Consider the following 144,179-nt stretch of genomic DNA (forward strand, 5'->3'; position numbering starts at 1 on the left):
AAAAAAAACTCATGAATTGGCTGTCTGTACCACTGTGAAAGAAGATATCTACAGGTTTCACCAGTATCTACACTTATGTATGAAAGTACTTTGGAGATAAGGGTAGTGTAGTGGTTAGCACATCTGTCTAGTAAACAGGTGACTCGGATTTAAATCCCGGCCTTTGTACAAATATTCATTCGTCACTTGCGGCAGCACATATACATTGTCAATGTTTGAGTCTTGAAAAGCTCTCTGGAACCCTGTAGTTCATTTGAAAATAATACGTATGCATCTTCAGGTAAGATCCTCTGTTTTGTTCAATGCTGAGGTGCTATTCCAGTACACTTGAAGAGGCTCTGCAATGCTGTTCGAGTTTAAGGGGAATACCAAGTACACAGAGGTGTGAATGGTAATTTCGACTGAGGAGGGAGGCTGCTAGGGTAATCCGTGCAGTTGCACAAAACCTCTGAGCCAGAATTGCACAATGATTAGCGCACCTGCCTTGTTAGCAAGAGAGCTGGGCTCGAATCCTGGGTTTCGTACAAATTTTCATTTCTCACTTTGTTCTGCATATACACAACAAAGATGTTCGAGACTTGAAAATGTCTCTGGAGCCATATAGTTTTATCTGAAAACAATAAATATACATCTTTAGAAGCATTTATGTATGAAACAAAATTTTCTTTCATGGTTTCTAGAATGCAATGGAAATAATTCATTTTAATGATCATGTGCGTGCTGGTGATATACATGTATGAAGAGTTCAGCAGTTACAGTGACAGTCTCTCAGAAAGTGTGAACCAGGAGTGTTGTGACATATCAAACTTGCTTCATATTTTCTCAGCAGCACCTGATAATAATGTCCCAAATTCGTTTGAAGTTGTCAGTTATTGGCTTAGTGTGCTGGGCTCCAATGTCTTTGTGTAGAAAGATTTTGCACCTATGAAAAACAAGCGCAGTGACAAAAGAAACAAGTGTACTGCAGACTTAATCAAAGCAGAATTCCATGTAGTGGTAAATTAGGATAGTCAATCTTGTGAAGAGCTTTTCAAGTTTGCAAAGGATGGTAGAAAATTGTTAAAAGATGTCAAATTATCAACAAAGTATGCCTGAACAAAAGTGGAATACCGAAAAATATCAGGATTTACTCGTATGTTGTAAACTAAATATCGACAGGTAACGTCTTGCCGTTTTATTGTGTGAAATGATAGTATTTATATGTTTAGTATTTATCTAATTTTTTCTTTTCATTTAGTTGCTTACTGAAAAATGTGTCCTGTATTCATGTGACCCCCAAAGAACGAGTATTAATGTCATCAATGTCCCTACTTTAGTTTATGTGTAACTGTAATGTACCAATGTGAGCTGCGAAGAACGGTCATTAAAAATGCCAATGGAACACTCCTTTCTTTATTTTTGAAAATCTGGCACCTCTAGAGAGAAGTGGCTATCAACACTGTGCAAAGCCACTAATCCAGCTGCTGGTTTCACATTGTTTATTAAATGCTTTAACCATTTTGTGAAAATTGGCTCTCGCATCCTAACCAATGAGTGACATTTGATAAAAGAATCTGTTGGAGTCCATTTCTTGAAATTTTCGTCCATATTCTTTCTAGAAAATATTACAAAAAGTAAGACGAAATGGCCAGTTAGTCTCATATTTGTCACATCAGTCACGAGAGCTTCGTGTTTGGTAGAAAACATTTTTGAGGCACACCTTTTCCCTTTCAAGTCAATGAGTCTTCTTCTTCTGGCCTGAAACTCCATGACTCGTATCACAGCACATTGTAAAATCCTATATGAAGGGAAATCCGAGATTTTCCTAATCTTAAAGAAGATTGAAAAATGAGTTCACTTTCCCTGAAATGATGCTTTGGCCCTGGCAATTCAGAGCTGTTCTGGCACTCAGAAAGTGAGCTCCAGGTGTCATTTTAGAAAGCTATTTTTTATCTACAAAACTTTCATTTTTGTTAAATATATTTGCAATTTTATTTTGTGATGGGAACTGAAATGCTAGATATTTAATCTGTATGGCTCTTAGACCACAATATCATTTAGAGGACCTAACATTCCAAATGTGCTAAATACCATTTTAAAAATTTCATTTTTTCCTTCTATCGATGCTACGTCCATGAGAGCATACAGTACTAAAGGCAGATGATCAAAAATCCTGTGTAGACACTTTAACAGCAACTAATGGATGGTGTAGGTGCAATCTCCATCGCGTTTATCAATCTGAAGGTGTCTCGTAATAAACAGTGAGTTACAGCAACTAAATACACATCCGCACTATCATATATTCTTATAATCGACACCCAGTTACAGCATTTTCCCACCTTGTCTTATTGTTCTTGCCACTTCTGCTGTGTTGTGAATGTGTTTCGCCATGGAAGAAGAAAATGTGCTAAATGCCGCGCTTCTGTGAAGATTAGGCATAAAATTGCTCATGTTAAAGACGCAGAATATACTACAAATTCCAGGAAAACAATTCCACGAAAATCAGGAGTACCAAAAGTAGATATTGTTCTTTCGAGGCCAAAAATTTTTTACCTTGAAAACCATCAAACCATTTTGGATGGTCACTTTTTATTCAGTTTGATAGGTAGATTCGATCTGACATATCAAATGTATGCTGATCATGAAAACACATATTTTCGTGCTTGATAAAGTGATAACAGTGATGGTTAAGGGTGATTACATTTCCTTTACTTTGCTGTTCTACAATGAACCTGTACATGCTGTTATAATGATTTACTTGGGAGAACTTTCAAGATGTGATGTACTGGGGACAGGACGTTCAGGGAGAAATGCAAGGGAGTGGAACCCTGCAACAAGGGACAAGATGTTCTGAGAATTGGCGAGAGGCTGCTCAGGTACAAGAAGAGGGTGGACATATACACTGTTCGCAGGAAAGCAGAGGGCCGGACATGGGGGCAGTGGCGTCCACAGGCCAGAGTTTGTGACTGGAACAAAATGAGCCAAGGTGGAAAACCACAGTAAAATAGACAAATTCCAGCTAGGAAATGATGCTCTTTGTGGCTGATGTCCTGTTAGAGAAAGGTGTACAGCAAGGAATTTGGCGAAACAGATAGTGGCAGTCGGGACTGTGTCAAAACAACAGTCTGTGGGATAAACACCTCTTCGCCTTCCTAAAATACATGAAAACAGGACTCTGGAGAAGTTTAGCTTGCATGCGGCTGGCAGGCTGCTGCAACAGGCTGACAGGCTGTTGCCGGGAAATGAAGCTATTTTTTCTTAATTCTTTTCCCACAACCAGAGAAAACTGTGCGAATGGATAAGGAGACCATTCATTCATGGCTTTAGTGTGATGAGAGTTTGAAACAACGTTTGAGTTGACTTTTTCGAGAATATAGCATGGAAAACGAGTTAATTGGATCTGACGTTTTACCAGTGTTTGGTGGGAGATTTTTAACAACAAAACAATCACAATATTGTCAGAGAAAATTTCAACTTTTTAAGGAATGGGTGACCAAGTTCTCTTGGTGCAAATGCAGACAGGCTTCTCTCTAACCTCTAAAAATGGACACTTAACTTCTGGTTCTTGGAGACTTCACTCCTAGGTTTCAGTAACTTATTTTTAAGACTTCACTTCATGGATGCACAATGGCAGACTTTTAAGGCGGTCTTTCTCAGCAGTGGAGAGTGATGAAGTCCAATGTTTTAATTCACAGCAGTGCACTCCTAGGGGCACATTTCATGGCAGCTGGCCACGCCATCAGTATTCTCCTCGCATTACATCGATAAGTATGGTGAGAGTAACTTGCACTTGGATAAAAAGAACTTAGGGATCCAGCGTCATTTACGGTTCAGCCTTCCCATGTTTGAGAGCCTAGTTCCAATTGCAGGTGCAGCTTTAGCTTCTCTTTCTAGCCACACAATCGTTATTGATGCATAAACAGGTTCCAATAAATTCATTAGGAAAAACAGCATATCCCCATTCCTCACACATTAACTTTGTCAACTGTTTGTTATATTTTCTCTCTTTCCTTTTATGAAGGTTTAATTGTGCATCAAGTAATTTCATATCATATCCTTTTCATCTTTTGTGCATATAAACTTTTGGACCACATTCAGTTACACAGATCATAATTTTGATTAAAGTAGTTAGCAAACTCTTTATCATGATCAATGTTTTTGAATAAAAGAATTTGAAACACCACATCTTAAGTTTCACTGCGTGGACTGAAAACTTCTAAAGCGTTAATTCAATCCATTCTGCACATTTAATACACCACTGATTCTAAATGGTGCATTTGTCTCTTAGTTAATTCCAACATATATTGTTCCACACACGAAGTTTCACCTAAATTGACGTTTCTACTGTCAGGCTCGAATTAAAATGGGAAATTCTACAATACTGTCAGGAAATTTAATTATTCAGTGATAAATTTTCTTTAAATTTCTGAATATGTAGAGCCACGGTATATTTTAAGAACAATTCCTGGCATGAATAATTGACATATGTCCTTAGTGGATTCTGTTCTACATCTTGTTGATTATCAGTGTCATTATTAGCAGTGTTGCAACTTTTGGAAGAGTTTCATATATCTAAGAGAAGCAGGAATAATGTGTGGAGAGTGTGACTTACAATAGGTTTGAATTAACTGTTGTGTCTAGGTTAAATAGTTGTATGTGCAGACAGCATTAGAAAGGGATGGATTAACTAAGAAACTTCAATCATGGAAGAGCAATGATGTCTCGGCAAGTAGGGCTCAGCGAGGAGTTGACAAATCAGAATTCAGGCGACGTGTATAAAGAATTTCGAGAGCCTTGCAAGAAGACGGACGCAATTTACATCCAGCTAGATTTATGCAGTGAAAAAAGATGGGGCATTCTGCTTCTTGAGATCAATTTTTATGGCTAGTTTGCTCTACCTGCCGGAGGTATGGACACCTGGCGGTGGACTGCAGAAACTGCATCTGGTTGGCCAGATGCTATCAAAAACAGATGTAACAAAGGGAACTTGTGACGCAGGAAATACGTAAGGTAGGTGCAGGCTCCTAATGAGCAGACCAGTGTCTATGGTAGAATCCCTGTAGATGCAGTTGCTGCCTACTTTGAAACAACAGCAGCTCAGCATCAACCTTTTACGGTGCAAAAAGCAAGAACACTGATAGGAGGATGTTGTTCAAAACTAAACAGAAGTGAACTATTGCCTACAGAAGAAACAAAACGCTGAAAGAGTGTGAAAAGACGGTGTAAAACCTGGTTTTAGTGGAGCAGATTTTGACGTTGACGACATCAGTGAGCTGGAAACAGACAAAGATTGCACGACTGGTCGGATAAATATGTCGTGATGGAAGGACAAAATGGACCACAAGTTTTACATATAAGTGTGTAGATTCCAAGACTTCAGAGGAAATAGCAAACTGCAGCACCTGAAGGTCTGGCTTCAAAAAATCAACAATTGATTTCCACCCACATGCTCGACATGATGTTGACTAGATTTTGTGTGCAGTCAGCATGACACTGATGCATTAGAAAAACTCCATCCTATTATTCAGCAATGTTCGTCGGTTGTGGAATTTAGAGATAAGTTTCTACCGCTATTTTCGTCAAGCATGGAGGAGGATAAGAATAAACAGGAAATGATTGACTTCTGAGTTGTAAAAGAGACGGATTTCTGTAGAAAGGTCAAATTGTTGAACAAGCCAGAGAATAAGAAACTATGTCTTGACGAACCATTCCCTCCAACTAATATCATTTGGGTGTGCTATAACAAGTTTCCAGCGAAATTTAGATGGGCCTTAATAGGGTAAACGAAAGATAACTTGAGAGAATTCAAAGAGTGATTGGAGGAGATGTGGAGTCTACAGCGTAAAGAGAGGAAAGAACGAAGGAGAGAGAGACACTGTGCCTATCGGTATGATCTGTGTAAATGGGAAAATAAGCAGTTTGTTCATGAAAACAATGAACAGAGTGAGCTCCATGGGGTGGGGTTGGGGGGGGGGGGGTGCCATGAAGAAAAGAGTTGGAGAACCACAAGTAGTAGGAATAAAAGTGCTCAGTTTCGAACAGTAAGGTTTGACTGGGACACACTGAATAGGCAGAGTTTTACTAGGCATCTGGAATAAAACCTACATTGCTAACACACAAAATGGACCCAAGTTCTTTGTACCCAAAATTTAATAACCCACTGATACCTGTTAATAGGAAACATGACCGAGTTTATGCTTACCTGAACTAAAATTGAATGGCTGTGCAGATAGTGGTAAACTTCAGTATAAAAGAGGGTACTTCAAACTGCAAAATAAAAACGTCTACTTTAAGACTATAGCTTAACTTGACTTTCCAATTAATGCGTGTAAAAATATTATTTGCTTCAAAATCATAAATCTTTCGCTACAAATTTCAAATTTATTTGCACTTCATCAGATTCAAGATAGCAGATTCCTGACTCTTCACGAAATAAGTGAAGGTCGTGGCTGCAGAATGCACCACCAAGATGTGAAATACAGCCCTACCCTCAAATTAATAGCAACCCAGAATTTGGACATTTTACCCTATCATGCACCAAAGATTTATATATAATTAACCAAACAAATACTTTTCTTTGAAATTAGAGAAAAATAATGCACCTATCCAGTATGGGATCCTTATTGGACAGAATTGATGGAGGACATTGAGAAAGTCAAGAGAAGGGTATTCTGTTTTGAATTATCACGATATAGGCGAGAGAGAGAGTCACAGATAACGATTTGGTGCCGTAATGTGACAGCCAGTGTGAACTGACCTTTGGATTTGACTTTTTCACTGAACATGTTATTTAACGAAAATTGTTTCATTGACTTATGTTCTTATCTATAAGCAGTATGGGTATCGGATGTGTGCTGTTATCCTTAAACCTAAAAAATTGTTCGCTTTCAGGTATCTGACCTCCCTCGTGGAAGAACACTCAGTGGAAAAAATATCCAAGTCTTAGTGGAACATTTGTAATGTGTCCTGAAAATAAAGTAAATTCATAGCTAAAATAACGCAGAATAATAAAATACATAATATGAAGCTACAAAATAACAAAATCCAGCACTAAAATGAACGAGCGTCGTGAAACTTCATTAACTTTCGAATGGGAGATGTACCGTTCTGTTCCGCCAAGTGTGAATCAGCCTTCATATAGGCTATTTGAAATTCAACAAATAAGAAAGTGATTTTTCTGAATTTATGAGAACAGTTATTGTAGTTTCAGAGAATAACCCGTTGATACAACCAAAAAATTAAGATCTGAAAATAATTTACATATTTAATTTTCGCTGCGCACGTATCGATGCTGTGTGTTGCACCAGTGTAAAATTACCGACTCCATATGGAAAGGAATAACTTTGGTTGTTCCGTATCTAAACAATCTTTGGCAATTGATTGTACTATTTTTGTGATTGTATTTTTTTTCAAAGTGAGATGGAAAACAGTAGCGTACAACCCTCGCGTTGTAGGAAATTCTCAGCCGTATGAGAATGACTGTGACTGTGCAGCAGGGAAGGAGCCTGTTTTACGATGTGTTGTGCTGTGCTTTAATTTCGTGTGGTTAGTTTTAAGCTATGGCTTCAGATGAAGCAGACAGTTACCCGTTACATGAATGTGTGTTCCGCGGAGATGTTAGGAAATTGTCGGCGCTCTTACGGACCCATGATCTGGCAAAAAAGGATAAACATGGTATGGTTTCCTGATGATATGTTTCTTAATTTTTATGACTTGTTTCACGCTGTCTCTTCTCCGCAAACTTTGTGTGTGTTGTGTACAAGTATTTCCCACAATTGTACAACAGTTTTGTATGGATAATTAACTTTGAGGTAAGTGAGTAATAATTAAGTGCTAATCGCAGTTGGTCTGAACATTATATAGTGATATTTGGAGGCCGAAAAACACTTGAAGTCGCCCCCGATAAAAATCGGAATGTAGGTACATTACGAGCAAGTCGTTTTTCGTTTGCAGAACTGCACAGTAAACTTATGTTAGTAGCAAGTGAGCAGTTTGCTATTTAATTTGTGCATAACATAAGGTTGTATATCTTGCTTCAGGGTAACAGGTACAGGAGATGATAAAATAAATTGCCTGAACTGCACTATGGAACACACTAACAAATTCTCACAAAGGCTCATAACTTCTTTATGGAAAAGAATCGCAGACATTTACGAAATATGCTTAGTAAATTAGGTTTATTTTGTAATTTGGTCTTTGGCCGTGCTGCCGGGGCACTGCTGCCGTCTACATCAGTATCGAGAGCTTGTGCGTCGCACATTAAAGTATGTTTTCCTGTTACATTTTAAAATCTTGTTTACATTATCACTTCACGTGTGGATCTTACCTTTTAGGACTACAGCATTCATGTCTATCTTTACTGTAATTGAGGATGGTTGATGGAATGGTGATTAAGATGCTGGACTCTTGTTTTGAGAACTGAGTTGAGATTTCCATCCAACCATTCCAAATTAGATTTCCCATGGCGCTCCCAAATCACTGCAGGTTAATGCCAGCGTTAAAAAACCGTGTCGCCCAGTGCTTGGTCATGTGGAACTTGTGACCAACCTCTAATTATGTCGTTTTGGACAGGGTGTTAAACCATAATCTTAATCGCTTTTGATGTAGTTTGTAATAATTTTATCATTGTTTATGTTCTCTGAAAATATAAGTAGCATAGAAACACGTAGGCCTATTTTTTATTGTAAAAACATAAATAAAAATAGTCTAAAACAAATGTCAGGGGACATATTTTTATTTTTTACTATATTCTGAAACAATCTTTACATTTTCTGTGTTAAAAAGTTTACAGCAATAAACTAGGATGTAAAGATGAGGCTATAGTTTGTGACCAATTTGTTAACTAATGGGCCTAACTCCATGATAAAATCCAGGAACTGTGCAGTGCTTTTATTCAACCCGTATTTAATAATTTGAGTGTGGGATCATAAGGTGCCAGTATTGGGATGAGATGGTGTTTTTAGCACAATGGCCCCAGCCATGATCAGTGCTGTGAAAAGCAGAGGCATCCACTGAAATATTTAAACAGTACATTTAATTTTATTTGCGATGAGTGGGTAATATTAGCAGTTTTCTACAGCTCAAATGAAAAATATAAAAGAAATAAGAAACTCACAGACTGTACCATTGTGAAGACTGTTTAATGGAAAATCTGTATTGGCAGTGTGTTATTGGGCTACACATTTTAAATTTATTGGGTGTAACACCATCTATATTACTATCAAATATATAAAAGACAATGTGTGAATATCTTTAGAATGTGCAGTGCAAAGTGTATGACAGAAATTCTTAAAACAGTTGTTATTGGGCCTCCTGTTTAAGTTGATAGTGAGTAAAGTAAATATCTGAATAAGGACCTATCACAGCCCTACAAGCAGCGAAGAACTGATTTAGAATATAGTCTACAAGTTGGAAGATCTTCGGAGTAGGTACCTCTGTATGTGAAATTCATGGGCACTAAGAACTTTCTTTGTGGGTATCCAGTGCCCCTTTAGTGTTTCTCTGCCCTCATGTTTAATCGGGTTTTTATTAATTAGGTCTTCATTTATCACTACTTTGTTAATCTGCAGTTACTTGCAAGGTGTTTCAAACCTATAGGATCAAACATTTATAGTTAGTAGAGGATTACAAAACATGTACTTGGAGATGAAAAACCAGTGGTTGAAAGCAAATATTTCAAGAGAGACAAAGCTTTGAATGAGTAATGCATGTAAATCACGCATTTGCAAACTGCTAATATTTTTGCATTGGCATTGAGATGACAAGTGAAAAAACAAAGAGCATTGTTGGTAATGGATTTTTGGCAGATTGTTTTTAAATAGTAGCCTACAATAAACCGTTTCCAGAAAAGGTGGTGCATGAAACAACAAAACTGTATAGAAACTAGTTTGTAATGTTGTAGCTATTAGTTTTATTGTACAGCAGATATAAGGGATATTTGAATGTTTGGGTCTGTTTTTGTATGTGTTACTGATGTTTTTACGGAGTTTGACAGTTTTTACTTGGCATACTGTTATAAAAGTGTAAGTTGTTTATACCAATAAAATAACTACTTATTCGTTTCTGACTGTTAGTTGCATATCTCATAATACTTAGTTCAGCATCATCTGCTAGCTGTATTATTTTGATCCTTAAGGTTTGAGTCGACGTGTATATGGTAGTAAATATGGATGTTCAGGATATTGGTAAATGTTACAATGTGGACCCTCTTTGCATTTTTTATAGTTTATGTGCATGAAGTGTATCAGAATACCCATAGGAGACTTGTCCATTGTCTGATATATGTTCTCTGAATTTATGATGAAAAATGCGTTAAATGTGGCACAAATGTAAATATTGGGCTACAATACAGGCCAGTCTCTTACCACAGTCATTACTGGCAATTCATGTTCACTGGCTTTGCCAGTGCAACCAAATCATATTTCATCCTAACCTAGACCTCTGGCCTAAGCTACAGATCAGTGTTTCATCACTATCAAGAATTCAGGGGTCTGGGGAAGGTATTTCCAATACCACACTCTAGCTGGGGTACCGGTAACATAAAAATGTATTGTGCTGTATGCTGTGTATATAGTTCCAAAATGTATGTGAGTAATGGAAGAAGTAAAAGTAACAAGTCACTGCATAATTGAGCCATTGAATTGTCATTTGGCACATAAACAAGACTGAAAGCATTGCTAAGACTTCAGATGATGTCTTGCATGGCCACATTGCCCTGGCTGGGACAGTGTTTGTTGTTATCTTTACATTTCTCATTATTTATATCCCACCAAGAACGTTCTATCTTTAAATGGAGCCATGTGTTACACAGTAGTAATACACTGGACGGCAGTTAAAATCCCCGTCCAGCTATCCAGAGTTAGTTTTTCCATAATTTCCCTAAATCTCATATGGCAAATGCTGCTTCTTTGAAAGAGCATAGCCAGTATCTCCCCCCTTCCCCCCTCGCCCCCCCCCCCCCCCCCACCAAGTGTGGCTCTTTCTCTAATGATCTCGTCAATGAAATGTAAACCCCTACTCTTCTTTCATCCCGTTATCATAATTCTGTGATCTTACATTGCTGAAGTGTGAACCAGTGGTATGACATGTAGGAAATAATTCCACATTCTTTAATATGAAGTAAGTAATTACGTTACTGCATTGAAAGTCTACAAGAATTTAGTTTTACTTCTATGTAGGTGAAAAGTGACAACCTAAGATTTTATTACCCATATAAATTATTTTTAGCCTTTGCATTTGTTCTTAAAAGATTCATCATCTTTGGTGATTGCCATTTTTAACTGCCCTGCTTATATTTATACTGATCCATATCATATGTTGTATTCCTATAAGTATTAGGAAATAAAAGAACTTTCTTTTTTTTTCCAGGAAATACTCCACTCCATTTGGCAGTGATGCTGGGCAGAAAAGGTATGTACATTTTCCAGTAGGCTGCTTTGAACTATTTGTAATTTTAGTCACTAAAGTAATAAGCAACTGCACTTTGTGTATGTGCATAAGTATCAGGCTATTGTGGGTACAAGCAGCTTAATTTGAAGTCCTCTCTCACTTTTTACTGACATTTTAACAGTTTTATAATGGAATGTTCATGAAAAACTGTTTGGGCACTTGACTTCAAAGTACTTAACATTTTCCTAAAATGTTAAAAAGAAATGGAAATGGTGTAAATGAAAAAAAATTTATCAAAAATGTAGAAGTTCTTTACCATTTATTTTATATTTGTATTGTGTTGGCAATTTTATATTAGTTTCTAGTGTCAGATTTAGGTTGCAATTATCTTTCAGAGCATTCTGGAAAATAAAGGAGATTGATTTGTTTATCTAAAGAGTGTGACTTTTTTTCCTACAACTTTTGACTAATGGTAACAGTGTTACATGGTATCTATGTATTCCATTGCAGTATCTTGCTAATGACTCTTAAGGCATATTTTAGAGTGCTCATGATCACTAAGTGTTAAAGCATATTCTTATCACGTAGTCAGTGGTAGAAAATTATAGAAGTATGTGACAGCTGTGAGAATCATTTTTCAACTAATCACTGACCATTTATGTAGCAGTATAATATCTCTTACATTTTCAGACATATAAGCAGTATTGAAATTTAAATGTCAGTGAGAATAGCTCTCGCAGATCTGTGGCCTGACATGTTGTCCTTCAAATGTATTAACTGCATGCTTCCACATAGTGAAGGCTATTGTATTGCTGTATAAGACTGAGATGCAAGTCACACATATTTGTGGAATGTGCATTACAACTAAAGTCTGTTGCTAAACATTTTCAGTTCATATCTGTAATGTTATTGATACGTAGTAATTGTGCTAGCCACTCTCCTGTTACTGGGTAAAATTCACCATGTACTGCTCCTTCTGTGACAAAGTAGGTGGAGGAGGAGATGACTCGAGTTTTAAAATTTCAGAAATTTAGTATATTGTAAAATATGAGATGTGATATTGGTATCATAAAGACTACGGGAATAATTTTGAGGAAATTAATGATAATTATGAGGCAGTAAATATGTGAACAAGCAAAAGTAGAAAGCTCATGCTTTCCCCACACTAATTTCTTTTTAGTGCAATGTCTTTTGATTAACTGGCCTATGTGGGACCGGTTCTCAGGCCGGATAAAGAAATGGCTGGTTAATCAAAAAATTTTACCTAACTCACAAAAGAATTTATTTATTTGGCTGAAAGTTGAAGTTTAATACTGCATTATTATTATTATTATTATTATTTTATTATTATTATTATTCCTATTTCCATATCAAGAACATCAGATTAAAAGATTGCACATTCACGTAATGACAAACCACAACCTATCCAGACTAAAGAATCAAATTTTCAGTAGAGGTCTGATTTCTGCAGTCTGAGTCGCTTTCTCATTAGCTTTGAATAAATCATTCTTAGTACAGGATTTGTAGAGCTTCGTGCCGACATGAAGCTGGTGGTTGCTTGCTGTTCCTCAACATTCACAATGTGGGTTCATGGTGATTTATCGATAATGCTTCGTGTTCTGTTCATACTGAATAATGCCACTCCTGCATCTCATGTATGCTACAAATTTCACATTAATATTGTTGGTTTGTCCTACAAGCATTGTACTTCATCTGAGTTGTATGTGGCAAGATTTAGCGTTCCACCCATTGGAAAGTTTCAGTCTTCCAATGTGTTCTTCCAACTAAGGGTTTCGACTGTCATTTTCCTCTTGTTTTTCTTCTCAAGCTCTGCCAGTGTCTGATTTCTGGCAGTGTTATGTCCATGATATGGTACATAATTTTGATGAGTTGGTCATGGATATTATGTTCAGGTAAGCTTTCTCAATCAGAGCTGTTTCAATCTGTCTGTCATGAGCTAATCCTTAAAGAATGGTGCTGCATTTGCTGTGTGGAGAAACACAGAGCAAGGACTGACGTGTAACTAACATGTGGGTGCACATTAGATAATAAATGTGAGGCATGAATTGGTTTGGTATTTGGTTTGACAGGGACTGAGAGATTTGACGTAGTAGAAAATGCAGGAATTAATAACCAGGAGGAGCCCGTTTAAAATATTGGATTACCCCTCTTTATTGAAGGTTTCTATAGTTTGCCAAAATCACTTTGGAAGGATATGTTCATTTACAGCGTTGGTGGTAAATGTCTTGAATGTGTTGCATTGTTTAAATGTTTGTGTGGTAACCCTATGAAGCAAGTAGTATGATTTTGTTAGAACATGTGAGACCAGTATTAGGAAAAGCTAAAAGAATACTAAGAATTTTTTAGAAAACTGCAGGAAAGTGCAATACTTCAATTAGAGAAACTACTTGTAACACCAAATCAACCTGTTCTTGAGTATTGTTCCAATATCTGGGGGGTCATTATGATATTAAATAAAGCCTTAGAAGCACAGTTAGGATCATTAACAGTTTCGTTGGTGTGGCCCAGCGGTGGTCTAAACTACAGATCCATATGTCATCAGTTCAATCTCTGGTCAGAACTAGGACATTTTATCTGTCATTTATCACTTCTTTCACCTCTGGCAATGTTTGTTAATGTGAAAATATCTTGTTGGACCATGGTTGAGAGTCTACATTAAAGTGTAGGTCCCAGTATAACTGGCTGGTTAAGTCAGCCTAAAGGCCAAAGGAAGGCAAGGTCATACCGGCTCCAACATCCATGCTAGCGAAGCACTGTAGTATTGAAACCAATCTTTTTTGTAGCTCATATTTAAAGGTAAATGTTAGACAGAAGCTATAGAAGTCTGTTAATGGGACTTGGTGGAAGAAAGATTATATTGTTTTCTATCACACTTGATAAGGGAGGGAATATGAGGTGAAGATGACTAGTGTAAGAAAAAGCAGATTAGAAATACGTATGGAGACATACACGTGGCAGGCAAATTTTAAAAATCATGCCAGTTCTGTTGTACATGGTTTTTTTTTTTTAATCAGTGTTGGGAACACTAATTGTGAGGTGTGAAAGAAATGCAAAATGATATATCAACAGCTGGTTTTAACTAGCCAATAAAAGCACAGCAGGCATATGACATGTTTTGTTGAAATAAATATAATTTTACCTTTCATGTTCTTACCTGACTGCAACATGAGATGCTATTGCCTAATTTCTTGTAAACCAGGAGAATGTGAAGAGAGACTTCGATGGTCCAGAGCCCTGGAATACTGAGAAATAGAAACATGTAACTTGGTCTGACGAGTCTACTTTTACACAGTTTCCTTCTACAGGACTTGTTCCCAAAAGTAGAACATCAGGAAAAGTATATAATGCAGTCTATGTTCTTCCAACTGTGAAGCACTGTGGATATTTTGTAACAGTTTAGGTAAGTAATTCAGTAGTTTCCAGTGGATTTTATGGTCAGGATGAAAGAAAGTGTAACCTGATATCAATGAAACCGTTTTAGTTCATCATATTCATTTAGTTGTGCAGATATTCTTTACAGCAGAGATTTGCATATCCCTACTCACAGCCATTGATGATGTACATGCATCAATACACAAGATTATTTTGGCTTCATTATATCAGGTGAATTTTCATCTTATTTTACCCAACCCCAGAGGAAAGTCAGCTCATGAATGGAGACAGTGTATTAAAAATGCAATAATAATTGAATTCATGGTAATCATATGGACAATTTATTGTTAGTACTTAAAATAATGGAACTATTAATTGGAAAGAAGTTTACCAGCTCATGTAGTGTAACACACATTGAACTAATCTGTGAGACGTGGAGGTGAGCCAGACCTAAATTGACTCCACGTGTCAGGTTAATGACCATGAGTTGGTAAGTTGGCCAGTCTGGGTGTGGTTTGTAGACAGTTTCCCATGCATGTTTAGATGAATACTGGGCTGTTCCACCCAGTCTACCTCAGCAAATATGATAAACATTTGAAATATGACAATTCAGAGACAAGTGGCACACACAGTTTCCATCCCTTAGGTTACCTTGATGGCTGTGGTACCAGGAGGGGTATAAAATTTATCATATTCTGTGGACCCCTTAGTAGATGGGATGCACACTAGGAGAAGGAAGATGAGGAACAAGTTAATAAATAAAGAAGTTTAGACACTGTAGTGGTGGTGAGGAGAAGAGGGACCTGCCATTAGTAGCATCACCCACTTTAATTAGCACAAATATAGCTGAGTATCATGGGGCATGGTGGAGAGATCTGTGTGCACCATAGACTCCCAAGCTACAAAAATTGTGCAGAACATTAGAATAGTAAGCATATACAAAAGCAGGTGATGAAGCAATGTACAGTAGCAGGCAGAAGTGTACCTACCACATGATGTGACAGTTAAGTGTCCTCCTACCAGTTCTGTTTGTTGTATGTTTTCTCAAAGTATTTCTTAAAATTTAACAAAGTTTTCACATTAATGTATATTTGGTGTTGGCTATTGTGTTATCATAGTATTCATTGTGTATGATTGAAAATATACCTAGTGTTGTACATAAAACAATATTTTTGTTGCTCATTTCTGTATTAATATTTCAAGAGAACACAGAAATAGAGTCTCCATGTGGAGCATGAGCCAGCATTACCATTTTGCTAAGAGTGGAAAACCATCCCAGCATTTGGCTTCAGCGATTTAGGAAAACAACTGAAACCTTAAATCTGGTAGGCTGAATGGAGATTTGAGTATTTGAACAGCTTTTCTGTCCTCCCATCTACAAGTCCAGTGTCTTATTGTCTTGCTTACTATGTGCGCTGTGCTGCACAATGAAAACAGCTTATGACACACTTTTGTGTTGTTACTGGATTCATATGTCTCTGTAGTTCATTAACACTGCTTTATGGAGGTCACTGGTAAATCTATTACTGTATGATATAATGTTGCATGTTCTTAATAGAGGGTATGCCAGAGCAGTAGGTTTTTGAATTCCAACCAATATTTGAAAGTTATTTCCTTGCTGTAATAAGGAGGAGGAACTATATGATATTTTCCCTCAGTGATACTGTGTTTGTACGCATCAGTTACAAATATCAGCTTTTTATAATAACCAAGGATAAAGTGATCTGCCATTAGTTTGGTTTATGTTCCAAAATGTATGCAAAATTTTTTCATGTCTGAGCATTATCATAATCAAAACAGAAAATCAAACTTCCCACAAAGAAACTTGTCACCAGTCCACATATAATTTGCTGTATTTGTGCACCCATTGCAACTTTAAGCATTAGCAGTTGATGAAAACTGTGTTCCCTCCAACACTTTTTGAGTCATAATATATAGCTCCAGGTGTGGTATTAAGCACCACAGGTAATTGTTAACAGTCATTAATATTAAGAAATGAACAGTCACAACCTTGGAGCAGTTGTAGATGAGACAGTCATATTCCTTGTCCCAGCATGTGACTTTTGTAGTTATTAGATACAAAACCGAAAAGGATGATTCCAGATATTTTTGTAGTGAAAAAATAGCCAGCATTTAGGCATTGCTTAGAAAAACTACCCTGGCTCTGATCTAAACTGGATCACTTGGAAAGCTGTAACTCATCTGTTCGGCATAATAGCCAGGAAGAAATTTCATACATGCAAGTGAGATTTTTCCAAGGAGGGAGAAAGATCATGCCTATGTTATGAAGAGTAGATTGTACAGTATCCCACAAACTGCTCTGGATGTCCTAATGCACATATGGTGGTTGACCTCAGTGCAAGGACATGTGGCCAAATTTTGGTCTAATGTTTTGTAACTCTACTTCTTATTTTTAGTTTATTGTTTCTCATTTTATATCTATGTAAAATTGTTTCAAAATGTTCTGTACTTATTTTGTATGTAATTGCATGACATCATCTGTATGAATAAATACTGGTACTAAATTCAGGCAAGGTACCTCATCACATAGTGCCCAGGGTATTCTCATTATGCTCTCACCAGAATAGGAAACATTTCTTTTTGACTTACTCACTTGTCAGCCATGTAGCCAACCAGAAACTCATGCTCTCTCATCTCTAAGCAGCGTTTCTATTTCACCGTGCTTTTAAAAAAAATTTTGGGATGTTGTTCAGTGCCTATGGCAAATGCTATCTGATGTCATAAACGGTGTCAAAACAGTATCCTTGCAGCACAGATATTAATTTTGTAATAAGAAAGTCATATGGAGTGAGGTTTGGAGAGTTGTGTGGCTGAGGAGGACAGTTGTCTACATTTTAGCAGGCATCATCATGATGAAATAATCACAAATAATCTTGCTACAAGTGTGTTTTCTATTTTTGAATTTTCTCTTGAAACCTGTTCAACAATTTGCATAGTAATAATGCTTGAGTGTTTGATGTTTGACGTGAACAATTCCATTGACAGTAAAAAGAAAAAAAAGTGAGCATCACTTTGACATTGGTTTGATACACTCATTCATGGTTTGAACATGAAGATATTTACCACTCAACTCTGATGACTGGACTTCTATCTCAGAGTCATAACTGTATTCTCATTCAAAGTGTTCCTTCTGCTCTGTAGTCAACAAATGAGGAATGAAGGCTGTTGAAAATCTATACCTTTCTGAGCAAGGTTGGCTGTTGTAAAGACACTGCACTGGTGGTTTGGATCTCGGTCTTACCATCCAAATTTTTTTCTTAATTCTCACCACATGACACAGTTGGGGTCCATTGTCTTCTGGAAGTTTTCTGTCAGTTATTGGTGATTTTTGCACCAGATCTGTGGTTTAATTAATGTGAGAGCTGATTGCTGTGGTCTGAACCGTACCCAACTGAAAATCGTTTTCTAAGGATTGATGACCACATTTTTAATTGGGAGAACATTTTGGTCCTTGCACACCACCTTCATATTATTGCTTCTAAAGCTCAAATTTGTCCATAAACATTTTCCTTGCTTTCAGCCGAAAAAAAAAAAAATTGCATTTGTAGAAATTTCTTTCCTTAGGGCCTTTAATTCATTTTATCTTTTATTAGAGCATGGGCAGCTGAATTTGTAGAAATTTCCTTCTTTATGACAACTACTTTATTTACTTCACTATTGGAGGATGACTGGTTTCAAAATATATAATGGCTTAGTTTCTTATTGCTGCTTGAATGATGCAGGCTCATTGTAGACTATGTGGAAATGCATTGCAAAGATTGCATTGGCAGCATTTATTTACTGTCTAGATATTATTATGAACATAAATCTGAATTGCATCCTGATGTATGCAACGGGTTTAGGTGATTTGTACTCTTTCGGTTACAGTAAGCATAAAGTGATGTGCAGGTGAAATTAAGTTGTGTGTTTCAAAACCAGTCATGCTCTAAGAAACAAGTAAACAAAATATCTGTTGTAAACAAGATGATGTCAATATGAAACAATGTGGTTACTTGAGTGCTTTAAATGGCAGTTTTTGATAGATGTCATTTGTGGCATCAGTTGCATTTTCTGCTATAAACTACTTCTTTTTCTGCCTAGCTATATACAGGGTGTATCAAAAAGAATGGCGTAAATGTACACGGCTGAAAGTACACAATAATAGAAGCACAAATGTCAAGTAAACGTGGGCTCTAAAACACATACCTTAAGAGCTATGAGATATTGTTGATTTTCAGTATTATGAAACAAATCTCTTCTACTGAAAGCTCTTTGCTTTCCATATTTTGGGAAGTGCTAGTATGGCCCAAAACAAGAAAAAATGTCCAGTAAACATGTGCTCTACAATGCATACCTTGAAAGTTATGAGCACTTGTCCATTAGAAGAATTGTGTTCCAAAGTACCCAAGATGAACTGTTGTCGTAGCTGTTAAGATATGCATTTTAGAGCACATGTCAATATTAAACAGTGTGGTTACTTGAAGAGCTGTGGTAGATACAATACATTGCTTTCAATGGCATGTTAGTGCTTCACTACTATAAAAGAAAAAGAAGAAGAGCAGTTTGTGATAGACTTCATTTGTGGTATTAGTTGCATTTTCTGTCATAAACTTCTTTTTTTCCTTCCCACCTATATACAGGGTGTATCAAAAAGGATGGAGTAAACTTACATGGCTGAAAGTACACGATAATAGAAGCACAAATGTCAATTAAACATGGGCTCTAAAATGCATACCTTAAGAGCTATGAGATGTTCATTTCTTCTTGTTTTGGTCCATACTACCAGTTCCCAAAATATGGAAAGCAAAGAGCTTGCAGTAGAAGAAATTTGTTTCACAATATTGAAAATCAAGAATATATTGTAGCTCTTAAGGTACGTGTTTTAGAGCCCATGTTTGCTTGACATTTGTGCTTCTATTATCACGTACTTTCAGCCATTTAAGTTTGCGCCATCCCTTTTGATACACCCTTTGTATTAAGTGTTACAGACAGGATTTGCTCAAGCGGCATATGTTTAAATCAGTGTTTCCCAAAATGTTCTGTGGAACTCGGGTGTGCGACAAGTTCTGAGAAAAACTGTTAATAATGTGGTGTTCTTTTTTTCTAACATTTTGATGATACTATTTTTTGTTTTATTATGATTTCTGTGTTATTAGTTGTGATTTAAAATTGAAATAAGCACTGAATAAAATAAGTTTCCCTCATTTTTAAGTATTAATAAAAGTGAACAAGGTGTTCCATCAAAGTGCCCGAATTCTCAAAGTGTTCCACCAGAAGAAAAGTTGTCAAACCTCTGGTCTAAATATCCATGTATGGGCTGTGGACAGCATGGCTTCTGTGAAGAAAATGGAAGATCCGTGTTTAACCGCCCATTGACACCAAGGTCAATAGAGATGGATTACCAGGTGTACCGGTATGAAATGAGCGTTAAGATACAAATGTGTCGATAGGGAACATTTGTTGTGAACGAGCCTTAATTTTTTATTTTTTTTGTTTGGTTGGTATGATATCTGTCAAAGATATTTAGTATACATCAAGTCATGGAACAAACATCATCATATGTTTTCATCGTGTTAACAATGTCGAATTTTGTACCAGAAAGTGATGATTTGCGGAAAGCATTAATTTTTTGGTTTCATTTGAAAAAAAGTGGTGCAGAGTTGCATCAAATGCTTGTCGATGCATATGGTTATCATGTTCTATCAGAAGCAACATGCAAAAGATGGTTTCAATGGTTCAGAAATAATGATTTTGATGTAAGAAATGAAGAATGTGGAAAACCACCAAAAAAGTTCGAAGACGCCGAATTGCATGCAAGCAATATTGGATGAAGATGATACTTTGAGACAGAAGCAAATGGCAGCAATGCTAAATGTTGCACAACAAACAATTTCTGATTGTTTGAGAGCTATGGGAAAGATCCAAAAGTGTGGAAAATGGGTGCCACATGAATTGAATGAAAGACGGATGAAATACTGAAAAACCATTTGTCAAATTTTGCTTCAAAGACATGAAAGAAAATCAATTTTGCATCGAATTGTTACTGGCAATGAAAAATGGATTTATTTTAATACTCCTAAATGGGAAAAATCATGGGTTAATCCGGGACAACCATCAACGTCGACTGCAAAACTAGACCGATTCGGCAAGAAGACAATGCTCTGTGTTTGGTGGGATCAGAAAGGTGTGGTGTATCATGAGCTTCTAAAACCTAGTGAAACTGTGAATACTAATCGCTACAGACAACAAATTATCAATTTGAACCATGCATTGATTGAAAAAAGACCAGAATGGGCCAGAAGACATGGGAAAGTAATTTTTTTACACGACACTGCACCTGCACACAAAGCAAAATTGGTTCAGGATACAATCAAAACACTTGGCTGGGAGCTGCTACCCCATCCGACGTATTCACCAGACTTGGTCCCTTCTGACTACCATTTGTTTTCATCAATGGGACATGCATTGGCTGAGGAACACTTCGATTCCTACGAAGAAGTCGAAAATTGGGTGTCTGATTGGTTTGCTTCAGAGGCGAACATTTCTATTGGCGTGGTGTCCACAAATTTCCATAAAGGTGGTCAAAATGTATAGAAAGTAATGGTCAGTACTTTGAATAAAATGTTTTTGCTTTTCAATTCAAAATTAGTGTTTCATTTTCACAAAAAATGCTCATTTCATACCGGTACACCTGGTAGATACTTGGATTTGGAGAAGAAATTCTGCCATTCCATTTTCAAAGGAACCATCCTGGCATTTGTTTAAGTAATTTAGAGAAACCAGGGAAAACATAAATCTGAACTACCAAATGGGCATATGAACTGCCGTCAACCTAGAAAGAATCCACTGTCTTATCACTGCACCACACCCTGCTTGTTCCTGCCTGCTGCAAGCTCGCCCTGTAGCTGCTCAATGACTTCGACTGTAATGTCTAACTGAATCTTTAGTTTGTTGCTTTCTGTGACCTCAGCCCAATAGAACAACTGTTTCCAGTAATGGGAGAGAGGAAATTGATAAATGAGCAATGTGATGTTCATTGTGCACGATTCTCGATGATGAATCCTAAGCCGGATGATCTATAACTTTGAAAACAAGAGACTTGTTCATGACATGGCACAAATACCTGTCACAGAAAGATGGTACATTTCGGAATTTTAGTTGTACCGATGTGTGTGATAACTGGAAGTACAGCATCTTCTGTTTAATGTTCTCTCATTTCTTAGCCGGAGTGGTGGTTGGTGATTTTTTTTTGTGTGTGTGTGTGTGTGTGTGTGTGTGTGTGTGTGTGTGTGTGTGTGTGTGTGTGTGTGGAGGGGGAGGGGGGGGGAACACTTGAGAGGCCTTCATAAACTTAATACAATTTGGTTATAAAAGAAAAGAAAAAAACCTCAGAATTGTTTAAATGATCATCAGAAGAACTGAGAAAATTCTCAACACAATTCTAAACAGAATCAAATTGCATCTGTTTCAGTGTTTGAATCAGATGTAATGACTAAAATGGTGTTTCATATTTTATATTTAAATAAATACACCATAAACTGATAAGATGATCTTTGAAGATATGATCAAATAAATCCACAAGTATGTCCAGGAATAAAAATTTAGTTTTCTTTGAAACAAAGTGCTATCAATTGCAAGAACTTGGTTTCTTCTTGTTGTCTGTGTTTTGTTATCTCTTTCTGTTTGATTTATTTGTAAACGAGGTGCTGGGAAGTGATTCTGGTTGGTTATCAACTTATTGTCTGTTGTGTAAAATGAAGCTGGTTTGAATATGCTTTGAGGTATGTGTGTCTTCCTCCTCCTCCCTTTTTCCCCCCTTTCCCCTCTCTTTACCATCCAAACACACATTTGCAGCTGTATACACTGAAATTAGTATTTGACAAACCATTTAATATACTGTATACCACACTTCATGTTACCCCATCGTGGATATGTGCAAATGGATGAGTGAAAGTGCCTATCAAGACAAAATCCTAGTGTTCAATTCCCCATCTGTTACACAAGAGGACACAAAAATTCAGTTTTCTTAATCAGTCAAACGTGTAAATAGCTGGACAGTATTTTCCTACATGTTCATTATGTCTTAGCAGACCATGGAGTACATATACATCTATGTAATTACTCTGCTAATCACAATAAATTGCCTGGAGGAGGTTGTCAGTGAACCACCTTCAAGCTGTCACTCCACTGATCCACTCTCAAACGGTGCGTGGGGAAAAATGAGCACTTAAATTTTTCTGTGCAAGCCTTGATTTCTCCTATTTTATAGTGATGATCATTTCTCCCCATGTAGTTGGGTGCCAACAGAATGTTTTTGCAATAGGAGGAGGGAACTGGTGATTGAAATTTCATGAAAAGATCCTGTCGCAATGAAAAACGCCTTTGTTTTAATGATTGCCACTCCAATTCACTGTCTCCCCCATTTCACAATAGTACAAAACAAACCACCTTTCTTTGAACTTTTTCAATGTCATCTATCAGTTCCACCTAATGTGAATCCTACACCGCGTAGCAATACTCTAGAATAGGGTGGACAAGCATCGTGTAAGCAGTATCTTTAGTAGAGCTGTTGCACCTTCTAAGTGTTCTGCCAAAGAATCACAGTCTTTGGTTTGGTCTACCCACAACATTATCTATGTGATTGTTCCAATTTATGTTATTTGTAATTGTAATCTGTAAATATTTAGTTGGATTTACGGCCTTAAGATTTGCATGACTTATCGCATAATCTTAATGTAGCGAATTGCTTTTAGTACTCATGTGAATAACTTCGCACTTTTTATTATTCAGGGTCAATTGCCACTTTTCACACCATACAGATATCTTATCTAAATCATTTTCCAATTTGTTTTGGTCATCTGATGACTTTAAAAGATGGTAAATGGCAGCTCACCTGCAAACAATCTAATAGGACTACTCAGATTGTCTCCTATGTCGTTAATGTAGATCAAGAAAAATAGAGGGCCTATAACACTTCCTTGGGGAACGCCAGATACTACTTCTATTTTTCTCGATGACTTTATGTCTATCACTATGAACTGTGCCCCTCTGTGGATCCGGGGGTTAGAACAGGCCTGCGGAATTCCTACCTGTCATAAGAGGCAACTAAAAGGAGTCTCTCACGTTTCAGACTTTATGTGATAGTCCCCTGTAGGGTTTGACCTCCATTTTTCAAAATTTTTCCAAAGAGTGAGCCAATTGGGGAAGGGCGCCTTACATGGTGCATCATGTCCATTGTGCATTGAGATCTTTAGCCCGTTTTCTCATTCTTGCATTGCAATCCCGCTCACTCTCCGTCTCTTGGGCAAGGATACATTCCTGGGTGCAGTTTTCACAATCCACTATGCTGTGTCGCTTTCTGCACCGACAACGACCATGGACTTCTTTGCTCCTGATATCCAGCACGGTAGCCAGTCCATTGTGGTGGGGTCGCCATGTACCCTGTTGGTTGTAGCCCCCGAAACAACATGGGAATCGCTCTGCTGATGCCTGCGCTGTTAACTTCCCACGTATGCCAAGGAATAGATGCCTATCTCCCTGGGGCATTGCTATTCCCGGCAATGGCCATCTGCCAGGTGGCCGCTCTGCGGCTGGGTGGCACCCGTGGGGAGGGTCCTTGGTCGCAGTGGGTGGCATCAGGGCGGATGACATGCAATGAAGCGTGGCACATCCTCTCTTGCTGGTGGCCAGCCGCCAGCAGTCTCCAAGTGTTCCAGGGCTCAATTTAATGCAAAGACGTATGACTCCAAATCGTTTCCCTCTCTAGCCACACCATGGCAGGAATGAAAGGCTAAGAATTTCAGTGAAGCTTATTTGACCCGCTACCTAGTATGTGCAAGAGCTGATGGGGAATCCTTTATGTCCATGAAGCCTCAGTTCTTTGTACAGCATTTAGAGGACAAGTTTGGGGAGGTGGAGGACTTGTCCAAAATGCACTCTGGGTCACTTTTGATAAAAACAGCATCCTCTGCCCTGTTATGGGCATTACTCACTTGTGACAAGTTGGAGGATGTTTCTGTCAGCGTCACACCCCCTGAAAGCTTAAATGTGGTCTAGAGTATTATATTCCACAGGGACCTTCTTTAGCAGTCTGATGACGAGCTGCATGCCAATTTAGAGCAGTGAGGTGTTTATTTCATCTGGCACATTCACTGGGGTCCGAGGGATAATCAGGTTGCCACCGGTGCCTTCATCGTGGCCTTCAAGGGTGATACATTGCCTGAGGAGATCAAGGTGATGGTCTACTGCTGTGATGTCAAGCCCTATGTCCCTCCCCCGATGCGGTGCTTTAAGTGCTGGAAGTTTGGCCATATGTCTTCCGGCTGTACTTCCAGTCTCACATGTTGAGATTGTTTATGCCCATCACATCCCAATACTCCATGTGCCCCACCTCCCATCTGTGTCAACTGTGGAGAGAGCATCATTCATCTTGCTCGCCAGACTGCAGGATTTTACAGAAACAGTGGAAAATCATGGAATATAAGACCCTGGACCGACTGACCTACACTGAGGCTAAGACTCCATCCTGTGCGAATGACTTCCTCTTGTGCCACCACTAGAACAACAGTGATAGCGCCATAATTTCAGCGAATTCCAGTCGGTTCCCCGAGCCATAAGACTACACATGCCCCCTTGACCGTGGGGGGGGGCACTACCGTCCCCGTTGCTCCTGCACCGCCTATTTCGGGAGAAACACCCCCCGACCCATTGGGGACATCTGTCCCCACTTCTAAGTCAGAGAAGCGTCCAACTTCTTCGGCTCCTCTTGCTCGGAAGGGGTCCCTTGGGTCCTTCCCCCCCCTCCCTTCCCAGGTTTCCACCAGTGAGAAAGATGACGCCAGCCAGTGGCATAAGTGCCCACAAGCAGCTGGTCATAGGGCTTCATGATCCTCCTCAGTCCCGGAGACTGAATCAGTGAAGCCCTCCCAGACAGTGAAACCCAAGGAGTAGCGAGAAAAGTCCAAGACGAAGACCTCAAAGACCAAGGAACTTGCGGTGGCTCCCACCCCACCTCAACCTACAAGCTCTGTGTCGGAGGATGGGGTGGATATTCTGGTGTCCACTGAGGACCTAGATCTCGCCGGACCCTCAGACACCATGGAAGTCGATAGCACGGGTACTCAGTTGGTGGCAGCAGCTGATCCAGTGGGGTAATCTGCCTCCTCGGTTCCTTCACGCCTTTTTCTGCCCCGAACAATGTCATCCTCCAGTGGAATTGCAGTGGTTTTCTCCACCACCTTGCTGAGCTCTATCTTCTCAGCCTTCACCCTTTCTTCTGCATTGCTCTCCAGGAAACTTGGTTTCCGGCAATGCGAACCCCCGCCCTCTGTGGCTATTGGGGTTAATATAAGAATCGGGCAGCTTATGAGAGGGTATGTGGTGGAGTCTGTGTCTTCGTCCTTAACTCTCTTTACAGTGAGTGTGTCCCTCTTCAAACACCTTTAGAGGCTGTCGCTGTTCAGGTCTGGACGCCTCAGGCTGTTACTGTTTGCAGTCTCTATCTTCCACCGGGTGGTGATGTCCCGCAGCATGTATTAGCTGTGCTGATTGCCCAATTGCCGCCACCTTTTCTGTTATTGGGCGACTTTAATGCTCATAACCCTTTGTGGGGTGGATTGGTGGCAACAGGCCGAGGCACTGTCATTGAGCAAGTGTTGGCACAGCTCGACCTTCCTCTTTTAAATAATGGTGCCTCCACACATTTCAGTGTGGTGCATGCCATGTACTCAGCCACCGACCTTATGGTCTGCAGCCCTTGCCTTCTACCATTTGTCCAGTGGAGTGTGCATGATTACTTGTGCGGTAGTGACCACTTTCCTATCTTTCTGTCACTGCCACTCGTCACTCACATGGGCACCTCCCAAGATGGACTTTGAATAAGGCTGACTGGGACTCGTTCGCCTCCATTGCCACTCTTGAGCCTCTTTCTCATGGCGCCATTGATGTGGTGGTTCACACGATCACCACTGACATCATTTCTGCCGTGGAATCTGCAATTCCCTGTTCTTCCGTGACCCCTTGGTGGAGGACTGTGCCTTGGTAGCCACCAGAGATCGTCGAGGATCATTGGAGCACCTCATTACCTTTAAACTGCTCCGTGCCCGAGCCCAACGCCTTATTCGCCTACGGAAGCAGGAGTGCTGGGAATAGTATGTCTCCACCATTGGCACCCGTACCTCTCCATCTCAGGTTTGGTGCAAGATTAGGCAACACTCTGGGTATCAGACATCGGTCAGTGTACCTGGACTTTCACTGACTGGAGCAGTCTGTACTTAATCAGAAACAATTGCAGAACTCTTAGCAGATAATTATGCTCAGAGCTCTACTTCTACGAATTACCCACTGGCCTTCTGCTCCCTGAAGAGCGGTTGGAAAGTTGAAGCCTTTCAGTCCATACCAGCGACATCTCCTCGACCCTTTCAACTGTATCTGGGTTGAGGGCGAGTTCCCCTCTCAATGACAGGAAAGCATTATTGTCCCAATGTTGAAGCCTGGCAAGAACCCCCCAGAGGTGGACAGCTAGCACCTCATTAGCCTCACCAACATTATGTGCAAGTTTCTCGAACACTTGGTGAGCTGGAGGTTGAATTGGCTACTTGAGTCTTGGGGCCTTCTGGCGGCTCGGTCCCAGGGTGTGTTCCGTAAGGGCTGTTCTGTCACCGTTAACCTGGTCTGCCTGGAGTCTGCCATCTGCACAGAATTTGCGTGCTGTTAGCCACCTGGTTGCCGTCTTTTTTGACATGCGGAAGGTGTATGATACGATGTGGCGTCATCACATCCTCACCACGCTTCATGGGTGGGGTCTTAGGGGCCCGCTCCTGCTTTTTATTCAAATTTTCTTTCACTTCATTCCTTCCACGTGTAAGTTGGTTCCTCCCATAGTTCCTCCGAAGTCCAGGAGAATGAGGTCCCGCAAGGCTCTGTCTTGAGTGTCTGCCTCTTTTTAGTTGCTATCAATGAGCTAGCTGCAGCTGTGGGAACGTCGGTATCAGCTTCTTTGTATGCTAATGACTTTTGCCTGTAGTATAGCTCCACTGGTATTGCGGTTGCTGAATGGCAACAACAGGGCGCTATATGCAGGACGCAGTCTTGGGCCACCACGCACGACTTCCAGTTCTCGGCTGCTATGGTCTGCGTCATGCATTCTGCCAGCGTCGCACTGTTCACCCTGAGCCATGGCTTTATCTTGATGGCGAACCTCTTGCCATGGTGAAGACACATCGGTTTTTGGGATTGCTTTTTGATGCCCGGTTGACTTGGCTCCCTCATAAATGGCAGCTTAAAGAAACATTGTGGCTCCATCTTAACACTTTTCATTGCTTGAGTCGCACCAGCTGGGGTGCCAATCTGTCTACCCTTCTACGACTGTATCAGGCATTGATTCAGTCCCGTCTCGATTATGGGAGCCTGGCTTTCCATTCGGCATCACCTTCCGCATTGCGATTGCTTGACCCCATACTTTACTGCAGGATCTGACTCGCAACTGAAGCATTCCGCACAAGCCCTGTAAACAGCCTACTTATGGAGTCTGGTGTCCCTCTATTGCGGATGTGGTGCCAACAACTACTGTCCGCTTATACTGCACATGTATTTAGCTTTCCTGGGCATCCAAATTACCGGATCCTTTTCACCAACTTGGTCGTCCATCTTCTAGAACGGCAGCCCCGGTCAGGGTGTACGATCGTGGTTCGCGTCTGGGCTCCTCTCTGAGCTCGAGTTGTGCCCTCTCCCACCTCTTTTCCAGGCCCATATACATACACCCCCATGGTGTGTGCCTCGTCCATGCATTCGGCTGGATTTGGCACAGGGTCCGAAGGACTCAGTCCCTCCTGAGGCCCTCTGCCGCCTCTTTCTTTCCATCCTTGCTGCGTTTCATGGTTCTGACTTAGTCTATACCGACAGTTTGATGGTTGCTGGTCGAGTTGGTTATGGTCTTACTCTTGGGGATCATACTGAACAACGCTCATTGCCGGCTGGCTGCAGTGTTTTCACTACTGAGCTGGTCGCCATTTCTCACGCCCTAGAGTATATCCGCTCCTGCTCAGATGAGGCCTTAGTTATCTGTAGTGGCTCCCTGAGCAGTTTATGAGCTATCAATCAGTGTTTTCCTCGCTCTCATGTGGTGATGGCTATCCAGGAGTCCATCCATACTCTTGCCAGTTGCGGCCACTCTGTGGTTTTTATGTGGACCCCCGGGTCATGTCGGCATCCCGGGTAATGAACGTGTTGACATGCTGGCCAAACAGGCTGTCGGTGCACCAGCTTTGGAGATTGGCCTTTCGAAGTGTGATCTCCATTCAGTTTTGCAGCAGAAGGCCCTTGGTACCTGGAGTTTTGAACGGCGCACCCTGCCTTCGCCCAACAAACTTCGGACAGTCAAGGAGACTACTGCTGTGTGGCACTTCTCGTTGCGGGCCTCTCACAAGGACTCTGTTGTACTCTGCCAGATGCACATTGGCCACACCTGGATGACACATGGTTATTTACTGCACTGGAAGACCCACCTCTCTGTCACTGTGCTTCAGCATTGACAGTGGTCCACATTTTGTTGGACCGTCCACTTTTAACTGCACTCAGGCAGACATTTGCACTGCCTGATACGCTCCCTGCACTTTTAATGGATGACGCTGCCATGGCAGGCTTAGTTTTGAGGTTTATTCATGCAGGGGGCTTTTATCACTCAATCTGAGGGTTTGTCTCTTTCTTTTGTGTGGAGTCTGGCCTTTGTCCTATGGTTTTAGATTGGGTTTTTAGTGTGTCTCTTGGTGGTTTGCTTTTCATTTTTTTGTTTTCATGGTTGGCCAATCATTGTAACACTCTGTGTGTTTTTAATTCCTCTTTTCTGGTCTTTGTCTATGTCTTTCTTGTTCTGTGTCATCCCTTGTCATCTCCGTTGCTTGTTTTTGTTCCTTGTGAATGTTTCATGATAGTGGAAAAAGGGACCGATGGCCTTTGTAGTCTGGTCCCTTCAACCCCCACAAACAAACCACAAACCAACCATCCAACCACTATGAACTGTGACCTTTATGACAGGAAAGCACAAATCCAATCGCACAACTGAGGCAATATTCCACAGGCACGCAGTTTGGTTAGAAGACACGTTTGAGGAACGGTGTCAAAATCCTTCTGGAAATCTAAAAATGTGGAATCAATTTTATATCCCCTGTCAATAGCTCTCATTACTTCATGAGTATAAGGAGCTAGTTGTGTTTCACGAGAACGATGTTTTCTGAATCCGTGCTGACTATGTGTCAATAAATCATTTTCTTTGGGGTAATTCATAATGTTCGAATGCAGTATATGTTCCAAAACTCAACTGCAAGTCAACATTAGTGATATGGGCCTATAATTCAGCGGATTACTTGTATTTCCCTTTTTGGGTACTGGTGTGATTTGTGCAATTTTCCAGTCTTTAGGTACGGAACTTTCTGTGAGCGAGCGGTTCTATATAATTGCAATATTGGTGTGATATTGGTGTCACAATTACTGAGTTTGGTTGAATTATATCTGAAACCTGTTGAACAGTAATGTTGCAGTTAAAATAAGTATTCTGAATATTTTAGCTAAGAATATTCATACTCTTTCAAAACTAAAAGGAAAACTGTGTGACACATTAATGCCAGATCTGTGGGATAAATTACTGATAAAAACCCAAACCATCTTGCAAGAACACATTTGCTTGTGATACTCATGAGTTTCAGATGTAAAACGGTGGTGGTAGTGATGTGCACAAGTCTGTTGTGCTCTGACAGATAGCTGGAAATAAAAGATGTGTGTGCACATTTTTCATAGTAGAATCTGCAAGCAGCTACCGACCTAAGTAAGATGAAACTGAATTGACTGACACTACCAACCAGTATATGGCTGTTGTAAAGAAGATGGTTTATACCTGTCTATTATGTATTAACAAGGGTCGGTGCAACATGAAACTGTCACCATGAAGGTAAAAAAAAAGAAAACAGCCAAACATAATGCCATCCCTGTTTTGGGTTTACAGGTGGGAATTGCACCAAGGGAGACATAAGAAAAGGATGACAGTAATACGAAGTTTGAAATAGTAATCATCTGGAATGTGGTAATGAACAGCACATATGGGAAATGTGTAATATCAGTACAAAATGAATCAACAGGAGTGTGTTTGTTAGTCAGGTGAGAAACTGATGAGATACTTGCCCAGACTGCAAATAGTGCATTAGTTATCATATTAAAGTAAGAACAAGACAAAATGGATTTGTCTACTAGAGTGATTGAACATGTGAGGCAAAATTTTAATGGTGTGCTGAGACCAAATGTTGATGTTGCCCCTCAGGAGAACAGTCATTTTTAAGTTAAATTGTCTAAATTTTGTTGTAATCGCCCAGTTTTAAATGTATCAGGATTTTATAACAACATAACAATAGCTCATATAACTTAGGATTAAAGGAAATCACCGATCAAAAAGCAGTAGCATTGAGTTGTCAATAGTCATACATAAAATAAAGAAAACTTGCTATCTTTCAGAGTTGTCCTGTGACAAGCTAGAGTGAAATACACACGAACCCCCCCCCCCCCCCCCCAACACACACACACACACACACACACACACACACACACACACACACACACACACACACACCCTCTATGTGGTGCCAGCTAGACAAACAGTGACAATGCTATTTTGCAGCGGGTGGACTGGTTGTGGTTGGGGTACTGTTGGTTGAGGTGGGTGGAGAGGGAGACAGGAGGCAGCAAGAGGGACTGGAGGTGGGTGGCTAGCAGTTCAGAGGGAGGCGGCTGGTTTGCCAGCTAGAAATGTGGGAAGGAGGGCTAGCAGGTATATGAGCTTGCATGATTTTAGCAGCAGATGGTGGGAGTGGTGTTTGCTGATGGCGACCTTGGTGGTGGGTACAGGGACAGTGAGTTACGGGAGATTAAGGCCAGGGTGATTGTGGGATTGAAGGATGTATTGTAAGGATAACTCCCATCTGTGTAGTTCAGAGAAGCTGGTGGTGCAGGGAAGGATCTAGATGGCTTGGATTGTGAAGCAGCTGTTGAAATTGACCATGTTGTGATCAGCTGCAACTTTGTTCTTGACAACGGCTTGGTGGTGGCCATTCATCCTGGTGGACAGCTGATTATCAAGAACAAAGTTGACTATCCAGTGGCATAACATGCAGTGGAACACAACATGCTCAATTTATATGGCTGCTTAACAACCTGAGTCATCTCTATCTTCTCCACCACCAACAGCTTCTCTTAACTATGCAGATAGACATTATCCTTACAACACATCCTCTGGTCATGTAATCGTCTTGCCCTCAATCTCAAGTAACACTCTGTCCCTGCATTCTACACCCAACAATTTCCCCTTCATCTGAACTGTCATCCCCTCCTAATTGACATCCCCCACATGCCAGCCAATATACCTACAACCCCTTCTTCCTGTGTTCCTAGCTGGCAAATCGACTGCCTCCCTCGGAGCCACTAGCCACCCACTCCCCGTCCCTCTTCCTGCCTCCTGCCACTCTATCCCTCTACCCACCCCACTTGACACTGCCCCCACCACAACCAGCCTGCTTGCTGCAAAATAGCATTGTCACTGTTAGTCTAGCTGGCACCATATTGGTGCATAGGCAGGTGTGTGTGTGTGTGTGTGTGTGTGTGTGTGTGTCTCCCTCTAGCTTGTCAAAGCATAACTCCAAAAGCTAATAACTTTTCTTCCTTTTGTGTGCACCTGTCGAAATTCAGCACATGTGCTTTTTGGTAAGTGGACTCCTTTCATCCTAAAGCATTTACATTCTGCAAGAACTTTCCTACAACTTTTATAACCTTAGCTCAGCTATTTGATATTATCTTGCTTATACTTTTTATGTGCAGAAAAATAAAGAACAGGGCTTTAAAAAAACTATAGGAGCCCTGAGAAGTCCTTCATAAACTGATTCAGCTTATATTTTCATTTTTCTCTTGTCTCATTAACCAGAATTCACTAACAAGCATGAACAAGTACATTGCAAATGGCAGAGGGCTTTACCTTACAGTGTCTGTGCCAGACCAGTGACACACCAAATCACCTGCATTGGTGTTGTCTAAATGGATTGTGCTAAATGACAGTGTGACACCTCACTGTCCTCAGTCCATTAAACCATAATGGAATTAAAACAAAGAAAGAAATTGTAGGGACGGGCTTTGTAATTTGTCAGAATGCAATCATGAGAGGATGCAACGGGTATCCCACTTATCTTTTGTAGTTTTTTATTCTCCTTAGTTTTGTTTTTGTTTCTGTTCTTCAGTTAATCTCTAACTTATGGTTTTCTCATTTTTCATTGCCCTCTGGGACTGTCGTGTTCCAATAATTTTCGTTGTTTGTGTTTGTATTCCACCTGTTGTCCATTTGTTTGTCCTTTTTTTGCACTAAATCCATTCTCTCTGATGAGTTTTGCCACTTGCAATGTAATATATGTGTGATTTGCCTATTTTGTCATTTTTCACAGGCATTTACTAATTGCTTACACTTTTTTCTAACTTCCAGGTGAGGTATGTTTATTTTTGATTTTGATTTGTTTATTTGTGAATATAACCCATTTGGCAATTAAAGACAGTAACAACTCCTTAAATAAACGTTTTAATGCTGATTTCTTGTATGTGCATTTCATTGAAAATAGTGTTGCACTACTGGCACTTGTTAAATTATTTGTTTTTCTTTTCTCCTGTTACTTTTTGCTCATGTAGTAGTGTCTTCATCAGCGAATAATTTTACTGTGTTAACAAATCCTTCACATGGTCATTTGTTATACTGGATGAATTTGACAGTTGCATTTTTTTATCATTTTGTTCTATTATCCAGCAAATAACCAAAACCATATTTATTATGAGTCACATTTTTACTGGTAATGAATCATTTAATTTTGTGTTGCTTTTTTTTTTCTTCCAGAATGTGTTCATTTGCTTCTTGCACATGGGGCGCCAGTTAAGGTGAAAAATATTGCAGGATGGAGCCCTTTGGCTGAAGCAATTAGCTATGGTGATAGACAGACAAGTAGGTACAAGACTATAATGATAGCATTTTAAAATTCAGTAGAGTTTCATAATGATGATATAGTCTTTTTTCAGTCATAAGTAAAATTATTTTGTTTGTTTGTAAAGCTGTTAAGTTTCTAAGGTTCTATCAAAATTTTAAACTGGCTCTTAGTTTTCTTTTTAATGTCAGACTACATGTCCTGTGGTGTAATAGTTAAGGTATAACACACAGGACTCATAGACATGGTTAATAATAATAATAATAATAATAATGATAATAATAATAGTTGGTATTTCAGAATTCCTATTACAGTCTTTTAGGTGTCATAGAGGGAATTTAGTAGATAAAACTGTGATAAGGCACCCATGCCCAGAAATGTACCATTTGGATGTAAAATAAGTTTGAAAATCAGATTACTTTGAAATCTCCCATTTAACAGTATGCACAATGAGCTCTGGCGTGTGTGTTCTACAGGAGCCCATGGGAGGGCAATATTTTGAATACTCATTGTTGGATTATCTTCTCTATGACAAAGGAAGTCATGTTCAAAGTTGAGAGTGTAGTATGGCCAGTGAACCACAGTCAGCCCTCGTAGTTGCAAACTTACCAGTTTCTCTGTCATTCTAGTTGGATGGAAATGGTTGTTGTTGTCGTTGTGGTCTTCAGTCCTGAGACTGGTTTGATGCACCTCTCCATGCTACTCTATCCTGTGCAAGCTCCTTGATCTCCCAGTACCTACTGCAACCTACATCCTTCTGAATCTGCTTAGTGTATTCATCTCTTGGGCTCCCTCTACAATTTTTATCCTCCACACTGCCCTTCAATACTAAATTGGTCATCCTTTGATGCCGCAGAACATGTCCTACCAACCGATCCCTTCTTATAGTCACGTTGTGCCACAAATTTCTCTTCTCCACAATTCTATTCAGTACCTCCTCATTAGTTACGTGATCTACCCATATAATCTTCAGCATTCTTCTGTAGCAACACATTTCGAAAGCTTCTGTTCTCTTCTTATCTAAACTATTTATAGTCCACGTTTCACTTCCATACATGGCTACACTCCAAACAAATACTTTCAGAAACAACTTCCTGACACTTAAATCTATACTCGATGTTAACAAATTTCTTTTCTTCAGAAATGCTTTCCTTGCCATTGGCAGTCTACATTTTATATCTCCTCTGCTTCGACCATCATTAGTTATTTTGCTCCCCAAGTAACAAAACTCCTTTACTACTTTAAGTGTCTCATTTCCTAATCTAATTCCCTCAGCATCACCCGACTTAATTCGACCACATTGCATTATCCTCATTTTGCTTTTGTTGATGTTCATCTTATATCCTCCTTTCAAGACACTATCCATTCTGTTCAGCTGCTCTTGTAGGTCCTTTGCTGTCTCTGACAGAATTACAATGTTATCGGCGAACCTCAGAGTTTTTATTTCTTCTCCATGGATTTTAATTCCTACTTCGATTTTTTTCTTTTGTTTCCTTTACTGCTTGCTCAATATACAGATTGAATAACGTCGGGTATAGGCTACAACCCTGTCTCACTCCCTTCTCAAACACTGCTTACCTTTGATGCCCCTCAACTCTTATAATTGCTATCTGGTTTCTGTACAAATTGTAAATAGCCTTTCGCTCCCTGTATTTTACCCCTGCCACCTTCAGAATTTGAAAGAGAGTATTCCAGTCAACATTGTCAAAAGCTTTCTCTAAGTTTACAAATGCTAGAAACGTAGGTTTGCCTTTCCTTAATCTTTCTTCTAAGATAAGTTGTAGGGTCAGTATTGCCTCACGTGTTTTAATATTTCTGCGGAAACCAAACTGATCTTTCCTGAGGTCGGCTTCTACCAGTTTTTCCATTCGTCTGTAAAGAATTCGCGTTAGTATTTTGCAGCTGTGACTTATTAAACTGATAGTTCGGTAATTTTCACATCTGTCAACACCTGCTTTCTTTGGGATTGGAATTATTATATTCTTCTTGAAGTCTGAGGGTATTTCGTCTGTCTCATACATCTTGCTCACCAGTTTGTAGAGTCTTGTCAGGACTGGCTCTCCCAAGGCTGTCAGTAGTTCTAATGGAATGTTGTCTACTCCCGGGCCCTTGTTTCGACTCAGGTATTTCGGTGCTCTGTCAAACTCTTCACACAGTATCATATCACCCATCTCATCTTCATCTACATCCTCTGGTATGTGATGTCATAAGTACAACAGGTATTGACGAGGGTGCCATCTTCTCAGTTTATAGGCTTACCATAAACTGATAGATTTGAAAGTGATTCGATCTTCAATCTTATTTCACATCCAAACATTACATTTCTGGACATGGATTCCTTATGAAGACTCTATCTACTAACATCTACTAACAACGGAACCACACAGTTATCTGATTTTTTCTTTTTTTCTTTTTAGTTGTGGTACATGAAATTCAGAATTCAAATATCAGTCACCCAAAACACTTTAATGTGACTCTAAAAAATTCTTGAGAAAATCAGGTTTGAAGTTTTATGAGTGACTTTAGTGAACTAAGGGAAGAACAATTTTCGACAGGCCACATGGCTCTATCAGTAGTGCCAGGGACATAATTCATGATTCAAGTCTTGTTTTGCTCACTATTTGTTTTTTAATTTTTTCCATTCAGTTTGAATACCTATGTCATTTAAATCAAAATGCATCATACATATGATAATTTACACATATTTAGTTATAATTTTGCATGGAAATTGAGTGTGAGTCGAAGGGTATGTGAGACTAGAGTGTGTCTTTATTTGGAGAGAATTAACAATACTTGTTATCTGTGTGTGTTTACAAACTGTGTGGAACATGCATTAATATTAGTTGATGATGCTGTCAATGCTTGTCAGTACCAAGATCACATGCCATCGGCCCAATGCTTGCCCTAGTGGTATTACCTGCAGTGTGGACCATAGCTTGAACAAAAGATTTCAGTGAATTCCGTAGTAATTGGTAGCGATACAACATATCTTGCAAGGGGCAACTGTAACTGTAGTATCATTTCAGCATTTGTTCCAGTAGTAGTAGATACTGCTTTGTGATGATATGCGTGAAAATCTTCTAATAAGACAAGAAAAAGATTGTAATGTTGAATGTGGACAATCCAGTATAAGACAATGTTGTGCAGTGAAGTTTCAAGAGTAAGCATGAGAAAGCCATTTTATATTACAAGCAAAGCCTCACAGAAAATAGTCTCATTGGACCAACACCATTGGGGGTAATTCCTAAAGGAGCAATGCTACTAGCAAAAGACTTGTTCATTTGTAGATTACAAACTTTTCACCAAAAAAGTTTGTAAAAAATGGAGTTGACTATGTTCCGTGAAGAGGACAAAGAAAATGTTTCTGGTGAACCTGTGTCTGATCTTGAAGATTCTGTGAAACATTATGAGCCAGAGGACAAAAGGGCAAAATCATACAAAGACAATGTTACATAGGATTATGAAAGGAAAGTTTTCAATAGCATTCGAACTCATCTGGAAAGGCACCGAAAAGCTTGGGGGGGGATCAAGGATTGTGCAGTTGCTTGACATGTTTTTTGGAGTAACTTCCAAAATGGGAAAAACCTGTTAAGAGTGATGGAACCATTGTTGATAAATGCACAATTATCGATTCATGCAATTACCATCACTTTGAAGGAGGGCTACAGAATTACCAACAAGATATAACCTGTCAACTTGATCTGCTGTAAGCCAATTTGAAAATTTTGATTTCAAAATTTCCGATAGGTGGGTGCAGAAATTGAAACACAGGTATCATATTCACCAAAGGAAAATCATGTAGGTTTTAATGGATAGAGAAACAGCAACAGTGAATGAAATCCTGGCAGCTACAGAACATATTCGAATCCAACTGAACTTTGATCCTTACCTTATAATTAATACAGATAAAACAGTTACTGAAAACACTTTTTTAAAGGTCTTCATATGTAGTGTTTCTTAAGCTGTGCCAGTAATTGAGGTGGCCAGTAAAGGCAGTCAGACATCAACATAAAAGTAACACATTAATAAGTTTAGTTAAAATACGTAAACATAATAATATAGATATACATAACTTTGAAGTGCTGTAGGTCCTGTGTGGTGTTGAGTCATATATAGTGAGAGTAATGTTTCTGATAGAAACAAATAGTATTGAATTCTGATAGAATCTGACAAGACAGGACACTGATAGTGATGCTTAGTAGTGTCATGCTACATTGTAATTTCCTCACTGCAGTCTTCCGTACTAAGACTGATAAATTTGGAGATTCACTGTGTTTTGGGGTGAAGCTCTGAGTGCAGCTGCTTCAACAGATGTGCCAGCCAATAAGTCACAGGCAGTGAGGTCATATGAATTTAGCATACCATGGTGGCTTGTATGCGTGGTGCCCCCATCGGAGACAGTGAGTGATGGAAAGCAAGCTCATTGACAGTGCAGTGCCATCTCCCACGCAGCTGTGAGCAGCATTCTGGGAAAGGTCGACTAAGTTGCTGTTGATACTGCATTTTGTTTATTTATCTATCTTTCATTTGTTTTTCAGGGTGTCAGTACCAATCAACTTTTGTCAAGACTTTGATGACAAAATGATCAAAGGTAGTGCTTGTGATGAGGCTGAATATGAATAAAGTTATATGCACTACAAAACTGCACGGTACTGTCAAGTCAGGAACATTGCTTCTCCTGATCTTTGCATATCTGCCAGAAACAAGAAGTTCATTTGGACCTAGGGATCAAAAACTGATCGATGAGTATCTCAAAAAGTACTGAAAAATCACAGTCACGTCATCAAAATTGGGCATGTTGACACAGATCTGTATAAAGATGTTTTTTAATCAGTTCTTTAAACCAATACAGAAAAAATTAAAGTATCGCACTAATTGATTCTTGGGGTGGACAAAACAATCCCGTGTTGTATATTGAAGGAAGCATCTCCCTACTTGCAGAATGGAAGCAGTTCCAGCAAAATGCACACAATTAGTGCAGCCTTGTGACATGAAGTTTTACCGTCAAATAAAAAAACTTCATTAAGCATCTGAAAAATTATGAATATCTGGATGAACAAAGATGCTATATTAGTTACAGATAAGAATGCATAGAAATTCATTCAGTTGTTAATCACCAGTTGTCCTCTTGAATCTTTGGTGAACTCATGAGGTGTGTGTTGTTCGCTTTGAAAATTTGTAATAAAAGAGAAATATTTATGAACGTAAATGAAGATTTCTTTCCAATCGATGTATTGAAAAGATAGTGAGTGTAAAAAATGTAGCATTTGTACATTATGCTTGATGCCATGAAAATGGTTTTTTCTGTGTTTTTACAATGCTTATCACTCTGGCTTGTGTTAGACCATGTGTGTGGTATAAAGCAGTTCACACAGACCGTTTAAAGGGATTTAATTTCCAATCCAACATTTTTTTCATTTTTATTCTGAAAATTTAATTTGTATTTTTTAAAATTAAACAGTCTTTATTAACAATCATTTCTAAAAGATCATTAATAAGAATGTATGTTTCCAATGAAACCTAGAACATTTGTAGAATATGTAATTAGAAATAAGCAATTAAAATATAAAAAATGTAGCTGCTCTGCTGGATTATTACTACAATAGTATGCATTTCATACAGCATGTCTTCTTATTTCTAATTATAAGAGGAAGGCAAATGAAAATGAGACAGATGGGAAAAGGATAAGTAAACTGTTTATTATTTGAAAAGTAATCTAGAAAAGTAATCACCATAACTGTTAATACATGTATCCCACTGAGAGACAAGATGGTAAGTGCCTTCATTGGAAAATGTATGCAATTGCCTACAGAAATGTGATTGTACCCAGGCATGTACCTCTTCATCCAAAGCAAATCGGCAGCTGTGAATACCTTTCTTCAGAGCTCCAAAAATATGGAAACTGCATGGGGTGAGAGTGGGACTATATGGAGGTTTTGTGAGGGCTTCCCAGTGAAACTTGTGCAGCATTGTCGAAACAACCTTGGTAACATGGGCCTGCCCACAGATGTAGGGGTATAGAAGCATATATAACTGGGGGAAAGATAGATACTGCTGATAGAAAAATTAAAGAGCTGTTTGGAGAAAGACGGCCGGAGTGGCCGAGCGGTTGTAGGTGCTACAGTCTGGAACTGCGCAACCGCTACGGTCAAAGGTTCGAATCCTGCCTCGGGCATGGATGTGTGTGATGTCCTTAGGTTAGTTAGTTTTAAGTAGTTCCAAGTTCTAGGGGACTGATGACCTCAGAAATTAAGTCCCATAGTGCTCAGAGCCATTTAAACCATTTGTTTGGAGAAAAGAAAAATAGCTGTATGAATATCAAGAGCTCAGATGCAAAACTAGTACTGAGCAAAGAAGGGAAATCTGAAACCTGGAATTAGCATATAGAAGGGTCTGCCCACATGCTGCCAAGATTCTTTCGGCTATGCTGCAGAAGCTTCACTGGGAACCCCTAATGCATCCTCCATGCAGTTCCATCTTGTCTCACAGTGGGATGAATCTATTAACAGTTATCTAGATTACTTCGGAAATAATAAATGATTTATTTACATTCTTCAATCTTCTTGTTTCCATTTGACTGCACCTTACACATATCACACACAAAATTCCAGTTTACATTGCATGTTTTTAAAGTATGAGGCCTTGAATGTTATATTTCAATCGTGATCTACTTTTGTTTTATCATATTTGTAGATGACTGTTAAAATATTGATTTGTGTTTTGGAGATTTGGTGTATGAATTGCATCAAAGTTTTCAGTCTGTTATTTGGATCCTTTTCCAAATGCGTGTAGATTTCCATTTCCTCTTAACTGTCATGAGGCTTCCTTTTTCAACTCTATGAAGACTGGAAAGATAAATTTTTTAGGGAGCACATTGTGCTCATGTGGGAGCGATCTTGTTTTACAAGGAAAGATAAATGTTTGTCTACTGTAGAGTATTGATTTCCATGAAGCTGCCTACTAAATGTAGAGAGGTTGTTTATGCTTTATTATTATTATTTTGTTATTGACCAGGTAGGATCACATTACAACTTAAATTCCTCTTCATTCTTTATTGTTTTCTATTTTTCTAGTACTTCTTCATCTTTTCCCCATATTGTCTTTTCCTTTCTTCTGTCCATGTTGTTCCCAATTTCTTATATCTTCTGCATTGAAAGCCCTCTAAATTTAATATTTTATTGTTGAAAATATTTATGTCTGTTATTTACAATAATTTGATGTTGTTTCTTTCTAGATCTTTCCTTATTTCTGTAATCCATGCTACTGTTTACTGTTGATATCTTCTTCCAAAAATACGGAAATGTTTGTTTTGTGAGCCTGTTATCATTCATTTGGTAGAGGTGTCCAAAAAAGATTTATCTTCTTTCAGCCATTACATCTGGTATGGTTGCTATATTTTTGTAGATCTTGTTAATTCTTGGTTTCTAGCCATCTGTAGGTTGTATTGTACTTATTATTTTTCTAACTAGCCGTCTTTCAGGTACCTGTACTCTGTCCAGCATGCAGTTCATTGTCAGGTATTCACATGCATATAAACATTCTGGTTGTACCGCTGTGGTATAGTGTTTGAGTTTTATTTTTTCTAGAGATGCATTTCTTGTTGTAAATATTCTTTGTCAAACCATATGCTCTTTCCACTGTTTTTTAAACTCTTACATCTGCTGCAGATTTTTCTAGTTCATTCTGTTGTATAGTTTTTCCAAGATATTTGAATTTACTTACGTGCTCTATTTTACATATTTGTGTTTGTATGAATTTTTGGTGCCTTTTTTTATATTTGTTATTTATTTGGTTTTTTTTGGTTGAAGTTTTGAGGCCAGCTCCATTTGCTATTTCTTACAGAAGATTTATTTGAATAACTGTGTCTGTCAGATTTTCTGAAAGTATTGCAGTATTGCCTTATCATCTGCAAAAGTCAGGTAGTTTACCTTAATTCCATTTGTTTTCCTTCCTAGAACATTTGGTTTAATTTTGTGATACCATAGCTCCAAATTTCAGATCCTTACAGTTTTTTCTAGAATGCAGTTAAACAATAAAGGTGATAAACCATCCCCTTGTCTAACACCAGTTTTTATCTCAAATTGCTGAGATAATTCTCCCATAAATTTAACTTTGGATACCGTCTTTGTTAGAGTTTCATGAATTGTGTTTGATAATTGTTCTTTAACACCAAATTTTCTGATTTTTTTTTTTTATCTGTTGTCTCTCTGTCTACTGAATCAAATGTTTTTTTTATATTATTTTGTATCCACTGGGAGAAATGACACTACTCTGTAATTGTAAACATTTTGTTTGTCTTCCATTTTGTGTAGCAGGTAGCTTAATGCGATTTTCCACTCCTCTGGAATCTCTTTAGTTTTCCAAATGTCCTAAAAAGCGGTTGTATATCATTTATAAACTTTGGTTCTGATAACTTCAATAACTCCACTGCGTTAAAGTCTTCACCCTTGCTTTGCTGTTCTTAGGTGATTTGATGGATTCCTGGATTTCTTGCTTTGTTGGTGGGAGATCTTTCTTCGGAGTTTGTGATATTGCTGGAAATTCCAATTTAACTGTTGAAATTGGACTATTTAAAAGCCTGCTAAAATTTTTTGCTAGTATTTAACAATTTTTTGGTTATTTAATCCTATTTTTTCATTTTCATCATCGAAACAATACTGTCCAAGTACGTGTTGAAAGATGTGGTAAAAATGTCTAGTATAATTTTTGGTAAAATGATCTTGTATTTCCTTAAGCTGAGGGTTCCCCCCCCCCCCCCCCCCCCACACACACACACACACACACACACACACACACACACACACACACTATACATTCCACCATGTCCTCTTTTTATTCTTGGCCACTCCTAAAGCTTTCTCTTCTGCTTTCCTAATTTATACCTGGGGTTCATGCCAATCATCTTGTTTTGTTGTCTCAGTTGCTTCTCTAAATTTTTCTATGTTTTCTGTTGTGATATCAGCTGTAGTGGAGTTGCATCTGATAACTTTCTTGGTTGTATTTTTTGTTTTAGATGGGAGAAATCATATTGTAACTGTAGGGAGATGATGATGTGGATCAAATTCCCCATTTCTGATTATTTTAACATTCTTAATTTCCACTATATGCCTTTTAGATATGGCTTTGTTATCCAGCTGAAATTCTCCTAAGTTTAGGTTGGGAGATATCCAAGTTTTGGCTTTTCTCGTAAGTTTTAAAAAATGTGTTGACATCAGTTTTAAATGGAACATTTTACATGTATTGATCAGTCTTTCACAATTTTTCTTTGTTCTTGAGTGTGCTAGATATTCACCTACAATTTTCCTGAATTTCTTTTTCTTCCCAACTCATGCAAGAAGTGTTTTAACATTGTTTTTGGGTCTGTACTTAAAATTGAGAGGCTTTTAGTTTAGTTCATCTTTTCATCACTGCAAATGTCGGGACTACCCAGAACTGTTGGTCCCAATGCAGTACAACATGTAATAGTGGATTCCTCATCAGAGTTACCACCTGGGGTGATGCATCCATTGTGTGCACTTTTCATTTCGCCATTTGTAGTTGCAAATTGTAGAGAGTAGGAAAGCTAGGATCATCCTTGAATTCCCAAAATAAGACAAGCTTGGTAGCCGGGAATATTACTGATTCAGCCACCACTAAATACGGAACAGACACTGTCAGGGTACCACCGCTAACATGTGGAGTCAATGTGCCCTCTGTCCACTTTACCCTTGGACAGCAGGCTGCCTCTTTTACCAGCTGCACTGTATTGAAGTCCATCTTCAATCTCCATCTGCATCTACATCTACATCGATACTCCGCAAGCCACCTGACGGTGTGTGGCAGAGGGTACATGGAGTACCTCTATCGGTTCTCCCTTCTATTCCAGTCTCGTATTGTTCGTGGAAAGAAAGATTGTCGGTGTGCCTCTGTGTGGGCTCTTATCTCTCTGATTTTATCCTCATGGTCTCTTCGTGAGATATACGTAGGAGGGAGCAAGATACTGCTTGACTCCTCGGTGAAGGTATGTTCTCAAAACTTCAACAAAAGCCTGTACCGAGCTACTGAGCATCTCTCTTGCAGAGTCTTCCACTGGAGTTTATCTATCATCTCTGTAACGCTTTCGCAATTACTAAATGATCCTGTTAGGATTTTTCCAGTGAATCTCTGCTTTATCGACGATTAATGATCCTGTAACAAAGCACACTGCTCTCCGTTGGATCTTCTCTATCTCTTCTATCAACCCTATCTGGTAGGGATCCCACACCGGTGAGCAGTATCCAAGCAGTGGGCGAACAAGTGTACTGTAACCTACTTCCTTTGTTTTCGGACTGCATTTCCCTAGGATTCTTCCAGTGAATTTCAGTCTGGCATCTGCTTTACCGACGATTAATTTTATATGGTCATTCCATTTTAAATCACTCGTAATGCCGACTCCCAGATAATTTATGGAATTAATTGCTTTCCGTTGCTGACCTGCTATATTGTAGCCAAATGATAAAGGATCTTCCTTTCTATGTATTTGCAGCACATTACACTTGTCTACATTGAGATTCAGTTGCCATTTCCTGTACCATACATCAATTCGTTGCAGATCCTCTTGCATTTCAGTACAATTGTCCATTGTTACAACCTCTCGATATACTACAGCATCATCCACAAAAAGCCTCAGTGAACTTCCGATGTTATCCACAAGGTCATTGTTATATATTGTGAATAGCAAGGGTCCTACGACACTCTCCTGTGGCACACCTAAAATCACTCTTACTTCGGAAGACTTCTCTCCATTGAGAATAACATGCTGCATTCTGTTATCTAGGAACTCTTCAATCCAATGACACAATTGGTCTGATAGTTCACATTCTCTTACTTTGTTCATTAAACAACTGGGGGGAACTGTATCAAACGTCTTGCAGAAGTCAAGAAACACGGCACCTACCTGGGAACCCGTGTCTGACGAATAGTGCGAGCTGGGTTTCACACGATCGTCTCTTTTGAAACCCATGCTGATTCCTGCCTAGTAGATTTGTAGTCTCCAGAAAAGTTATTATACTGGAACATAGAACGTGTTCCAAAATTCTACAACTGATCGACATTAGAGATATAGGTCTATAGTTCTGCACATCTGCTCGATGTCCCTTCTTGAAAACGGAGATGACCTGTGCCCTTTTCCAATCTTTTGGAACACTACGCTCTTATAGAGACCTAAGGTACACCGCTGCAAGAAGGGGGGCCAAGTTCTTTTGCGTACTCTGTGTATAATCGAACTGGTATCCCATCAGGTCCAGCGGCCTTTCCTCTTTTGAACGATTTTAATTGTTTTTCTATCCCTCTGTCATCTATTTCGATATCTACCATTTTGTCATCTGTGCGGCAATCTAGAGAAGGAACTACTTCAATGCTGTTGAGCTCTTCACCGTAACCCTGGCAAGGCCCCTTTCTTGGTACTATCGGCTGGGCCACCTGAACTGAGGCTTTTTAAAGAGGTGTTACTCCTCTATCACTCCTTTATTTTGGATTTTGACAGGCAACTTTATAACCTTTAGGACCCATGTTGGCAGAGTTTGTTTGAGCTTTTGTTTGTATGTTCTTTGTATCCTGTTGTAAATTTCCATCGTGTTTGCTGATTTAGAACATGTTATGGTCACTATATCTAATTTTATATATTCCTGATTGATCATATTTTAAGCTTTGTCTGTTCTGTCTATTGTATTCATTCCTTGTTTATTCTCTGTGAAAAATCTGATTTTAACATTAGTATTACAAAATGTGTTACTTTTGAGAAATACTTTCTATACATGGTAGCACCTCCTTACAGACCACTGTACAAGCTCCTGGACAGAACAGCGTACTGTTAATAGTATTGGGTGTTGTTTCTTAGTAATTATTCTTATGGCACCCACTACAGATCCACCACTCAGCATGTGAATATGGATGCTTTCTCGCAGTTACCAGTGGATCCCACTGGACCAGAACCTTCTGAATACCCTAAGTGAATTTCTATCAACAGCACAAGAAGTCACAACGGGTGCAATTTGAGGGTGTGCTTTGTGCAGAGTCATTACAGTGGTCCAGCAGAGCTGGTGGACGCATTTTCACGTGAAGTCAGCCCAATGCTCCGGTCATACTTCGGACCTTGTAATTGGCTAAACATTGTCAAGGATGTCCTACTGCCAGCTGCAGTAATTCAGAATTGCCGAATTATTATTCCATGATCATTGCAACAATGCATTTTGCAAATATTGCATATATCATTAGGGGATGTCTCAAATGAAAGCACTGACCTGGCAACACATCTGCTGGCCGGCAGTTAATTGTGCCATTGAGCACATGGAGTAAGCCTTTTCAGCATGTACTTACAACCAGGTAGCCCGCCACAAAAATTTTTTATGTTGCCTATGCCAGTGCACCCATGGGACTGGGTGTATTGCGGATTTTATGCGACTAAAAGGAGTCTCTCTTGTTTCGGCCTTTAGGTGTTGGTCCCCTGTAGGGTTTGACCTCCATTCTTAAAATTTTTTCCAAAGAGTGAGCCAATTGCAGAAGGGCACCATACATTGTGCATCGTATCCATAGTGCATTGAGATCTGTAGCCCCCTTTCTCGCCGTCGCATTGCAGTCCCGCTCATTCTCCATCTCTTGGGCAAAGATACATTTCTGGGTGCGGTTTCCACCATGCAGTATGCAGTGTCGCTTTCTACACCGACGACAACCATGGACTTTTTTGCACCTGATATCCAGCATGGTAGCCAGTCCGTTGTGGTGGGGCCACCGTGTACCCTGTTGGTTGTAGCCCCCTGAAACGCAGCGATTGCTGTGCTGATGCCTGTGCCATTAACTCCTCACTTATGTCAAGGAGTACACGCCTGTCACCCTGGGGCATTGGGATCCATGGCAATGGCCATCCTGCCAGGTGGCTCTTGCTGCGGCTGGGTGGCGACCGTGCGGAGGGCTCTTGGTTGGAGTGGGTGGCATCAGGACAGATGACACTCAATGAAGTGTGGCACATCTTCTCTTGCTGGTGGCCAACCAACAGCAGTCTCTAAGCATTCAACGGCTCAATTCAGTGCACAGAAGTATACCCTAAATCGTTCTCCTCCCTGGCCACACCATGGGAGGAATGAAAGTCTAAGGATGGCAGTGAATTTCATTCAACCCAGTACCTAGTATGTACGAGAGCTGATTGGGAATCTTTCATGATGATGGAGACTCAGTTGTTTGTAGAGCATTTAGAGGACACGTTTGGGGAGGTGGAGGGCCTGTCCAAAATGCGCTCTGGGTCAGTTTTGATAAAAACAGCATCCTCTGCCCAGTCACGGGCATTACTCGCTTGTGACAAGTTGGGGGATGTTCCTGTTACCGTCACGCCCCATAAAAGCTGCTTCTTTTGCAGTCTGTCGATGAAATATGTGCCAATTTAGAGCAACGAGGTGTTCATTTCATCCAGCGCATTCATTGGGGTCCGAGGGATAATCAGGTTGCCACCAGTGCCTTCATCGTGGCCTTCGAGGGTGATACATTGCCCGAGAAGGTCAAGGTGATGGTCTACTGCTGTGATGTCAAGCCCTATGTCCCTCCCCCGATGCGGTGCTTTAAGTGCTGGAAGTTCGGCCATATGTCTTCCTGCTGTACTTCCAGCCTCACATGTTGAGATTGTTTATGCCCATCACATCCCAATACTCCACGTGCCCCACCTCCCATCTGCGTCAACTGCGGAGAGCATCATTCACCTTGCTCGCCAGACTGCAGGATTTTCTAGAAAGAGACAAAAATCATGGAATAAAAGACCCTGGACCGACTGACCTACACTGAGGCTAAGCGGAAGTTTGAATGCCTCCATCCTGTTCATATTCCCTCCTCTTACACTGCCCCTACAACTATTTCGGTCCCATCACCTCCACCTGCCCCAGTCACCTCTCAGAACTGAAAGACTACAACTGCCCCTTGATGGTGGGGAGCAATTCCCTCCCTGTTGCTCCTGCACCACCTACTTTGGAAGCAACCCCCCCCCCCCCCCCCACCCCCCTCCCAACCATCTGGGACATCCGTCCCTACTTGTAAGCCAGAGAAGCGTCCTACTTTCCAACTTCTTCAGCACTCTCACTCGGAAGGGTTCCTTTGGGTCCCACCCTTCCTGGGTCTCCACCAGTGGCAAAGATGACATCGCCAGTGTTTGATGTGACAAAATGCAGCTGGTCACAGGGCTTAAAGATCCTCATCAGTCCCAGAGACTTAATCAGTGAAGCCTCCCCAGCGAGGGAAACCCAAGGAGCAGCGAGAGAAGTCCAAGGAGAAGACCACTAAGACTAAGGAACTTGCGGTGACACCCACCCCACCGCTACCTTCAAGCTCTGTGTCTGAGAATGGGGTGGAGATTCTGGCATCCACTGAGGACCTGGATTTCGCTGGACCCTCAGGCTCGATGGATATCGACTTCTCAGGAAATCAGTCGGTGCCAGCAGGTGACCCTGAGGCGTAACCCACCTCATTGAATGTTCAATGCCTTCCCAGCCTCACGACCACATTATCCACTAGTGGAATTGCGGAGGTCTTTTCCACCACCATGCTGAGCTCCAACAACTTCTCAGCTTTCACCCTTTCTTCTGCATTGCTCTCCAGGAAACTTGGTTTCCGGCGATGCGAACCTCCGCCCTCTGTGGCTATTGGTGGTGTTATAAGAATCGGGCAGCTTACGTGAAGATAATCTGATTGAGTCTGTGTCTATGTCCTTAACTCTCTTTACAGCGAGTGTGTCCCTCTTCAAACACCTTTAGAGGCTGTTGCTGTTAGGAAGTAGACGCCTCAGTCTGTTACTGTCATCAGTATCTATCTTGCCCTGGGTGGTGATGTCCCACAGCATCTATTGGCTGTGCTGATAGCCCAACTGTCGCAACTTTTCTGTTACTGGGCAACTTTAATGCCCATAACCCTTTGTGGGGTGGATTGGTGGCAACAGGCCAAGGCACTGTCATTGAGAAAATGTTGAGACAGCTCGACCTTTCTCTCTTCAATAATGGTGCCTCCACACATTTCGGTGTGGCGCATGGCATGTACTCAGCCGTCGACCTTTCGGTCTGCAGCCGTGGCCTTCTACCATCTGCCCAATGGAGTGTGCATGACGACTTGTGTGGTAGTGACCACTTTCCAATCTTTCTGTCACTGCCCCAGTGTCACTCACCTGGGCGCCTTCCAAGATGGGCTTTGAATAAGACTGAAGGGGGCTTGTTCGCCTCCATTGCCATTCTTGAGCCTCTTTCTCATAACGCCTTTGATGTGGTGGTTCACACGATAACCACCGGCATCATTTCTGCTGTGGAATCTGCAATTCCCTCTTCTTCTGCACCGAGCGAGGTGGCGCAGTGGTTAGCACACTGGACTCGCATTCGGGAGGACAACGGTTCAATCCCGCGTCCGGTCATTCTGATTTAGGTTTTCCGTGATTTCCCTAGATCACTCCAGGCAAATGCCGGGATGGTTCCTTTGAAAGGGCACGGCCGACTTCCATCCCCATCCTTCCCTAATCCGAGCTTGTGCTCCGTCTCTAATGACCTCATTGTCGACGGGACGTTAAACATGAATATCCTCCTCCTCCTCCTCCTCTTCTGCGTCTCCTTGGCAGAGGACTATGCCTTGATGGTCACCAGAGATCACTGAGGCGAGTAGAGATCACAGGCGGGCCCTCCAGCTTCATAAGCAGCACCTCTCATTCGAACACCTCATTACCTTTAAACAACTCTGTGCCCGAGCCCGACGCCTTAGTTGCCGACAAAAGCAAGAGTGCTGGGAACGAAATGTCTCCACCATTGGCACCCATACCTCTCCTTCGCAGGTTTGGTGCAAGATCAGGCAGCTCAATGGATATCAGACACCCGTCAGCTTACCTGGGCTTTCCCTGAATGGAGCAGTCTGTACTGAATCACACACGATTTCAGAACTCTTATCATAGCATTATGCTCCGAGCTCTGCTTCTACAAATTACCTGCTGGCCTTCTGCTCCCTGAAAAAGCAGTTGGAACGTCGTAGCCTTTCATTCCATACGCACCACCCCGAATTGTATAAATGTTCCATTCAGTGAGTGGGATTCCCAAAGTGCCCTAGCTGCTTGCCCTGATACGGCTACCGGGCAGATCGCATCCACTATCAGATGCTCAAACATCTCGGTGGACTGCCAGCGGCACCTCCTAGACCTTTTCAACTATATCTGGATTGAGGGTGAGTTCCCATCACAATGGTGGGAAAGCATTGTCATACCAGTGTTGAAACCTGGCAAGAACCCACTGGAGGTGGACAGCTACCACCTGATTAGCCTCACCTATGGTCTGTACAAGTTTCTCTAATGAATGGGGAGCCGGAGGTTGAGTTGGCTACTTGAGTCCCAGGGCCTTCTGGCTCTGTCTCAGGGTGGGTTCCGTAAGGGCTGCTCTGCCACCAATAATCTGGTCTGCCTGGAGCCTGCAATCTGTACGGCGTTGGCCCGCCATCAGTATCTAGTGGCAGTCTTTTTTGACATGCAGAAGGCATGCGATACACATGGCGACATCACATCCTCACCACGCTTCATGGATGGGGTCTTAGGGGCCCACTCCCAGTAATTTTCTGTCTCTTCATTCCTTCCGCAAGCAAGTTGGTTCCTCCCATAGTTCCTCCCGAGTCCAGGAGAATCGGGTCCCACAAGGCTCTGTCTTGAGTGTCTGCCTCTTTTTAGTTGCTATCAATGGGCTAGCTTGAGCTGTGGGAACGTCCATATCAGCCCCCTGCAGGTTCGGGGCTTAGAATAGGCCTGCGGTATTCCTGCCTGTCGTAAGAGGTGACTAAAAGAACGTTTCGGCCTTTATGTGACCCCTCTTGGGTTTGACCTCCATAGTTCCAAATTCTTCCGAAGAGCGAGCCAATTGGGGAAGGGCGCCTTACATGGTGCATTTTGTCCATTGTGCATTGAGACCTCTAGCCAGCTTTACCATCGTCGCATTGCCGTCCCGCTCGTTTTCCATGTGTTGGGCGAGGATATGTTCCTGGGTACGATTACCACTATGCATTGTGCAGTGTTGCTTTTTGCTGAGACGATGACCTTGGACATTTTTGCACCTAAGATCCAGCACGGTAGCCAGTCCTTTGTGGTGGGGCCACCCTGTTGGTTGTAGCCCCCTGACAACACAGGGATCGCTCTGCTGATGCCTGCGTCGTTAACTCCCCATGTATTCCAAGGAGTAGATGCCTATCCTCCTGGGGCATCAGGACTCCCAGCAATGGCCATCCTGCCAGGTGGCCCTTGCGAAGGCTGGGTGGCGCCCGTGGGGCGGGCCCTTGGTCGGATAGGTGGCATCAGGGTGAATGACACGCAACGAAGCGTGGCACATTATCTCTTGCTGGTGGCCAGCCACCAGCAGTCTCTAAGCGTTAGAGGGCTCATTTTAAAGCTAACGTGTATGACCCCAAATCGTTCCCCTCCCTGGCCACCCCTTGGGAAGAACGAAAAGCTATGAATGACAGTGAAACGTATTCGCCCAGGTATCTCGTCTGTACCAGAACTGATGGGGAATCCTTTGTATCCGTGAAGCCTCAGTTCTTTGTAGAGCATTTAGAGGACAAGTTCGGGGAGGTGGAGGGCTTGTCCAAAATGCGGTCCAGTTTAGTCTTGATAAAAACAACATCCTCTGCCCAGTCATGAGCCTTGCGTGCTTGTAAGAAGCTGGGGGATGTTTCAGTTACTATCACACCTCATAAAACCTTAAATATGGTCCAGGGCATTATTTTCCACAGGGATCTCCTTTTACAGTCCGATGACGAGCTGCGCGCCAACTTAGAGCGATGAGGTGTCCATTTTGTCCAGCGCGTTCACCGGGGTCCGAGGGATCATGTTGACCTTCGAGGGTGACACATTACCTGAGAAGGTCAAGGTGATGGTTTACCGCTGTGATGTAAAGCCATATATCCCTCCCCCGATGTGATGCTTCAAGTGTTGGAAGTTCGGCCATATGTCTTCCTGCTGTGCTTCCAGCCTCATGTGTCGCGATTGTGGTCATCCATCCCATCCTGATACTCCACGTGCCCCGCCTCCCATCTGCGTCAGCTGCAGAGGGCACCATCCTCCTTGGCCGCCGGACTGTCCGATTCTGCAGAAGAAAACGTTAATAATGGAATACAAGACCCTGGACCGACTGACCTACACTGAGGCTAAGCGGAAATTTGAACGGCTTCATCCTGTGCGCATGACGTCTTCTTACGCCGCGACTTTCACTCCTGCTCCCGTTCCATCAGCTTCAACTCTTCCAGTCAGCTCTCAGAGTCGAAGGACCACACCTGCCCCCTTGATGGTGGGGGGGGCACTTCACTCCCTGTTGCTCCTGCTCCATCTACTTCAGGAGCAATGCCCCCCCCCCCCCCCCCAAACCATCAGGGACATCAGTTCCCACTTCCCAGCCGGAGAAGCGTAAGACTTCTTCGGCTTCTCTCGCCAGGAAGGGCTCCCTTTGGGACCTCCCTTCGCAAGTTCCAACCAGCGGAAAAGCGGACACCCGCAAGTGGCTGAAACAACCACCAGTCGCTGGTCGTAGGGCCTCACGATCGTCGTCTGTCCCTGAAACTGACCCAGTGAAGCCCTCCCAGCCTGAATCACTGAAGGCACAGTGCGAGAAGCAGAAAAAGAAAAAGGTTCCGAAGACTCTGGACATTGTGGTGGCACCTGTCCCACCACTTCCTACAAGCTCAGTGTCTGAGGATGAGGTCGAGATTCTGGTGTCTGCTGAACACCTGGATCTTGCCGGCCCCTCGGATGCAATGGATGTCACTCGTGCGGCTACTGACTCGGTGGCAGCAAGTGACCCAGTGGCGTAATCTGCCTCACCAGTCCCTTCACGCTCTTCTCAGCCATGGACAATGTCATCCTGCAGTGGAACTGCAGCGGTTTCTTCCACCATCTTGCTGAGCTGCGACAACTTCTCAGCCTTCACCCTTTCTTCTGCGTTGCTCTACAAGAAGCTTGGTTTCCAGCAATGCGAACCCCCGCCCTCCGTGGCTATCGAGGTTATTATAGGAACCAGGCAGCTTATGAAAGGGTATCTGGTGCGTGTGCATCTACACTCCTGGAAATTGAAATAAGAACACCGTGAATTCATTGTCCCAGGAAGGGGAAACTTTATTGACACATTCCTGGGGTCAGATACATCACATGATCACACTGACAGAACCACAGGCACATAGACACAGGCAACAGAGCATGCACAATGTCGGCACTAGTACACTGTATATCCTCCTTTCGCAGCAATGCAGGCTGCTATTCTCCCATGGAGACGATCGTAGAGATGCTGGATGTAGTCCTGTGGAACGGCTTGCCATGCCATTTCCACCTGGCGCCTCAGTTGGACCAGCGTTCGTGCTGGACGTGCAGACCGCGTGAGACGACGCTTCATCCAGTCCCAAACATGCTCAGTAGGGGACAGATCCGGAGATCTTGCTGGCCAGGGTAGTTGACTTACACCTTCTAGAGCACGTTGGGTGGCACGGGATACATGCGGACATGCATTGTCCTGTTGGAACAGCAAGTTCCCTTGCCGGTCTAGGAATGGTAGAACGATGGGTTCGATGACGGTTTGGATGTACCGTGCACTATTCAGTGTCCCCTCGACGATCACTAGTGGTGTACGGCCAGTGTAGGAGATCGCTCCCCACACCATGATGCCGGGTGTTGGCCCTGTGTGCCTCGGTCGTATGCAGTCCTGATTGTGGCGCTCACCTGAACGGCGCCAAACACGCATACGACCATCATTGGCACCAAGGCAGAAGCGACTCTCATCGCTGAAGACGACACGTCTCCATTCGTCCCTCCATTCACGCCTGTCGTGACACCACTGGAGGCGGGCTGCACGATGTTGGGGCGTGAGCGGAAGACGGCCTAACGGTGTGCGGGACCGTAGCCCAGCTTCATGGAGACGGTTGCGAATGGTCCTCGCCGATACCCCAGGAGCAACAGTGTCCCTAATTTGCTGGGAAGTGGCGGTGCGGTCCCCTACAGCACTGCGTAGGATCCTACGGTCTTGGCGTGCATCCGTGCGTCACTGCGGTCCGGTCCCATGTAGACGGGCACGTGCACCTTCCGCCGACCACTGGCGACAACATCGATGTACTGTGGAGACCTCACGCCCCACGTGTTGAGCAATTCGGCGGTACGTCCACCCGGCCTCCCGCATGCCCACTATACGCCCTCGCTCAAAGTCCGTCAACTGCACATACGGTTCACGTCCACGCTGTCGCGGCATGCTACCAGTGTTAAAGACTGCGATGGAGCTCCGTATGCCACGGCAAACTGGCTGACACTGACGGCGGCGGTGCACAAATGCTGCGCAGCTAGCGCCATTCGACGGCCAACACCGCGGTTCCTGGTGTGTCCGCTGTGCCGTGCGTGTGATCATTGCTTGTACAGCCCTCTCGCAGTGTCCGGAGCAAGTATGGTGGGTCTGACACACCGGTGTCAATGTGTTCTTTTTTCCATTTCCAGGAGTGTATGCCCTTCACTCCCTTCACAGCGAGTCTGTCCCTCTACAAACACCTTTAGAGGCTGTCGCTGTTCGGGTGTGGACGCCACAGGCTGTTACTGTCTGCAGTGTTTATCTTCCACTGGATGGTGATGTCCCGCTGCATGTCCTGGCTGCGCTGATAGCCCACTTGCTGCCACCTTTCCTGTTACTGGGCGACTGCAATGCCCATAACCCTCTGTGGGGTGGGTCAGTGGCAACAGGTTGAGGCGCCACCATTGAGAATGTATTGACACAGCTCGACCTTTCCTTTTTAAATGATGGTGCCTTCATACATTTCAGTGTGGCGCATGGCACGTACTCCGCCATCGACCTTTCGATATGCAGCCCTAGCCTCTTACCATCTGTCCAGTGGAGTGTGCATGACAACCTGTGTGGTAGTTACCATTTTCTGATCTTTCTGTCACTGCCACAACGCCACTCTTCTGGGCGCCCTTGCAGATGGGCTATGAATAAGGCTGACTGGGAATTGTTCTCCTCCACTGCCGCCATTGAGCCTCTTTCTAATGAAGCCATTGATGCGGTGGTTCACTCGGTCACCGCTGGCATCGTTACTGCTGCAAAATCTGCCATTCCCCGTTCTTCTGGGTCCCCTCGGCGGAGGTCTGTACCTTGGTGGTCGCCTGCGATCGCCGAGGCGATTAAAGATCGCAGGCGGGCGCTCCAGCGTCAGAAGCGGCATCCCTCATTAGAAAACCTCATCGCCTTCAAACGGCTCCGTGCTCGGGCCCACTGCATCATTCGCCAACACAAGCAGGAGTGCTGGGAATGGTATTTCTCCACCATTGGCCTCCATATCTCTCCATCGCAGGTTTGGGCCAAGATTAGGCGCCTCTATGGCTATGAGACCCCTGTCAGTGTCCCTGCCCTCTCACTGAATGGAGCAATTTGTACCGACTCTGACATAATTGCAAACTGCTTAGCAGACCATTTTGCTCTCAGTTCCGCTTCTGTGCATTACCCATTGGCCTTCCGCTCCATTAAAGAGCGTTTGGAACATCGGAGCCTTTCATTTCACACCTGCCGTCCTGAATCCTACAATGTTCCATTCAGTGAGTGGGAATTCCACAGTGCACTAGCCGCTTGCCCTGATACAGCTCCCGGGCCAGATCGCGTCCACTGTCAGATGCTTGAAACACCTCTCAGTGGACTGCCAGCGACGCCTTCTTGACCTTTACAACCGTATCTGGGTCAAGGGTGAGTTTCTGTCGCAATGGCGGGAAAGCATTGTTATCCCCGTTTTGAAACCTGGCAAGTACCCATTGGAGGTGAACAGCTACTGCCCCATCAGCCTCACCAACGTTCTTTGCAAGTTGCTTGAATGCATGGTGAGCCGGAGGCTGAGTTGGGTACTAGTTGGGTACTAGTCTCGGGGCCTTCTAGCTCTGTCTCAGGGTGGGTTCCGTAAAGGCCGTTCTGCTGCCGACAATCTTGTGAGCCTGGAGTCAGCCATCCGCATGGCCTTTGCCCGCCGTCAGCACCTCGTCGCTGTTTTTTTTTTTTTTACATGCGGAAGGCTTATGATATGACATGGCGCCATCACATTCTCTCTACGCTTCATGGTTGGGGTCTTCGGGGTCCGCTGCCGATTTTCAAAAGAAAGTTTCTGTTGCATCGTACCTTCCGCATGCAAGTCGCGGTGTCTCATAGTTCCCACCGAGTGCAGGAGAACGGGGTACCACAGGGGTCTGTCTTAAGTGTCTGCCTGTTTTTAATTGCAATTGACGGGCTCGCTGCGGTGGTGGGAACGTCTGTCTCAGCTTCATTGTATGCTGACGACTTCTGCCTCTCCTATAGTTCCATTGGCGTTGCAGCTGCTGAATGTCAGCTGCAGGGCACTATCTGCAAGGCACAGTCTTGGGCTGTAGTGCATGGCTTCCAGTTTTCAGCTGCCGAGACCTGCGTTTCTGCCAGCGACGCGCTGTTCACCCTGAGCCACGGCTATATCTTGGTGGCGAACCTCCTGCTGTGGTGGAGAGACATTGGTTTCTGGGTGTGGTTTTTCATGCCCGGTTGACTTGGCTTACGCATATTCGGCAACTTAAGCAGATGTGTTGGCGGCATCTTAATGCTCTGCGATGCTTGAGCCACACTAGCTGGGGTGCCGACCGATCTACCCTCTTACAGCTCTACCAGGCATTAATCCAGTCCCGTCTGGGTTATGGGAGCCTGGCTTATGGTTCCGCGTCCCCTTCTGCATTGCGGGTGCTGGACCCAATACTTCACAGCGGAATCCGACTTGCCACTGGTGCTTTCCGGTCCAGCTCTGTGAACAGCATACTTGTGGAGGCAGGTGTCCCTCCACTGCGGTTACGGCACCAACGTTTACTGGCCACTTATGCTACACATGTTTATAGCATGCCCCGGCATCCAAATTATCATCTCCTGTTCCCTCAGTCGGTCGTCCATCTCCCAGAACATTGGCCCCGGTCGGGTTGTACGATCGCGGTCCGCATCAGAGAGCTTCTCGCTGGGCTTGGGGTTTTCCCTCTTCCACCTCCTTTCCGGGCCCCCCTGTGTACACCCCTGCGGTGTGTGCCCCGACCTTGCCTTCAGCTTGAATTGGCACTGGGCCCGAAGGACTCACTCCTTCCGGAGTTCGTCTGCCGCCGCTTTCTTTCCATCCTTGCCATGTGTCAGGACTTTGACGTTGTTTACACTGATGGTTCGATGGTTGCTGGTCGTGTCGGTTATGCTCTCACTCTAGGGGACCATTATGAACAACATTCATTGCCGGCTGGCTGCAGCGTTTTCACTGCTGAGCTGGTCGCGATCTTTTGTGTCCTAGAGTACATCCGCTCCTGCTCAGGTGAGTCCTTCATTATCTGTAACAATTCCCTGAGCAGTTTACGAGCTATCGACCAGTGCTTCCCTCGCTCTCGTCTGGTGATGGCTGTCCGGCAGTCCCTCCATACTCTTGCCCGTTGTGGCTGCTCTGTGGTCTTTGGGTGGACCCCTGGTCATGTTGGCATCCCAGGCAATGAACATGTTGACCGCCTGGCCAAACAGGCCACCAGTGAACCAACTCTGGACATTGGCCTCCCGGACACTGATTTGCGAGCAGTCTTACGCCGCAAAGTTTTCGCGCTATGGGACACTGTATGACGCGATCTGACCACAGCCAATAAACTCTGTGCTATCAAGGAGATGACGACTGTGTGGCAGTCATCCATGCAGGTCTCTCACAAGGAGTCTGTTGTCCGCTGCCGGCTGTGCATTGGGCACACACGGATGACGCATGGGCACTTATTGCACCGTGAGGACCCACTTCTATGTTGCTGCGGATCTGTTTTGACGGTAGTCCACATTTTGTTGGAGTGTCCTCTTTTAGCTGTGCTCAGGCAGACATTTGCGCCGCCTGACACGCTCCCTGCCCTTTTAACAAATGAGACTGCCATGGCAGGCTTAGTTTTGCATTTTATTCGGGCAGGGGGTTTTTATCACTTAATATGAGTGGTTTTATTATTATTATTATTATTATTATTATTATTATTATTATTATAATATAGAGTCTGGCCTTTGGCCTACGATTTTAGACTGAGTTTTAGTGTGTTTCTCGGTGGTTGGCTTTTCCTTTTTTCTCTCTATGGTTGGCCAACTACTGTCACACTCTGTGTGATTTTAATTCGTTTTGTCTGATCTTTGTCTGCATCTTTCTTGTCCTGTGTCATCTGTTGTCGTCTCCATTCTTCGTTTTTATTTGGTGTGGGTGTTTGCAGTTCTGGAACAAGGGACCGATGACCATCGCAATCTGGTCCCTTATCTCACAAACCAACCAACCAACCAACCAACCGTCCATATCAGCTTCTTTGTTTGCTGATGACTTTTGCCTGTACTATAGCTCCACTGGAATTGCAGTTGCTAATTGGCAGCTGCAGGACACTATCCGCAAGGCGCAGTCTTGGGCCGTAACTTGTGGCTTCCAGTTTTCAGCTGCCAAGACTTGGGTCATGCATTTCTGCCGGCATTGCACTGTTCACCCTGAGCCATGGCTTTATATTGATGGCGAACCTCTTACTGTGGTGGAGATGCATCGGTTTTTGGGATTGCTATTTGATACCCATTTGACTTGGCTCCCTCATATTCAGCAGCTTAAACAAATGTTCTGGCGGCATATTAACGCTCTTCATTGCTTGAGTCACACGAGCTGGGGCACCGATCGGTCTACCCTTCTATGACTGTATCAGGCATTGATTCAGCTCCATCTCTATTATGGGAACCTGGCTTACGGTTCGGCATCGCCTTCTGCGTTGCGGTTGCTTGACCACATACTTCACTGCGGGATCCAACACCCAACTGGAGCTTTCCGCACAAGCCCTGTAAACAGCCTACTTGTGGAGGCTGGTGTCCCTCCATTGTGGATCTGGGGCCAACGACTACTGGCCGCTTATGCTGCACATGTTTTTAGCTTGCCCGGGCATCCAAATTATCGCCTCCTGTTCACCAACTCAGTCGTCCATCTTCCAGAACGGCAGCCCCAGTCAGGGTGTATGATTGCAGTTCGCGTTGGGTCTCTTCTCTCTGGGCTTGAGTTTTTCCCTATCCCACCTCTTTTCCTGGCCCATTTACGTATACCGCTGTGGTGTGTGCCCCGCCCATGCATTCAGCCAGATTTGGCACAAGGCCCGAATGACTCAGTACCTCCTGAGGCCCTCCACCAATGCTTTCTTTCCATCTTTGCCACATTTCACGGCTCTGACGTAGTCTATACCGATGGTTCCATGGTTGCTGGTCAAGTTGGTTATGGTATTACTCTTGGGGATCGATCCGAACAACACTCCTTGCTGGATGGCTGCGGTGTTTTCACTGTAGAGCTGGTAGCCATCTCTCGCGGCCTCGAGTATATCCGCTCCTGCTCAGGTGAGTCCATCGTTATCTGTAGTAACTCCCTGAGCCCTTTACAAGCTGTCGACCAGTGTTTTCCTAGTTCTTGTCTGGTGATGGCTGTCCAGGAGTCCATCCATACTCTTGCCCATTGCAGCTGCTCCGCGGTTTTTGTGTGGAGCCCGGGTAATGTCGGCATCCCAGGTAATGAATGTGTTGACAGGCTTGGCAAACAGGCTATCAGTGAACCGGCCCTGGAGATTGGCCTTTCGGAATGTGATCTCCAGTCTGTATTGCGGCAGATAGTCCGTGGTACCTGGGGTGACGAATGGCGCACCCTGCCTTTACCCAACAAACTTAGGGTCATCAAAGAGACTATAGGTTTGTGGCACTCCTCCATGCGAGCCTCTCGCAAGGACTCCGTTGTTCTCTGCCGGCTATGCATTGGCCACACCTGGCTGACGCATGGTCATTTATTGCGCCGTGGGAACCCACCTCTATGTTGCTGCGGGTCAGTGTTGACTGTGGCCCGCATCTTGTTGGATTGTCCGTTTTTAACTGGCGCTCAGACAGACGTTTGCGCTGCCTGATACACTCCCTGCTCTTTTAACGGATTAAGCTGCAATGGCTGGCTTAGGTTTGAGTTTTATTCGAGCAGGGGGCTTTTATCGCTCAATCTGAGGGTTGTCTCTTTTGTGTGTTAAGTCTGGCCTTTGGCCTATGGTTTTAGATTTGGGTTTTTAGTGTGTCTCTTGGTGGTTTGCTTTTCCTTTTTTGTTTCCCTGGTCAGCCAACCACTGTACAACTCTGCGTGCTTTTAATTCCCTTTTTTCTGGTCTTTGTCTGTGTCTTTCGTGTTCTTTGTCATCCCTTGTTGCCTCCGTTGCTTGTTTTTATTCCTTCCGGGTTTACACGGTCGTGGATGCAGGGACTGATGACCTTTGCAGTCTGGTTCCTTCAACCCCACAAACCAACCAACTGTATGCAGATTTTGCTGATCCCTTCTTATGAGCAATGTCTCTCTTAGTGGTAGACATCTTGTTTAATTTCCCCTATGTGGCTAGGTTGTTCTCCATGACATTGCACACTACAGTTAGTGTTTTTTCTGTTGCTTTCACTATTGAGGGTGGACAGTGTGCCCCATTCGCAGATGATGGTCGTCACTTTGTGATGGAGAAAAGTGAAGTGGTCTGCCACTGTGTTAACAAAATGCTGCTGTCTTGCTCTGTGAGACATAACAAGAAAGAAGAAAAAAAAAGAAAAATTAGGGCCTAATTTGCAAACTGAAATGATGAGTTAACAGTAGCAAAAATAGAAAGAAATAAAGAAGGAAAAATTCATTAGGTTACCATATGTAGTAAATATTTTTCAAAAAATTAGTAACACATTTCATAATACTAATGTTAAAATTAAGAGTTTTCACATAGAATAAACAAGGAATACAAAGGACAATGCTCAAAAATATGACAAATCAGGTCATTACCTCCCTTTCCTGTTCCAGTCGCGTATGGTTCGCGGGAAGAATGACTGTCTGAAAGCCTCCGTGCACGCTCTAATCTCTCTAATTTTACATTCGTGATCTCCTCAGGAGGTATAAGTAGGGGGAAGCAATTTATTCGATACCTCATCCAGAAACGCACCCTCTCGAAACCTGGCGAACAAGCTACACCGCGATGCAGAGCGCTTCTCTTGCAGAGTCTGCCACTTGAGTTTGTTAAACATCTCCATAACGCTATCACGGTTACCAAATAACCCCGTGACGAAACGCGCCGCTCTTCTTTGGATCTTCTCTATCTCCTCCGTCAACCCGATCTGGTACGGATCCCACACTGATGAGCAATACTCAAGTATAGGTCGAACGAGTGTTTTGTAAGCCACCTCCTTTGTTGATGGACTACATTTTCTAAGCACTCTCCCAATGAATTTCAACCTGGTACCCGCCTTACCAACAATTAATTTTATATGATCATTCCACTTCAAATCGTTCCGCACGCATACTCCCAGATATTTTACAGAACTAACTGCTACCAGTGTTTGTTCCGCTATCATATAATCGTATAATAAAGGATCCTTCTTTCTATGTATTCGCAATACATTACATTTGTCTATGTTAAGGGTCAGTTGCCACTCCCTGCACCAAGTGCCTATCCGCTGCAGATCTTCCTGCATTTCGCTACAATTTTCTAATGCTGCAACTTCTCTGTATACTACAGCATCATCCGCGAAAAGCTGCATGGAACTTCCGACACTATCTACTAGGTCATTTATACATATTGTGAAAAACAATGGTCCCATAACACTCCCCTGTGGCACGCCAGAGGTTACTTTAACGTCTGTAGATGTCTCTCCATTGATAACAACATGCTGTGTTCTGTTTGCTAAAAACTCTTCAATCCAGCCACACAGCTGGTCTGATATTCCGTAGGCTCTTACTTTCTTTATCAGGCGACAGTGCGGAACTGTATCGAACGCCTTCCGGAAGTCAAGAAAAATAGCATCTACCTGGGAGCCTGTATCTAATATTTTCTGGGTCTCATGAACAAATAAAGTGAGTTGGGTCTCACACGATCGCTGTTTCTGGAATCCATGTTGATTCCTACATAGTAGATTCTGGGTTTCCAAAAACGACATGATACTCGAGCAAAAAACATGTTCTAAAATTCTACAACAGATCGACGTCAGAGATATAGGTCTATAGTTTTGCGCATCTGCTCGACGACCCTTCTTGAAGACTGGGACTACCTGTGCTCTTTTCCAATCATTTGGAACCTCCCGTTCCTCTAGAGACTTGCGGTACACGGCTGTTAGAAGGGGGGCAAGTTCTTACCCGTACTCTGTGTAGAATCGAATTGGTATCCCGTCAGGTCCAGTGGACTTCCCTCTGTTGAGTGATTCCAGTTGCGTTTCTCTTCCTTGGACACTTATTTCAATGTCAGCCATTCTTTCGTTTGTGCGAGGATTTAGAGAAGAAACTGCAGTGCGGTCTTCCTCTGTGAAACAGCTTTGGAAAAAGGTGTTTAGTATTTCAGCTTTACGCGTGTCATCCTCTGTTTCAATGCCATCATCATCCCGGAGTGTCTGGATATGCTGTTTCGAGCCGCTTACTGATTTAACGTAAGATCAGAACTTCCTAGGATTTTCTGTCAAGTCGGTACATAGAATTTTACTTTCGAATTCACTGAACGCTTCACGCATAGCCCTCGTAACGCTAACTTTGACATCGTTTAGCTTCTGTTTGTCTGAGAGGTTTTGGCTGCGTTTAAACTTGGAGTGAAGCTCTCTTTGCTTTCGCAGTAGTTTCATAACTTTGTTGTTGTACCACGGTGGGTTTTTCCCGTCCCTCACAGTTTTACTCGGCACATACCTGTCTAAAACGCATTTTACGATTGCCTTGAACTTTTTCCATAAACACTCAACATTGTCAGTGTCGGAACAGAAATTTTCGTTTTGATCTGTTAGGTAGTCTGAAATCTGCCTTCTATTACTCTTACTAAACAGATAAACCTTCCTCCCTTTTTTTTATATTCCTATTAACTTCCATATTCAGGGATGGGTCGCTGCAATGATGGACAAAATTGCCCCCCCCCCCTCCTCCTCCTCCCAATAGTCCATACCTCAATCCATGTGACCTTTTTCTTTGGGGGTACCTAAAGGAAAAAATTTTCCCGAAATGTCCACGTGATTTAATGGAACTCATAAGACTTATTCTTCAAGCTTGCAGTGAAATTATGGAAGACGTGCCATAGGGTAATCACTATCTTCAGTGTTCGTTTGAAGGAAGTTAGGAAACGAAATGATGGACATATTGAGCATGTGCTGAGTTAGAACAAATCTCCATGGATGGCTCTTCATTGTAGTATATGTTCCTTTCATATTGTATTGACAATAAAGTTTATATTCAAAAACAAAGTGGTAACACATTTCGTGCACCACCCTGTAAATTACAAATGAGCACTGATGGCATGGAATGGGACGAGAAATCAGGCTGGTGTGTTATATTTGTTTCATGGTTTTAACTTCTTACTTTGGTTCTACATGAGACATGTTGAATGCTCTGTTCAACATGCTTCTGTATGCAGCCAGTGTACACGTGGCTGGAACGAGCTGTTGTGTCTGCAACTGTCTCCTTTCTATGTATGTGAAAGACGTGTTTGTTGTTTCTGACACAGACAGACAGGTAAAAAACTAAATTAATAGTCTGTCTATGCATAACTGTGAAGTAAATGTTTAGCTGTAAATGATTAAAATTGGTGCACAGATCTTCTGTTTGATTTCTGTTATCCAAGAAAAGTATTGTATTATCCTTATATCTGTAAAAGGATAGTGTTTTAGTTATGAAGCTATTGTTAGGACAGTGAACTGGATTTTCATGGCAAGTAATGTGTTATCAGGTGTTGAAAAAACACTGAGTCCTTGTAAATGTAGTTTAGCTCCTTAATGTATCTTACATTAACACAAGCAAAGAGATGTGACTGGACACATTTTAATATTATTAAATACCCTAATTGAAGAGTCACAGTGACATTACACTCAAATGCAAAAATACCCGTTACAGATCGTAGTCACAAGACATGTTCCGAAAGTAAGTGTAGTTGATTTTTATATTCTTTTAGAAAAAGGTTATTTGAAAAGAATTGCAGAATATTGTTGCTACATGGTCACCATCGCATAAAATGCATGTATGAGCGATGGCATAAGCTTCTTTATACCCTCCTTGAAGAACTCTCCTACAGCCTCTTTCCTATGAAAAGGGAATTACACATTTCCTATCCCATCCTTTCGTAATCCTAACTTGTGCTCTGTCTCTGATGACCACATTTTCCTGACTTCAGAACCTCTTTCTGCAAAGCTGGGGCAGCAGCTCATGTCACTCACCCAGTGAAAGATCTGCTTAATGCAACCTGTCACAAACATGTCATCTCCAGAAGTTTTCCAGATGCAGGGCCTGCGAGATCACCTGATCTGAATCCATGTGACTTTTGGCTCTAGGGCTATCTAAAAGAACTTGTTTACCAGGGACACATTCAGTCTCTACATGATCTGAAGGCCAGTATAAGGGGACATGTTGCTCAGATTCCATCACAACTGCTATGAGCAACAGTTGATCACATTGTTCTACGACTGCAGCATCTCATCGATGTCTCCTGTACTCGTGTTGAACAAACTGTGTAAGCAGCGACTAATAATAAATCCAACATTATACGCTTCCCTCTTGTTTGACCTTTCCTGTTCCTAATCCATTACATATGGAAACATTTCTCTGTATATGTCTTCCTTGCATTCACAGCACCAGATTTGCACCTGGTGGCCAAAATTGGGACTATTTTTTTTTTCCTAGTGTAAATCGATTCCAAATTAACACATTAGAGTATCTACAAAGTTTCTCTGTGATGTGATAATTACAGCCTACACTGGACCTTTGTGAGTAGGTGCACTTTTAATTGTAACCACCTTGTGGATATAACTGACGCAATGTCACCTTATTATGATATGACTGTGTCTCATCCAGTAAAGATAATTGTGAACTATTGTCATCAGGTTAATGGAGAGCAAGCACAATGTGGGTTCTTAAATGCCTGAAATTAACCATAACTTAACTGTTCTAATTAACTTTGGAGTATGGCGGAAGTGCTGGTAACTTCCAGCGGTGAACAGTTTTGCCTGTACGTATCAAACTGAATTTGTTAAGTGGTAGCACTCATGCCTCTGTGTCTTACAGGAATTGCAGATACAGACCTGCCAAAATAGTAAATACCATTCACCAGCAACTTCCAGGTCGTGGTTTCCGGGCAACAACACATTAGCAAAAACAGAGTGCTATCAAATTTTGAGAAGTATTCGCTTCCAGCTAAATTCCTTATCAGTAAATCTGTGGTCTACTGGGTATTTATGGTGGCTTCGAAGCCCATGCAGATTCTTATTAATCCCTATGGCTTTTTATCTCGTGTCATAAGTGTTAACTGCTGGCTAGTAGAAATGGGCATAAAATGGTGCACCCAAGAATAGGCTCAAAAAAGCTGCCCGTAGGTTTCCCTTAACTTATCAAAATCAGTAGATACTATACTAATGAAGACCATGTTCACATAATCATTGAACTGAAAACCAAATAAATTAAAAGTGTATATGCTGAATATGGTTGTTGCTACTGGTGAAGTTACCGCAGTTCCTACAAGGCACAGAAACATGAGTACATCTCCTTAAAAAATGCAGTTTGATATGTACAGACAAAAGTCTTTGCCATTTGGAGTTACCAATATACTTCCATATTCCAAAGTTACATAGAACAGGTAATTCAGATGCCATCAACACTACTTCGTAAAATTGGTCAATTGTAACACTGTCATTAAGACAAGGTTTAGATGTGACTAATCTTAATGATCAGATTATAGTATAATCACCAAGTTATGGATTAAAAAGTCAGCATAAGTGTTCAGATTGTGAATAAAAATATCATATAATGATAAGCTACTTGGTTCTGGGAGGGGTGATGATAGTTTGGAAGTACTTTGTAGCACAGAAACCCTATTAATCAACATGACAGTGCCTCACCGGGAAAGCCTGAAGAATTACTTTGTAGAAAGTCGCCATTTGTCAAAGAGGATCTTCAGTCTTCCTCTAAATCTCTCTTTAAACTCAACAAAACTTGCAAAAGGAGTTGGTGACATTGGTAATGCATTGTGCTGTCTCAGGTGCTGCGGCAGCTCCTGTCGCTTTTCCATGTGCTGTTGTTGCAACAGTAGATGTTGCCATAGTTTTGTGAACACTGGTTCCATTTCATTATTTACAATTTTTTCCGAATTGTACCATTTCAAAACTGTGTGCACATAACTTAAAGTGAGTAACCTCATTGCTACTTTTGTGTTGTACACAATGCCAGTTTTGTTGAAAACACAAGTCATGTATTCTGTTGGCACATTATTGGGTTCATGATAAACGCATCATTTTGGAGCAGCTATGCTACATTCAGTACCAAATACAGTAAAACTTAAATGAAGCAGAATGTGTATAATTCGGGAATCTGCCCAAACCATACAGGTATTTCAGTCCCGACGCGTTCAGTAAACTTTTACGTGTTAATTTTTTTGTGTAAAGCGTAACGTGCCTAACGTGGAAACTGGTGGATGGTTCATCAAACCACCTTCACAATAATTTTCTGTTATTTCACTCTTGAACAGAGCTAGGGAACTCTGATTTCCCTTATTTTGTTATGATGATCCTTTCTCCCTATGTAGGTTGAAGTTAACAAAATATTTTCGCATTTGGAGCAGGAAGTTGATGATTGAAATTTCGTGAGAAGATTCCACTGCAATGAAAAACGCCTTTGTTCTAATGATTTCCACCTCAAATCCTGTGTCACGTCAGTAACACTCTCTCCCCTATTTCTCGATTTAAAAAAAAAAGGGAGGGGGGGGGTGGGGGGGACAAGCATAGTGTAGGCAGTCTAGTTACTAAATCTGTTGCGTCTTAGGCATGGTCTTTGATTCGCCTTCCCCACATTTCGTGTGAGTTCTTTCCAACTAAGTTGTTTGTAATTGTAGCCCTAGGTACCTAAATTTAATTGATTTTACTGCCTTCTGATTTGATTGAATTATTGCATAGCCAAAGTTTAACTGATTCCTTTTAGCACTCCTGTGGATGACCTCACACTTTTCATTATTTAGGGTCAGTTCCCAATTTTCACACCTAATGGATATCTAAATCATTTTACAGTTGGTTTTGATCTTTTGATTGATGACTTTACTAGATGATAAACGACATCATCTGGAAACAACCTAAGACGGCTGCTCAGAGTGTCTTCTAAATCGTTTATGTACGGTATGTAAGGAACGACAGGGACTATCACTTGCTTTACTCAGTTACTTTCCGTCAATTACTACGAACTGTGACCTCTCTAACAGGAAATCACGAATCTAGTCAGACAACTAAAACGTATTCCATTAGCATACAATTTGATTACAAGCCGTTTGTGAGATGTGGTGTCAAAAGCCTTCTGGAAACGTAGAAATACGGAATCGATTCGAAATCCTTTGTCAATAGCACTCAACACTTCGTGTGAGTTAGAGCTAGTTTTGTTTCACAAATCAGATTTTCTCTAAATCCGTTTTGCCTGTGTATCAGTAGACCATTCTCTTCGAGGTAATTCATAATGTTCGAACACAATATATGTTCCAAAATCCTGCTGCATATCTACGCTAATGATATGGGCCTGTAATTTAGTGGATTATTCCTATTGCCTTTGTTGAGTATTGGTGTGATCTGTGCAACTTTCCAGTCTTTGGGTACGGATCTTTCGATGAGTGAGCAGTTGTATATGATTGCTAATGCAATGGCTCCATATTTGACATACTCTGAAAGGAATCTGTTGGTATGCATTGTGGACCAGAAGACTCGCTTTTATCAAATGATTTAAGTTGCTTCACTACTCTGAGGATATATTTCTAAGTTACTCATGTTGGCAGTTGTTCTGGATTCGAATTATGGAATATTTACTTCGTCTTCTTTGGTGGAGGAATTTTGGAAGGCTGTGTTTAGTAACTCTGCCTTAGCAGCACTGTCATCGATAGCATTTCCATTGCTATTATGCAGAAAAGGCATTGATCGTGTCTTGCCTATAGCATACTTTACACACGACCAAAATCTCTCTGGATTTTCTGCCAGGTTTTGAGACAAAGTTTCGTTGTGGGAACTATTATAAGCATCTCACATTAAAGTCCGCGCTAAAGTTCAAGCTTCTGTAAAAGATCACTAATCTTGGCAGTTTGGCGTTCATTTAAACTTGGCATCCTTTTTATTGTTGTTTTTGCAACTATTGTATTACAGTATACAGTAGTTATTCATGTTTCTACAAGGACACTACTTTTAACATGAAGACTGTACATCCCTGATAGTGCTGCCAAGTAGCACAAAACCAAGAAAAAGAGTGGACACAGCACGTCCCTGCGGGTGTGGACATCAAACCGTGCCGCTCTGTGCAACAACGACCAAGTTACACGCAGTGTCGGTAGGTCAAAGGAAACGTCTAGTTCCTGAGCACTCTGTTTGTCGGCATTTCTCATTTTCCATTATTATTCATGTGCGTGGGTGCACACTGGAACATTGTTGCGCACTTACGAACACACTGCTGCAGTCTACACAGTGAAAGAGGTGCATGTTGTACCGTTAAAGAATGGTTTTACCTGGCATGGCCAAGAATTCCTAGAAATGCGCTACATGCAATATTTTCTAGCAGTTTCAGTTGAGTCGTAGTACTTCAAGTGATAATATGTCAAATAAAAAGTATATGTCGCTAACACTTAACAGAAAGATTAGGGTAATCGAGGCAAATATAAAGACAAACTCTTTGTGCTTGAAATAATATTGCGTTTGAAATGCAGTAAAACACAGATTTGTGATACTTCAAGAAACAAGCCTAAGATATGGAATGAATGGATGAAAGGGAACAGGCAAATAAAAAGAAAGGCGAAGAAGACGGAAAATGAAAAAATTAAAGAGATAGGTCTGAACCCACATTGCAGAATGAGATTCTGAAAGTCTCTAAAGAGCTTGCAATGCGAAGTTTAAGGAGCCACAGGATGTCTGGACAGTTCCACAAAGTTAGGCACAGCATCTTGTGGAATGAAGTGCATGGTAAAGCTAAGGAAGTGCAGAAAAGAGTACCAATTGAGTGGAAGACAATACCGTACAACGTAATTGCGAATTATGACCCCAAAGACGTGTTCATTGTTGTTGAAGCAGGACTGTTTTATCGAGTACTGCGTTCAGAATCTGTAGCAATTCGAGGTGGAAAGTGCACCAGAGGAAAAATAACCAGTGAAAGATTCCCTGTACTGCTGTGTGGAAACATGTTAGGTGAAATGGAGAAGCCACTGGTGATTGCAAAGGTAGTAAAAACATAGACATCAGTAAGCTTCCAGTCACATGGTGAAGCAATAAATAGGCATGGATCGTGAGTGATCTTATGGAAGGTTGGCTGGACCTCTTTCAGTGCTAAAATAAAAAAAAAAGGAAATTGCCAAGTTCTCCATTTCCTGGACAATGCAACCTGCCACCCAAAAGTCAAAGTATCAGATGTGAAATTGGCCAAGTTATCAACAAGGCACTGCGCAAGCTGGTGGTGGTTCCGTAATGGTGTAGGGTGTTTTTACGTGGACGAACTGGGTCCTGGGGTAAAACTGGACTGATAATTGACTGGAAATGGTTATGCTTGGCTACTTGTTACCAAACAGCGATGGAATTTTTATGGATGACAATGCGCCATGTCACCTGGCCATAATTGTTTGCGATTGGTTTGAAAAACAATCTGGATAATTTGACCAAATGATTTGGCCATTCAGACCACCTCACATGAACCCCATAAAACATTTATGAGACATTATCAATAGGTCAGTTTGTGCACAAAATCCTGCATCGACAACACTTTCGCAATAATGGAAAGTTATAGAGCCAGCATGGCTCAGTATTTCTGCAGGGGCTTCCAACAACTTGTTGAGTCCATGCACGTCGAATTGTTGCACTATGCCAGGCTGAAGAAGACCCTACACAATAGTAGGAGGTATCCCATGACTTTTGTCATCTCAGGGTACAATAAATAAACATCTACTGTGTAGGAGTGAAGGTATGCAAATACGTGCATAATTACAAATTTATGCCAGTAATTTTGTGCATGATACCTGACAAATTTTGTGTAGAATGGTGAGTTTTGTGTAATCCAGAAACTTGACCAATATGGAAAATTATATTAGTCCCCATGTGATTCCATACCGAGCAAGTTTTAGTGTACCATTTGCCCAGGGCTATCATGAGCAGTAAAGAAGTTTAGAGACAAATCACAGCTGAATGCCAAAAAATAACCATCTAAATAGAAACAATGGAAATATCAAAAACATGAGTTGGGTTGTTACAGTTAGACTATTAATGCTGCGAGATGAAGGCTTCTTACAAACAGTGAGCTGCCTGCCATTCACGACATAACTAACTTTATGGATGTGGTTGAGTCACACAGCTTCACTTAGAATACCACTTGTAGTAGCCTCTTGGTGGGGGCACATGCAAGCTAACAGCATTTATGCTAGCCCTTCAATTATCACCTTTTGCCCAGGACATAAAAGGAGTAGCAAGTTGACTTTTTCTGCTTTGACTTTGCTGTTATGTTGATGACGAGAATGAGATTCAAAATGCAGTGATAGAAGACATGAGCGATGTGTGCTTTACATGAGAGGATGATTTTGGTTTTGTAGTTCACTTAAAAATTGCCCACAACGGAGCACATATTTCAGTATCGAGCTTGCATGGAGCCAAAAATTCCAAAATTTGTAGGACACATTGTAATTTATACAGACTCCGTGATAACTCTTGGGTAGGAGTGAACAGTAGGAGGCATTACTGAAAAAAATACTGAGTTATGATTTCTTGAAGAATACCAAGACAAATACACTGTACAAGATGATGATAATGCACTTGTTCACTACTCTATTAAATCAGCGATGAACAGTTCTTGATAGTAGTAATCATTAATAGTGGGCAGTAAATGTGCTTTGTGTCCTTCTTCAGTACCTGCCTTTATTCAGTGTCTCTTGATGTGTTATATTACATTGGTGTTACTTATATTTGTTATAATAACTGTTGTAATCATCATTTTTATCAATTAGTTCTTAATTTTATTTTCAGTCTCCTCACTAGTGCGGAAGTTGAAGCAGCAGGCTCGAGAACAAATGGAAGAGCGAAGACCTTCTTTAGTAGCAGCACTGAATCAGATGGGCGATTTTTATATGGAACTGAAATGGGATTTCCAGAGTTGGGGTATGTACCAAGTGCCTTTCTACTTGTTACCAAATTTTAAGCACTAACAACTCAAGAACAAAATGAGATATCTTACTGCTATTAGTTTCAAACAATATTTCAATATCTTATCTACATTTGATTCACTGCAGTGTATGAGCTAAAATGAACCATACGCAAAGTTTACAAAATAGGTTTCTACCTCTTCAAACCCCCTAAAATTTCATGTAATGTTTTACTTAATTTGATGCAGTGCAGTAAAAATAATAGATAACAAAAAGAAATTCAGTTCTTTGTTAAGTGGAGCTATCAGACCACAAGTTTTCATAAAATCAGATTATAAGTATTTCATATCAACTGGAATGCCGCCTCTCAGGACAGGTACCAGCATTTGGCCAGCAGTGCATCCATAACAAAAGCTGCCCTGAGCACAGAATGCATAGCAGAGAGCACGTCTGCAGCAGCGCAAGGGTTAATGGACCAAAGGTGTAATAATCACATAGGGAGAGATCATGACTATAGGGTGGGTGCACGAGTGTCTCCCTCTTGAGTTGGCATAACTTATGCATTACAACATTTGTGATGTAGGGATGTGCATTATCATGAAGCTGCAGCACCCCACACAGAACTTGGATCACCATTCAACAATGGTGGTTTTCGACAGACATGTTGCCACATACTCGTTCTTCAGTCTTCAGTGGATGTCTACTGGCATTTGTCCTTCAGCAGCCAAGAAAAGAATAACAGCTCATTGGGTCTTGTTTTGGGCACATTTGGTAATAATGTTGCCTTACTTTAGGTTTTCACATTTACTGCTCACAGTTTGGAAGGACATGAATGCTACGCTAATCTCTTATATACCCATATTGGAGTCGCACAACAGACCAGGGGTTTGGGGTGATGTGAGGCAAGGAAAGTTTTCTCTAGATGGCCCATAAACAGGTTGGCATAGAAGCGTGCCATGCAGGTGCCCATGGGCATGCCACAGATTTGTTTGTATATCTTCGCTTCAAAGGAAATGTAGTTGTGCCTTAGGATAAAGTTAGTAATGTGTATGAGAAATGGGGTAATGGGTTTGTAGTCTGAAGGATGTCGGGAAAGGTAATGTTCAGAACTGGCAAGACTATGAACACGAGGGATGTTTGTGTATAGGAAAGTGGCATCAGTGGTGACGAGTAGGGATCTAGGAGCTGAAGAGGTGGTGGTGGTGGAAAGTTGATGAAGGAAGTGTTTGGTGTCTTTGACTAGATTTCAGCAATTGGTTGGGAGTGTTTCTCAATGAGGTCCGAAATTCGTTCAGTCTGGGCAGAATAACCTGCTACCCCATCCCTTGTACACATTACTAACTTTATCCTAACACACAACTACTTCTCCTTTGAAAGGAAACTATACAAACAAATTTGCAACATGGCCATGGACAAGCACATCACACTCTCCTATGCCAATCTTCTAATGGACCATCTAGAGGAAATCTTCCCAGCCCAGCCCCCCCCCCCCCCCCTCCTCCCCAATCTGGTTTAGGTTCATCAGTGATATCTTCATGGTATGTAGTCAGGGCCAAGACATCCCATTCTCATTTCTTCACAAACTCAATGTCTTCTTTCCCATATACTTCATCCAGTCCTCAACACCAGCTTGCCACCCCACCTGGATGTCGACCTCCTCCTCTCTGATCTGATGGCTCCATCCACACCTCTGTCCACATTAAACCCATTAACCACCAACAGAACCTGCACTTGGACAGCTGCCATCCCTTCTGCAGCAAAAAATTCCCTCCATACAGCCTGGCCACCCGGGAGCAGCATATCTGCATTGACAAGAACCCCTTGCCCAGTAATCTGGTCTCACCGAGGCCTTCACAGACACACACTACTCACAAGACCTACTCCACAAACAGCTTTCCTGTGCCATATCCTCATACACCCCCTATCCTTCCACCAGCTACAAAGAAGTGCCCCCTTTGTCATCAAATACCTCATCTTTTGTCAGGGATCATTTCCTGTGGAAGACCCAGATGCAAGACCACATGTTCTACCCCCATCAGAGGCTGGCCCACCTGTGAAAACAGCCACATCATATACCAGCTCTGTTACAATCATTGCCTAGCTTTTTATATGGGTATGGCTACCAACCAGCTGTCGACCAGGATGAATGGCCACCATCAAACTGTGGCCAAGAGCATAGAGACTACCCTGTGGCACTAGTTGCAGCTGAGCATAACATGCTTGATTTCAATGGCTACTTCACAGCCCAGGCCACCGGCTCCTCCCCTCCCCTCCACCAACAGCTTTTCTGAACTGTGCAGATAGGAGTTATTCTTACTACACACGTTATCTGCTCTCAAAATTATCTTGACCTCAGCCTACATTCCCCACACCCTACACCCAACAGTTTCTGCCCTTCTGTCCTATCACCTCTACCCTATTTCACGTCCCCTCACCCTCATTATGCCACCCACTGCCAGTGCACTCACCTGTTGTTCCCATTCCCATCTCCTCTCCTTTCCTGCTCTGTCCCCCACTCTCATCCACCTCCTTCCCTCCCACCTCCTTCCCTCCATCCCTCCCTCCCTCCCTCACACTCACCTCCCTCCCTGCATGAAGGCAGGAATGTTTCATAGTACTCTGGACAATACTAGTCCAAGCAAAGTCATCAATGAGTGCATTAATAAACTGCCTAAGAAAGTTTGAGAGGGTCCAGGTATAGCTCTGATCTGCCAGAAGTCTTTAATATTCTGTCCAGAAATTAGCACAAACTTCCAGAGTTCCAGTGTGCTGAAGGTCTCATCAAGGCCTTCACAGACACACACTATCCATCAGCCCTACTTAGCAAACAGATTTCCCGTGGCATATACCCACACACCCCCTATTCTCCTGCCACTTTGAAGAACCAGCAACAAAGTAGTGCCCCCTTTGTCACCCAACACCACCCTAGACTGGAACAACTGAATGACATCCCTTGTCAGGACTTTGATTATCTATCATCATGCCCTGAAATGAAGGACCTCCTACCCAAGATCCTTCCCATCCTTCCTAAACTGGTGTTCCATTGTGAAACCAACCGTAACAGCATCCTAGTCCATCGCTGTGGCACTTCCAGTCCCAGCCCCTTGTCAGCGATATCATATGCCTGTGGGAGATCCAGGTACAAGCTCTGCCCAGTCGACCAACCCAGCACTTCCTATTCGAGGACTGTCACAGGCTTATCCTACTCCATCAGAGGCCGGGCCACCTGTAAAAGAAGCCATGTCATATACCACCTCTGCTGCAATCATTACAGAGCTCTCTATATTGGTATGACTACCAGCCAACTGTCTACCAGGATGAATGTCAATGCCTAACTGTGACCAGAAAAGCAAAGTGGACCATCCTGTGGCATAACATGCAGCTGAACATAACATGGTTGATTTTCACGGCGGCTCCATTCCACCAACAGCACCTTTTCTGAACTGCACAAATGGGAGTTATATTTACAACACATTCTCCAATCCCAAAATTATCTCAGCCTCAACCTCTGGTAACCTACTGTCCCCACACCTTTCACCCAAGAGTTTCTACCCCCTTTGTTCTACAACCTCCTCCCAGTTCACATCCCCTCACCCTCATATCACCCACACTCTACCAGCGCATTCACTACTGCTTCCCCCTCTCTGCTCCTCTCCTTTTCTGCTCACTGCCCACCCATGTTTCATAGCCTCCTGACGCTGCCTATCACAGCCTTGTCCTGCTGCCTTCTACTATAGTCCCTGCATGTGTCTCCAGACAGCACTCTTCTCTCTCCCCCCCCCCCCCCCCCCCTCCTGTCTGCTGTCCATCCCCTGTCCCTGCCACACTCCCAATTGCTGCCTTCGTCCAATGCAACAGTTGCAGTCCTTTTCTTTTCTGAATTAGTCTTTGACTGAAAGCGTAGTGGTTATCAGTTCTTTCATGATGCTTTTATGCAGCTCAACTTGTCATCTTTATGGTTATGGTGAGTAGCAGTCTATCCTTTTTGTAATTGTTGATATTCCTATCTTGACTCTCCATTGTTGTTTAATTACTAGTTTTAATGGGGACTAATGACAGTTAAGCAACTGTAATAGAACATTCAGCATTAGAAACTTGATTATGCCCTAATTGACTTTACTATGTTACATGCATCAGTGATTGGAGTTCATATCCCTTCTAGCCATTCTGATGTGGGTTTCCCATGTTTAATGTTCAGGAGGACAATGGTTCAAATCTCCATCCTGCCATCAAGATACAGGTTTTCTATGATTTCTCAGAATTACTTCAGGCAAATACAAGGATTGTTCCTTCCTAGGACATGACTTATTTCCTTTCCCATCTGATAAACACAATCTGAGCTCGTGCTGCATCTCTAATGATCTCATTGTCAAGTGTATGTTAAACACTAATCTTCCTTCCTTACTTCCCACAGTTTGTACAAATCATTTCAGCTAAATTCTGGAATGATGTATTTATTTCTACAAGGCTGTGGCTGATTTCTTTTTTAGGTACTTGTCCAAGTTAGTGCTCCATCTCAAATGACACTAGTATTGATGAGATATTCTGTTCTAAACTTTCCTCCTTCTGGCAAGCAGTATTTTAATCTGAATTATAATGTAAGCAGAGTAGTTAAAAGTTACATGGGTCATTTCATGCTAACAATGAGAAGTCCCCAGTGGTGCAACTGACTCTTTGCAACCACCTATGTGGTGGTGTAGGTTAAGAACCCATAACAGGATTCAAACCCGCCACCTTCAGTTTTTCAGGCTGTTACGCTACCCATTATGGTACAATGGTAGGCAATAACCTGGTGTTAATTTGATGCTCTAGCATAACAGACAAAATTGTTTTTCATCATTTATACATAAACAAGGGCCCACCAGGGTGAATGGCTTCAGGGTGGGATACCTGGGTTCATAACATACACAACCATATAGGTGGTTGCAAAAAGTTAATTGCCCCACTGGGGACCTCTCCTTGTAAGTGGTCTAGGGGTTCTCATATGACCATAATTGATTTTGATGAGATTATGTACGAACAATTGCACATGTTCCCAATGAACATTGGTAAAGTTTCACGATCATTAATTCAATACTTCTGGAGATATAGTAATTTGTTTGATCTCATAGTGCAGCTATCAACAGTGCACCTGTGAGTTTTCAGTAACTTCGAGACATAATATCTCCAGTAATATTGTCTTGAAAGAAACAAAACTAGGTCATCTTGCACAAATTTTTGCGTTCTCTTAAGCAAAATAATAAAAAAAGAATTCCTGAGCGATTTGCAAAGTCAGCCCAAAAAACATTAAAAAAAGTTAACTTCAGCTTTTTATATCTCCAAAAATAATTACAGGATACACGTGAAACCTTACATGTAATAACTTACCAATACAAGGTCTTAGAATATAAAGTTTCATCCTCCTATTGCTTTCCAGTAGAGTACAAATTGAGGACAAAGTTGATGACCTTTAAAAAAATACAAAAAATGATTATTTTTGACCCACTTTCACAAAAAAGTCTTCTGCAAACTCTTTTAAACAATTTTCATTTGAAAGACCATGTTTTAAAGCACCTAGAAAACTATATTTGGTTTTGCAGTGTGAGTACATAAGGCCTAAAAAATGATGACAAGGTGGAGACGCATTGAAAATGGATCCATTTCCACTGGTATTCAAACTAAATCTGACATCTTTTACTATGTTCTACAGTTGTTTAGTACTCTCTAGAAAGTGAGATAAAGTGTGAATAAGTCGAAAAACTTCAAAAAAGGGATGTCTTTCATCACAACTCATCATGACACATTTCAGTCTGTTTTTCTGCTATAACTATACAATCAAACTGGTCATAAACTTCACAGTCTAATAGTGCATTACCAAGACACAGGAGCTCTTGGTAGTAAAACTGTTGCTTAATAGCTGCAGTAGATATCATATAAACAGCCTGCAGCTTTTACACCACTGTCGTATTGTGTAAGTTTTCGTGAAGTTCATAGTAGTCTTCCTGACATTTTTTGAATGGATTCATGTTATAGAGAATGATTACTGTGTCCTTTTATTGTGTAATGCTATCAGTGTGCTAGTTTAATTCTGGTTGAAGGTCTGGCATACTCTGTGTTAGCATTGTTTGTGATTAAGTGGAACATTAGTATACACATGATAAATTGTGTAAATGTGTTGGTATGGTCCATAGTTTAGACAAGAAGAGAACAGAAGCTTTCGAAATGTGGTGCTACAGAAGAATGCTGAAGATTAGATGGGTAGATCACATAACTAATGAGGAGGTATTGAATAGAACTGGAGAGAAGAGAAATTTGTGACACAACTTGACTAGAAGAAGGGATGTAGGTTGCAGTAGGTGCTGGGAGATGAAGGAGCTTGCACAGGATAGAGTAGCATGGAGAACTGCATCAAACCAGTCTCTGGACCGAAGACCACAACAACAACAACAACGGTCCATGGTGGCTTAACCACTACTGGTTCCTTTTAAAGTGAGAAACCCATCATTCCCATCGCCATAAGGGCCGTACCTACTAGCTGTGCAACAGCAGCCATGGGTAAGTTTCTTTACCACAGGTTCTGAAACCTGATAAGGGGTTCTTTACATAGGATCCTAAGCTGATGCTACATTTTTAGAATTGTCAAAGGCCAAAGCTAGAAAAGGTTTCTTTTAGGATCCCAAGGTTATGTTTACTTCAAGCTTCTTGAATTTTTTACAGGTTTCGTTACTTTGCTGTAAAAGGTCGTGAGGCAAACTATACTGCCAGCCAGACAATGTCACCAATGGGATTGCTTGGGAAGGAAAAAAAAAAAAAAAAAGAATGATTGTGTGGCATTGTTGGCCAGGAGGTCCCTTTCGGGGAAGTTCAGCCGCCAGGTTGCAAGTCTCATTTCTGGTGATGCCACATTGCACAACTTGTGTGTCTTAGATGATGAGGACAACACAACACGCAGTCCACAAGCAGAGAAAATCTCCAGTCCGGCCGGAAATCGAACCCGTGCCCCGTGCATGATACACAAACATGTTGCCACTCAGCTACACAGGCAGACACTTGGGAAGAAATTTTCATGAGACAGAACCCAAAAATACAATTTTCAAGTGTGATTACCTCAAATATATTAGAGCCACAAAAAAGAGAGAACTATTCTGTATATTGGATTCCTTACTTCATTTCGGTTTTTATAAAAAGAATTTTGTATAACTGAATACTGTAGAGATGTCTGAAAAATTTAAAAAGACTGCTTACTTGCAGTTTTTCTGACTCGAGCTCATTTCCTAGTCATCAGGACTTTTGATATGATCTTCCACAGAGAGAGCTAAACAATTGTGAAACATCATAAAAGAGGTCAGATTTAATTTGTGTACCAGCGAGCAGAATATGGGCCCATCTTCAGTGCACCTCCACCTTCTTGTTCTTTTTTAGGGACTTATATCCTCACAGTGCAAAACCAAATAAAGTTTATGTGGTTTAGAACATGATCTTTCTAATGAAAATGATTTAAAAGAGTGTGCAGAAAACTCCAAAAATAGCTATTTTTGGCATTTTAGAAAAATTGTCAAATATGCCCTCAATTTGTAAACTATTGGACAGCAGTAAGAGAATGAAATTTTATATTCTAAGATCTTCTATTGGTAAGTTATTACATGCGGAGGTTCAGGTGTATCCCGCAATTACTTCTGGAGATATAAAAAGCTACACTTCACTTTTTGTGAGCACCTATTTATTCTGCCAACTTTGCTTCAAGTTATCCATATGGAAATCACTAAGGAAATCTTTTTGTATTATTTTGCTTAAGACGACGCGAGAACTTGTACATTATGGCCAAGTTTTGTTTCTTTCAAGAAATTGTTGCTGGAGATATTGTGTCTCAAAGTTACAGGTACACTGTTGATAGCTGCAATATGGGGGTCAAACAAATGACTTTATCTCCAAAAGCCACATGAGCTTTCAGCAAAATCCGTAGTGGTCGTGTGAACTTTTTCCGAAATTAGATCACTTGGTGTGGAGTGGCTCACATGCCAGTTTTGGTGTTTCCTCACATTTCATTTCTACATAGACAAAATATAAAAACTTCTGGAAAATTGCATAAAAGGTGTAACATATAGCAAATGCCCTTGGTTAAAGACTATGTCACGAAAGTGTGTCACTTGTGTTGTGGATATTTGGTAGATGATAATGAATTGTGGTCTCTTGTTCAAGAAAAATGTTTACTCTACCAGTGTGGAAATAAATTGGGACTTATCCATAAAGGTAATGGTCCTGTATTGTTCTGCGGCTCAGTGTTAATGTTCAGCCACTCATTCCTGAGACAAATAGCTAATGTATGACTTATGGGTGGTTACTTTGCATAATTATAATCTTCAATAAGCTCCTCTGTACATGGTAATTAATACGAGTAACATAGATGTCCGTAAGGTCATAACAATGTCAAGGTTCTGTTCATTCATGTATGTAATTTCAAATATCAATAATTAGCATTTGTTGTAGCACTAGCCCTTCTTTCAATGAGTCATCTGCATCAGAACTCATGGTTAAATGTTGTATCTGGTAAATTACACCTCAGCATCATTTCATTGTATTATCTATTGTTACTGTTTTATCTTAGTTGCTCAGCCAAGAACCATGGCCGTCCTTTCAAATGGAGTGAAATGCTCCTGCTTATGTGTAGCAGTTTTCTTAGCACCACTGCAATAACAACATAACCAGTTTTTGTGTCAGTTGCTTTGGTTTTCCCAGTTTTTTACAGTTTATGTGAATTTTTTCAGACTTAGGGAAATGTCTTTGGTGTGTTGTTGCCAAGACAACTCTAGTTGTATGGTACTCCATTAACTTTAGTTTCATTATTGTGTTGCATGTTTGAGTTAGAGGGCTTCGGGAAATTATAAAAAAGGCTTCATTCTTAATGAGTGCAGATCAAAAACAGGATGAGGCTATACCTAGGAACGATTGTTCTTATAGTTGTAAATTGTTGTAGCCATGAGGGAAAGAACCAGAGCTCAAAGTACTAATAGAAAGCAGTAAAGCTCAAATCATTGCAGGTACTGAAAGCTGGCTAAAGCCAGAGATAAGTTCAGCTGAAATTTTTACAAAGGACCTAATGGTGTTCAGAAAAAATAGATTATATATGGATGATGGTGGTATATTTGTTGCTACCAGAAGTAGTTAATCTTGTAGGGAAATTGAAGTAGATATTTCCTGTGAGTTAGTTTCGGTGGAGGTTATACTTTATAACTGGAATAAATCAATACCTGGTTCCTTTTACTGACTCTCCAACATAGATGGTACAGTTGCTGAAAGGCTCAACAAAAACTTGAGTCTCACTTCAAATATGTACTCTGCTCATGCAATCGTGGTGGTGACTTCAGTCTCCCCTCGACATATTGGCAAAAATACATGATTAAAGTTGGTGGTAGGCATAAAACATCACTTGAAATAGTGCTAAATGCTTTCTGTGAAATTAAGTTTGAGCAGTTATTTCAGGAGCCCACACAAAGTATAGATGTTTGACTTAATAGCAACAAATAATGCTGATCAAATAGGGAGCATCATGATGGATACAGGATTAAGTGACCACAAGGGTGTTGAAGTGAGACTGAATAATGTAACATTCAACCACAGATAAACGCAAAATATATCTGTTTAAAAAGAAAATAACAATTGGTGTCTTCCTAAGAGACAGTCCCATCTCCTTCCTAACTATGTGAGCATAGACCAGATGTGCCTCAAATTCAAAGAAATAGTATTGATGGCAGTTGAGAGATTTGTACCGAATAAATCAATAAGAGACAGAACTTACCCCCATGGTACACAAAACAGATCAGAACACTATTGCAGAAGCAAAAAAAAAAAAATTGCCAGATTTAAAATAATGCAAAATGTACAGGATTTGCGATGTTCTTCTAAAGCTCAGAACTTGTTGTGGACTTCAGTGTAAGATGCCTTTAATAGCTTGCACAACGAAACTCTGTCCCAAAATCTGGCAGAAAGTCCAAGGCGATTCTGGTCATATGTAAAGTACACCAGTGGCAAGACACAGTCACTACTTTCACTGTGCAACAGCAGTTGTAATGTTACCAATGACAGTGCTACTAATGCAGAATTACTAAATGCAGTTGTCCAAAATTCCTTCACCAAAGAAGATGAAGTAAATATTCCAGAATTCAAGTGAAGAACAGCTACAAACATGAGAAAATTAGAAGTCAATTTCCTCGATGTAGGAAAGCAGCTTAAATCCCTCCGTAAAGTGAAATCTAGTCCGCACTGTGTACCTATTTGGCTCCTATCAGAATATGCTGATGTAGTAGCTCCATGCTTAATGATTATATGCAACCACTCTTTTGATGAAAGTTTTTTACCTAAAGACTGGAAAGTTGCGCTGATCAAACCAGTACTCGAGAAAGGAAATAGGAATAATCCACTGATTTACAGACCCCTATCATTGATGTCAGTGTGCAGTAGGATTTTGGAACATATACTGTGTTTGAACATTATGAATTACCACAAAGAAAATGATCTATTCGTACACAGCACTGGTTGAGAAAACATCGTTGTAGTGAAATGGAATTAGCCCTTTATTCCCACCAATAAGTAATCAGTGCCATCAACAGGGGATCTCAAATTGATTCCCTATTTCTAGATGGTTTTTGACACCATTCCTCACAAACGACTTCTAATGAAACTGCATGTCTGTGGAGTATCATCATAGTTGCGGTACCGGATTCATAATTTCCTGTCTAAAAGGTCACAGTGCATAATAATTATCAGAAGATCATCGATTAAAACACAAGTGATATCTGATATTCCCCCAAGGAAGTTAAATCCCTCTTAATCATTATAAATGGTTTAGGAGACAGTGTGAGCAGCCCTCTTAGATTGTTTGCAGATGATGCTGTCATTTATCATCTAACAGAGCCACTGGAATATCCAAACCAATTGCAAAATGATTTAGACAAGATATCTGGCAGCTGACTCTAAATAATGAAAAGTATAGGTCTTCGACATGACTCCTAAAAGGACTCCATTAAATTTAGGTTACACAATAAATCACTCAAATCTAAAGGCTGTCAATTCAACTAAATATCTAGGGATTACAATTACGAACACATTAATTTGAGACGAACCAAAGACTGCATTTTATTGACACAATACTTAGAAGATGTAACAGATTTACTAAAGAAACTGCCTACACTACTTTTGTCCATCCTCACCTGCAGTATTGCCACATGGTGTGGGATCCTTATCAAGTAGCACTGATGATAGACATCGATGAAGTTCATAGAATTGCAACACATTTTGTATTATTGCAAAATAGAGGAGAGTGTGCCATAAATTGAAGCGACAGTCATTAAAACAAAGGCATTTTACATTGCAGAAAAATCGTTTTACAAAATTTCAGTTACCAACTTTCTCCTTTGAATACAAGAATATATTGTTGGCGCACTGGAAAATGACTGTCATAATAAAATAAGAGAAATCAGAGCTTGTCTAGAAAGATTTAAATGTTCATTTTTCCTGCACACTGTTCAGGAGTGTATAATAGAGAAGTAATCTGAATGTAATTTGATGAACTATCTTCCAGGCACTTAAGTGTGAATTGCAGAGTAGTGATGTAGAGGTACATGTAGCTTAATGAAAGTTTTTGGATTCATTATTGGAAGTTCATAGTTGACTATGGTTGTGCTATGTCATCTCTCAATCATTTAAGACTGTAAACTGGCAGTATTCATGCCCAGGTATGAGGCAGAAAGAGCTATTGCAAGCACTAAACCTTTAGACAAGCGATCATGTTCAGTAAAGAAAATGATTACCGTAACATGTTTATTTTGAGCAGTAGAAAACACTGTCAGCTTGAGACAACAAATACAAAAGCTATTGCTACTCTCACACTGAGAGTCATATGGCCATTATAGGAAAATATTACAGGTGGGTCACATTTTTTTTTTCCTTACTATGCTACAGGAAAAGGTAAATTATACATAGAGGCTGTAGCATGACAAGGTTTTGCAGGTCTTTTGTAGTAATGTTTACACATTACAGTTACACATTGCCCCAGTATTTCTTTTTTATAAGTTGTGAAATTGATTTAAGCACTTGCAATGATATTCTTACTAACATGCATAATAAATTAATGACAAAAGCAATGAAAGGATTTGTAGTAGTAGCATCATCATTGGTAATGAAAAATCACACATAGATATATTTAGTGAAAACAAGGAAAAAGTTTCAGGAAGAATCATAACTAAAAATCATATCCCCCTCCCCTCCCCTCCCTTCCCCTATCCTCTCCCTCTGTGCCAGTAACCAATTTCTTTATTTGATGCACCTTTTCAAAAATTCAGTGTTTAGATTGTATTATGAATGGCACTTTTCGGTAAATGTAATCTCCTCACTAATATGTTTCATAGATTGAAACTTAGACATCTTTTTGGTGAAGTAAATCTTTTCCTGTAATAAGTGACTGTTTTATGATTTTACAGTGCCATTGGTGTCTAGAATTCTTCCATCTGATATATGCCGTATTCATAAACGTGGTTCCTCAATACGCTTGGATACAACTCTTGTGGATTTTAATGACATGCGGTGGGAGAGAGGTGACATTAGCTTTATCTTCAATGGAGACAGGAAACCTGGACAATCACTGACAGTTTTAGATAACAAGCAATGCCTATATCAGCGAGTGAGGTATGAGGTATGGTAAAAGATGATATTAAAACTTCTCCTATCTATTTTTTTTTAAAAATCATTTTAAATAATTAATTATTTTGTATTCATTTTGTGCTATTGTCACCAGTTGCTGTCCCTCTGAATTAATTTCATGAGTGTGAATATTGAATTTAATTATATTATAAGGGGGCAGTAAAATGAAAATGAGACAGATGGAAAAAAAAACAAGTAAACTTCATTATTTCAGAAATAATAACCATAACTGTTAATACATTTATCCCACTATGAGACAAGATGGTCAGTGCCTTCATGGAAGAAGTTTGCATTTGCCTTCGGAACAATGATTGTATCCAGTCATGCTCCTCTTTGTATGAAGCAAATCAGCAGCTACGGATGTCTTTCTTCAGGGCTCCAAAAACACAAATCACATGGGGAGGGATTGGTACTGTATGGAGGATGTGCAAGAGCTTTCCAGTGAAACTTCTGCAGCATTGTTGAAACAACCTTTGTAACATATGGTCCTGCCAACAAATGTAAGTATATAGAAGTATACATAACTGAGTGAAAGATATAGTCTGCTTATAGGAAAATTAAAGAGATGTTCGGAGAAAAGAAAAGTAGCTGTATGAATATGAAGAGCTCAGATGGAAAACCAGAACTAAGTAAAGAAGAGAAAGCTGAAACATTGAAGGGGTATATAGAAGGGCCCACCCACATGTTGCCAAGATTTTTTCAACTATGCTGCAGAAGTTTTGCTGGGAAGCTCTAACACATCCTCCATAGAGTCTCGTTTTGTTTTGCAGTTGGATGAATGTATTAAAAGTTGTGGAGATAAATTTGGAAGTAATACACAGTTTACTTAAAGGCTCTGTTTTCACTGACTGAGGTACACAAACATAAAAAGGAAGTAAACTACTTATTATTTCAAAAGTAATCACCATAACTGTTAAGTTATCCCTCTGTCAGACAAAGTGGTCTGGGCCTTCAAGTAAAAATATTTGCAATTGCTTATGGAACCATGACTGTACCCCAGTGTGCACCTCTTTGTCCGAAGCAAGTCAATAATCACAAATGTCTTTCTTGAGGGCTCCAAAAATATGGAAATCACATGTGGAGAGATCAGGACTGTATACAGGATGGTATGGGCTTCTGAGCGAAACTTCTGCAGCATAGTTAAAATAATCTTGGCAACATGTGGGCTGGGAAGGCCATACAAATCCTCCATACAATCCCAGTCTCTCCCCATGTGGTTTTCATGTTTTTGGTGCCCTGAAAAGAAGACATTCATGAGCATCAGTTTGCTGTGGATGAAGAGGTGCACACCTGGGTGCAATCATGGTCCCAAGCTTTTTTACATGAAGACATTGACTGTCTTGCCTCACAGTGGGATAAATATATTAACATTTATAGTGATTACTTTTGAAATAATAAACATTTTTCTTACTCTTTTCCATTTGTCTCATTTTCATTTGTCTGTCCCTTACATTAGAGATTTTACATAAAATGCTATTGACAAATGGTAAGTGTTATAATTAAGGGAAAAAAGAAAACAACTTTGGTGGTAGGAGAATTTACCGCTGCCATCCATGCAGCATCATTGGTGTTATTAGGAATAGTGTTATACCATTGGGATATTAAATAGTTAGCACTGAGACACCAAGTTGAAAATTAAAGCCAGTTATGTAGTTCAGTTGTATCTGATCTTGGCCAATCAGATAAAATGAAGTTGCCTTCAAGTAATACTGAACATGACTCTACAATGTGCAAGCCCATGTCATACTACTTTCACTAAATCATATTTGAAATGGATGGCTTTTTCTTGTCATTTATCAAGAAGTGTTTCAATTACTTAGAGATGTGTACCATTTTACACAACAGACAATCAGTTAAGCGTGTGGCAAAATTTAAGTTTTTTTTTTTCTTTTTTTCCAGTGTAGGGACTTTTTCCACTGGCAATAATAATTCTGTTATTTGTTCTTAAGCTACAATATCATCATTGTCACCACCACCATCGCTGATTCAACATCAGCGCTGCAATGATGTTGCACTAGATTTTCATTCATGTGTAGCTTCATATCTACTAAGTGATAGTAGGGGGGAGCAGTATACTTTAATGAACTATAGTATCTACTATAACATCGAGTGTGTATAAATTCAGTACACTAATGAATGAATTATGAATATGTGCCCAGCAGTGTGTAGTACTGTTCCACTCCCTAATGATGGGTGCTGTGAGTCATTTTATGTAATTAATGAGGCACTAAGAGCTATAGGGGACCATTATTATCAGTGACTGCTCACCTGCTACCCACCACCCACAGAGATCAATTGGAGGTGGGTCCAAGGCAAATACATGTTTCTTTATAGTATCCCAGCTGTGCAAAATATGACTGAGGTCAGGTGGTGTGAGAGTCTACACAAAAACCCTCATATCTGTTGAGTGTTCCTGAAACCAATCTGGCACAGTTTAGGAACAGTGGGTTACATCATTATCTTGATAGAGTTAAAGGTTGCAAGTAGGGAGTTGCAGATGAGCAAATGCTTGCACATGATAGTGTTGTATGTTTCCATTTCTTTCACTGTTGAATGACTATGACAGATGTCTCAGGGTACACATTTCATCCTATGTAAGCAGCCCCCATGCAGGAATAAGTCCACCACCTGTCTTAATGGTGCAGTGTTGGCATGTATTGCCTCATGTGGTCTTTGTCAGACTGGTTTGCTGCCATTAGTGTGTACCAACATGCACCATGACTCATCAGTTCAGGTGCCTAATGGTGGTAGTGTTCATGCAACTGTGCTAATCTGTTTGTCCAGTGATGTACCGTGAGCAGAGGTACATGTGTGGGGCATGGTCTTCGGTATTCCTTAGCTGGAGATGGCTCTGGATAGAAGGACTACTCACTGTTTATGTTCATCATTGACTTTGTGAATGTTTTGTTGTGCTGTTGCCTGTCAATCTATTGTCACAAACTTAATAGTTAATTATGACCCCAGCCATCAATACATTGTTGCCTGCAGGAGTTGACTGTGATGGCAGCGGTTTTTCATGTCAATGTACTCGTGGTACACCCTTGACAGGATGGCATGTAAAAGCCCAGTCCTTGCCTGTCCTTGGAGACAAAAGTGTCCAATGTGCCAGGGAGACAAATTGTCCTATGTGCCAGGCTGACTGTGGTCAAATGCACTGACATTGTGCATTTTGCCAACCTACACTTGCTGGTCATGCCTACAGCCAGAAAAAGGCTTGATGAAATCCCTGTCTTGCTTACGCCGAATAAGAGGTTTATCAGGATCTCAGTCATGTAATACACTGAATCATTTTATTTGTTTTGCTAGAATGAGCACACAGTCTTCAACACTGCAGTTATCCCCAATCCAACTGCTCATGAGTGTAGAATGGAATACAGAACAGTCATTAACAGAATTTACCAATGTTTAATGTTTACCTCTGTTCTATAGTGTAGTAATGTACTGATCTTTTTCAGGAAACAGAAGTTGAAATAGAGGATGAAGTTGATATTTTGATGAGTAGTGACATTATGGCTGCTCAGATGTCAACAAAATCTATCACTTTTTCACGTGCACAAACGGGTTGGATATTTCGAGAAGACAGGAAGGTAATCTGTGTACTTAGTAGTTGTTGTTACTGACTGATGGTTTTACTTTTGTATCTTCATTCTTGCTGTTATTGTTCTTATTGTTGTATGTGGGCTGGTATTGTGTCTGTTTTTTAAAGTGAAAACTTCGCAGCTTTCCTCACCAGTTACTTTCTGATGTCTCAGAAGATCTTATCACTTGTTTCACCTTATTTATTGAGAAGTTCAGTCAACATATAAAATATTCCTCATTTTAAATAGAATGGTAATAAGAAACTGTTATTGTTTTATGCTGAAAGTTATTTTAAATTTGTAAGAAATGTGCAGTTTTCTCCAAACACATTATCATCAAATGCTGGTTATGGCTCTTAATTCAGATGATTCTACTTAAATCCCAAACAGTGTGTGAAATGAGAATGAGGTCCAACAAATGGAAGAGAGAAGCAAATTTAATTGTTTATAACAATTTAGGTACTGAAATGCAAAGTAAGAGTACTTGGTATAAAAACATTCACAGAAACATACATTACAGTGCTATACCATCAATGACTGGAGTGGAAACAGGTGTCTGTCTATAAATATAGCGAAGGGCTTCTCAAGGCTGAAAGTGAGGCTGGCTGAAACAATAAGATAAGGTTGTTACTATAATAGAAAGAAAATACCAATATGCTGCAACCAGTTGGTATTGCCATCCCATCTCTAATTATGAAATCATAGTCATTAATCTTCATTCCTTCAGATCAGACAGTTGACAAAAAAGAATGCAAACTAGAAAAATCCATTAAACAGAAGAAAAGGTTTAGTTGATGTCATTCACACCAGACAATGACTACATGAGTGGATAAGGACAAAACAGTGAACCACGCGACACATTTGTGGAAGCTGAAAGCAAACAACTGTTTTAGTCATATCTGTGTTACTAACAGGCTGTACCTTTTCCAGTTTGACTGTGTTTCAAGTACTCAGAATAGCTTCTGTGTGTAATTCAGACATTTTACTTCTCCCTTTTTAACCAATTTATGATTTGCAAAGTTGATGGCATTCCTGTTGTATAGGCTATTACTTGCATATGTGGTTCAACACCTCTGTTTCTTATGCACCAAATTGCTTATGTAAAGATTCAAGGTTAGATCTCCCTTTGGACTTAAAATATTTCCTCAGTATTTTGACAACTGTTAATCTATAAAGTATGTGAAAAATACAAACCCAACTCTTGGGATCCCACACTAAAGTTCATGCCTGGTAACTCACTGGTGATTTTTACAGTATATTGTTACCATTTGTACAGTACCCAGTAAAGAGTTTTGGTAGTAAGACAACTTTAGAGTAGTGACTGCTTTACATGTGTATATTACTTGCATGTAATTTTTTCTTTAAAGATGTACAGGCTGAGGATAAATTACAAGAAATGATCCCTTAGAGGATAAGGAACAAAAAAGGTCATATGGACAGATGGCCGGAAATACATTTAAAGAGAGAGACACCAACTTACAGGTGGAGATAAAAATCATTGACTCTATAGGCTTCAGTGATTGGAAGCACATATATGCACCTAGTAAGGGGGAATGTTTTCTCTCTACTAGTGTTTTAGATCCACCCTCGAGAGGGCAGTAATGTTGTTCAGACGGTGGCGGGCACTCGTGTATCGGTGCCATGGGGCATCTGCTTCATTGCTGTTGCCTGGTGGATGTCTGTCATGTAGTGCAGTGCTTGGAGACAATGACCTGATACACCATCCAGAAACAGGCCACAATGGTCTGTACATATGGACAGGCAAATGCAATAGGCTGACAGCAGCACGACTGTACCAGGAGATGTATCCTCACCATCAGCAACTGCACCATAAATGGTTTGGAACGGTGTTCCATCATTTGTGTTGGACACAGTCATTTATAGAGATGAGTAATTATGAATGGCAGGTGCCCGGTACATACGAAAGGTAGGCTGAAAAGTATGAACGCATGCTTGTAGAACACAAGCAAGACAATTTAGGAAGATCAGGCAAAAAGTCCATTTAAGTGCAATTCTTAAGCTTCAAAATCGTATTCATTTTTCAAAAAAGTTGCTGTTAAGAATAACACATTACTCGCAGTGTGTAACAAGTTTTTTCATTCTGTCACTGAAATATTCTTGTGACTTTTCTTGAATCCAGGACTTGACAGTTGTCTTCACCTCCTCATCTGAGGTGTAATGATTACCCTTGAGGTCTCTTTTGAGTAGAGGAAAAAAATAAAAATCACAAGGTGCAAGATGGTAGGAGAAATGAGGGTGTGGAATCGGTTTAAACATTAGGTTTTGCAGAGCCTCTTTAGCTGCACAAGTTGTGTAAGTGAGCGTTGTCATGTTGCAAAAATGCAAAATTATTGGTGCCAGGCTGCCTCCAAGATGACAAACTCAAGATCGGAGATGTTACAGAGTCTCTCTGTACTGAGAAGAATTTACCGTTATGTCTTGTACCATATAATCAGTCGCATAAACTAGGTGAGCATCCCAAAACAAAGTCAAAAGAATTTTTTTCATCAACCATTATGACTTTTTCACAAAATTTTATCACTAAAGGATTTGCGGTAGACCTGTTAACAGTCTTGTCACCATAAACAGGCTTTAAAAAATGATGAATCTCACTGGGCATCACTTCTTTAGCAGGTAAAAACTTGATAACAGCATGTTATTTAACTTTTATTGTCATAGCACTAAATACACTGGATGAATGCAATGCATTCACACTTTGTATGTGTATTGAGCAGGAAGATTCCTTCCACGTGCCACCTGGTCCATTTCTCAAGGTGTACATTACTTTTCAGTGTACTCTGATTCATAGGCCTTGGAGGAATAGGTGTTGAACACTGTAGAATATGACCCCAGTATCAGCACCTGGCAGGTGGCCCACCAACATGGGGTGAGCCAGACGACTGTGTGAAACATTCCCAACTGCTGCCACTATCCGTATCACTTACATTGCACTTATTACCATCAGACTTGCCTCCGAAGTGATGGTATTGTCGCAGGGTCATCACACAGACCACCATGATGCTGGAATTTCTGTCATCATTCCTGCCCCAGGGAAGTATGATAGGACCAGTATTATTCTCTATATACATAAATGATCTGCCAGACAAGGGGAGCAGCAATCTGCAGCTGTGTCATTCTTGAGGACCTCTAGGAAGATAAAAGATGCCTTAAACAGAATTTCTAGTAGGTGTTATGAATGGTAGCTAGATGTAGATGTAGAGAAATGTAGGTTAATGCAGATGAGTAGGAAAAACAATCCCGTAATGTTTGAATACAGCATTAGTAGTGTGCTGCATGACAGTCACATCGCTTAAATATCTGGTCATAATGTTGTGAAGCAATATGAAATGAGATGAGCATGTATGTATTGTAAAAGGGAAGGTGAATGGCCGTATTTGGTTTATTTGGAGAATTTTAGGAAACTGTGGTATATATGTAGAGGAGTCCACATATAGAACACCCATTCTTGCATTCTGCTAGAGTCTTTGGGATCCCCACAGGCTCAGATTAAAGGAAGACATCAAAGCAGTTCAAGGTGCACTGCTAGATTTGTTACCAGTAGGTTCAATCAATGTACAAGTATTAAGAAAATGGTTTGTGAACTTGTACGGGAGCCCCTGGAGGGAAGGCGACATTCTTTTCGAGTAAAACTATTGAAAAAATTTAGTGAACTGTCACTCGAAGCTGACTGCAGAACACTTCTATTGCCACCAATGTACATTTTGCATAAGGACCGTGAAGACAAGATGAGAGAAATTGGGGTTTACACGGAGGCATAGAAAGTCATTTTTCCCCTCACACTATTTGTGAATTAAATAGGAAAGGAAATGACTAGTAGTGCTACTAGATACCCTCTGCCACTCACCATATGGTGGCATTCAGAATATGTTTGTAGATGTAGGTTCACAGATGAGGCTACTTTTACAAGGGGTGATATTGCCAATCTTCACACCACCAACCTGTGAACTTTAGAGAATCCTCATTGTATTTTGGCAGTGAACCATCAACACTGATTCTGCCTCATAATGTGGGCAGCGATTATTGACCACTGCCTCATGGGATCGTCATCCTTCTACAGTGCCCCACAGGCAAGGCATATTTGCACTTCCTGCTGGTGATCCTGCCTCACTTGCTGGAAGACGTGCCTTTGGTGGTACAAAAGACAATGTTTCTACTACATAAGATGAACATCAACAAAAGCAAAATGAGGATAATCGAATATAGTCGAATTAAGTCAGGTGATGCTGAGGGAATTAGATTAGGAAATGATAAAATTAAAGTAGTGAAGGAGTTTTGCTATTTGGGGAATAAAATAACTGATGATGGTTGAAGTAGAGAAGATATAAAATGTAGACTGGCAATGGCAAGGAAAGCGTTTCTGAAGAAGAGAAATTTGTTAACATCGAGTATAGATTTAAGTGTCAGGAAGTCGTTTCTGAAAGTATTTGTATGGAGTGTAGCCATGTATGGAAGTGAAACATGGATGATAAATAGTTTGGACAAGAAGAGAATAGAAGCTTTCGAAATGTGGTGCTACAGAAGAATGCTGAAGATTAGATGGGTAGATCACATAACTAATGAGGAGGTATTGAATAGAATTGGGGAGAAGAGGAGTTTGTGGCACAACTTGACAAGAAGAAGGGACTGGTTCGTAGGACATGTTCTGAGGCATCAAGGGATCACAAATTTAGCATTGGAGGGCAGAGTGGAGGGTAAAAATCTTAGAGGGAGACCAAGAGATGAATACACCAAGCAGATTCAGAAGAATGTAGGCTGCAGTAAGTACTGGGAGATGAAAAAGCTTGCACAGGCTAGAGTAGCATGGAGAGGTGCATCTAACCAGTCTCGGGACTGAAGACCACAACAACAGCAACATGATGGTGTTCCAGTTAACTTCCCAATTTCCATGTACATGTAAGTCGACAATATCTACACTGCCCGATGAATCAAATGAGGTGCTCCAGCTCTGTTGCCTGCAAAATCACCAGACTTCAAACCTGTAGATAGCCAGCTGAAAGAAGTTGTGTATGCAGAGCCCATCCCTGACATGCAGACACTTGAACAGCGCATTCATAATGCCTGTGATTCCAATTCGTTCCAGGATGGTACGTTTGAATGTGTTCATTAGTCACAGCTGCATTGAGTTAGCACATGCTTAAAGACGCTGGGGGGGGGGGGCACTTCAGACATCTTGTCTATGTCTACATCTAAATCTATGTACATATTCCACAAGCTACTGTACGGTGTGTGGTGGCTATCCTGATTCATTTGCAAATAGAGCGAAGGAAAAACAATTGTGTGTAATACTCCATACAAACCCTAATTCTCTCATTGTATCTTCACGGTCCTTTCGTGCAATGTATAGTGGCAGCAGTAGGATCATTCTACAGTTGACCTCAAATGCCAGTTCTCTAAATTTGCTCAGTAGTGCCTCGTGAAAAGAATATCATCGTCCCTCGAGAAATTCCCATTTGAATGCATGATGCGTCTCCATAATACTTGCATGCTGATCGAATGAACTTGTAACAGATCTAGCAACACACCTCTGAATTTGTTTCAGGTCTTCCTTCAATCTGACCTGGTGGGGATCCCAAATGCTCAAGCAGTACTAAAAATGGGTTGCATCAGAATTCTATATGCCGTCTTCTGTCAAGATGAGCTACATTTTCCCAAAATTCTCCCGAAAAAATAAAGTTGACCATTCACCTTACACTCTCATTCCATTTTATATCACTCTGCAGCGTTAAACGTAGATATTTTATGGATGTGACTGTGTCGAGCAGCACACTGCTAATTCTGTATTTGAATGTTACAGGATTGTTTTTCCTACTCATCTGCTTTACCTTACACTGTTCTACATAAAGAGCAAGCTGCCATTCCTCACACCAACTAAAAATTTCGTTCAGAGAATTAGTAGACAGTATACTGCTTGATATTTTATTTTTGTATATGGGCTTATTTTGGCTTTATTGTGTTCATCAGTATATCTGCAAACAATCACATTTATTTATAATTTACATACTATATAATTTACGAAGGTTTTTTCTTTACGTTGGATGTTGTACTCACATCCTGACTTCGTTAACGGACATATGCCAACTGTGTGTGAGTAAACTATCACTGCTGTCTGAAGTTGTTGGATATAATATTTTTTCAGTAATGTTTTAAAGTTGTCCAATATTTACTGTTGCACATATATTAAATTACATTTTCTATTGGTTTGACACTTAGAAATTTGAGTTCGATGACTAGTTGTTTACTCAAATATATGTTGTTGTGTGTCATGTATCTAGTGAACTGTATTGATGTGTTTCGGTTATCTGTTAACAGTATATAAAATTTCAATAAATTTTTTCAAAAACTGTGTGTGCTTGAAATCAGTTGGTGTATATGTGTATTTCAAATGCCTCCGAATTATTCATGATTCGAGATTGTGGGATTTTGTGCAGGATTTGTTGTGCATTTTCAGTGTTGTCGGCTTCATATTTTTGATTTTTGTGATGTGTAAAGAAGGTGCATTGGATGTTGTTTGTTTATGTCGTGTGTTCTTTGAATCTCCCCATTTGTCCTATCTGTAATTAACTGCAATAACTGCACAGAATTTTATATAGGATACATAGAAAGAAATTTCATAGTCAGATTCAGAGAATACGTGAGAGAAACAAATAATAACCAATCTGCCTTTTTACACACCACAAAAATCAGAAATACAAAGTTGACAACATTGAAAGGTCCAATCATGGATATTTTGGAGAAATTTGAAATATACATACACACCTAAGATTATCCCTACAATATACTAAATGTAAAAACTTATTTCAGGCACACACAGTTTTTAAAAAATTCTATTGATATTTTATGTAGGGATAACAGATAACCAAATATCTGTTACCCCTACATAAAATATCAATAGAATTTTTAAAAACCCACAACAACATAAATACCTTTGAGTGAACAACTAGCTGTCAGACTTGAATTTCAATGACTCTCAGAATAATTAAAAATGTATGATAATTTGCTGTTGCATGCATATTATAAAACAACTTTAAAATGCTACTGAAAACAATTCTACATCCAACTACTACAGACAGCAGTAATAGTTTACTCAGAGTTGACATAGGCCCACCTTACAAAGTCAGGACGTGAGTATAGCATCCAGTGTAAAAGAACCTTTATAAATTGTGTATTATATAAATTATAAATACATGTCATTGTCAGCAGATGTACTGGGGAAGGCAATAAAGCTGAAATAAGCTTAAATCTGAGAATAAAATATCAAGCTGTGTACTGGCAACCAAATCTCTGCATAATGTTCCATTGTTACATAATATATGCTGCAGGTCCCACAATAAAGAAAAAATTGAAATTTTGTCTAAATCGTCTTGGATTCTCCTATAGTCATTCAATGATGACATCTTACCATACACCACAACATCATCAGCAAATAGCCGTAAATTGCGGCTCACTCTTTCTGCCATATCACTGCTGTATCTAGAGAATAGGAGCTGTCATATCACACTTCCCTGGGGCACACATGGTGATAGTCTTCATCACAGAACATCATGCACTGCATTGCATTGTACAAGCATGAAGTCTTAATAAATACCTTGTAGCATATAGCAATTTTTCTACATTTTTGCTTCCATGACTATTATGATTATGCTGCCCAGACATATTAATAAATGTAACAGTAAAAACAATGTAGAGAGGTTTTCTTGGGTAAGGTAATTTACACTGAAACTTATTTTCAGGAAATGGTCGGGCCTTTCCATGCAGATTTTTATGTAATCAATGGAATGTTACTTGAATCAAGGAAGAGGAGAGAACATCTGTCAGAAGAAGATCTGCAAAAAAATAAGGCAATCATGGAAAGCCTGACAAAAGGCAGCACGCAAGGGTTTGACAGTAATGGAGAGGTAACTAAAACATTATGACGTATGATGATGCAACTAAAAACTGATGCAAAAAGCAATAAATTATATAACAAACTTTAAAATCAGCTCTGTAAAAGTAATGACTTTGTAGACTTATTTTGGGCCAACTGTGTATAAAAAGAATGTCAAAGGGCAAGAATGAAAATGAAAGTGATTTCTTTAATGAACATAAAGCCTAACAGTAAAATGTTAATAATGATTGTTCACAGAAGTAAAAGCAAAACCCCTGTAGAAACACGATTTTCCTATTTAATGTTTGTTTCTCCATACGGTGTCCTAAGGATATTTTTGCATCAGATCATCCTCCAGTGACTGTAGGTATCTGCCTGAATAAATCATTACTGTTTGGAGTAAATATTTCAGCCAGCATTTACTAATCATTGATTTTGTGAAAATTCAACAATTAACATAGCTGTTCAAATTACAGTATGCCAACTATGCAGTATAGACTTTCTCTGGATTCCTCATTTGTTTATTCTGTATTAAAAGTTGGTGTGTAAGGACATAAAGTTCTCAGTGCTTCTGGTATCCTTACAGACGCTTTTATCATTGTTTAATATCAACACAGAAACATTTATCAGCATGTTGACCACTCCACCTCTCTTTGTTGGTTTAACTTGGGTGATGGTGTTAGTCCTCCTCTACATATTCACTGTTCTGTGTGACACATTTTTCCCAACAAAGGTTGATTTTATGGTGGCTGTTCATGAAATGTTCCATGTTGAAAATTACTTCATTGTCATTATGGAAATGTCTGCCACTCAAATCATTACTTCAGCCGGGGAAAGAGGAAGAAGTGACTGGGTGCCACGTAACGAGAATATGGGGCATGAGGCAAAATTCTATAGCCCAGTGTAGTAACTGGTGCGACTGTCCTGCACAGTATGATCTGGGAGCTGTCAGGGGGGCAAAAACACGCTCTTGGACATCTTCCCGTAATGCTTTGTCTCAACAGCCTCCCTTAACCTTGTCAGGAAACTTTGGGAATATGCTCCTTGTGTGATATTTCCCTTACAAGTGTAATCTGTTGGCACCATACCATGGCAGTACCAAAAAACACCCATCACAACTGTCACTGATATCAGTTGGGTCCTTGTCTTTTTCGACAGTGGTGAATCAATGCATTTACAATGTGTGCTTGCTCCTTTGTCTCGGGTAATAGTGGTACACCCAGCACTCATCCATGGTGATTAGGCAGCAAAAGAAGTCATGTGGATTGGCCTGACATGTCTGTAACATTTCCGCTGCTGCCTTGATTCGGCAGGATTTTCTAATCATTTTGATCAGTCAGGGAACCCAATGGGCAGCAAATTTTGTTTACAAAATTATTGAGGTTGTCATGACCACTAGTTGACATAATGCTTGTTCACTTTTGCCACAGGTTGTTCAGTTGAAGTTTTTTTTTTAACGTCTTCTCTTGACTTTTACCAGCTGCTCGTGCTAGCAACAAACAGGAAAATTGTTAAACAATCATCGGCTGAAGAACCCGAGGCAGTAGCCAGTGGGTTATACTTCAAACTTTTGCTCATTCAGATGTTGTGCAAGATGTTGAAAATCAGTCCGTTGAGTTATGTTATTTTCACTTTTTACCCTATCATCTTCATTTCAATAAGCCAGCCATCGAGCACTTCTCCTGAGGCTCCCAGTGCTTCAGGCTCCCAGTGCTTCACGACAGATAGTCTGTAAATGTTTTTCATCATTCAGACTTTTCCATCACACTGGGTACATTTGCACCTCTATTTTATATGTTGGTACATTGTTACCATGTGCTTCTGTTAGCTCAGCATTTTTGCAGTGTTGTTTACCTTCAAATGCAGAAAACTATATTCCACATTATAATGGTCTTCATCATTTTGTGTTGACACTTCTAGTGGTACACTCCATTACTTTATTGCAGGGATTTCTGTGAGTGGCGTGACTGCATACATGCACTTCCAATCAAAACTTTATGATCGTCCCTCGTGTATTAATTTGTATCTAGGTTCTGAACTGTTTCACGTTGACAATTTTAATGTGTGTATATACAGTAAGTTTTTATTTTTTAATGTATGCAACATTTTTAAATAATTGTTCTGTAGTTAAATGTAAGTATATTTACATAAATTTTCATGCATGCTCCCACTAGAAACAACTAAGCAGTGTATAACAGGATAAAGACATTTCAATTTCCAGCCAGTTAGAAGACCATCACTGTCACCTCCACCTGAGAGCAAAGTTACCTGGGAAGAATACGTTAACAGTGATGTTGGTGCTCATCCCACATTAGGAAGGGAAATGGTGTATAAAGAAACGAGCAAAGCATTCAAGGCCACAGTGGCAATGGTAAGAAGATGTTTTCATTGTTGTTGTACGGACTTTTGACACCTCTGACTTCATATTTTATGTTTGTTACAGTTTCTTTATATGAGTTAGAGAATGATCTGTAACTCACAGAATGATAAACGGTTAAATGAACCTGCATTGCGCACAAAAAATCTTGTTCCAAATCTGAGAAACATTTCTTCCAATGGAAAAGTTATCAATGTTTCAAAGTAAATTGGCATGCTACAAACCATGATCAGTGCTCCGACCAGATAACTTAAGTGCCTCAACAATAGGTTAACATCATCAGAGGTATATTTGTAAAGAGGCCAGACTAGTACAAGGTTCCTGAAGGGGGACAGCAACTTTCCGAGTAGTTGCAGAAGCAGTCTGAATGATGGAATGATATTAATAGTAGTCAAGATGGACTGTTGGTGTTCTGAATGGCTGAAAGCAGGGGAAATCACAGTCGTTATATTTCCCAAGGACATGCGACATTACTGTACGGTAGAATGATGGTGGCATCCCCATGGGTAAAATATTCTGGAGGTAATATAGTCCCACATTTGATCTCTGAGTGCATACTGTTCAGGAGTATGTTATTGTTGGGTGAAAAATTTAGTGTTCTGCATGTCGGTGTGTAGAATGTTAGATCCCTTAATTGTGTAGATAAGTAAGAAATTAAAAATAAAAACTGGACAAGTGCAAGTAGGACTTATGCTATGATGATTCCGTACAGGCTTAATTATCTATATTGATGATGATGATGATGATAATAATAAATTATTATTATTATTATTATTACTGCTATTACTATTATTATTTCGTGTGGCTCAGTAACCTGGTACAAGGCTTTGTATTGGATGCCATGAGAGTTGCCTGTCCCTGTCCTATCCCAGTTACCCAACTGAGGAAAGAGGACCTACAGTTTAGCTTGGAATCCAAACCATGTGTTTTTTCTGGAGACTCCTCACATGGTTGAGAGGTGGAGGCTAGGTTTAAAGGTAGACTGAAAAATCCGTAGTCCGAGATTCGATCGCACTATCTCTCTGTTTCCAGGCATGCACTTTACCGCTAGACCACGAGGCCCTACTTGTATATAGGTAGTTCAGCTATTGTTTTTGATGAGTGAGTTCATGAATATCAGAATATGTGACATATATGGCCATTTCTTTTGATTGCATTGACTTAGAATCTTAAATTTTTTACGCCACCAATTGACCGTTGACCTTAGTATTTCACATAAATTTCTGCTTGATACCTCTACGCATTCCAGAGAAATAGGGGTCGTAACAGTCAGATAGATAGACAGATGGACAGACAACAAAGTGATTCTATAAGGCAGTGGTAGTCAACCTAATCCGTACCACCTATGAGTGGGCGTTTCAGCTTTCCTGGTGGACGGTAGGTGGTAGGTGTTTTAAGAAAATTTTCATTAGTTTTCATAGAATTGTGACATGAAGCATTTGGTGAGTGGTTCGAAAATTTTACTGTTAATGGAAATACAAAAGTGGGCAGTAGGTAAAAAAGGTTGACTACCTCTGCTAAAGGATCCAGTTTTCTTCAAATTGAACCACAGAACCCTAAAAATGAATAGACTGAAGTTAGATATAGTGGACATAAATGAAGTGTGGGGACAGGAAAAATGGGGCTTACGTTCAGCTGAGATAAAAAACTTACGAAACAAGAAAATATAAAAATGCAGCAAACGAAGAAAGCAAAATGGAATATAGATGTCTAAAAAGTGAGAGTAACAGAAAGTGCAAAAGGGTAAGCAAGAATTACTGGGCTGTACAAGTACAGGAAAATTAGAGAAACCTGTGAAGGAACAAAAAGCAGCTCTATGAATATAAAGAGTGCAGATGGCAAGTCAGTACTGAGCAAAGAAGGGGCGACTGAAAGCTGGAAGGATTATATAGAAGAACTATGTAAAGGAACTGACAGCGATAGCAATATTATTGAAAGGATAGAGGAAGCGGATGAGGATAAGATGGGAAATAAGAGACTGCAAGAAGTTTTAACAGAACACTGAAAGACCTAAATATAAACAAGGCATCGGAAGTTGATGACATTCACTCACAGTTATTGAGGTCCTTGGGAGAAAATACCATGACAAAACTATTCCACCTGCTATGAGACAGCCAAAAATATAATCAGACCTCAAGAAAAATTTGACAATTCTGATTACAAATAAAGCAGTACTCTGAATACTGATATCAATGATTTACAGAAAAACTGAAAAACTGGATCAGTCTGGGTTCAGAAAAATGCAGGAACTTGCAGTGTCATACTGACCCTCTGACTTAGAAAGTAGGCTGGTGAAAGCAAACCTGATTTTATAGTATTTGTAGATTTAGAGAAAACTCTTGACAATGTTTGTTGAAATACACTCTTTAAAATTCTGAAGTTGGCAGAAATGAAATACAAGGAGTGACAGGCCTGCTAGTGCCATTGATGTTCTGCCAGGCATGACAAAGGGCTTGGGAAGATCAGTTGAATGGAATGGACAAGTCTCTTTAAAATGTGTTATAGAATTAACATCAGCAAAAGTAGAACAAGGGTAATGGAGTGTAATCAAATAGAATTGGACAGTGCTCAAGGAAATACATTCTAGAATGAGACACTAAAAGTAGTTGAATTCTGCTATTGGGGTAACAAAATAACTGTCAATGGCCAAAACAGAGATGAAATAAACTGCAGGGTCGTGGTAGCATGGTAAATGTTTGTGAAAAACAGAAATTTGGTAATGTCTCGTATAGATCTAAGTGTTTGTATATGGAACGACGGCTGGTAGTGTCAACCAACCCGCATCCTGACATTCATCTTGCTAACCTCCAGGAATGTTGACTGAGAAACCGAAAATAGGACGTCCATCTAGTGGCATAAGTGGGTGCAGCATTGTCACTGCTGAGGACACAGAAGGCTGTACAGCTCATGCAGGGTCGATGTCTGTGATTGCTGTTGCTGCAGGTGGCAACAGGCATGTGAGGAGTGAGGAGAGAACACAGATGAATCATTAGAAATAAGTAGTTAGCATGCCAGCATTGTAAATGGCTTGGGATGGATAAACGAATAGAAGATATGACCACCCGTTGCTGCACTTCCACACCAAGAATTTTGCAGTTGGCCTCAACCTGACGGTAATTGGCAGTGTGTCCATATTGATTTTGGTGGTCCTTTTTGCAACACACAATGGCTCATTATCTTCAGTGCGTACAGCAAATAACTGTATGTTATTCCAGTACATTCAACTTCTGGTGGTATTATTATCAATGTCTCTTGCTTGGAAGGTTTACCACAGAGATTTGTTTTGGACAGTGGTCCAGAATTTTCTTCATTGGAATTTAAACAATTTCACCAATAAAATGGAATTCAACATATCCAAATGACACCATTCTGTCCTCAGTAAAACAATGAAGCTGAATACTTCATTCACACTTTCAAGGCTAAGCAAACTTCATGCTTCTTGAGGAAAAATGCTTTGACGTTATACCAGAGCACCAAGTGTACTATGCCTGCTCACAGTGCTTTACCTGCAGAAACGTTACATGGTCATCATCGCTGCCCAAACGATTCTGCAATACCCTCTATGTTATAAACACATGTTCTAATGATGTGGTAATCAGTGCTCGGGTTTGTTCATTAGGAAAATGCAATAAAATTACAGCATTCTGAAGAGAAAGGCTGTCGTGTTGCCCATGGTATTTGTGAATTACTGCATCTGAGATTGATTTTTTATTATGAGGCCTACCTATTTGAATGTAGTTCTTGTGCAGTCATGGTGATTGACTGTGTTCAGTAGCTTGCGCGATCCACCGAGAATCAGTGTGAAAAGCTTGCAGCACTTGATAATAAAAATTATCAATTTGATAACAAGAGACATCTGAAGCATCAAAATCCGGATCATTTCCCATAGATAACTGCGATAGTGTGTTTGTGTGCTGTGCCATAGGGTGATACTGGATTTCATATTGATAACTGTAAAGTAGTAGTGACCAGTGTTGCAACTTCCGTACTGTACAATTAGGTACACCTTTGGCCGGATGAAAAAGAGTTTATGATTGACCACAAGAAAAAATTTTCTACAACACACAGGTTGCTGAAGTTTTGCAACACCATAAATTTCGGGTAAATCTTCCTTTTCCAACTGACTACTTGGCTTGGGCCTCGTTCAACATCTGAGATGCGAACATTGTGGGGGTGTTCCGTGTTGTCAATCTTGCGAGATAAAACTGCCACTGTTCCTTGTGATGATGCATCAACTGGAAACACTACTGGCTTTTGCGGATCAAAATCAGTAAAACAAGGGTGATGTTTCAGCTTCTGAAAAAATTGTTCACATTCTCCAGTGCATTTAAAAGGAAAGTTTTTATGCTAGGGCCAATGCAAAGGAACAGCTGTTAGCAATGCGTTCAAAATAAATTTGTTGGATTATGTCATTTGCACATTTGTAGGAGAAGGTAATCTTCCTATGGCCCCCGAATGCTTAATCACAGAACGAATGTCATTTATTTATTTATTTTTATTTAATCATATGGCTAGGGCCCCGTGTCGGGCAGGCTGTTCACTGGATGCCGGTCTTTCAATTTGACGTCACTTCGGTGACCTGCAGTCGATGATGATGATGATGATGATGATGATGATGATAGGATGATGATGATGATGATGATGACAGCACAACACTCAGTCCCTGGGCGGAGAAAATTCCCCGACCCAGCTGGGAATCGAACCCGGACCAGAGGATTGACAATCCGTCACGCTGACCATTCAGCTACCAGGAGCGGACATGGTCATCAATGATATGTTCCAAATATTCAGTTTCAGTGTTGAAAATGAATATATCTGTGAGTCCTTCGTCAGTTAAAATTTGAAAAGAAGACTCCATACGTTTGAGATGCTGTTCCCATGTTTGTCCGGATACAGTGATGTCATCTAAATAATTTGTATAGAACAGAACTTTTGACATCACTTGTTCAAGAAAGTGTTGAAATAACACAGGAACAGAGGCGCTTCCGAAGTGAATGCACTGGTATTGATACAAGCCGGTTTCCTCATCTAGGGGAAATTGAAGATAAGCATTGGCTAAATCAGTTTTTGAAAAGAATTTTCCACCTGCTAGGTGATCCATAATCTCATCAGTACATGGAATCAAGAAAGAATCAGTAAATGCTTGAGTGTTAACTGTAGCTTGATCATCCTGTTCACTTTTCTTGTGTTCACAGGGGGATATGGCCATAGATTTGCAGAAATCCATGTCAAAACACCAATATCTTCTAATCCGTTGAGTTCAGAAGCAACTTCTTCAGAAGCAACTTCTTCAGAAGCAACTTCATCACAAATGGTGTGTGTGATACCACAAAACTGCGGTAAAACTTAGGTTTTGCTTTGGTCTTGAGCATAATATGCATATTGAAATTCTTTGCGTATTCTGGTTTGCTGTCAAACAAATGTTCATATTTTTCAAACATGTGATGAATACTGGCATGGGAAGTTTTCGTGTCAGTATCATGCACATTGCCCTGAATATCTAAACCAAGAAAACCACAAGAATCCATGCTAAAAACATTGGGATTAGAACGTGTCTGAATGCTGTGAAAGGCACTGATGATGTAGTCATATTTCTATATTTGGCTTGCAATGTGCACTCTCCGAGACCAGAGCTACATTCATTATCATGGGGCGTGAGATGCTGGTGTGATTTTTGTAGATGAGGATCTGAAGTGCTAATAAGTATTTTGATTAATTGGTGTGACTGAAGCACCAGTGTCGAACTGAAACGGTACAGATTAATTTCAAATCTGCAGAGAGATGAACAGTCTGTGTGTTTCATCTGAATGTTACCATTTGTTCTGACTTCTGAAATACTGTCTTTGTCTGAATTGTGATTGACGAAGCATTTACCTGCACTTTTATTAGCGAAATCATTAGAATGAGGCAAGTTTTGAACTTTGCATTTCACTGTGTGATTCCATTGCTTTCATCCATGGTTCATGAGCACAGATTCAGAATGAGAGACCATATTTACTTCCATTTTGTCAAATTGAGATTTGTATGGAACAAAATTACTTTGTGTTTCCTTTACAAGTACACTTGCTGTGTTTGTCCTCATCTGTGGCAGTGTTAGAATTCCACATGGTAGAGAAAGCAGTTTTTGTTGTCATAGATTACATAACATTTTACACAAGCCTTCAGAAGGTTTGAACTAGTCAATGAAGCAGCTGAGAGTGTCAGACTGTATCTATACTGTTGCTTGAGAGAGCCATTGTTGTTTGCCCTGTCAAACAGGGGTCACTTCAAGCTTGCAACTTTGCAAGAACAGCCACATTAAAGTCATGTTCGGTGAAGTCTTGAACTTCCTGAGGTTTAAACACTTAAAGCATGTCATTGAGACCAGGGTTTCAGTGCTTTAGAACCTCAGCTAGTATTCTAAGTGTATCGCCTTGAAATGAGACTCCACAAGAGTAGTTGCATTTACAGTTCCTAGTCATGCCCTTGTGTTCAGCTATCCTTTCCGTGTAAGACTGATTATTATGACAATGTGTATAAAAAATTTTGAAACTAGCATCGACTAAATGAATCTGAGCTTCAGCGAAGTCTTCTAATGCTCAGATAATATTTTTGTGTGATAAGGTTAGGGGTTCTAGCTGAGGGAACAACTTTTGACGCAATCTGGAAGTATGCACATCTAACCATGGGAAAAAGGAGGAGGAGAAGAAGAAGAAGAAGAAGAAGAAGAAGAAGACGGTGAAAATGTGTCATGTAGGCTTACAAATGCTGCTTGAGCTACTGGCGGTGCTCCATCCATTTCTCATGTTGTGTATCAAAATAGTGGAAAGGTGGAGGAGGTGGCACCTGGCTGCTATCATTTTGTGCTTCAGCTGTTGTAGCTAGCTGGGTTTGTTGAGCTTCAATCAGTCAGCCAATAGCCATTAGTAATGAGGTAATATGTTGACTGAATAAGTGCAGTGAGTAATTGGTCTCCAGAAGTTGCCATTGCGTACTGGGATTAAAAGCACTTGAAATGGATATGAATAATTTTAATGAGGTCTGAGCACTGCCACTATAAAACCAGACTCATCACCACTTGCTGTCTGATGGGTTGGTATCATCGGTGGCTAATAGAGACAGTCTACATTTACAAAAAGATAACACATTAATAAGTTTATTTACACTATGTAAACTTAATAACTGAGATAAACATAACTTTGTATGGCTCTAGCTTCTTTTGTGGTGCTGAATTACACAGAGAGAGAGTAATGTTCTTGATAGAAAGAAATAGTGTTGAATTCCAATACACTCTGATAGTCTCTAAATATTAGTAATGTTTAGTAGTGTCATACTGTGTTGATGTATTGCTCCTCATTGTAGTTGTCCATGCAGCTGTTGGTAAGTCTGTAGATGCTCTGTATCTGGGGTGAAGCTCTGATTTGTGGCTGCTTAAAAAGATGCAGTGGCCAATCAGTCTTGAGTAGTGAGGTCATGTCAGTTCTGTGTCCTCTGGTGGCATATATGCATGGCACTCCCCATTGGAGACCACGAGTGATGGATGTGCAAGCTTGCCGAGCAGCACACTGGTGTAAGATGGCACTCCCCATTGGAGACCACGAGTGATGGATGTGCAAGCTTGCCCAGCAGCACACTGGTGTAAGATTTAGCCGTTCCCTCTCTTGCATAGCCGTGAGTGAGGTGTCGGCTGCAGTTGACAAAGATGCCGTTGTTACTGGGGGGGGGGGGGGGGGAGTAGTGGAACTGCTGTAGGGGGGAAAGAGAGGGGCAAGTGTAAAAATTGTAATGGGAGTCCAAGGGTTGATGTATGCAGATTCAAATTGACATAGATGCAGTAGCTACACAGAAATAAAGAGGAGTGTACAGTGTAAACTAGAATGGAGAGCTGAATCAAACCAGTCTTTAGATTGAAGGCCACAACAACAATATTGTAATGAAAAATTGTGGGTGATGATGCAAAATAAGGATGAGCGTTGTTCAGACCTCAATAATGAAGATCAAAAGCTTTGTGTGTGCACATGTGCACTCATCCATGTGTGTGCCCACCCAGCCACACACACACACACACACACACACACACACACACACACCACTACCACCACTACTACTACTACTACTACTACTACAACATTGTCTCAACAATGCACTGTAACTGGACCAGTATTTTGAATTACTTAGCTCTGAAGAAAGGCATATTCTGAAAGCTCAGTAACATTTCAGTTTTGACATGTTTCCCAGTGGTGCGCTCATCTAGGCAACTTTGACTCACAGTCATTTAGCTGTTTTTCTGATGTATCACCAGTACGAATAGCCAGCATTGCCAAGGTTCACCCTCAGTCATTGGTGGGCAAACTGGACGTAAGCCCATGGTCAGGGTTTCATGTACTTAGAGTGCCAACCTCGGACGATCTTTCGTTGGCCATTTTCGCTATTGTTCTTCCCTTGGTACCGACAATGGTCATTTGCTGCAGGGGGTGAATCCAGGCTCCATTTATCTAGTGGCTTTCATTTTTCTAGCTAAGCTGTTGTCATGCCTGTGAGTTTTTATGGCTTCTCTGAGCAAATGGGCACAGTTGTTCTTCTGCGCAGTGAGAATCTCTGATCTCCATGTCAACAAATTTTATTATATTGTCTGTCTTATACAGTGCATGATCAGGCAAAACCGATTTCTGCACATGTCCCAACCTTTGATGCTGTTATTGTTCAGTGATCCTGGTACTGCTGGATCATACAGTCATTTAGACAAAGACTTTTCCACTTGTACATGTCATGTGGTATATTTTGGACATTGCAAAAGCTCTAACAGTTTTCAGTCTTGTTTATGTGCCTATTGAGTGTTCAATGCCTCACCTATACAGCGAGTGGTTATGTTGACTCCTTTCATTACTTGTTTTCCATGCATTACTTTAAATAATCATATCAGTAATGAAAATCGTAGAAAAGGTTCATTTCCAAAGACCTGTAGCTCACTACCAGCGTTGATATCTGATTAAAGAAACAAGGTCAAGTAGTATATACAGATGTTCTGTGGCCTCCAAATTTCAAGTTTTTTATGCATTTGAACATCTGTGAAAACAAATTGGTCACTGTATTCTCTCTGTGAAGCCTCCACACATGCATCATCTGCTTGAGACAGATTGGCTGTTGATACCCATGGAGACCTATTGACTCATTATTTGGATCACTACACTGCTGCATATGTACTGATGGTAGTTGCTGTGGATATTAATTAGTGGTCATACTAATGTGTATTGGCAGCGTACTGTATGACATTCTCTACTCCCATTTTTCGTTGTACTTATTTGTATGTCACTGAGTGGTTAGTGTGACTGACTGCCATTGGAGTATCGGGGTTCAATTCCCAGTATTGCCATGGACTTTTCCTTAGTGAAAGGACTGGAATGGGATGCACTTAGCCTCATGATGCCACTTGAGGAGCTACTGGATGGAGTAATGGTGTACTCGGCTCACATAAACTGACAGTGAACAGGAGAGCAGTGTGCTGACCCCACACCACTCCATACTGTATCCAATGACATCATTGGCAGAGGATAATATGGCCATCAGTTGGTACCCGTGGGCCCATCAGGGCCTGTGGGCAGAGTATGTTTTCCTGTCTTTCTCATGCTTCTTATCACAGTATTGTTCAGAATTCATAATCTGTGTGGAAATGCTAATCAGAAAAGAGAGTTGCATCCTGGTTTCCATGTATTTTCAGTTTAGTGATGAGATTGATGAGTATCTGCTAAAGCTAAAGGACATTTGTCACCTAAGATGAATTAAGCCTCTCATGTTTGCCACTGATGCAAATGCAAAATCAGTATTGTTGCGTAGCCACCTGTCTGATGACCGTGGAAGATAACTAGAAGAAACCGTTAAGGAACTCGGCCCACAGGTATTGAATACACCTCACAGTCCACCAACCTATGATGAAGGGAGGGTCAGAGCAACATCAAATATGGACGTCACTCCAGCAAATATGACAGTGGCGCACTGTGGAAAAGGGTGGAAGGTTTAAAACATTGAGTGATCGCAGTATCATACACTATACCCTCACTGGAAGGGAAATTGAGGATACCACGAAAAACATGTGCATAAGGCTCTAATACAACTTCCGAAAGGCTAACTGGGAAGAACTGAGGAGGAGATTTCGGTATCCAGGAAATCCACCATTGGGTGATGATGCAGATCTTAAATTACAATAACTGTCAGGAGCTATACATAGAGCAAAGAAAGACATCAATATCTATCAGGAGAGGTCCTTACACAGGAGTACCTTCCGTGTATCCTGAGGTGGTGCAGAAATTAAGATGTGAACCAAGTAGAGCCAGGAAGATATATCAGAACAGCATGACCCAAGAAGAAAGTATCCAGTGGCTGCATAGATACAGGTATATTAAACAATATTTTTAAGGAAGAGTTATGGAGAACAAAAGTGCAACAATGGAAACAATTTGTGGGGAATAAATAAGAAACCGATCCCTGGTGAATACCATGTAAAATTGTCTATGAGAATATACGATCATGTCCACACTCAAAAGAAATGATGGGGGTAATAACAGAAAGTTTGGAACAGTCAGCTGCCCTGCAAATGGAAACAAAGCTTTCAGATGACAAAGTAGGAGATGAGACAGAAGATCAGCATAGGTGTTATATATATAAAGGGAAGACAGTAGACACAGCTGAAGTAATACAAGCCTTATGTGATTAATTAGATATTTACTTGCATGAACTGTACAATGAGTGTATCTTGGAAGGAAGGGTTCCTGCACAATAGAAGACTGCTGAGATGGTGGCAAGACAAGGATCTGGTGTTATCCATGTTCAGCCGACCAATTTGTCTTCTTAACATTCTTGGCAAGATATTTGAAAGACTATTACGCAAGAAATCACAAGGTCATTGACTGCTACATGGGATGAGCCCTCATCAGTTTGGGTTTAGAAGAGGCAAGTCATCTGAAGATGCAATAAATAAGTTGATCTTGCTAACAGCAGATATTCATTCTACGTACCCTATAGCTATCGTGATCGATATTATTGGCACTGTTAATAACCTATGGCAGCTGTCTTTCTTCGGTTGCTTTGTGGAGTTAGTGTCCAGAGATCCTGTACAACTGCCCAAGAGACCTTTGCTGTGGGAGACATGCACCTCTAAATAAGCCCAGGAAAGGAAATAATGAAGACAGTAATAATAGGCAGTCCGCTGGGATCAGTGTGTGGTCCAGAGTTTTGGGATGTAATACAGGAGCCCATACTACAGAAGTTACATGACAATGCTAACACAAGTCGATAGATAGCTTTTGTAGGTGACATTTTATTCATTGTATCTGGTAACCACAGAAGAATCATAGGACAGAAATGTAATGCAGCACTCCATGAACTTGAAGGATGATGTCAAAATATCAGATTGTCACTAACACCTCACGAAACCATATACCTCCTGCTGAAAGGGAACCTAGCAAGAAAAATAAAATTAAACATCGTTACAATTAGCTAAAAACAGAAGCAGAACCAACATAAAGTAGCATAATTAAATACCTCAATACTTGTCATGAACACACACACACACACACACACACACACACACACACACACACACACACACACACAGGATGGGTAACACACAACTTCCCCAGTGAGCATTAGCATATAAACTGATGGGTAGGAGAAATGTAGGAAGACCTAAGAAGAGATTGGCAGTTAGTTTGTGAAGACAGATCAAGCTTAAAAACTACACCATGGAAACGACGAAAAAGAGTAAGAGGTGACTGGATTGTGACTTTCATGAAGCTGTGTGGATTAAGATGATTTTAATGAGGAAAGTGATCATGAGAAAAGTATATTTGAAGCAAGTGCTGAAGAAGAGTCATGTTAATATATTAACTTCTGCCAAATTACCAGAAGGCAACTGTATGTGGAAGGGATTCAGTACTCTTCACTGTTCAACCAAAAACTGGATTAAAATATTTCCAGCTTTTACCCAAGAAAATTTATTAGTAAAATACCAACTACTATGAATAAATATATACAATGGATAAAATACAGAAAATGATGCAACTTAAATGGAATACTCAGTGTGCTGCTTTAGAAGTATGTCTGTTAAGAATGGATGAAGACAGTTGTGAGCATAAAATTATGAACATGACTCAAGATTTGAAGACCTAAGTAGTGAGTTGACTGTTGTGCTGAAGTTCGTAGAGCCAGAATACCATTCTTCATAGATGTTTTGATCACTGTTTCTTCTATATGTTTTGAATCCTGCATTTAAAAATATAAAATGATTAGTGTTTATCATCCTGCTAGTGAGGCCATTAAAGATTATTTTAGCACATACTCAAGGAAAGAATGTGAGTGATGCCAGTGTCTATACTGATAAGAAGTGAAAAAGGTTCCAAGAAAAATTAAGGAAACTCATTAGATCAAGTGAAAGAAATTAACTAAAAGAAGTCTGCAAAATGGGTCCTTAGAATCTCTTATAAAATTGCATGAATGCAGCTGTATCTAATAAGGAGACTCATTGGATATGTCTGTATTCCTCTAATTTTAAAGACAAGACAGTAAGTCATGAAAATATGAAGATTCACAGAGACTGAGAATATTTGTCTGATTCATAAAATGGTTACTAGCTCATATTCAGATGTGGAATAATTGTATCATCATCATGTGTTTTAAATTTAAATATTCCTACTGTTGTTGTTTTCTTATAATAAAGTATAATTTTGCTCCTGCTTTTTTGAAGAAATATTTAGAAACCATAGGGTTATTTTTGCATTTTTAAGATCATAAGCAAAAATTTTCTTCCACAGTATCATTATGCCTTGTAATAAAAGTGACTATGCTGTAACCTACACATATTTTTATAATTTTCAGAGTCCAGATTTCCCATTATCAGTGGAAATGCTTTTAAATGTACTGGAAGTTATTGCACCTTTTAAACATTTTAGTAAACTTCGTGAATTTGTTTTAATGAAACTTCCACCTGGATTTCCTGTTAAAATAGGTAAGATATCTTTCGGCTCTCTTTTGTTTGTAAAATTGTTTCAGTGTATTAGATATCTTTATTGCAGAACTGTAAATTTATGTAGAATTGCACTGCTTGAAGTAGATGTTATTTCTTAGCTGGAAATGGATGAGAATTTCTTTTATAATATTAACATGGACATTCTGAGAAAATATCCTTTGTTACACAGTAATTTTCATTGCAAAATACTCTGGTCACCTTGGAATGGGATGACCGCTCGTCAGTGTTACGAATGAGTGCTTAGGTTTAATGGAAGTCGTGGAGTGCAGAGCACAAGATATGTAACAGAAAATAGAGCAATAGAGAAACCAATTGGTCATCTCCATTTTCAGAAAATGTGAAATAATGCTAGGAGCAGATTACGATTATCCAGCAACTGCCAGTGAGTATTACAGAAATACTGTGATCATAGGATGGTAATGTTTTGCTGTTGATATTGTGTGTGGCGAACCATTATTAGGTAAAAGGTCATTCAATGTCCATGTCACATTCAAACATCAGACACATCCCCACTCTTCTAAACAAAAAAGGGTCACAATATGTGCCATGGCATAACTGTCGAGAGTACCTTTCAGTGGTGCCACACATACTTTTAGAGCGCTGTGTACATCACACATTATTAAAAATCAAGTTCAACCAGAGCCTGTATTTGCCCATTGATGTAGCGCAGTTGTACCACAGAAGAGTGAAAACAAAAACAGCTTTATTAAACCAGTGAATTATGCTTCTTGTTACATTACATCAATGAGCATAGCATGTTCAACATTATCCACAAAAAACCTGGTGAACAAATACTGTGAAATGTGTACAGGTCATTGGTGGCAGAGTATGCTACAGGAAAATATTCATCTGAGTTTTCTTGGGACGTGGGGTTAAGCTTTCATGTGCCACCTCCAGATTCTGTGGCTATTTACCAACTGAGGTCATGCAGTGGTTAAGACAATGGACACTTTGTGGGAAAACGAGTTTCAGATCCACATCTGACCATCCATATTTAGATTTACAATAGTTTTTCTTGAACTGGTTAAAGTGAGTATGAGGATGGCTCCTTTGAAAAGAATACAACTGATTTCCTTTCTCATCTTCATGCTTTGTGTTCAGTGATCTCACTATTGCTGCGATGGAGTGCCAGCTTAGGTCTCAGTTACCACTTCATGAGAAATCTACAGGAATAGTGCACATCTTTCCCTGTCAGCCTCCATCCACCATACTAAGGACTTTTTACAATTATGCATTGTCACATGAGGTGATACATTAGTTAAAACACTGGCTCAAAGTGATTAATTTTCTAGCAAATATTTAGTATGATTTGGGTTTAAATTCCCACCTCTCCATCTGGATTTAACTTCCTGCAATTTTCATCAAAACACTTTAAACAAAAACTGTGATGGTTTCTTAAGGGAAGGCTGCATCCAGTTTCCTGGCTCATCCTAATTTACTATGCTTTGGAACAAATACATTTGCAAGTCCATGTCCTTTCAGAATTTTTTTCAGTTCTCATTTCTCTTAAAGGATGATTAGTGTCCCATTTTCAGCATTATGCTATTTTTTTGCAAAGTATTAAACAGTTGTGATCTTCTTCTTCTTCTTCTATGCTGCTGCTGCTGCTGCTGCTGCTGCTGCTGCTGCTGCTTTTCCCATTTTTCTCCAAGGTCAGCATTTTTATATGGGTTCAGACAATGGTAGTGGTAGTGATGGCCGTATGCCCTTCCTGATGCTATATTAAGCAGTTGTTATTGATCAGATTACTTTTAATGCTTGCATGATCTACATATTTATACACAGTTATTTATTAGTTATTTATTTTTGGCCATGATTGAAATTACTGAACTATTAATGTAATAATGTGTTTGTAACTACTGAATCAATCTTACAGAACACAATATCAAGTATAACTTTTTAAGATAGGTCATCTATTGATTGAGGCCTAGGGCTGGCCCATTAAGTAAATACATTCCATGCTGTAGTCAAAAGAAACTAATGTTTTTTCACACCAAAGTGACATACCAACTTTTGATATTAAAAGCAATTTTTCAGAAATAATGATGTTGCCTAAGGAAGATAAGGTACAGTAAATAGGTCTGCTTGGTATGACAATTAAGGGTTACATATAAAGTTTTCTAAAAAGGGAAGAAACTGTTGGGCATAGTGAATGAATGACTACATTAACTGACTTCTACACATTGAAAAGTGAGAATTTGTTGATGGTTGATCAGTATTAAAAATAGTGACATGCATCTTTCTTTTTAGATATTCCAATTCTTCCAACAGTTACAGCCAAGATAACATTCCAGGAATTTGCATTTAGGAATGACATCAAAGCAGAACTTTTCGAAATACCTTCTCACTATGTAGAAGATCCTACAAGGTAAGGAATATGTGTGAATTGTAGTAGTTTTCTTTGTAATTTTCCTCTTGCATAACATTTACTTGTTCCATTTATGATAAGTGTGGTAGAGGTACAAGATAAATGTGTTGTTTCCCAAAATTTAGTATCTGGGATTTTTAAGTAAAGGAAAATTATGTTACAGATAGAAATCTCAAGTTCTGAAATACATCCTTTCCCCTAGATTTGTAAAAGTGTTAAAAAATTTTTGGTTCATTTCATGTAGTGTGTGCCAAGGAAATTATATGTACAAATGTGTTTCTCGTGCATTATTTACAATTTTAGAACTAGAAGAGGCGTAAATTTAAAAAAATGATCAATTAGAATGGATTTTATTTCATGCCACTCAGCTTCGATTTTTGAGGCTGGATTTTTTAACTGTTGATGATGCTCTGGGTTCCCTAAATTGCTCAATGCAATTGCTTCAATGGTTCCTTTGAAAAATAAACAATCCGTTTTCTTTCCCCATCTATATTCAAGTTTGAGTGGCTCCATCAGTCTCCTGTAATTAACAGCCATGTAATACATTGTTATCATGATAGCTAAGTATGTTACAGTACAAAAAAGCATTGTAAGTTACTTTAAGATGTGTATACTAAAACTGTCAGAGTGTAAAATGTCTTAATCACTATGTTGCTTCCACTTGATCAATTCAGCCACAGAAGTGTAGGTCATGTCAGAGATTTTCAAAATTTTGGTTGTTTACTGAGAACATCTTAACAATGATAGCGTCTTACAAGAGTTTCTAATTTAGTGATGTTCATGAAGATTTATTAGAGTAATATTTTATTTGAAGCAAAAACGTTTTTTACTGTGAATCTTGTCTCTTAGTCAGAATTTTAGTGAAATTCAACAGTTACCAATTTGTAATAGTATTAACTTGTGTGCTAATAATATTGAAGTGCAGCAAGTAAGATCCTGGACTTAGAATGAGAAGATCTGAATTCATGTCTAACTGTGCTAAATTCTGCTTTTTATTTGACAGTGTTCCAGAAATTGTTTCAAATGAATAATGGCTGGGACAGTTCATTATTTAAGACAATTTCCTGTTCCCTACCTTGTGAACTGTGAATCAGATTTATGATTATTTAAATAATAAAACATTTTGTTTCCATTCTTAGAAAATGTATTTCATATAATGGTTTCTATTTTCCAGATTTCCAGAATTATGACACCTCGACCAAATAATGTTAATTGAAATAAATTACCGAAATCCTTTGGTTAACAACAACACCAACAAACCTAATCATCATAACAGTGCTATGCCCACTGAAGAAATCCTAATAAAGGCACATCCATCAGCTTCTGTGTTCAAATCATCTTCAAAGACTTTATTTAAAAAGAAAGACTTTGAGTTCATTTTTTATGAAAGTATAACATCTAGATTAACTGACATTGGAAATCAGTTCCGCAGAACTAGTGAACCAAGTAAAAGTTCAACGGAAGAGGAAGAACATCATGGTAAAGATATTGTTGTGCTTGTCAGTGAAAGGAGTAATGAAAATAAAATTTTTAATGAAGTACAAAATGCTGTTGCTGTACCCAATAATAAAAACCGGTTACCAACTCTTAGAACTCTGTGTCCATCCACAACAGTCAACAGCATACTGAACCCCAATGTGACAGATTCACAATCAATTGCTCTTGAGTTTCCATTACCATTTAACTTAGGAAGTAGTTACTCCAGTCACTGTACATTTTATTTGGAAAAGTGTGTATCACAAAGGTAGGGGGAAATTTCAAGTTTCTTCTCCAGTGTAGAGCTCATTGCAAGTGATTTTAGTTTTGTATTGTCTCCAAGTGATTATGTGTTTCTCACATAATCTTTAGAAACAAGTACTCACAAGGAACAGATATTCACCAAAGGAAGCCTACAACACTCCCAGAGTCCTTGATGGTATGGTGTTAAATTGGATTATTTACATGGCTGTGTTACTCATGAAAGTTAGGCAATAAATTTCTTAATCAAAGATGTGAAAATGAGAAATGGATGCATGTGTGCGCGTCTTGTGTATTTATTGGGAATTTATTTTTTGAATGGTTTTGTGACAGATTTGTACAGTTATCATTTTATAATAAATTTAGGCTGTTAATTAAAATTGAAGTCTGCACTGAAAATGATAAATATTGTTTAGTGTGTTTTGTATTATCAGTAAGTTTATTAAACTAAACAAACATTTTATATGACAAATTTTGTTAACTTCATATTTTGGTTTGGAATCTTGTATAATTGTATAAATACAAAAAATTATTAGGTGTATTAAAATATTTGTTATTTTGAATAAAGTGATTGCAGTGTGTTGTTTCTATGCCTTAATCACATGCAGGGATACATAAATTATTTTTACCTGTTCACATTTACATTTGTAAATTAAAACAATAGAGGACTTTAAGACAGTGAAAAAATTCTGCAGTGCAAACTATACTGTGGTAATGAGACAGAAGTGAAATGAAGGAAAGAATGGGTGGTTCACAAGGACGAAGTGAAGGTGAGAGAACAACAAATCAAAATTGTTCCCAAGGAGGATACCTGTGATGATTTTTTAAGAACTATAGTAATGGAAAGCCCTTGGTGGAATATCAGGGTGTCCACCACCATGGAAAGTGGAATTTTTCTGTCCTGGAAAACTTGGGGGAAGCTCAGGTAATTTTTGCATTTTGTTTAAAAACCCTGGAGAAGGCGTGGTCTCTCTTGATTTTTGGCGGAGGCATTTGCTTGCCTTCTGCGTTGGTTTGGTGCAGTTCTGTGCTCACTGTTCACCTTTGGTGCTGCGAGACTGCCCCCCTCAGGGTTTTGGGATTCCCCAACCCTTGCCCTCACTCAATTCAGTGCAGTGGCCAGCCGATCAGCCTGGCCTGCGCGAGTCCAAACAAGCTGTGGGGAGTTTGTTGTTGTTGTTGTTGTTGTTGTTGTTGTTGTTGACATGAAATGGCTTGCACGCTTGTCACTGCAGCGTGGGTGTACTATGCTGGTATGTTGTTGTTGTTGTTGATGATGATGTCGGTGGCGTGATTTTGTGTTTTGTGACACAATGTGACCAGCAACAATCTGTGATGTATTTGATGTGGTTTACATTTACATCCATTCAAATGTGCTGCTTTATTTCCTAATACAATGTTATCACAAAGACGTGTGCTTTCAGAGGAGTTTGTGACATGGGGACTGAGGTGACTCTTTGTGTCATTTCCATCCTAAATGGCCAACATTTCTGATGCTGCTGTGGGTCTTAGTCAACATAAACTACTTTAAATTCCGCACACACAAGGAAGGTTTGATTGCCTTACACTGGACCCACTCTGGGAGAGATGTAGGCAAGAGGGTGGGGCAGAAGTTGCGTATAACAAGGAAAAAAGTGCTGATTGCAAAATTTTCTAGTGGCTTCCCTTCTTTGTGAACTCTTTTCCACATATCACTATATTGTGTAGATGTGATTCTGTGTAATGCATGTGTTACATCAGGGCTTACTCAATGATCTGGAAATATGCTTTCAACACCCACTGGACTGAGAATCCAGAATTTTGGTGGATCGCAGACCACACATCTGAAAAATTCCGTGTTTGGTTCATGCTCTCTAAAAGCAACTTGTCACTCAGCAATAAAGGCAAGTAGGCCTTGGCCAGTCGTTCAAGGGAAAGAGCCATACTGGACTTGAGGCTATTAGGAAGATTACATTGTCTCTATCCATGTTAATCGCCACAAATAGCCATGTATCCAATGCTGCCATAGATCCAACGTTGCCCGCCACCTCGGGCTGCCATTGGCTGATTGTGAACTCCGACAAAGGAAAGGACAGATCTGATGGTGCCATGATTTGGCTGGTGCACTGGAAAATAAAATTACCAATTTCAGTGAATAAAAGTAGTATTTGTAATTATTCTTTGAGTATTTTTAATCTGTCACAACATGTGCAGGGAGTGCATTGTGCAGTTGTGGTGTGTCTCAGTAACCACATGTTCCCCAAGGCAGTCACATCAAGAACCTACTGCAGGAGCTCCTGGATGACGGACGACAATGCTAGATTAAGGGCAGAGGGATGCCATGATGAAGCCAGAGGTCCTTCTGTATCAGTTGGCTGCTGTGAGAGACAATCTTCTTGGGACAATGGCAGGATACCAGATGTGTTTCCAGATAGTAACATTGCTTCAGAAATGCATCTTGAATAGTCAAAAGTAAATTATGGCATTGTGTTCAGACTGGAGATGCTGTTCATTAAATAACTACAGGAGTAGTTGCTGCCTGTGATATGGTAATGATTAAATTTGATCTGTTACGCTTTTAGAACAGCATGTTGGACCAGGTTTCGAGCAAGTACCTCACTTCAGTGTTTTTGAGAAAAAGTGCTGCTAAAGATTTAGTTGAAGAACTTGAAGCAGGTGCAGCCAGTCTGAGGTAAATCTGAAAAGGCAAGTTGTTCATGTAATCATGGATGGTCCTAATGTGAATAAGGCATTCCAGAGTTGAAAAGCCAGCTCAAAGTGTAGGCTAATCCAGAGGGTTCCATGCTTCTGGACTTTGGGACATGTAGCTTACACACTATGTGTGGTGGCTTTAAGACAGTTTGGACTAGTGTTGGTTGAAATCTTGTTCAGTTTATGATAGCTTTATGAAATCTATTTAAAAACATTCCCTCCCGCCAAGCTGATATCAACAATTTTACAAGCACCACTGTTTTCCCACAGAATTTGTACTCTGTTTGGTGGGTGGAAAATAAAATGGTGTCAGTCTGGACTCTAAATATTTACATCTGTTTAAAAATATGTAAATGAGGTAGAAAGAGTAAAAAGAAAACAGAAGTTGATAAAACCAAAATCTAAAGTCACTACTGGAGTCCATAAAATTCATAGCTGCCAGATAGTGTGAAAGTCTTTGAGGGGCGAGGTGCTGATAGTTCATCTCGCCTTTTTTGAGACTGTGGCTGCTCAGGTTGAGTTGGTTCTGACTAAATTTCAGTTAGATGCTCCTTTAACGACCTCTGTAATTCCCCCCCAGTCTATAGTCAGAGAATTAATGAGAAAATTTGTCCAACAAGAAGTTTGTAGAAACAGACTGCAAAAGACATCTGAATGACAGTAATATCAGTTGCAACCTCAGAAAGTGAACATCAGGTAAGAACCAAAAAAGCTCTGGATCAATGTGACATCGGAGAAAGAGATCTTGGCATTCCAGAATGAGTGCCTTACTTACATTTATGAAACGTATGATATCCGAAATTCTGCATAAATAGCACCTGGCTTATTTCTTTAGGATGGGTATTCTGTCTTCAATCCCGGAAGTGGCAATTAATGCCGATTGTGAGAAAAGACAGTTAGGCAGAGCATTGACACATCTCATCTGCACGATTAAAGGTGCCATGTCACGGATTGCGCGGCACCTCCTGCTGGAGGCCCGAGTCCTCCCTTGGGCATGGGTGTGTGTTTTGTTGTTAGCATAAGTTTGTGAAAGTTAGTTTCAGTAGTATGTAACTCTAGGGACCGATGACCCCAGCAGTTTTGTCCCTTAGGAATTTGCACATCTCACTACCTTAAATTGCTTTGGTGGTCAGTAGGCCGACACCATTGCCCAAGAGTTCCAAAGTCTAGTAGAGATCATTTCAGTAAAGAAAATCCTCAAAGAATTTGATAGTGACTGTGTTCATAAGAATCAGTTCTGGATGATGGTCATTGGGATCAAGAGCGGATATTAAAAGTGTGAAGAGATTTATCATGGTTGCTTTCAGACTCTTCCCTGGCAATGCCTGCCTTGAAATAAATTTATCTCCATTCTGGTGAAAAATTTGATTGAAGCATTTCTCATAGTCGTTCATGCTGTTAGCAATGTGGTTGAGGTCACTGTGTGTGTTGATCCGTAACTATCACAAAGCAGTTAATAGACAGCGTTCAAAATGCACAAGGTACACTATGTGATTAAAAGTATCCGGACACCCCCAAAAACATACATTTTTCATATTACATGCATTGTGCTGCCACCTACTGCCAGGTACTCCATATCAGCAACCTCAGTAGTCCTTAGACATTGTGAGAGAGTAGAATTGGCTGCTTCACAAAACTCGCGGACTTCGAACATGGTCGGGTGACTGGGTGTCATTTGTGTTGTACCTCAGTATGTGAGATTTCCACACTCCTAAACATCCCTAGGTCCACTGCTTCTGATGTGATAGTGAAATGGAACCATGAATGGACACGTACAGCACAAAAGCGAACAGGCCGACCTCGTCTGTTGACGGCATGCTTTGCTTGGTGTAAGGAGCGTAAACATTGGTCAATTGAACAGTGGAAAAACGTTGTGTGGAGTAACGAATCATGGTACACATTGTGGCGATCCGACGGCAGGGTTTGGGTGTGGTGAATGCCCGGTGAACGTCATCTGCCAGCGTGTGGGGCTTGCACCCCTTTTTGTTTTGTGTGGCATTATCACAGTGTAGGCCTACATTGATGTTTTAAGCACCTTCTTACTTCCCACTGTTGAAGAGCAATTTGGGGATGGTGATTGCGTCTTTCAACATGATTGAGCACCTGTTCATAATGCACAGCCTGTGGCGGAGTGGGTACACGACAATAACATCCCTGTAATGGACTGATGATCTGCACAGAGTCCTGACCTGAATCCTGTAGAGCACCTTTGGGATGTTTTGGAATGCCGATTTCGTGCGAGGTCTCACTGACCGACATTGATACCTCTCCTCAGTGCAGCACTCTGTGTGAAGAATGGGCTGCCATTTCCCAAGAAACCTTCCAGCACCTGACTAAACATATGCCTGCAAGAGTGGAAGCTCTCATCATGGCTAAGGGTGGGCCAATACCATATTGAATTCCAGCATTACCGATGGAGGGCGCCACAAACTTGTAAGTCATTTTCAGCCAGATGTCTGGATACTTTTGATCCCATAGTCTAGGTACAGTGAACCAGTAATAGAGAAAAGTACAGCTGAAAAGTCCTCAATAGAAAATGAGAAAAAGAAGAAAGAAAGTAGAGAAAAGGTAAGATCAATAAAAACTGTTAACACAGTGTTCGTGGAAAGTGCTGAGAAAGAGGTTTTTCAGATTGAAGTAGTACTATTACTAAAAACTACCTGCTACACTTAATGTCCATTATTGTTTCTTCCATACTATGACTATTTCTTCCATAATCGTTTTGTACAAATGGTGTGTGAATTTTGTTCTTAAAAATCTACGTAAAAAGCATAATTTTTTACCGAAATAGATAATGCTCTCAGTTTTTGTGTCTGTGTGCTCTCAACAGCTAATTGTTCCTAATTTAAATGTTTATTAATAATATTTCACTTCCTTTGCGACGTCTCATTCTACACTGTCCAGTCACGTTAGTGGACCACCTGTCAAAAGCCTGAACATAGTTCCCAATAATAGATGCATACTTGTGTTGATCGATTGTGCCGTCCAGAATGATGAGATCACCCAGGGAAGGACATGAAAACATTCCCCCAGACCATAACACTCACTCCTTCAGCCTGGACCTTTGCTTTCAGACATTTCACGCCGTACATGCCACCAGCTATCTAACCGATGTTGCATAAAACTAGATTTATCTGAAAAGGCCACATGTTGCCACTCAATGGATGTTGAGTTGCTGTATTGATATGCAAATTCCAGCCTTCACCACCAGTGAACAGCAGCCAGCATAGGTGCATAAACAAGGCGCCCATTGCTGAGGCCCCTATGCAGCAACGTTCACTGAACGATCATTGGGGGGATGTAGCCCCTTGGTTCTTCTGGGCAGTCAGTTGCACGTCTGTTGACCCATACACATTCCCGTTGTCATTCAGCCTCATCATCTATGGCCCATGGTGCAGCACTGTTGCCTCAGCATCAGATTGAATAGTGCCATTTTGCTATGAACGCTATATTTTAACCACAGGTGGCAAGTGAACAGTTTACAAACTTAGCCGTATCGGAAATGCTTCCACCATTGGTCCGAAAGCTAGTGATAATGGCTTTTGGTCGTCAGATAAATTGTTCTGTATCCACATTACAACAATGACTGCAGTGGTTTCAGTTTCCTCCAACGTGCTTTATATACCCTTCACTACTAGTGCTGCCACCTACCATATGCGAGTGGTTTTAGCATGCTGATGTCGAACATAGACAGTGGTCACATTAATGTAACCAAACTGTGTAATTTTTATGTTTTCATTTGTTTTTCTTTTTTTTCCCCCAAGTTACATTTTACATTTCTGTTGTCAGATCATAGTACATTTATTTCTTGGTTAAAATAAACCATGTTCATTTTAAGGTTTCTTATTTAACTCTGAGTGCAGCCTCCATTATGTTCCTATATGTTGACAAAATTTGTAGATTTTGTCATTCAATCAGTCAATATTGGTTAGGATCTAAGCACAGCGAGACCCTGGAATATATGTATATATATGACTCGCAAAAGGAGGAATTTTTTAGAATCTCTGGACACCCTGAGGATTAAAGGTTATGACTCACCAGATATTTGAGGTGCTGAGTCGTAAACAGGCCAATCAGTGAGACAGGGAACTTTGATATCTTCCAGTTGAAACAACAGTGCAATTTAGTCAGCCAGATTAACATAGCTGTGTGCATGTGTGTGTGGGCATGCATGCCCAATGCCCATGCCCATGCCAAGCGACTGAACACCTCAACTGCTCGATATTTTTTAAGAAACATATTTTAGATTCTAAGGTTGCATTCCACGCAGCTGATGTTAAATTTGGAGAAGTATTAGTAAGAAATGAATTATTAGGGACATGTGATTAATCAAGATGGGTAAAGATGGATCCCAGATTAATACATGTGGTGGACGATTTTGTAGCTTCGCAGAGAAGCAAGGAGTTGCAATGATTCTTGAAACTAGCAAATAACTACACAAAATTCGTGAATGGTTTCGTGGATATTGCAAGGCTGCTTACACAATTTTTGAAGAAGGCTGCAAAATTCCAGTGGGCAGTAGAGTGTCATTGCACATTTGGGAGGCTGAAAGAGGATTTGACAACATATCCAGTGTTGATCTTTCTGGATTATGAGATGAAGTTTGTACCATCATATGACACTTCCAACCAGACATAGGGGGGATGTGTTTTGAGTCAAATAATACTTGGTAAGGAAGATTCTGGGCTTTACACCTCAAGGCAGTTAAGCAAAGCCAAGAAGAATTACTTCACAATGAGAAAGGAAAAACAGCTTGATATACAAGGCTATACACACACAAATGTACTTGCAAACAGAATGTTATCAGCGTGTTATGCCCTTAGAATCCTATCATCAGTGTTCTTGTTACATACTGTTCATATATACATTCGTTTCTCAGCTGTGACATTCTTTTTTGGGGAACAAATGCACAAAATATGAACACAATTTTCAAACTCCAGAAAAGAGCCATAAGAATAATAACCAGAAATAGTAGTCGAGCTCTTTGTAAAGATCTGTTCAAGACACTGGGGATTATAACTGCTCTGTGTGAATACATTTACCAGTCAGTTGTACATATCAAAAATAACATTGGTAATTACTGCACAAACAGCTCTGTCAATGACCATGTACCAAGAGCTAGACTCACATTTACCAAGAAAAAATAAACATAAAACTCAAAATAACATTTTATACCAACAAATAAAATTATACAATAAATTACCAAAAGAGATTAAAGAAACTGCAAAAATACACTTATTTAAAAAGGCAGTTAAAAAGTACCTGTTATATAATACATTTTAGACACTGCAGGATTACTTAGATAAAACAGAGTAGGGGTTTGGTGAAAAAAAGTTATACAAATAAATAATAATTATTATTATTATAAAAATCCAACATTCCACGTAACACCTTCACACTGTTTTTTTTTTTTTTTTTTTTTTTTTTTTTTTTTTTTTTTTTTTTTTTTTTTTTTTTTTTTTTTAGAAACACTTATCCCCAAGCTATGCATAGCACAATATTAACACCTCTTCCTCTTTCTGAGCTCAACATCTCACTCATTATAGTGGGATGTTGACTCAGTTTTTGAGGATAGCAAATGGGAAGTTGCAGTACAGAAAATGGCCCAGAGATCACCAGTGTGTGTGTGTGTGTGTGTGTGTGTGTGTGTGTGTGTGTGTGTGTGTGTGCGTGTGTTTGGTGAATGAAGTGTTATGAAACAATGTGTGTGTACAGTGACTGATAGTGAGATATGAGTGAACAGTGTGGCATTACATTATTTAATAAGTTATTTGTAAAAAAAGGTTTTGTATACCAGTAGTAAATCTAATGATTGTCTCTAACTAGAAGTCTGTAAATGTAAGTGTATACGAATTACCTTATTTTAAATTGGTTTAAACTTGTAAATACTTTGATATGTCCTATATCCTTGCCTGCACAAATGACTATGGTTCATGCTGCTGCTGCTACTACTACTACTACTACTCTTTGGATGCTATCTATATGGTAAGAATTTTGAGGTAATAACTGATCACACAGCATTTAAGGGGTTGTCACGGTTGAAGGATCCCTCAAGTAGACTCATGAGGTGGGAATTGACATTAAATGAGTTTGACGTTGAAGTGATTCATAAACCACACAAGAAGCACGGGAATGCAGAGTATCTGAGAAGAAAGGTTACAGTAGTATGTGCACTAAGTCACAGCCTTGTAGAGTGGCAGACAGTGCCAACAGCTGATATGAACTGCCAGCTGTTTACTACAGAGCCAGGGTTCGTTGTATACGAAGGGTTGTTACGTAGGTCAACTAAACAGGGACTGTACGTAGCAGTGCCTGCTGAGTTGAAAGAAGAAGTGTTGAAGGGAGCAGTGAGGTTGTAGGGTGAAGAGTGGCAGAGCATTACAACTAGAGGTCAAGGGAAAAGGATGTATAGTAGTATGTAAGTCACTGTGTCCTGTGTGCACAGCAACTGGGCCTGAGCGATCAACAGGTACAGGTTATAACAGGCAACCAAGTCTTTTGAGATGATAGGGATGAATAATTTAGGCCCTTTTAAACAGACACCAGAGGGGAAACCATTGGATGATGACTATTTTTGTTCATTTCTCAAGATACATAACAACTGTCACCATTCCAAATCAACAGAAAACATCAGCAGCATAGGTCATGGTGAATAACTGGTTGCTGAAGTGTGATGTCAGTGAGATGGTAATCGTGGACCAAGGTATTAATTTCCTGTCAGATTTAATGAAGCAGTTATGTCACTAATTAGACTTTTGCAAATTAAGAATGAGCCTACTGCCCCCACAAGAAAATGATAGAACAGAAACCATACATGTTTGATATTACGCTACTATGCTAATGGCCCTGATAATGATTGGGATGTTTACTATTGGTATGATGTTGATTTGCTACATCAGCAGCCACCACAATGATTTGGGTTTTTACTCACCATGTGTAGTGGCAGCATATAGTTCCAAAGTGCACACCAGCACATGGCTTTCTCTGTATGAGGTAGTTTATGGGAGCAAGATGCCTTCACTGTTTGACATAGTCAAACCAACAGTTGGGAGGAACTGAGAGCTGAAATAGAATTTCGCAAGGACATTGAAGGAAGTATGGAACTGAGTACAGAAGGCAAACACCAAAGCTCTGGTGCATCAGGTTGAAGTAGGGAAACATACAGGGAAGTTGCCACAATATTGAGGACAGTGGGTGATGCTATCAAGCCCATATCCTCCGAAGGATGCAATAAAGAAGTTTATTACATGGTGTCAGGGACTTTTAACAGGTGACTGAAATGATGTCAACAGTAAATGTCAAGGTACAATTGCCTGCACAAATGACTATGGTTTATTCCATATGCCTGTGATGGTTATAAAGTGTTTGGATTCATTGCCACAAGTATCACTACAGACAGCTAAGAAAATAGTGGGCAAAAATAGGAAGAGTGGAGAACACAAGCCTCTTGCACATCTGCATGTGAGATACTGCGTGGGTGAAGATCACAAAAGTAACAAAGGACCTGTCGAGTATCATTCTCTGTGTTTTAATGTTGCAGGTATGGAGGACAGCTAGTAATTGCATTACAGTATGATTTCATTGCTTTAATAGTATGGGAAATAAATTTTGTTGCTGCAATTGTTGTTTTTTTTATGTCAAGGGTGTAGAGACACACACAGGGTTTTTTTATCCATTCATTTGAGGAAGGACACAGTCTTTTCGGAGGGGGGATGGAGATTATGTACAACATTCTTTTCTCAGAATTCTGCACACCAAAGACAGGGTTCAGGGGGTATCCTAGCCCTCACAGTGCTACACGTCTTCACTCAGGGTGGAGTAGGCACTATTGACACAGAAATTTGACAGTGAAGTGCTATTCACCAGGCATGGGCAATGAGGAATCATGTGCAGACAACAGTATCCAAAAGATGATTGGTACCATGGGAAGAATGGGGGAAGTTGCAAATAATAACAAAGTGGTGACAGAATGACACACTACATTGTTGTCGAACTTGGAGCAGGGTGTGCTGAGCAACACGTTTAGGTTGCAGAAGATGACAGCAAAAATGTGGTTGTATTCATTGGACATGGAATGGCTTTTACAGTCACTAGGCGACAGCATATCGGATGCTCAGGTGGAAGTGATACAGTCACAGGTAACCATACACCACACAGTACACAGTGAGCTGAGCTCAGCCCTATGTCACTAGAGCAATACCTGATTGATGTACAAAAGGTTTAGAAGGAGTTACCTCTACCAATGTACTACCATATAGTGACAGCAGCAGTCAGGACAGACAAACTATGACTCTATGTTCTCTTTAAGTTTCCAGATGCAAACGACCACACACACTATAGAAGCTCACCAGCTACCCTAACCTATTAAGGTATGGAGCCATAGAGAAGTATGTGCAGGTATGGAGAAGAGAGGTAACTTTAATTTCTGAGGATGGGGGAAGGCATGCTTTACTGTCAATGAAAGAACTCCGTCACCGTCAAAGTGAACAGGTTGCGATATGTCCAATGCAGTTGATCCAGACTGGTAAGGACGCATGTGAGATTAAATTATTTTTAGGTGATACGGATGGCTAGGGATGCCCATTGGGTATCCTGGAGCCACAGCCCTATTTTCAATTAATGGGACTACACCCCTGCGTATAAAGCCATAGTAGTGATAGCGAATTGTTTTGAGTAGGAGAGACTTAGAGGGGCAATGTGACAGGAACTGAACAGCAGTAGATTGCTGTTCAATGAGACAACTCTTTGACATAATGGGACTGACATTCAGCTCCTACCCACTGTTATGGGGATCATGATGATGAACGTAATTTGGCCATTGTTTTATTGGACAGGTAAACTACTAGGAGTACTCACCGCTTGAAACCAGATGTATATCAATAATATGCTAGAACTTGTCCTCATCCTGTCCCTGAATGAACTCAAAGCAACCCAGGAGGGATGTATTTATGCAGAACAGATGCTTCAGCATGTGCAGCAATATCGAGGTATCATTTGGTTAAGACCATGAGCATCATGATACCTGTCACCATAATAGATGACTTTGACCCTACCACCCACAGTCTTCATCTACCTTATACAGAGAGCCAGCCACCTGTGTTACCCTACAGTACACCAACTACACTAAATGGAGTAAAAAAAACTGTTGAGAGAGAGAGAGAGAGAGAGAGAGAGAGAGAGAAAGAACATTTTCCAGTATTATGTCTAGCTTGTCATGTGAAGAGTCAATGAAGAGAATTAGGTTAATATGCCATTCTAACAGGCATAAGAGCTGGCCCAATCAATTTATTGTTAAGTATCTGTTAAGGGATGATCAAGAAGAGTGAAATATTTGGTACCATCACTCGGCTAGTTTGCCAGTCAACATTTAAAGAAGTTATTGGTTGTGGGAGAACATACAAAGCCAGTGGGCTAATACCATACATTAAGTATGCAGTCAATGAACCTTGTGGTTTAAACTGACTAGTCTCGAGGAAAGTGTACTGTACACAATTAAAAGTTTTTTTGAATGATTTCTTGAAGCCTTCAGCTGCCATCTTCTTATTTCCTGTACGATTGTACAATTTCAGCCTTAGGCCATTTTCAAGTATTTTATGGATGATTTTTTGGTAACAGGTCATGTTATATACGTTGTTGCTCTTATGACATCATGTTATGCTCATAAATTAGTTCAAGGTGTTCACGCTATTTTAGGAGCGTGTACAATCGTACAGGAAATAAATAAAATGGCAGCTGAAAGCTTCAAGACATCATCCGAAAAATTCATCACAGCTGCAGACCCTACCACATTGAAAATTAAAAGTTTGAGAATATATGTTGAGTCTCTGCAATATTTCTCTGCACTAAGATTCAGAGACTGGATCTACCAGAGAGGGGAGGTTCACAGTGCTGCCATTATTTTTCAGTGCAACTGAGTAAAATGGTGATGCTGCCAGTGCTGTTTCAGAAGACTAGAACAGCCAAGTGCAGAGGCCATGAAAACACCATTACATCAGATGCAGAGCATTGTCGGTGGATTTCTACATTTCAGGCTGAGTCACCTTCAGCACCACAATAACGATAACACAGCACAAAGGCAGAGTGACTTTTATTATGGTACACATCTAAGTTATGAACTTATTTTGGCATTAATGGTTGAAGCGGTACTTTGGCAAAACAAGTAGGTGCCGAACCAGTATAAATATGCATCACTTTTAGCCAAAAGGATTGCAGTCTGGCATCTACAAAGGGAAGTCCACTCCATTTGACAGGGTGACAGGCAACCAGCCTTCACGGGACTCAGTCCATGCCAAGTGCAGGCCTACTGTTGGTCCTAAGTGGGCTATCTCCGAGCTCACTTCAGCTGCAGCTAGTCTTCTGCTGTGGAGGCAGGGCCAGCTCTAGGGATTTTGCTGTCCCATACGATTATTTCAAGTGCCCCTTTCCCTCTCTGCATATCCAGACACAGTCAACCTTCTCCACACTGTCATTTGTTCACGACACCTTATTTTCACATATCACACATAGTCATATATCATTCTGACGTGAATACATCTTTATGAACAGAGCCAGGTATGGGGTACCAGTTGGTGAAACAGCAGTGAGACATTTACAGTGTAATACAATTTGAGCTATAACTCCAGTTTTAAGTTACGTTACTCGCACAGTATATAACTAAAAGCTGTTCAGTTTTTTACGTTCCCTGTGCAGAGAGGAGCATGCAGTGTAATGGAAGAAGCACCATGACTACCCACAGGGAGAATAAAAGGGTGAAGTAGAGGTAAGTAGAGTTTTCACACTACTTCAGATGGTTATGGTTTGCGCTTAGTACTGAATGCTTCCTCTGGTGTAAATGTCAAGCAGAGTGATAGGTTTCGTGAAAGCACTTATTTTCATAGATAATAATCTTCACATGTGGTACATATTCCTAGCACATCACAGAGACAAAGAAATAAATGCACAGCTTTCACTGTACATTGAACGACTGTTCACTGCAGCACTGAATAATGGCAGGTTGCATACGTTGCCTGAAGTTGCACAAGGCACAAAAGCATTCTGAACGAAGTCAACAAATTCCAAGCAGATCTATGGGTCTCCAAGAACAAGAAAAAACAAACAGCCTGTAGTATGTGAAATAGGACCTACAACAATGGATTTCCACAACGTGGTGACATTTAGCAATGTATTGGCTGTTAGACAAAATGAATGTAGGCCTGCCTTCAACAAATTTTTGTCAACTAAATGAATGAGAAAGTATGTAACACAGAAATAAATCAGTTATAAAATTAATGACAAACATACATTCACACTTACCTTATACAGGGTGGAGCAAATGAAAGTGGCCTGGTCGAGATGATATGACTGGATCTGAATTAATGCATGTAACCACATGCTGTGATGCACCCACCAAGCGATCTGCACCAATTCCTTGGAGTACATTTACATGAACTTTATACCTGACAAAATTGTTAGCAGAGGTCAGCCTAGTCATGGGCGTAGCTGGCCACCCAGGCCAACTGATCTGTCAGTGTGTGATTACTTTGCGTGGGGAGCCCTCAAGTCTAAAGTGCATCACATCAACCATCATAGTCTCCAAGAACTGCAGCAGAAGGTTTTGGATGAGACTGAAGGAATTCCAGCAGTCCAGCTTCGATCTGCTTTCAGCAACAGTAGAGATAAAGTGAGGTGTCAGCACACTATATGTGTGCAGGCCATACTTCATCATTATTCAGTCCATTTTATTCAATTAAATTATTTTAAATAAAATGGTGCAAATATTAATCTACTTTATTCTTTTAATTTAACTGAATTAATAGAGGTTGAAAATACTGCTTCAGTTGTAAATTTCTTTTATTATCATGACCAGTTTCGGGCTCCAATGAGCAATCATAGGTAGCAAAATGCTCGTAGTACATGTCCAACGTGGAGCTTGGTGACCATAGCACAGTTGTGACACCTGAGCATGGCCTTACGAGAGCCCGAAACTGGTCATGATGATAAAAGAAATTAACAACTGAAGTGGTATTTTGAATCTCTAGTATTATGCTCAACTGTGGATGTTTGTCCAACAGGATTGTTTGTAGTTAGCTGAATTACTTCAGTAAATATATCAGTTAAGATTAATGATTTTACTGAATATAAAACCATTAAAAGCCACACATTACAAAAATTAATTTTTTTGAGAATAAATACATAACCACAGTTATTAATGTTTTAATTATTTTATTTTTAATTTTCGAAATTTAATTTTCTTTCATTTTTTTAAAATCTACAAAAAATTTATCCTTATAAATTATAACAAAAAATCTTATTAATTAGCTCTTCCAAATCTTTTTCCATTTTGTGAAATTTGATTATATTATAACAAACAAAACTATGACTAATGTATGGGATGAATTTAAATCTGACAAAAAAGTTTTGTTTGAGAGAAATAATAAAGCGAGGAAAAAAGTTATATGTTATATTTACAAATATTTGGATTGTCAGTAATTAAGTCGTTATAAATTCGTTTGTTAATATTTTTGTTATTCCAGTTTTTTCATTATTATAATTTTTATTTCCAGCTAATTCTTCTCCATGAATAATTGCTAATTTATTGATTAAAGCTCTAACATCAGTCATCATAATATATACAGTTGGTTTATCTATATATTTTTTAGTTAAACCTTCACCAGTTTTTTCAGATTCCGGTGAATATAAACTTACTGGTAATTTTAAAAAAAAAATCAACAATGACTTTTACCAAATAATTATATTTATTGCTTTTGCTTGATAATATTTTATTTGGATTATTTCCACTATATAAAGTATGTCAATTATCTACCTGCATAATTTGATAAATCAACAGCATCAAATTTATTATTCATATTATCCGTAGTTATACGTTTTTTAGTTAAAAGATTCATTAATCCAAGTGTTCCTTTATATATTTTACTGCCAACTGTTAGTATGTCACCATCAAGTTTTACTAGCAGTTTCCTAATATACTTAAATGTGCCAACAAAAACTGTATCTTCACTATTCTTCATATATTCTACCATTCCTTGAATTACATTTATTATTTTAATATTTGAGTCTTGTTCTTAATTTTTCAACTTTTTTCTTTTTTTAGTGTCCTCATCATACTTATTCAATAAATCTTGTATTTCTGATTTGCTTAAAGTATAATCGCAATTGTATTGTTTGACTGTTGGTATATCATTAAATTCTTCCAAATACTGTCGTCATTGACAACGGTAAGGAACAATTTGTTTTCCAACTTCATTACTTTCTTCAATTGCTTTTATAACTTTATCTCCTATATATTTGATTGTATCAATAACAGGCTGATATTAGAGTTCATATTTTTCATATTCGATTCTAGGCTGTTTTTTTCCAGTATTATAAATTCTTCTTTTAACTTTTACTTTACTTTTTTTTCGCTTTTCTTAACAAGCTATGCATCAAATTTTACAAACATTTATTAAGGATAAAAACATTAATAATTTATGTTTAACATTATATGAAAATATTTGACTTTTATTTCTATGTTTATATTTTCAAAAAAAATTTCTTGACGTTTTAAGTTTTTTATTTGTAACACGTTTAAACTTTGCTTTTATGTTTCCGAATATGTTTCATTTTATTTCTGTATATTCCATTATTAATTTTTCTTGTCATACATTGTGATAAATCCAAATTTATGATCATCCCAACATTTACTACACATTTCTTTAAAATCATCAAATTTTAAATTGCCACCAACAAATTCATGATACATATGATTTAAATTTGTATCATCTCATCTAATAATATTTTAAAAAAACTTAAATTATCTCTCAGTAATTGTATTGGTATTTTTGGATATGTTTGAGCTAAATAAAAACAATCTTTTATTTATGTCTTCTTCTAGTAAAACATTCTGTAACTATACCTTGATTTATGAGAGTAAAATCATCAAAGAACACAACCAAATAACACTATTACCAGTCCTCTCTGACACTGGAATAGTACCCTGGCATTGGATGTAATGGGGAAGTCCTGTATTACGTGTAATCATACACATCTTGTAAATTAAGAAATTATGTAGTCTTAAAGATAAAGTATGTGACAAACACATAACTGACTTTACATTAATGACTGCAAATGAACAAAAAAGTCATAAATCTTATGTGTGTAACTGATTCTTAAAAACCTTGTTGTTGTTAATAAAGGTGTTAATGACAATATCTCGTCCCATGAATTAATTATAAAACATTTTGAAATTTCCTTAAGTGATTTTGATAATCTTTACAAAGTAACTACTGCTAACCAATCAATAAAGATTGTACATAAATCACGTTTTCTGCCAATAAGTTAAAACTGTTCCAGAAGATGTTAATACAATTTTATTTGGTGAAGCGTTATTAGATTCAAATGAAGATGGTGGATTAGAACAATAATATTTATTTTTTCGATATAAACAGATTCATTTCTTAAGAAAGTCTTCAATGCTAACAACTTCAACTTGTTTAACTAATTAGAAAGCTAGAATTAACTTTTTCCTATAATAACCAGGTTACAAATGTTTAAATACAACTTCACTGAAAAAATTTGTTTGGAACTCAATAATGAAGTTAAAATTACTGTTGCCAAACAAAAATACAAGTCAAGCAATGGATTTCATTTTTAATTTTTTGAAGAGAGAAAAATATTAAACTAAAATATGAAGCAATGAAAAATGTAAAAATAATGAGTTTCATTATCTGAAAGTCACAACCTAAAAAAACTCAGTTTTAAAAATCTAATAAATCTTCGTTAAAAAAATCTTATTCATGTTTTTTCCATATAAATAAGAATGCAAAATAAAAACGGCAATTCGAATTTCTTTAAAAATATTTGTGAGTTAGAATTAATTGTTTTGTGTACTATTACTAATGGTGAATATATACATACTGCTATGGTAAAATAATTTGTTTAGAACTCAATAATGAATTTAAAATTGTCAAACCAAAAGGATATAATAAACTAATTTAAGATTGTGTTTTTCAATTTTGTAAGGAAGGGGATGTTAAACTAAAACAAAATGGAATAAAAAATAATAACCTTTATAAACTAGAAATCACCCAGTATGGCCAATGCAGTTAAAGCACATAACTTTCTTACAAGTAATTTCACTTTAAATGAACTTTATGACTATTGTAAATTAGTAAATGTATAAAGGTATTATAAATTAAAGAAACAAAATTTAATTATATTTATCAATAATTATATAGTTAGAAGCAAAAACCAAGAGGTAAAGTTGGACATGATTATCACATTAAAAAAATTGAAAATGTTGATGAAGTTTTTAAAAATAATGAGTATAAACCATTACCAGAAATATTTCCTTTTTGTAAAAATTTATTTATGTGGAAACAGAACATAGGAAAAACAGTTACACATTGTTTACCAATTAAAAAAGGTTACAAACGATAAATATCGAAAATAGTATAAACACAGATTACCCACACCATTTCTTGGACACACAACGAAAATTTAAGAAAATAGTGAATGAAAAATTAAAAAAAATTTTTTTATATATTGTAAATATAAAATGCTGACAACTGATGAAGTTAGGGAATTTGGTCATCAAACCCAAAAATATATAATTCTTACAGAAAAGGGTATATTTAAAAGGTTTAATAATGGAGACAAAATATTTTAACAAAAAATTCTAATTTTCAAACTTGGGAGTCAGGATGGTCATTAAACAGAATTATTGGAAAGTAATTATCAATTAGTCATTATGCCACTTTAAGAGGTTCAGCTTACATTAAGTTACCTGAAAAATAAAAGAAAACAGGGTCATGTATTAATGTCAAAAATAATGATCAAAATGTGTTGCAAGGTCTACAAAACCGTCATTATTTCATTTTGAAAAAGAATTTAAAATTACTTCAAGAGTTATTAAATATAAAAATTTTAGACTCAATATTGATGATAAATTTAAGAATTTTGAATTCCAAATTAAGACTGGTAATATTACAAAAATTGTGGGTAAAATTAATGAATCAATTAGCACTTATTCTTTTGGTGAAAATTATCAAGTCTATCCATTGGAAATGGCCTATTCTATGAAAGAAAAACATATTGATTTATTATACTTTAAAAAGGGAAATAATTTGCACTACTATTCCATAAAAGAACTTAATCAACTTGTTGCAAAGCAAATCTCAGAACATAAAGAATCTGAATTTATTTGTTGTATGTGTTTATTACATTTCAATAATAAAGAAAAAATTTATGATCATTCAAAAAATTGTTTAATTAAGAATCTAATAAAAATAGAACTACCACAAAAGGCGAAAGTATAGAATTTAAAAATTATTACTTTGCCCAAAGAGTTCCATTAGTTATTTTTGTCGATTTTGAATGTTTATTATTAAAAATGGATAACTGTCAACCAAAACCAAACGATTATATACTGCGAAGTATAAAAACACAAACCAAGTGGTTTTTGTTATCATATTAAATAAATAAATGGACACTATAAACATCCAGTTGTTTATAGATGGCCTAAATGTAACAAAAATTAAAGATTGTATGAAAAAATACGTCAGAAAACTTGGTGAAATTTATTCTGAAATTTCAGATATGAAACCACTAAGAAATGAAGATCAATCTAGACATAATAAATCTAAATAAACCTTCCTAATGTAAAAATCATTACATAGAAAAAATAAAAAAGTTCGTCAACACGATCATTTAACAGGAAAATATATAAAGTCATTAAGTGATAAAAGTAATTTACAAGTAACACTTCAGAATAAAGTGCCTGGCAGATGGTTCAGTGAACCACCTTCAAGCAGTCTCTCTACCATTCCGCTCTCGAATGGTGCACATGCAAAACGAATAGTTAAATTTTTCTGTGTGAGCCCTGATTTGTCTTATATTATCGTGATGATCATTTCTTCTTATGTAGGCGAGTGCCAACGAAATGTTTCAGCAGTCTGAGGAGAAAAGTGGTGACTGAGATTTCATGAGAAGATCCCATCGCAAGAAAAAACGCCCTTGTTTTAATAACTGCCGCTTTCATTCATGTATCATGTCTGTGGCACTATCTCCCCTATTTCATGATAATACAAAAATGGGCTGCCCATCTTTGAATTTTTTTCAGTGTCATCCTTCAGCCCCACCTGATGCAGATCCCACAGTGCACTGCAACACTCCAGAATAGGGCAGACAAGCATGGTGTAAGCAGTCTATTTAGTAGACCTGTTGCACCTTCTAAGTGTTCTGGCAATGAATTGCAGTCTCTGGTTTTCTCTACCCACAACATTGTCTGTGTGATCATTCCAGTGTAGGTTATTTGTAATTATAATCCGTAAGTATTTAGTTGAATTTACAGCCGTGAATAACTTCAAACTTTTCTTTATTCAGGGTCAATTGCCACTTTTTGCGCCATACAGGTATCTTATCTAAATCGTTTTGCAATTCGTTTTGGTCACCTGGTGACTTTACAAGAAGGCAAGCGACAGCATCATCTGCAAATAATCTAAGACGACTACTCAGATTCTCCTATATCGCTATTTCCTACAAAAACGAAACACACAAGAAACTGAATGTCTCAGAAATAATAATGAAGATTATTAACATACTAAATTAATTTGGGAAAAATTTAATATAAAAAACTTGGTAAATATCATAATTTATATTTGAAAACTGACGTTTTTGGAAACTTTAGAAAAATATACAGGGTGACAATTACTGAACTATATAAAAGAAAATTGTTATAACTTCTGAACGGTTTGCGTTGTGATGTTCAAACTGCGCTTTTGGTCATGGGGCATGTTGGGAATTATTATCATTTGGTTCAGCGACGAAGCTGACTGGCTTATTGATGGGTTCATCAATAAGCAAAACTGGTGCATTTGGGGAACTGAGACTCTTCGTATCTCGATCGAGAAGTATCCTCAGGCTTAACAGTTGTCTATGTGGTGTGTAATGTCCAGTCACAGAGTAATCAATGTGATATTCCTTAATGGCATGGTGACCATGGTGACCACTGAATGGTACGTGAAGGTTTTGAATGACGATTTCATCCCCATTTCGCAAAGTGATCCTGATTTCGTCAAAACGTGTTTAATGCAAGATGGAACTCGACCCTATCGAAGTGGGAGAGTGTTTGGTGTCCTGGGGAAGCGCTTTGCGGATGACAATCTGGTTATGGGTTGCCCAGAGGTCTCTGGTGTAGGCCTCAGTTGGCAGCCATATTCTTCAGATCTGAACACATAAAACTTCTTTTTGCGTGGCTATATTAAATACATGTACATTAATGATACCAAAACCATTGCTGAGCAGCAAACAGCCACTCAGGGGTCATCGACAGCATCAGTGTTCCAACACTTCTGTTGGTCATGCAGAATTTCAGTATTGGCAATTTCACTTTTGGCAATGATGGAAGGCATATGGAACATGCTATAACCTAAATCTGAATATCTGTAGTGACGTTTACACAATGAATAAAGTGTGTGCACGCTGTAGTTTGTACCTAATTTACGTTTTTTCATATAGTTCAATAAATGTCAAACTGCATATAAAGATATATAATTAAGATCCTGTTAATATTATATGGTACCTGGTTTATCTTGGAATGGTATGTTAAAATGACAGAAGTTAAAGTATAATTATTAGATGATAATGATATGATTTTAGTGGTTGAAAAAGGAATAAAAGGTGGAATATCTCAATGTTGTAAATGATATGGTAAAGCTAATAATAAATATATGTGAAAATTTTGATAAAAATAAACAATCAAATTATTTATTTTATTTAGATCTAAATAATTTTTATTGGATATACTCATGAGTCAGCATTTACCACACAGAAAATTTTAACACGATGAACCAAACACATTTGATTCTAAAAAATACGTGAGAATTTCGGACATTTCTAAAATTAGTTATATTTTTGAAATAGATTTAGAATACCCAAAAAATTTAAATGATTTACATAAAGATTTACCTCTAGCACCCAAAAATGAATTAATGCAAAGAACCAATGAAAAAATTATTAACTACTTTAGTTAACAAATATAATTATAGAAATCTTAAACAGTATCTGTCATTAGAAATGAAGATGGCAAAAACACATAAAGTTTTAAATTGTGATCGATCTGATTGTTTAAAAATTTATATAGATTTAAATACAGTAATCAGAATGATTGCAAAAAAATGATTTTAAGAAAGGTTTTTGTTCACTGATGATTAACTAAGTATCTGAAAAAACGATGGAAAATATAAGAAACAGAGTAGGTGTAAAATTAATCTCGGATGGTAAGAAATATTATAAATTAGTAGCTAAATCAAATTTTAGAAGTCGAACTATATTTCGTGAGAATTTAGTTGCCATTCTCATGAATAAAACAAAAACATTGTTTAATAAACCTATTTATATTGGAATGGCCATACATGATTTATTGGAAGATATATGATTTTAATCATAATGTTATGAAACCAAAATATTGAGAAAATATTGAGTTTTGTTATCAAGATACTGATAGTTATATCTACGATAAAAAAATAGAATATATGAAGAAAATAATAGATAAAGTTCTTGAAGTGATTACCAGAAAATAATATTCATAATATACCTCAAGTTAACAAAAAAGTATTAGGAAAAATGAAAGATAAATATAAGGGGGAAATAATGGAAGAATTTTGGAGTTTATGAGCGAAAATGTACGCCTATAAAGTTGTTGATAAACAAGAGAGAAAGTCAGAAACAATAATGAAGAGTGTTGTTAAAATAATATATGTTTAGAAGATTATAAAATTTATTTAGTTAACAATAAACAGCAATGTAGAACTAAAGTGAAGTGAGAAACATGAAGTTCATTCAGTTGAAACCAATAAAAAATCTTTAAATCTTTAAGACAATGAAAGATGTATTTTAGAAAATAAAACAGACACATTACTTCATGCTCATTATGTAATTAAAACTATAATTAATTTTTCTGCATATATACGAATAATATTATTCATCTTTCAGAAATCATATTTGGTGTCTAAAATGTAAAAAGGAATTACTGATACACATCTTCCAAATACAATAATAACAAAAAATGGAGTACAAGAAATTGAAGGAATTAGTTCAGTTTGTAAAACTAAAAAAAGTAAATTTGTTAAAGAAAATTTGCAGGTGCTGGAACATGCCCTGATAACAATATTTCAGAAGAAATAATTAATGGATTACTGAAAGCAGTAAGAAAATTTTTTCCAAGAAGACATTTTACCATATTTCTTTTGGTGTAGATGATTATGGCAAGAGGATCTAATAGAAATAAGTTGAGATATTTGAAAAGGATTTCCAAAGTAAATAAAGAATATAAATATTTATTAGGTATAATTGCTGTTTTCTCAAAATATATCTACGTCCACATAGATACTCTGCAAAACACTGTAAGGTACATGGCGGTGGGTACCCTGTACCACTACTTGTCATTTCCCTCATGTTCCCCTCGCAAATATAGTGAGGAAAAAACGACTGTCTGTACATCTCCGTATGAGCCCTAATTTCTTGTCTCTTAAGTTCATGGAACTTATGTGTGATGTATCTTGGCCACAGCAGAATCGTTTTGCAGTCAACTTCAAATGCCACTTCTCTAAATTTTCTCAGTAGTGTTTCCCAGAAAGAAGACTGCCTTCGCTCCATGGATTCCCATTTAGGTTCCTGCAGCACCTCCATAACATATAAGTTTTGTTCGAACCTACTGGTAACAAATCTAGCAGCCCTTCTTTGAATTGCTTTGATGTCTTCTTTCAATCTCACCTGGTACAGATCCCAAACATCCGAGCAGTACTCAAGAATAGGTCGCACCAGCGTCCTATATGAGGTCTTCTTTACATTTGAACCACTCTTTCCTAAAAGATCTCCAATAAACCGAAGTCGACCATTTTCCTTTTCTACCACACTTTTCAGTTGCTCGCTCCACCTCATATCACTTTTCAACGTTACATCCAGATATTTAAACGACTTGACTGTGCTAAGTTGCGCACTAGTAATACTTTATCCCAGTATTATACGTTTGTTCTTCCTATTCACCCACATTAACTCATATTTTTCCACATTTAGGGCTAGCTGTCATTCATCACACGTACTAGAAATTTTGTCTAAGTCATCTTGTATCCTCCCACAGCTATTCAACTCCGACGCCTTATTGTAAACCACAGCATCATCAGTAAACAACTACAGATTGCTGCCCACCCTGTCTGTCAAATCATTTATGTATTGGGCGCTCCCAAAAATACCCTTGTCTCTGATGAACACTCAGTGTCGAGGACAACATACTGGATTCTACACTCCTGGAAATGGAAAAAAGAACACATTGACACCGGTGTGTCAGACCCACCATACTTGCTCCGGACACTGCGAGAGGGCTGTACAAGCAATGATCACACGCACGGCACAGCGGACACACCAGGAACCGCGGTGTTGGCCGTCGAATGGCGCTAGCTGCACAGCATTTGTGCACCGCCGCCGTCAGTGTCAGCCAGTTTGCCGTGGCATACGGAGCTCCATCGCAGTCTTTAACACTGGTAGCATGCCGCGACAGCGTGGACGTGAACCGTATGTGCAGTTGACGGACTTTGAGCGAGGGCGTATAGTGGGCATGCGGGAGGCCGGGTGGACGTACCGCCGAATTACTCAACACGTGGGGCGTGAGGTCTCCACAGTACATCGATGTTGTCGCCAGTGGTCGGCGGAAGGTGCACGTGCCCGTCGACCTGGGACCGGACCGCAGCGACGCACGGATGCACGCCAAGACCGTAGGATCCTACGCAGTGCCGTAGGGGACCGCACCGCCACTTCCCAGCAAATTAGGGACACTGTTGCTCCTGTTGTCGAAATATTTAATAGCACATTAAAGAAAAAATGTGGATAAAATTTGACTTACAGGGAAAATATAAATGACAAGATTTAGTTTCTAAATTAATTGGTGAATATAATATTATAGAACATTTTACAACAAAAAGGAAACCAAAAGATGTAATGAAGAAACTGTAATAGGTTTATTGCAAATTGTTTATTTCAGAAATTTTGAAGATAGTAAACCTAAAAATAAAATAGGTGATAAAAAAAGAATAAATAAATTAAAAGGAATTCTTGAAAAATTGGTAAACATAAATTTTTGAAGCTGAAAAAGTTATTCATTCTAATCCAATCACACAAAAATTAAAAGCTTTAGATGGAGAAGTGAAAGGCAATTTTTATGAACAGAATTACAACAAAAAGTTCCAGATGCATATCTTGTTGGAAATATAATAATGTTTTTGTTAAATGGTATGGTTTTGGTAGTTCTCATAATAGTAAATACCTTTACAAGACAAAATAAGAAGATTGTTTTGTTTTTCATCAATATTATTAAAAATTGTTTACCTTTATGTTTAATAACTCCATTTTTTAGAAAAAAATTTGTCAGAATTTTTAAAATTTCTTTCTAATAAATTTTTTCTTAATGACTGGGAACTGTCAAAGCGATGATTTGTAAATATTTGGTTGAGAAATCAACTGATAATTTTATTTCACAGAAATGTACAAAAATGTTTATTGAGCAACAGGTAGACCTTGCTTAGATGAAACTCATAAAAAATTTAGAATAAAAATTAAATTCTTTGTGCATATGGAAAAATGTTACAAAGAACATTTAAAACGAATTCCAAGTGATGAACATTTGAATATTTTATTATTTTTTAAAGATTATGAAAACATACAAAATGGTGAAGAATATGTAAATCGAAAAATGTATGAGTTGTCAAGATATTAAAGATTTTAATCGTTTTTATAAAAATCTGAAAATTAAAGACCACTATTGAAATAAATGTAAAAATTTATTCTAGAAAATACCAAAAATAAAAATATTAGTTTTATATAAATGGGTGTTTTTAAAGTCTTTGAATAGTTAGAAAATTTTAACATAAAATATGCTTAAAAAGAAATATCAAAAGTGTTATCTAATATATCTACAAAAATGTTAATTCTCACATAAACATTATATATTGAGAATTATGATAAAAATGTTTTTCAGATTTTATTGATGTCATGCATTTATGGTTGGGAACGTAACTTTGGAATCAAAGAAGAGGTAAAGGATTTATTTTTAATGGAAAACATTACTATATTAAATGCGATTTTTTTAAAGGGAAAAACAAAAATATTTATTAGATTTGAAAATTGAACAAATTAAATTAAAAAATTAAAAAATAAAATATTAAAAGTCTGTTAAAAAGGTGTTTATATATTAAATATTTAGTCTCAAAAATTTAAATTTCTTTTCATGTCTTAGTTTTTTAATATTTTATATTTGTTTAAAGTTAATAATTGTAATTGTTATTTTTGTTGATATAATTTGGTTAAATTACAAGAATAAAATAGATTAACATTAGCATAGTTTTATTTAAAATAATTTTATCAAATAAAATTGACTGAATAATGATAATGGAGTCCATACACATAAAGTGTTTTATTTCTACTAGCAACTTGCTGATCGGGCCCAAAAGTGCCAAGAGATGAATGGTGATCACTTTCAACATCTGTTACAGTCAGGTTAGTACTGCATTTCCTTTCCTCTGGTGTGTTTCTTTGTATCCTGGAGCTCTGTTCTCCTGGTCACTTTTATTTTCTCCACCCTGTATTAGAGATATCTTTGTTGCTTTGGACTCAGTGAACTCCTATACAACGACACTGAAATCTGAACATTCAGCTAGCTCATAATCAGTCGACACCATTTCCAGCTCACACAGTAGTGCCTGGTCCATTGTTGACCTCAGGTACATCTTCATCATTTTAAAAGCTTCAAAAAATTTCTCTCTTGACTTGCTACTCTGACCAGTTGTTTTGGCGAAGTTTGTAAGACTACATATACTTTCGGTGCAAAGCCATACTGCTGTTTGAGTTTCAGAGTTTCAACTGGAGTGATACCATGCTTTACCAACATTGAGACCAATTAAATTCATCCTTGACATAGACGAGACTGATATTCAAATAGCCTGCTCATGACCAAAAGCGTCACACAATATGGAACATTTGTCACTTAGATCATATCTTTAATTTTACTAATGCCATACAAAAATTCAAAAAGCTCATTGTGACTTAGGCTCACCAGATGTACCACTTTTGCTGGGACAGTCCCAGTTTTCACATAAATGTCCTGGTGTTCTGAGAAAATCATTTGGGACACATAATTTTCCAGGTTTATAATTAAGAATCCACATTTGTTTTAAATTGTCTTGCTTAAAGAAAAGAAAGAGAGATGTTGAAAAGAAAATCAGGTATTTACCTACTCCACCTATAACTTGCTAACGTTCCTCTTTGTAGCCCTCAAGATAAGTAAAACCAATCCCAAAGGAGGTATAAAGGAGTATCACTTAAACCATCTCTCCTAATGGAAGTGCAGCCATATGGAAGTTAAATTTGTAAAGAATGTGAGCGATGCGGTGTGTGTTAGCAGTGCTTACTGAATTTGGTTTGCCATGTATGCACGCTTGCCGTAACAGTCTGCAGTCAAACAAAATCTTAAATTTTAGTAGGAAATGTTTAATTTGTATCTGATTACTGATTAGTAGTATTACAAAGCTTTTAGCATTAACAGATTGTACCTAAGTAGCTGGTAAGTGACTAAACATTTTCGAAAATATATCCACGCCTTTACAACAAAAAGTATATATCAGTCTTTTTAATTTTTGAAGGAAAGAATTTTTTGTGTGTAATGTACCTAGATGTTCCTTTCCAATTCACAAAATGAAGATAAATTCTTGCAATGTAGTTTTCAGCTGCTGCATCTTCATCGATTTCAAAACTTTATGATAACTGCAAGTAAGGTAAGCATAAGTGTAGTAATGAAATTAGGTATAAAATGTAAACACAAGTGTTTCAGTTTTTTCTCTTAGTCAGCCTACTGTGACGTTTAAGCTGTTTAAATCTCTCACCGAGAGCACATATCACGACATCCAGTAATTTAAAGTAAACATCTATATTGTACTGCATTTCTAGATCTTCAATTTTCTCATTTTCTCCCTCTTACTGGAACTGTTTCTTCTTCTGTCTCTTTCATAACTGCACGGTACCACCCATAGTCAGGTTTTCTATTTCAAGTCGAGTTGTCAGTTCCTTAGCTTGTAGTAGATAATCTTGGAATTTCAGGTCCTCCCTGCAGTTTGTGACATACTGTGTAGGCTTTTTGAGTAAGTAACAGCTTTGATGCATCTTTGGTAACACTTTCTAGGTTTTTCCTGACAACATTAATATGGAGTTATATATCACATCACATCACCACTGAAGACAGGTATGTAAAATCACGAATAAGGTTTGCCAAACTGCCAGCCTCATGTCCAACCAGTCCATAATCTGGTGTTTGCTTATTTCAACCAGTGTATTGTAGACCTCTCCTATGTTATATTTAAGAGGGCAAGTGTGTTAATCCTACTTTCCCATCTTGTATTCAACAGCTTCAACAGCAGTTGTCTTGTGACAGCCAGAGCGAGAGCACCAGCAGCAGCGAGTACTGTTTGTATAAAGCGTTTATTTTGCATTTTGTTTACGACCTTCCACTAAGGAAGGGATTCTATTTGTGTTTATCTGCTCTGCATAGTAACTAACAGTTCTTGATAAAACTTTACGTAGTTTTCGTGTTAGATTTCTTAGTGTTTTCTTGATCGTTTAGAACAGAAAGCGCCCTAAAACCGTCTTTTGTTTGTTTCGCGGCCGTTAGCCACTAGTCACTTGAATCAGCAGTTGTCTTGTGACAGCCAGAGCGAGAGCACCAGCAGCAGCGAGTACTGTTTGTATAAAGCGTTTTTGTACTTATTTGCTGCGCTTAGCTTTTAAATAGTTTTTCTGGGAAAACCTAGCGTAGTTTTCGCGTCTCGTATTTCAGTGAGTGTTTCTTGATTATCAGAGTAGCTCATCAGAAGATTATCTTGGGAATTTGTCACCATATAGAGTAGGGTAAACATAATCATGTGTAGGGACTGTGGTTGTTGTGAGCGGACGCAAGGAGAATTGGCCACTCTTCGAGGGCAGGTGGAGGCTTTGTCTGTTAGGCTCATCGAGCTCGAGGCGCAGGCGTCGGCTCGTAGTGGCGTTGGGGCAACTGTGGTCTGTGGTGAGACCTATGCCTACTTCGGTGGCCTTGGAATCACATGGAACCCCTGACGTCGCTGCGTCTTCCGGCAGTGAGCATCTTACCGGTCAGCCATCACTCCAGGGTGAATGGCGGACAGTGGTGGGCTCGCGCGTGCCTGGCCGAAAGGCGAAGGTGGGATCTGGCCGCGTGGCAGCTGCCTTACCCCTTTCCAACAGGTACGGGGTGCTTCCTAGTGGTGATGACATCGTTTCCGAGCCACCACAGGATGCCTCGCCTGTTGGGCCAGTGGCCGATTCTCCGGCAAGGTCCCGACAGTCACAGAGGGCGGGCCTATTAGTTATAGGGAGCTCCAATGTTAGGCGGGTTATGGAGCCCCTCAGGAAAATAGCGGGTAGGTCGGGGAAGAATGCCAGTGTGCACTCGGTGTGCTTGCCGGGGGGTCTCGTCCGTAATGTGGAGGAGGCCCTTCCGGCAGCTATTGAACGCACTGGGTGTGACCGGCTGCAGATAGTAGCACATGTCGGAACGAATGACGCCTGCCGCTTGGGTTCTGAGGCCATCCTTGGTTCCTTCCGGCGGCTGGCTGATTTGGTGAAGACAACCAGCATCGCACGCGGAGTGCAAGCTGAGCTTAATATCTGCAGCATAGTGCCCAGAGTCGATCGCGGTCCTCTGGTTTGGAGCCGTGTGGAGGGTCTAAACCAGAGGCTCAGACGACTCTGCGACTATAATGGTTGCAAATTCATCGACCTCCGTTATTGGGTGGAGAACTGTAGGGCCCCCCTAGACAGGTCAGGCGTGCACTACACACCGGAAGCAGCTACTAGGGTAGCAGAGTACGTGTGGCGTGCACACGGGGGTTTTTTAGGTTAGAGGGACCCCCCTTGGGCGAAACGATAAAATACCTGACGGCTTACCAGAGAGGACATTATCATCG

General features: G+C 39.7%; 1 protein-coding gene across 1 annotated transcript; it reads left to right on the forward strand.

The window, feature by feature from the left end:
• The first annotated feature begins 7,376 nt into the window (after window positions 1-7,376).
• On the forward strand, window positions 7,377-114,063 carry LOC124556564 (ankyrin repeat domain-containing protein 13C). Its single transcript, XM_047130519.1, has 11 exons — window positions 7,377-7,653; window positions 11,347-11,388; window positions 33,671-33,775; window positions 70,754-70,885; window positions 83,325-83,536; window positions 87,000-87,131; window positions 94,874-95,038; window positions 97,229-97,378; window positions 110,234-110,363; window positions 112,635-112,752; window positions 113,927-114,063. The coding sequence occupies exons 1-11, from the start codon at window positions 7,539-7,541 to the stop codon at window positions 113,940-113,942; spliced, it is 1,317 nt and encodes a 438-aa protein (XP_046986475.1). The 5' UTR covers window positions 7,377-7,538; the 3' UTR covers window positions 113,943-114,063.
• The last annotated feature ends 30,116 nt before the right edge of the window (window positions 114,064-144,179 follow it).

This window comes from Schistocerca americana, chromosome X (genome assembly GCF_021461395.2).
Source record: "Schistocerca americana isolate TAMUIC-IGC-003095 chromosome X, iqSchAmer2.1, whole genome shotgun sequence".
Lineage (NCBI taxonomy): Eukaryota > Metazoa > Arthropoda > Insecta > Orthoptera > Acrididae > Schistocerca > Schistocerca americana.

Excerpts from the sequence above, each read along its gene's own strand:
- LOC124556564 (XM_047130519.1), top strand. The coding sequence starts at position 7,539 with ATGGCTTCAGATGAAGCAGACAGTTACCCGTTACATGAATGTGTGTTC. Across the intron at positions 11,389-33,670 it reads AGTGATGCTGGGCAGAAAAG|AATGTGTTCATTTGCTTCTT; the intron begins GTATGTACATTT and ends TTTTTCTTCCAG. Across the intron at positions 33,776-70,753 it reads CTATGGTGATAGACAGACAA|TCTCCTCACTAGTGCGGAAG; the intron begins GTAGGTACAAGA and ends TTTTATTTTCAG.